A 123,233-nucleotide genomic window follows, 5' to 3' on the forward strand; every position below is an offset into this window, starting at 1 on the left:
TGAAAAGATGATGTAGAGGCTTTCGCTGGGGAACTCCTCCCGTTCGGATTTCACAGCAGTCACCAAGGCGTCTTCTTTGGCTTGAGTTCTGTCTTTGGTTTGTGATGTCTCAGGGTTCGTGCCGTTCCTCTGCTCTGTTTTTCCTTGGTTTGACGGGTCCTTCCTCTGTATTAGGGAGTTTTTTTATTTTTTTAAGACTCAGAATCTCTGAGACACCACTGCTTTGATTAGCTATTCAATATAGGTGGTTTCTTGTTCGATGGTCTGTTCCCGAGTTTGGCTCCATCATCTTTAAACGCAAAGTCTCTCTGTTATTGCTAACACACAAGCTGTTCTCAATAGTTTGGGTTTATTTTAGTCAATCATTATTTGCTCTAGTTTGTGTACGTCTCTGTTTCAATTGTCTATGTTTTTTCCTCTCGTTTTCCATTTGTGGGCATCTGTCTCTGGAGACTATTGTTTAGTCTGCCGGCTTTGTTTCCGGGATTCTTTTAATCGCCGGCATTGTAATATGTTGTCTATGTTAATATAAAAATCCTCTAGTGTTTCAATTGTCTATATCGCCTCAAACAAACCACCGATTTTAACTTTAAGTCAAACCACATCAGTTCCATAGTTCGGTCAATTTGTTTCATTCTACTCGGATTAGAAAGTCTTCGAATTTGCAGAAAAACTATATGATATATTCTTAAGATTAATGAATATCTTCCTATTAATTTATCTATATACAGTTAAAAACTCTATAAATTAATAATGTTAAGAATTTAATATTTTATTAAATTATAGAGTTAATAGTTTACAGAAATTTTCATATTTTTAGATTTATATCTTTTAAAATGGGTTTTATGTATACATATGAAGAATACCTAATTTACGTTATATGTATTGCTTTAGTTTTATTGATGCAAATTTTATATTGTTTTTATTTGGGGTATACAGTAAATACAAATGTATTTTAAGTATAAAATAACAAAATAAATATTAGTTTATTTAGAGAGATTAAGAAATAATAAATATAAAATTTACTATGAATGAAAAATAAGCTATGCAAGATATTTATTATATTTATATAAACATTATGAACACTACTTATTACTCCCACCATTTCATATTAAGCGTCGTTCTAGATTTTAAATTTTGTTTCAATAAAAGTATTGTTTTTTATTTCCAATGCAAATATTAGCTGAATTTTCCAAACTTTACCCTTATTTTTAAAGTCATTAATTAATAAAAATTAAAAAACATATATTGAATAGCGTAAAACTGAAAATTGTTAAATTTTCTTAATTCTTGTGCAAACATCTTAAACGATACTTATTCTGTAACAAATAGAGTAATTTATGTTTATATTGGGACCACATATTTACATAAAATTATATTAAAATATTATTTTTCTTTTTATCGAATTGTGTCAAATTTTACTTGCCCAAATCGGGCCATGTAAAATTTATTAATTATATTGTTTATTAATTTATAGAATATTAATTTATGTAGTTTCTACTGTATTAACTAACCAAATATAGTTTATCTAGAAAACTAATATGTATACTGACCAAATTCGCATATTACAATATATTCTCTTTAACAAACATGTAAATCAGGTTTAATATATTTTAGTTTAAATTTTCAGGAAAAAAACAATATATGGGGTTACACTAAATTCAATGGTAATTGTAAATTCTGATACAGCAAAAAAAATTTAAAATCATAACCAAATGGCCGAACTCAATAACATAAATTATTAGCTAACTAATTTTTTTAAAGCTATACTTATTTTTAAAGTTTTTGTCAAAACATGTATTTATTTAAAAAATCTAATATCAATTTTACAGTTTATATAAAAACTTTAAATTAACAAAAAATAACAATATATCTTTAATAAACCCCATAAGTATTCTTATTAATCTAATACTCCCTCCATTTTTCAATGTATGATGGTTTAGAGAGTTTTTGATATTTCAATATGTAAGATGTTTTCATTTTTATGTAGCTTTTGATTTTATTGAAAATTGTGTAGCCAATAGTATTTTGTTTTCTATTTCTAATTGCTTGGATAGTTTCAATTAATATTTTAATAATATTTATATGGTAAAAAGTAACTTTCTCAATACTTGTGCAAATGTCTAAAACATCATACATTAAGAAAGTATGTTATGTTATATTTACATTTATTGTGATGTCGATTATAGGAAGTCTTGTTCACCAAAATTTACTTGTACTTGGTCTCCAAGCTAAACTCTCTCATTGTATCACTATATAAGGAGTTCATTATTCATGGAATAAGACACACCAATTCCTCTATTCTCTTCTCTTTTATTCTTTACTCAAAACACGTTATCAGCACGAAGCTCTAGCAAGCCAATAGGTATAGATTTTTTTTTTCAGTTTTAGTTTATTTCTATTCTTTCTTTAAATCATGTTTATTATCAATGCATGGTTTGTAAGAATTGATTTATACACAATATGAGCTTAGGAGCTTTAGTCGACAATATTGATCTATCCTTATTTCAAAAAAAGAAAATCGTTTGATTTAAAAGAGATCTTGTCGATGTTTATAAGCTAATGCCCAGTATGTGTTTCTTAAATCATATGTGATGCTTATATATATATATATATATATATATATATATATATATATTTAATATCATCATGTTAGCATACACGTTTATAGTTTATTGCTTTCATTCGATTAAATCATATGTTAGCATACACGATTTAAATCATATGCAGAAGTTTGTTGCTTAATGATTAGCATGCAATTTTTAGGGCTTACTCATAGTTTAATAATTTACGGCTGCATCCCATACTTTTATTAATATTGTCTCTATGGCTGTATCACATAGATATGTAAGATACTTAATATTGTTTCGGTCTTTGACTTAGTTAAACTGCAATAACTTGACTTGTAAAATCATTAATGCATTAATCATAGATTATTGATATTACCTTTTTATTATTATTATTATTTTTCTTTTATTCTATTTTATTTTATTGTTTCAGTGAACTATATCAACGTTTACTAGTTTTAAATTTGAAGTTCTTGATATCACTGGAAACAATTACTTGGCTTGGGCTTTAGATGCCGAATTTCCTAAGTGCAAAGAGACTTGAAGTTATAATCCTAGAAGGAAATGAATCTGAAAGCCAAGATAAAGCAAAAACTATGATACTCCTTCGTCATCACCTCCATGTAGTCTCAAGAATGAGTACTTGACGGTGAAAGATCCGCAAATCCTTTGGAACAACTTAAAGGAAAGGTATGACCACCAGAAAACTGTGATTTTACCTAAAGCTCGGTATGAATGGACACATCTGAGATTACAAGACTAAGTCTGTAAGTGATTACAACTCAGCCTTGTTCAAAATTACCTCCAAGTTGGAGTTATGTGGAGAGAAAATCACGGAAGCTGATAAGTTAGAGAAGACATTCTCTACTTTTCATGAAAATAATGTTGTCCTGTAGACACAATACCGTGAAAAGGGATTCCAGAAGTATTCCCAACTTATATCTTGTCTCATTGTGGCTGAGCAAAACAATGAGCTTTTGATGAAAAATCAGGGATTACGTCCAACTGGTTCTACTCCATTCCCCGAAGCGAATGTGACTGAACAGAACAACACTGGCCGCAGAAATGGCTACACTCGTGGTCGCGATCGTGGTCGTGGACATGGTCGTGGAGATACACGTGGGCGTGGATATGGTCAGATTTGAGTCCGAGGAGTTTCTTTTAAGAACTCTAACTCTCACCAGAAGTGGGAAAACAAGGATGTCAACAAGGATGGTAACAAACAAGCAACTGAATGTTACCGATGTAGAAGTAAAGACCATTGGGCTCGTACGTGCCGTACACCAAAGCATCTTGTTGATCTGTATCAAAAATCAGTAAAACAAAAGGGAAAGAATGTGGAAACAAATATGGTGTACAAAGGTGGAGAGGGAGACTTTGATATGGTTGATGCCACTCACCTTGTCATTTCTGATTTTCTCAAGAAGATAAAAAGTGATTGAGCAATAAATATTAAAGAGATGCTTTGTTTTTATTTATTTATGAGCTTTTAATTATTTGGCTTTTGATTTTTATTTATTATGGTGTTGTTTCTTTTGCATTAATGAATTTAATCTATTTTATTATTTTATGAGATTATAATTTATTTTATTTATTTATTTGAATAGAAATGATGGTGGAGATTTATGCTTGGCAGACAGTGCAACTAGTCACACAATTCTGAAAAATAAGAAACATTTCTCTCATTTGATAAATAGAGAAGCAAGTGTGAGCACTATAACAGGAAGTGCAAAAATAATTGAAGGCTCTGGAAGAGCAAATATAATACTTCCTATGGGAGCACAACTTGAAATAGTTGATGCATTGTATTCCCCTAAGTCTCAAAGAAACTTATTGAGTTTCAAAAATATTCGCAGATGAATATCATATTGAGACAATGAATGAAGAAAATATTGAATTTCTTCATATTACAAGTATTATCCATGACTCTAAGAAAGTAGTAGAAAGACTACCAGCATTCTCCACTGGATTGTATTACACTAAGATTAGTACAATTGAGGCAAATGCCATTGTAAACCAGAAGTTTACTGAAAACATTACTGTTTGGCATGACCGGTTAGGCCATCCCGGTTCAACAATGATGCGGAAATAATCACAAATTCATATGGACATCCACTAAAGAACCAGAAGATTCTTTCCAATGATTTTTCATGTGCTGTTTGTTCTCAAGGAAAATTGATCATAAAGCCTTCACCAGCCAAGATATTTCATGAATCAATAAACTTTCTGGAACGTATTCAAGGAGACATTTGTGGGCCGATTCACCCACCATGTGGAACCTTCAGATATTTTATGGTTCTGATTGACGCATCAACAAGATGGTCACATGTTTCTTTGTTATCAACTCGCAACCTGGCGTTTGCGAGACTGCTTGTTCAGTTGATCAAATTACGAGCACACTTTCCAGATGTTCCCTTAAAAGCAATTCGCCTAGACAATGCTGGTGAATTCATGTCTCAGGCTTTTAATGATTATTGCATGTCTATTGGGATAAGTGTTGAACATCCTGTAGCACATGTTCACACACAAAATGGTTTAGCTGAATCGTAAATTAAACGTCTTCAGTTGATTGCTAGACCACCACTTATGAAATCAAAACTCACAGTCTCTGCATGGGGGCATGCTATACATGCAGCAGCATTGATTCGCATAAAGCCAACGAGTAATCATCAGTTTTCCCCATCACAATTGATTATGGGTCAAGAGCCAAATATTTCTCATCTTAAGATATTTGGATGTGCAGTATATGTTCCAATTGCTCCACCACAGCGAACTAAAATGGGACCTCAAAGGAGGTTAGGAATATATGTTGGATATGATTATGCATCAATCATTAAGTATTTAGAGCCATCCACATGGGATTTATTTAAGGTCCGATTCGCAGATTGTCATTTTAATGAGTCTGTTTTTCCAACATTAGGGGAAGAGAAAAAACAGTTGGGAAAAGATATTAACTGGAATGAATTATCATTATCTTATCTTGATCCTCGAACTAAAGAATGTGACTTAGAAGTCCAAAAGATAATTCATTTACAAAGCTTAGCGAACCAGTTGCCAGATGCATTTACTGACCCAAAGAAAGTGACCATGTCACATTTCCCAGCTATAGATGCTCCAGTTAGAATGAATGTCCAAGAAAGACAAAATCAACCTGCTAATGAGTCTAAGACACGCCTGAAGCGTGGTAGACCTGTCGGTTCTAAAGATAAAAATCCTCGAAAAAGAAAAGGAGCAGAAATTGGCAATAATGAAACCGAGGTAATAACTACGAATGAAAAATCTCCAGAAGAGAACATGACACCAAAGGAAATTCAGGTACCTGATAATGAAGAGATCTCAACCAACTTTTTCATGTCTGGAATAAAATGGAACAGAAATCAAATCGACGTCGATGATAATTTTGCATACAAAGTAGCAGTTGATCTTATGGACGAGGATCATGAACCAAAATCTATTGAAGAGTGTACACGAAGAAGTGATTGGCCAAAATGGAAAGAAGCAATAGATGCTGAATTAAAATCTTTTGCAAAGAGAACAGTGTTTGAACATGTAGTCCGTACACCTAAAGGTGTGAAACCAGTGGGTTATAAATGGGCTTTTGTACGAAAGAGAAATGAAAACGGTGAGATTGTGAGATACAAAGCACGTTTAGTTGCTCAAGGATTTTCACAAATACCCGGGAATTTATTATGAGGAAACATACTCTCCTGTGGTGGATGCTACTACATTCAGGTTCCTTATCAGTCTGGCGATAAAAGAAGGACTTGATTTACACTTAATGGATGTAATCACAGCTTACTTATATGGCCCACTGGATACTGATATTTACATGAAAGTCCGTGAAGGATTTAAACTGCCTGAAGCATAAAATTCTAATTCTCGAGAAAGTTATAGCATAAAGTTAAATCGATCTCTTTATGGACTGAAACAGTCAGGACGTATGTGGTATAATCGTCTAAGTGAGTACTTGTTGAAAGAAGGCTATAAAAACGATCCTATCAGTCCATGCATCTTTATAAAGAGATTTGAAAAAAGATATGTTATCATTGCAGTGTATGTTAATGATTTGAACATCATTGGAACTCCTGAAGAGATCTCACATACAATAGAATACTTGAAGAAAGAATTTGAGATGAAGGATCTAGGAAAAACAAGATTTTGTTTGTGACTACAAATTGAGCACCTCAAGAATGTAATCTTAGTGCATCAAGAAACTTACACAAAAAGGTGGCTAAACGATTTTCTATGGATCAAGCACATCCTTTGAGTAGTCCAATGGTTGTAAGATCACTCGATGTGAATAAATATCCCTTCCGCCCTAGAGAAAAGGATGAAGAGGTTCTTGGTCCTGAAGTACCATACTTAAGTGTAATAAGGGCATTAATGTATCTTGCCAGTCAAACAAGACCTGATATATCATTTGCAGTGAATCTATTGGCAATGTTTAGTTCATTCCCAACTCGTAGGCATTGGAATGGGATAAAACATATACTTCGTTGCCTCTAAGGTACGAAAGACATGGGTATATTCTTTCTAATCTATCAACAGAAGATTTGATTGGTTTTGCAGATGCTGGGTACATGTATGATCCCCACAATGCTAGATCACAAACAGGATATGTGTTTACTTGTGGTGGAACTGCTATCTCTTGGCGTTCGACGAAGCAAACCATTGCAGCTACTTCTTCCAACCACGCAGAGATTTTAGCCATTCATGAAGCTAGTCGCGAGTGTGTATGGTTAAGATCAGTCATTCCACATATACGAGAAAATTGTGGTCTATCTACGGGAAAAGGAGCCCCAACAGTCATGTATGAGGACAATGCTGCATGTATCGCTCAACTCAAAGATGGATACATCAAAGGAGACAGGACAAAGTACATTGTACCGAAATTCTTTTTCACTCATGATCTACAGAAAATGGCGATGTTCGTGTTGTTCAAGTTCGTTCAAGTGAAAATCTGGCTGACTTATTCACCAAGGCGCTACCCACTGCTACTTTCAAGAAGTTGGTTCATCTTATCGGATTACGTCGTCTCAAGGATCTTGACGTCTGTACATATGAGGGGAAGTAATTGCGCGCTGCACTCTTTTTCCCTTAACCTTGGTTTTTCCCATTGGATTTTCCTGGTGAGGTTTTTAATGAGCAGCATCTTACGCGCATAATAGACATCAAGGGAAAGTGTTATATTTACATTTATTGTGATGTCGATTATAGGAAGTCTTGCTCACCAAGATTTACTTGTACTTGGTCTCCAAGCTAAACTCTCTCATTGTATCACTATATAAGGAGTTCATTATTCATGGAATAAGACACACAAATTCCTCTTTTCTCTTCTATTTTATTCTTTACTCAAAACATGTTACATTTTAATATTTATTAAAACAAAATGAATAAAAACAGTAACCCACAAAAAGATAAACACAATCTGATCATTTATAAAGCTGAGAAGTATTGAACAAGGCAAAAAAATGCCAAAAATGAATAACGTATAAATCTATAACCGGTACTTAAACAATTACGTTGATTAGTACTAAAATAAAAACTAAAAATGTATTAAACACCCGCACGGATATGCGGGTCAAGCTCTACTATATAATAAAATTAGGGTCTCACAAGGATTGCCTTCGTAAATGTTTAAATTGATATTAGGTTAGCTTTAAGGGTTGGTTATATATTTTGTGTGAACCATTATTTTCCATGTGATTTTTGCTAATATAGGATTTTACTATAGTTATGATTTTTTAAATGAGACAATGTTTTATTTATATTTAGATGGTATAATTACTATTTTTGTTTGATTTATTTTAAGTCATTAATTAGCATATCTAATCTAATCTATTAATTTAGATTCTTATTTTTTTATCTATTATACAAAAGTCATATTGGACCATTTCATTAACAACATACCAAATTAAACTAAATAGGTGTATTGGATGAACCAACCTAATTAATTAACAATGTCTAATTTTTTTCTTTCAAAAATGACTACGAAGAAGAGATTTTATTTTAATCTACGAAGAAGAGATTTTATTTTAATCTCAGTTTTGAGACAATTGAAGGTGGTTTACAATTACACTTAATCCGGAAGAATCGGATCTTCCAAATGGGTTTTGGGTTTCTCTGACATGGGAGATCGTGAGACATTACTCTCGGGTGTATGAGGTGTTGAGACCATAAGTCCGGAAATAAATGTGTTGGACGTTGCTTTGTGGTTGCACAAGTCATGAGGTGTTATGACGTACCGTTATCTTATTGGTTGGAGATATTAATTATGATTTGGCAAGATATAATTATTGCAGCTTAGAGATAAGGTTGAATCATGAGATTTAAAGTTATCAAAATTAAAACGATGATTGGCTCGAGAGGTTAAAGGGGTCAAGCTTTGAGAGTTTGTCTCAGGGTTTTTGAGTGCAGAGAGAAAACAGTGTTGTGTCGAAGTTGAACAAGATTTTGGATGCTGAACAAGTCGGGAAACTTGGTTGTTAGTTTAAGGTTGGGTAGATTAGAAATTGATCAGTGTCGATTCACATGTTGTGAAGTCGAGTAAATCTGATTGAACAGAGTGTAACTTGTTTAAAAGATTTCTAATAAAAGACAACCGATATTTGTAGAATTTTGTTCATTAGTATTTTCTGTTTCTGTGTTCCTAGTTCTTACAATTGGTATCAGAGCAGGTCACCTACCTAGATCTAGATATCTATAACAGTTTGAGGTCCTGCAGCGAACATGGAAACAACAGAGTGTGTGGTGGCTCATAAATCACTCATGTTAGATGAAAACAACTTTGGGCACTGGAAGGTACGCATGAGACACCAACTCAAAGGGATTGAAGAAGATGTCTGGACAGCGGTTGAAATAGGATGGACAGATCCAACAGTCTTTACTGAAGAGGATGAGGAGATACCTTAACCTCAAAACAAGTGGACAAAGACAAAAAAGACTGCATCAAGACTCAATGCAAATGCGCTATCAGAGATCTTTAACGCCATTAGTTCCCATCAGTTTAAACTCGTGTAAGGATGTTGTTCAGCCAAGGATGCATGGGATATGCTGGTGGAATACTATGAGGGAACGTCTACTGTTAAAAGAGCAAGACTAGATTATTTGGCCTCCCAGTTCGAGATTTTGAGAATGGCGGAAGAAGAATCTATCACGAGCTTTAGCTCAAAGCTGAGTTCTATTGCAAATGAAGCAATTGTCCTTGGTAAGAACTTTAAGGATAAGAAACTGGTCAAAAGCTGATAAGATGTCTTCCAGAAAAATTTGCATCCTATAAGGCATTGTTCAAGGTTGGAAAAATACAGATGAGATGAAGTTTTCACAGTTGGTTGTGATTCTTAAAGCTGAAGATACGGAAATAACTACTTGTCCAACCAAGATAGGAAAAGAAACACTTTTTGCTGCTGAGAAGGAAATTGATAGATTTCGGTCACTTCATGAAAGTCTAAATCAAAAATTGGACGAGTGTGTTGGATTGCTGACACAAAATTTCAAGGAGGCTTTAAAGAAATTTGATAAAAAGCAGAGAAGGAACTCTAACTCACCTGAAGGTTGTGCTAGTAAAGGTTGTCAAACATGTGATTGTCACTGCCATGATGTGTGCAAGAGACAACCTGAGGTTGAACGTCCATATCATTAGAAGAGAAGTGATGAAAAGCTTAGTCTTGTAGCTCTTATTGGGAAAGAAAATGATGAAGAGCTTGAGCTGGATTCTGATTCAGATAGTGATTGAAAGATAGATGTGAAAGCTGAATATCGTAAGCTCTATGATAGTTGGGTTGAATTGAGCAACGAGAATCTGAACCTGCTGAAGAACAAGACGCTAATTAAAGCTCAGATTAATATAATAGAGATGGAAAAGCCTACAGCATTGAAGCTAGAGACGTCAACATGTTCAACGAAAGATAACGGGTTGCCCAAGCAGACATAAGCCGGACACGAAAATACATGTGTATTGGAATAAAAGATAAATAGGTTATCAGACCTTTTGTCAAAAGAAAAGGAGAAAAGCAGAAATCTTGAGCATAATTTGAATGGAAACAACAAGATCAGGATGTTAAGCAAAGGAACAAAGGATTTGGATACTCTTCTTGCCATGGGACAGTCTGCAAAACAGAATTGGGGTCTTGGATACATAGGCAATCGTGTGTCAAGCTCTAGCAGTGGAAAAATCAAGCATGTCTCGCCAATTTCGTTCGTGCTGAACCAATTTCTGATATAATACCAAAGGAGGTTGAATCGCATCAAACATGTTCAAGCCATAAAGTACTCGTTGAACAGAAAAATTAGAAGGTCAAACAAGGCTGCTACTTCTGTGGAAAACCTGGACACATACATAGATACTGTTATGCTTTGGAAAGCAAGATTAAGTCAAAGAAGGCTGGAGAACATAGACTCAACAATGAATGTTACTCTTGTGGAAAACTTGGACATACTCATCGATTCTGCTATGAGCTAATCAACAATATCAAGAAGGCTTAGAGTGAAAGCAAATTTTATGTTGAGCCAAAAAGCTATGGTAATGAATGGATTGCAAAATCAGATTTGTATTCCAAATGCAAGGAGGCTGTTCAAGAGCTTGTGTGCAAAGTAGCGCATGTTCAGAAAAATTGGGATGTTCAAATGTCAACCGAAGATGGGTTAATACTGAGGTAGTTCGAGGAATACTCAGGCATGTTAATGAAACCAATGCTTTATGCCAGGTATGAGCAGGATGGGGTTCCAAAAGGTGTGACAAAGACATTATTTATTATGAAGATTTTCAAAGAGTTTTGTCACTCAAGCACGGGAAGATTGAAGATTTTTTTCAGTTTGATGCTTAGCTGAGGGGGAGTTTCTTGCAATTGTTAACTAGTAAGCTTGAGTTGTAAAACTCAGTGAAAAGGGGAGAGATTGTTGAGACCATAAGTCTGCAAATAAATGTGTTGGAAGTTGCTTCGTATTTGCACAAGTCATAAGGTGTTATGACGTGGCATTATCTTATTGGTTGGAGATATTAATTATGATTTGGCAAGAGATAATGATTGCAGCTTAGAGATAAGATTGAATCATGAAATTTAAAGTTATCAAAATTAAAACGACGATTGGTTCGAGAGGTTAAAGGGATCAAACTTCGAGAGTTTATCTCAAGGTTTTTTAGTGCAGAGTGAAAACAGTTTTGTGTCGAAGTTTAACAAGATTTTGGATCCTGAACAAGTTGGGAAACTTGGCTGTTAGTTTAAAGTTGGGTAGATTAGAAATAGGTCAATGTCGATTCACATGTTGTGAAGTCGAGTAAATCTGATTGAATAAAGTATAACTTGTTTAAAAGATTTCTAATAAAAGGCAACCAATATTTGGAGAATTTTGTTCATTAGTATTTTCTGTTTATTTGTTTCTAGTTCTTACATGAGGTTTGATTTCAATGAAAATTGTATTTTAATAGGAGGTTACATCAGTAAGCTGTGAAATCTTTGATAGAGTGTCCTACCTAGATGCAATTAATGTAAGAAAATAAAATGCGAGCAAAATTCTCAGAGCTCCATAATCTGTCCTGCTTTTATCTACAACATAGACAAAAGATAACCAAATGCTAATTACAATGACATAATATATTACATATAATAATAATTTTGAACAAGACACATGGAGACAAATTCTATAGAGTTACATGATATATAATACTAAACATATTGTGGTTTCAGGTTTAGAAAAATTATGGATTTCGATCCGAAATTTCCTGAAATTAGAAAAAGCCAAACCACAACTAAGAAGATAATTGTTTACAAATCTACCACGAAAAGCTAATACAACATAAAAATAACTAGGATAAATTGATAGCAAATTCAACGCAAAGTTCGAATGCATCCAAAAAAATCTCATGACATCACAAAGCTTCAGAATTAGACCTTGGATCGTGATGTTGTATTCTAAAATACGATTTACTAGGATGAGATCCGCGCCCTGCGCGGGGTGAGATAAGCCTTTTTAGAAAAAAAATTAAAGTTTGAAGTTTTATTTTCAAACATTATATATTTTATAAATGTGATATTAAAATTTAATAAATGTGATATTAAAGTTTGAAATTGTATTTTCCAACATTATGTATTTAATAAATGTAGAAGTATTAAATTTTAATAAATGTAATATAATCGGCCAGCCCATAATTATACTTGTTCGGTCAATTATAAATGTCATTTATATATATAATTTCAAGTTTATTTGATTTAAGAAGTAATTATGGGAAAATATATTATAAATTAAAGTTTAAAATTAAAAGATAACAGAATAAAAAACACCAAAATAAGAAAGTGTGAACTCATAATAGGAAACAAAAAACAGATTTAAACCACAGAATAAAATCCACCTATTTAGAAGCAGTAAAATAATAAATTTATTAATACCAAATAAGTTCAGTACAATGCAAATCCTAATAAAGTTAATATTGGTCTTGCAACTATACAATTGAATATTTGATTTAAAAATTATTGTGTATTTTAACATTTTGTAGATATTTGGAATAAAATTAATAAATACCCATATTTTTAATATGTTGTGTAGTATGTAAACACATGTAAAAATAATAAATCAAAGTAATAAATCGTAGTTTCACAGATGTGTTAATCGTAATATGAATAATACAATGTGAAGATATAATTAAATCAAAAAGTATATACTAAATAGAATTGTAAAGGAATGCATCTAATTAGTTACGTCGTATCAAACATTTACAAACTACATTTTTTTGTTTATCGGTGGCTTTTTTGAAAACACATTTTAGTAACTTTATTTGTTGGACCTAGGGGTGTTTAATCCAGATTTCAGTTTTGTTTTTTCGGTTTTCCGGTATTTCGGTTAGTAAAACATAACTACCACTCTAAATCATATTTACTTAGGTTCAGTTTATATACTATCGGTTTTCGATTTATTCGGTTTTTTTACCAAAAACATAATTATTTAGTTTGATGTAATATTATATTAATTTTAGAGTCATGTTGTCAATACAGTCACTTATTAAAAAATATTATATGTTCGTATAAATGAAAAAAAAAGAATAATGATTCTACCATCAAATAAAATAATCAAATCTGAACTAAAATAAAGTTTGGAATTTTCAAAATAAAAATAATAAACAAAACATAAGCATGAAAGAAAGTTTTTTCACTCTTTCATATTTAGTGTTCATCAAAGTCATGATTCTTCGATTGAATACAAAACTCTGTTCGTTTATAGATAAGAAAAACAATTGTGAATAATTTCCACTAATTGTTGTCCATCAAATTTATAACATTCACTTCAATTTAGTCAAATGCTAAAATAAAGAAAACATATTTTTTAAAAGACTAAGAAGATATAAGAATCCTCGATTGCGATGTATTGTTATGTAATTATATAGTTGATGGGTTTTAGATATTAGGGCTTCTCTATTACTATAAAAATATGGTAATGGTTATTAACAAAAAAAATAACTTATATAAAAACATATTTTCATGTGTCATTATAAAATAGATACACATGTTTCTACTTTTGATCAGTTTTGTTTGGGTTATTCGGTTATAAATCAGACCATATCCAAATCCTACGGTTTTTATAAAATCATATCCATTCGGTTTATATAGTATATACTAAAAATAAACTAAATTATATATTCTGGTTCGGTCCAGAACCGTTCGGTTTTACCATATTAAACAGTCCTAGTTGGATCTCATTTTGGTGGACCGTACATGTTAAGAATAATTAAGATAAGTCAAACCAATAATTATTATATATATATATAGAGAGAGAGAGAGATAAAATTGAAAGTGTCACTTTCGAACTTTCTAACACTTTAAATCTTGAAGTTTTTTTGCTTTCATTTTAAATCTTCAAAGTGACATTTTTAGCATAATAAACTTCTAACGACGTTTTCCTATTCATATGTGACCGGTACTGTTCATTTTACAGGTAAAAAATTAATAAAAAGTAATAAAAACTCAGTAGATAGAATTCTCCAAAACCATCTCAACAATCTCTCCCACAGCACCAACACGAATTTTGCTTCCTGGAAAATTTATTTTTCACCTAAATTTTCAACATAGATCTAATCAGAAAAATAGCTATTGTAAACTAAGATTTTAATTGAAGAGATATGGTAGAGGTTCTGGCTAGACTAATGAATTAGCTCACTTATATAGTAAAAAAACGTGTATAAAAGTTAATGAGAAAAAATCAGAAACTGAATATGTATATGTTTGTATTAAATGTATAAAGATCTTAGGGAATATTTTCGGGCAATTATGGTGACTGTTTTCAAATAATTTCCTATAGTCATGCTTGCGAGAGTAATATTACATTTACTATCCGAATCAATTATTATTTATCTTCATATAAAGAATAAATTTCGGCTATTAGTCAAGATATTTAGTTATTTGGTGATAGTTTACATACGGTCACAGTATTTAAATGTCATGTATTATGGAAACTTTATATTGAGTTAACTAATAATCAGTCAAGTTACATAAAAGTAGGTTTCATATTTTTACAATTTTCCCAATAATAATTGAGTAATAACGTAATGTGTATAATTTGAGGAAATGTTAAAGCTCTTATGTCAAGTGACCACATTCTATGCATATGGTGAGGGAAGAATTATCTTATCAATGACAAATGAAAAAAATATCAAACAATTTATAGTACAATGTTTAAGAAAAAATTCAATATCGAAAAATATATGTGAGCATTGGTGAATGATTTCTGATTTTGTACAATGTTTAAGAACCATTTCAATGAGGTTGTGTGAGTGTTCATATATAATGCAAAAACATTTCCTAACAATAACTAATAATCTGTCAAGTTAATGTCCTAAGTTTAAGACACACCTATTTAGAAACGCCATATTTTATAATATAAAATATATTAATGTTGTTTATATGTCAAGGAAAACATTTCCATGAAAATGTTGGCAGGATAGAAGAGGCACCGACAAACTAATTAATCATTTTACTTTTATTTGGCAGGTTGCAGCAATTATAATATTAAATGGTGGAGGAGTCCAAACGACGTCACGAAAAACAATTTACAAATACGTTTAAAGACCCATAATTTTATTGAAACTTAGAATGCTTATTCAACGAAGCAGTAAACTTATTTATATAGTGAATAGAATATACATTAAGTAGTTAATGCGTATTATACGCCGTAATAGTAAGTAAATATTATATTTTGATAGGCAAAATCTGTCATATCGAAATTTGGACAAAATATACTCGTAATCCCTAATTTACTGATATTATAACAAAATATATAGAAAGTGAAAAGAATGCAACTAATTTCGTATGCAAATATATAAAAAATAAATCTAATTAGTTCCTAATTCACTCACTATTTAATATTTGTCAAAATTTGATTTATATATGCAAAACAAATTTGGAAAATCTTCGTAAAAATCATTTCAAAATATAGAAAGTGGAAAGGAAGAGAATAATCAAAATTCGATTTGGAAATAAAAAATCATAATTCACTCTCTATTTAATATGAGTCAAAATTTCATTTCCATATGCAAAACAAATTTACAAAATCTTCTTAAAGATTATTTCAAAATATAGAAAGTGATAATTAATGAAATAATCAAGTGGACCACACACTCGAATCCCGACATTGACTACTTTCCTTTTATACATATGCGGACATGAAACTATGTATAAGTAACATACGAATATGTAAGTCTGTCCAATGACAATAGCCGTAATATTCTAAGGTGAGTAAGCCTTTTTTCATAAAGCGTCTGAGAAGGAATTTCGTGCTACCACGTCGTCAAAATGACATAGTCATAATCTTCACGGCTTATGTAACTTGACTGATTATTAGTTACCCCAATATAAAGTTTCCATAATACATGACATTTAAATACTGTTTCCTATGTAAACTATCACCAATTAACTAAATATCTTGACTAATAGCCGAAATTTATTCTTTATATGAAGATATCAAATAATTGATTCGGATAGTAAATGTAATATTACTCTCGCAAGCATGACTATAGGAAATTATTTGAAAACAGTCACCATAATTGCCCGAAAATATTCCCTAAGATCTTTATACATTTAATACAAACATATACATATTCAGTTTCTGATTTTTTCTCATTAACTTTCCACTCTCTATTTAATAGGACTAATAATTGGGTTTCCATATACAAAAGAACAATATAAATCTCATTAAAAATCAGGACAAATATAGAAGGTGAGAATGAAGGCAAAAATCACGTAAACATAAATGGTAGAATCACGAAACTTAATTATTTCCTTATATACACATGCCGACATGAAACTATGAAAGATACTTATACGAATATGCATGTCTGTCCAATGGCATAAACCGTAATATCCTTAGATACTTAAGCCTTCTTTCAAAAAGAGGCTGAGAAGGAACCTCGTGCCGACACGTCGTCAATAATGGCAATTCCGAAAATATGTTACTCTTTGAAGGTTACTCTTATTTTTTGCTTCTCTTTTAATACTAAGGGGATTGGTTTAGAGATATTATCTTTTTATTAAAATAAAAAAATATAGAATATTTAAATATATATTATTACACATACATTTGATATGGTTATAAAAACATTATTTTCTCATAAATATTGACAATTATATAAGATATTTGTGTAAATAAATTTCGGATTTAAAATATACATATTTAAATTTTTTGCCATTAAGGATTCAGGAGGTTTGTGTCGAAAGTCTTTCCCTAACGACGATAAAAAAATTAGGTGGATATTTCTAATGGTGCTGCAAGGATTAGGTGGTGAATGTCTAATGATGCTTCAAGGGTTAGATGGATAAATCCTAATGGTGTAACATGGTTAGGTAAAGAGTCATGTTGGGGATTATGGCAGTACGAGATGTGTAGCAGGTTTCGCTGGATGTTGAAAACTGAGGATTTATGTGGTACTTGGTTTGAGAGGAGGTTTGTTTGAATGCAAACAAAGTCTCACCTTGGAAGTTTAGACAAATAATATCTAGTATATATATAGATGTCTAACTCTGATTAGAACGAGATATTTTGGGAAGGAACCCAAAATCAAATCCATGCAGGCTTTATTTACGGATCCAAAATGGACAATATCGTACCAATCGGACTAGGGAGAGTTGGCCATGGGCTTGAAAAACCGAACACTTTGGAATTGTGTTAAACTTTCGATCGAGCACACTTCAGTTTAGAAAACTAATATCCAAATCAATATACATTTTTTTAATTGTTCAATATATACAATTTTAGTTTTTTTTTTTATCAAATTTTTTTGATCAAATATACAATCTTAGTTTATAAACTTCATATTATTTTTTACATTGATGATTAATTAATAATTTCACAAAAACTATTTTTATACATTTTTAAAATGAATTAAATAGATCAAATCACGATGTAGACTACAGAATAAGTCTACATAGTAGACTGTGAGATCTACATATATGTAAACTTTTTTTGTTACAAGTAGATTTACGAAGGATAAAACTGTAAAATTGCAGTTTGTTTCTTTGTTTGATCATAAGGACTAAATCGTATTTTTAGCACTCTTTTAAGTTGGTTTTACATTTGATTGAATATAGATGATACTTTTAGGGTTACAATCAATATTTGGGTTGGTTTTAGAAAATCCTCCTTGAATCTTTGATTTTTTTTTGTAGATGTTGTAGGCATGCGTCTGTATATGACTGTATAATGTAATATAAGCTGCCGTTTCTTGTTTGAGAGCTTTGGAAAACTGAAGACTATGTATACTGGTGATTACAAATTCTCGGTCACTGCGGAATTTAGCTAGTCGCTCTTAGAAGTTGGGATATGTAGATACAAAAATTGAGTTGAAGAATGTGGTGGAAAAACTTAGCGATGTAGGTATAAATTGAACGTTTGTTTGTCAAAGAAAAAGAAAACCATTTTCCCCAAAATTTGGTGATCCAGATCCCAAATAATGAATATTAATACCCTCTCCTCACACCCAATATTTATCATCTTTCATAGTCATGTGTGATGAACACAGAACACACATATGTTTGCTACTTAGTTTTATTACCCACAAATGTCTTTTCTACAATTCTGAATATGAAACTATAAAATTTTAAATTCACAACTTCCAAGCTGATCTTGATTTTGGCAATGTCCAAACTTGCCGGACGATAATCTAGTATGGCCCTTTGGCCTAAAAAACAATTCTACGACAACCTGTATTAATCTTGATGACTCATAAGCCGTAAAATTTCAATATTAACCTTAATAAATAAATTAAAAATAATTAAAAATATTATCAAACTGGCCCCAGCTTTAGCTTCATCTTCTTCATCTTCGAAGTTACCTTCAGTGATGACATAGAGATACAACAGCATTACTTTCGGTGAAGACATAGACATGTCGAACATGGATCCACCAACAAGATGCAACGAGTTGAAAAGAAGAGTTTGGAGAAACTCAGCTGGTGGTGCATGCTGGTGACAGTAACAAAGGAGACGACTCAGCTGGTTCGTGTATGTCTTCTCTCCACGTCAAAACTTCTCGAATTCATTGTATATCACCAGCGGGAGCATCAATGATGGCTTCTGATAGCATGATTCCTCTTACGGTGATGTATGAAAACTCTAGTGTGATGGTATGGCTCTCCGGTGCTGAAGAACGGTGACCGTGGTGATGAGATACGGCAGCTCCCAGTCTCAGACTTGCCTCTTCTTCCATGCACTAACTTATTAAAAATCATATAAAGGAAAGAAAACAAGGAACAAAGAAGAGAGGGAGATGCAGCTAGGTGGTCTTTCAACTGCAGAGAAGAAGAAGAAGACAAACGATGAAGGTTATCGCTGCTTTTCTCCTCGCGAAACTCGGCGGAAACAAGAGCCCAAAGAAAGATGACCTGGAGAGCATCTTCGATTCCGTTTCTGCTGAACTTGACGAGGTGAAGACGGATCTGTTATTTTCTCTGGTGAAGGATCACGAAGTAACGGGATGATCGCTACTGGGAGGGAGAAGATGGGGGCTTTATCATCTGGTGGTGGAGCTGTTGCTTATTAGGGACAAATGTCCCACATCGGGTATTGGAAAGGATCCTTAGCAATATATAAGATAGATGAGTCAGTCCACTTATCACCAATTGGTTTTTAGTTGGAAGAACATCTAGCTTAACATAGTATCAGAGACCGATTCACGCAGTCCAACCCGATTCATTATCGATCCAGCCCAAAGTCGGCCCATCGATCCTTGCCCAAACATTCTGAGATTGACGCTGAAAGAGTCATCATCTCGAAGGGGCGCATTAGGGATAAATGTCCCATATAGGGTATTGGAAATGATCCTTAGCAATATATAAGATAGATGAGCCACTCCACTTATCATCAAGTGTTAAGTTGGAAGCACATCTAGCTGTGGCTGGAGCAGGAGGCGACGCTCCTTCCACGGCTGAGCCGGCGGCGAAATCGAAGAAGGTTGAGTTGAGGAAGAGAAAGAGGAGTCGGATGATGGTGAAGGCATAATGAGTCTCTTTGATTGATTCTGATCATATAAGATCTGAAAATTTTAGATTTTTATTTTGTTTTTAATGTGGGATTATATCGATGGATCGTTGTTGCTACCTTCGGAATGGTTCAATATTTTAAATCTATCTTGAACAGATCTGATGCTCGAATTATGACTCGTCTTTTATAATTACCAAGAGCTCTCAATCGAGTAATATAGACATGCAAACCATTGAGTTTTTAGGATGTTTTTCCGTTAAAAAAAAAAATAGATGCAGCTAGGTTAGCGTAGAGAGAGAGATGCATACATTATATATAAATCGGTTTGATCAAAAGAAAATAAAGGGTTTTTGTTAATTGTAACTAAACAAAATCAAACCGGTTTGGTTCAACAAAATTGAATAAAACCAACCACTATTAGAAAAGAAAAAGCTTGGTCACTACAATTTTGTTCTAATTTATTTAAGTTTTGTAATCTTTTAACAACTAATACACCATCCTAATAAATTTACATGATACATTATATTTTTATGTTTGTTTACTTGTTTAATCAAATTTCTATGCTTAAATAACTCATAGTTGTACCAGCATATAGTTCTACCAGTAAACCAGTTGTACCAGATTACACATAGTTGTATTTTTGGAGAAAAAATGAAAACATGAGTTGTACCAAACAAAAATTATGATTTTATCGGTTGTACAGTTGTACCACTTGTTTAGATTTACCTAGAGTAACCCAAATATTACGGATGTATAAATATTTTAAAATTACGTCCGATGTATGTTTTAGAAATAATGTGGCCTAACATGTAAACAAACTTTAAAAACTATAAGGTATATAAAGCAAAATATGTGATGGTGTAATAAATTTCCAATTTTTTTGTCAAAACTCTTTATAACAGAAGACAACCCATTCTAAACACCTATGAATTCGTTCATTTGAATTATTTTATGTACTAAATACCTTCTGGGATATTTCAAATTATGAAACTGAGGAGTTGTACTAGTTATACTACTATTTGTTTCATGGTATAAAGAACATGGTTGTTCCAGTTGTACCAGAATCACTTGGTACAGTTGTACCAGTTGTACTAATATCAAAACATGACTGATATGTTATATGAAGTTTTACCAGTTTTATCAATAGTACCTGACATGAACAACATATTACAATTTTTTTTCATAACAAAGTTTATAAACACATAACAAAAATTAAATATAATTTTATTTATAACTATTTCATTTGATATGAGTTAATATACTTAAAGGCTTTTGAAATGCTAAAATATATTCATTTAAAATGGCTATTAAATGATTTATTGCTGCCTATAAAATAGGAAAGTTTGCCAGTATTTCTGCCATAAATCTAGGACTGGGCGTTCGGGGTACCCATTCGAGTTTCGGTTCAGTCCATTCGGGTTTCGGGTTTTCGGGGTCAAAGATTTCAGCTCCATTCGGATATTTCTAAATTTTGGTTCGGGTTTGGTTCGGATCTTTGCGGGTTCGGTTCGGGTTCGGATAACCCCATTTAAAATGTTTTTAAGTTTTCAAAATTCATTATATACTTTAAATTTTCAAAATCTATAAAAAGATAATATATTACATATAAATATTTATAGCATATATGTCAAAATACTTTAATTTAACATATAAATTAGTTTTCTTTGAATATTTGGATAAAGAATCAATAAATATTTAACTATTTTGGTGTTTTCAGTATACTTTAGCTATTTTTAAACATTTACTTTTGACTATTTGCATATATTTTCCGAGTATTTTGGAAAACTTAAAGGTATGTTATATTTTTTAATATTTTAATATACATAATATATAAAAAATGTATATATTTAGTATATAAATTTATTTCGGATACATTCGGGTATCCAAAATATTTCGGTTGGATCGGGTTCGGTTTCGATTTTTTAAATACAAAATTTTGAACCCGTTCGATATATTTAATCAATTTCGGTTCGGGTTCGGTGTTACTTTTTTGGATCGGTTCGGTTCGATTTTCGGATTCGGATCTTTTGCCCAGCCCTACATAAATCTAAGTGCCTTGGAAACTGTTAACATTTGATGCGGCATAGGTTTATTTCGGAAACAATTACACTGAAAGCCAGTTTCATGTTTTTTTATAACACTATGAGACAGTTTTTGCTACTAGAGCAGTTTCTTTTAACTAATCTCACTTTCTATCTATTTTCAAACTAAATTAAGTTAACTAACTACAAAGTTGACCAACTAAAATTTTAAAGGCTTTTGTGTCCTAATGTCTTTCTCTCTCCCTCTTTGATTTTATCTAATATATTTATCTTCTTTTTTTCCAGATCTCATACAACATAACTTTTTTTCAGATTTTTATCCTAACGTCTTCTTTTTTTTTTCCCAGATCTCAAGCCCATGACCGCTCCATCTCGGATCGTGCTTTTTAAGATCAAATCCATGATTTAGGATTGAAAACTATCACATCTGGGTAAAAATACATCAAAAAAATAAGTTGAAAATATAAAGAATCGTGAAAATAACGAGATAGACGGAGATTAAGGTTTTTGGACGACAATAGCTAAGGAAAGAGATAAGGTCATTTCGAATTATGCAAATTAATAAAATCGTGTGTACATTACATTCAAATTGTACATGTGTACACTCTTCCACGTACACCCCGAACTGAAGTTAATGTACACATTTATATATATATAAATATTATATATATATATATATATTGTAATTAACTATATATAAAAATGTTGTACATTAACTTCAGTTCGGGGTATAAATAGAAGGGTGTACACATGTACAATTTGAATGTAATGTATATAAAATGTGTACATTAACTTCAGTTCGGGATGTACATGGAAAGGTGTACACATATACAATTTGAATGTAATGTATATATATATATCTAAACCTCATAATCCAGTGTCGTATTCTACTTGTACATTGCTTAAAAACTATATACATATACACATGTGAACATATATATACACATTCGTACAAGGTTAAGAAACCACACAAATCAAACAAAATTATATATTAATCTTATATTCTATTTGTATATCAGTTCAATAATATACATATGTGCACATGTACACAAGTAAACATATACACATACACACAAGTAAACATGTACATATATCGGCGTAAATGTGACACACAAGAAAAGAAACTCTATTAGCATAAACTACATTTTATTAGCTTTGAAATTTTGGAGGTAAAAATGAAAGCAATAAAAACAAGGATTATTGTGCAATTACGAAGAAGTACTGGAATGAGTAATCAAGAAGTTTGTTAGTTATTTTGTGTACACTTTGTGACATGTCCACGTGTACTTAGAAAATGAATTAGTATATGTGAAGAAGTTGTACACGAGTAGGTGAATTGACGTTTGCTTACTAAAAATCAAAATACATAATAAAATAGATCAAGTCAAACTGAATATGGTGTACATGAAAATAGGTGTACACCACAATTTTCATGTACACCTTGTAATTGATGTGCAATAAGCATGTTTCGAACATATCTGTACATTATAAATATATAATATTGTACATAACCACAGTTGTACACATGTATATAACCACGATTGTACACATGTGTACACGACCACGATTATACACATTTATACACACGTTGAAATAGATCACCAACCTTTAATGTACACATGTACATTAACGAATGTACACAACTTTACAACATGTTGGACATCTAATATATATTTCAGAACTATACCTTCACAGATCTCAAAAGATAGATTGAATAATAAAGATACTGATTATGAACATATTTTCTGGAAAAAATCTTTTGGAAAAACAATATTCACTTTACAAAAAGAAGAATAAAGAACTGAATAGAAAAAAATGAAGAAGAAGGTACATGGACCCACTTTATTTTATTTTATAGAAATATATGTGATTCATTGTCGCCGAAAAAACAGATGTTAAATTGGTTAATAAAGAATTAGTTGCAGACTAGTTTATTTAAGAAAAAGAGAAATAGTTAGAAAAAATACCTTAATAGCATAAACTACCTCGTTATGTAATTAAAAACTTAAAACTGCCCTATAATGAAAATAACTCTTTATTTCGCATAGGTTTAAGTGCCTTGGAAACTGTTAAACTATTAAATGACCTTTCTCTCCTTGATGCGCATAGGTTTATTTCGCATGTATCCAAATACTATTCTATTTTTTCTGTACATGTAGAATAGCTCGAAATATATAGAGAGAGAGAGGGAGGAGAAATGTCTCCTTGCCGTACCAGTGATGTCTCCGTTAAGTACCTGTCTCTGAAATGTTTCCGGTACCGGTACGGCACCTAAACATATTTCCCGTGCTTCATAGCTAATCCAAAGAGAAACTCTTACTATGCTATATGTACTTTTTAGATAGTATAGATTTTAAAATCGAGTTTATGGAATATTGTATAAAATCTATAAAAATATATGTTAGTTTTGAAATTTCAAAATCATGTTATTTGTAGAATAACATTCTAAAAATAAATTTGATGTACAATTCTTAGTAAATCGCTGCCAATCAAATATATTTTAAAATTCCATAAATAAATTTATGCATCTATTTGGTATAACTGAGTCAATATATTTGAATCTAAATATATTATCACCCACGATGATGAATTTTAGTACAAAATGAATAATACTGGAATATTTTGAACTAATTACTTTGAATTAGATATTTTTAATGAATAAAATGGATAGGTATAATGGAAGATAATGAAAGAGTATATGTGTTGAGAAATGTAATTATAAACTTTGGTTATATAATATAAATAATTAATAAAGAATATGTAGATTTTTTTTGAACTCACGGGCACAAAAGTCATTGCTACAATGTCAACATATTTTGAAAAGATTTTTTTTTAACGCGTTACACAATTAAATGTATATGAAACAGTAACAGTATTAGTACTATTCTACAGTTAGAAAAATTTAAGGTAAGACCAAAACAATATCAGTTAATAAAAGAGTATAACAATTTTGTTTAAGTAGATATTTACAGAATGTTTTCCTTTTAATAATATAGATGCAACCATTGAAACAAATTTTAAATTCTGCAAAAAAGAATTATATTATATTAGATTACATACCCGTCATCGGTCAATCGGTTAGCTTCATATTGTAGCGTTTTCTCTGCAGGGTTTATAAGATTTAAAAAATAGATATTTATTAAAATTCAAACGAGATTGCATATCAGATCACCGGACTTACTGCTTCTCCAAAGAATCTTGGTCGGTTTTAAAATGTTTATTCAAATAACAAAATGTTTTAAATAGACAAAATTCTTATAAATTAACAAAATATTTGTAAAATTGTTAATAAATTCTTTTTCATCATAAAATATCACGTGATTTCGAAGCGCATGTCAAAATTTAGTTGGACTATTATTATTATAGTTCAAACACCAAACCACCCCCCGCCCCAAAAAAAAATCATATTTATAAAAAAGGCATGAAAATCTCTAGAAAGAAACAAAAATATTTTATATCATATTTAAACGGTGGTTTTTTTGACAAATAATGTACATAGTTTACAAAGTGTAGATATTCTTCACCAACTGACACTTGTTAACACCAATAAATTAGTACATATCTTGTAGGATGAGTAAGCATTAGCTAACTATTATAATTAATAAAAAATCACTAATTAGACACATAGCATTTCTAGTAAAATTATTTGGAGTCTTTGACTACTATATAAAATGTATTTTACCTTAGCAAAACATAATACACAAACAATAATAAGAAAAAAAATCATACAATCGTTATGGGGAAGAAAAAGATGGACATAACTTATATTACTGATGGCACAGAGAGGGAAGCAACTTTCAACTTAAGGAAGAATGAATTGATGCAGAAACTCCATGAGCTCCATGTTCTTTGCGACGTTGATACGTGTGCATTCATCTACAATCAATCCAACCCAATTCCAGAGGTATGGCCATCACACTCAGAGGTGAAAAGCATATTAGAGAAGTTTGAAAAGTTTTCAGAGAAGAAGAAGACATGTAGATCGGTGAACCATGAAGAATTTCTCCATCAGATGACCGAAAAAGCCAGGACGAAAAGACAGAAACAGAATGCCCAAAACAAGGAGAAATACATGAGGGAACTCATGTTCGCTTTTCTCAGTGGGAACATGAAAGATTTGAGTTTAAAAAATGATGATCGTTCGGAGTTGTGTAGCTTCATTGATAAATATCTCAAGGAGCTTGTTCATCATAAGAACCAAACCTTAAACAATCCAAATTTTGAAATCGGCCAGTCTTCCTCAATGGCTCTGGACATGAACATAGCACAAACCTCTATTGCTGAAGCAGGTTCCTCTTCCTTTCTGGTCTCCAAAACACCTAGATCTTCTGAACTAACCAAAATGTTGCAATCCGTAATCTCTTCATACTATAGTGATGTACCGCATGAAAATTTGGTTACAAGTATTCCCTCAACAAGAAGCAACCAAGAAGTATATATACCGGTTATGTATCAGGTTAGAGATTATGATTACATCCATATATTTGTTTAAATCATAGCCAATATCAAAACAATATATTTTCGATTGTCTCAGGATGAATCTTACAGTCAAAATAAAAATCAAAATCTGGAACAAGGATTCGTTGAAGAAATGATGAAAATTGGTGAGCAAACAGGTTTTCCTTGGATGGAAGACAACCACCGGTTTTAAAGCATATCCATCAAGGCAGACACTAATGGCAGCCAGCTTATGTTTACTTTGTCTAAAAGGATTTCCAGTGAATTATTTTTTGATTTGACATCTCTTGTCTTCTTTTTGGTGTAAATTTCTGTTATTTTTATTGCATCAAGTTTGAGTCTTCAAACTAATGTATTATGATTTATTAGTTTCGATCCAGAATAAAAAATTCTTCTGGTGTTGTTGGTATTCCATATAGGATCTATTTTAATTTAACAAAAAAAACTATTTGAAAAAAATCTATTCAAAATTATATATTTTCTCCCCCATGCAAGCGGGATTAATACACTTTTTATTATTAGTAAATTATGTACGAATTATAAAGTATGTGTATAAAATATGAAATTATTAGGGTCTTATATAGATGATACCGGCGGTTCCTTTAATCTCAAAGGTTTCCAAGTTGATGTTTTTGAAATATTTATCCTATATTTTATTTGGTCGAAACAACTACAATTGGCATTTGTCTTAAAATCTCATACTCTATTTTAAATTTCTTAGTTTTATCAATTTTATATTAATTTAGAGTTTGACCTTCTAGTTGATTGGATTATTTTATTAGGAAGAAATAGTTTATGAAAGATGTGTTTAAAATTTAAACCCAGAAAATATGCTCAACAGTTTGCATATAATTTTCACGAACGAAAAGTTAAAGCATGCAAGTCCTCCAGTGATTAAATGATTGAAACCAATTGATTATCATTTTCTTTTCTAAGTATTTGACAGTTTGATAGACATAAATTGTTTTTGATTTATTAATCGTGTTATATTCATAAAATCTCAATACCAAAGGTTTGACGTCTTTGTTGCTTTTCTCATTTCTCACGACTTGTGAATTCTTGAACGAATCAACTCAAACTTCACATGGTACTCATCAATACCTTCAGTTTCTTTTAAATCCTTCAACTTTGCAATTGGATTGTCTAAGACCTCCTCAAAACATTCTTTGATAAGTATCTAATAGATCTGCCAATTCGTAACATATCTCTTCCTTCTTCTTCCTGCACTAATGCATGATGCCAAGTCAAAGCAAAACCATAGAAATGTATAGAATATATGCCTATTTTTGATTCCTCAGGAATGTTATCAATGTGAAATAACTGTTCAGCCTTACATACCATTCATTGACGTTCTCTCCATCAAATCTAGGGAAATCTATCTTCGATAACCTAATCATTCCATTCTCGTTGTTGTGTATACCTGTTAGACTAGTCTTATGGTGTTCCCTTTTAATACCTTGAGTGAACGAGTGAATTGGTGAAGTCGCCTCTCGATTCGGTTCACCACTTGTAGAAGTAACCATCAGAGCTTTCGTATTGGTAATTTTCTTCATAAGCGCAAAAAATATATGTGATGTTCTGATCAATTTTCGGTATCGACAGTTCCAGTGCCTGAGTCCTCTCCTTCATCAGATAAAAATGAGTACTCATTACCTCTTCCGTCTCGCGAGCTTCACCTTTTAATAATTCCTGAGAACTCGTTTCCGCCATTGATTCCGGTGAAACTCTCTGAGAATAGAATGTATCTGATACCATTGATAGCGACAATCTATCACTTTTAAACAAAAAATTCATTCAGGAAACAACAATCCACAATCCAAACGTAGAAGATCGTGAATAGAGAAACATCTTTAAACAAAATCCCTTAGTGTTGTTTGTCTTCTATATAAGATATTTTTAATTCAACAAAATTTCTATTTGAAATTACATATTTTATCCTCCATGCAAGCGGATCTTTAAACATTTTATTAGTAAATTCTGTAGAAATTAAAAGGCGTGTATAGAATATGAAAGTATTAGGGTTTTATAGAGATGATACAGACGATTGCCTTAATATCAAAGGTTGACAGGTTCATGTTTTAGAAATATTTATCTGGTATTTTATTTGGTCGAAACTACTACAGTTGGCATCTATTCTATTAATTCTTCGACATGACTAATTGATATAAGTTATGTCCATCTATTATTTTCCATTTCTCACTACATATAAAGCATTACATACTTTTCTAATATACTAGATTAATAATTGTTTCGAAATTTCCGTAACCACCACGTATGTTGTGGCCCCACAAACCTGTTAAATGTTTTTAAAACTTTGTACCACGTATATGTTTTTTCTGCTACACCTTTTTAATATACATATACATTTCTGTAACCATCACGTATATTTTTCTAATGTATTGAAAATTTTAGAAATTTATTTTAAAATAATTTCTTATATGTATGTGGTACAAATGTATAATTATACAATTTGAGATATTTAATATAGTAATCAAAAATTATATTAAACTAATATTAAATACAAATATGATTACAAAAATAATACAAATATAAAAATTAAATTTCTCAAAAAAGTAAAACAAAGAATATACCACACTTTCAAATTAAAACAAATATATTTCTTAAAAATATAAAACAAAAATATATCTATCCTTTTAAGAATGGATCATAAGTTTGGTCCAACTATTTGAAAAATCGATTTGCGGATATGGGTTATGAGTATTTTATGCGGGTGAATGTGGGTTGGTGGATTTTGGATCGTGGCTACCAGTCGACCCGCAAAGTATTTAAAAAATAAAAGTAAAAATTAGATATTTTACTAAAAAATATAGTAATTTAAAAATATTAATTTAAAATTTAAATCATGTATAAGTTTTTAATATAAATATATTTTATAATAATTAAATTAAATAATGATTTTAAAATATATATAACCCGCAAATAACCACAAAATTAAGCAGAGTAGGTGCGAGTACAAAATTATTTGTTTGCGGATTGTGCGGGTCATATTTTTTAACAAAACAAAATTGAAAACCCGCAGGTTGGCAGATCAGCGGGGTGAGTTCGACCTGCAACCCAGCCTTAATCGTGCGCATACCGTATCAATTTTTAAATTGTTATTATTTAATAAAATATGAATTTTGATAATAGATAAAAGGTTTATTATAAATATATTTTTATATATCTTTACAATTATTATATTAAAGAATTATTGTTTAAAAAAATACAACTCGCAGAAAACCGCAAAATTAAGCGGAGCGGGTACAAAATTATTTGTTTGCGGTTTATACGGGTCAGATTTTTTGATCAGAACAAAATTGAAACCTGCGAATTAGCGGGTCAGCGGGCCGGGTTCGATCCGCAACCCATCCTTAACCGAACGTATACCGGATCAATTTTTAAATTACCGTTATTTAATAATATATATTTTGATTTATACACAAATATGATTACAAAGAAACATACGAATATAATCACAAAAACACATATATAAAAACTAAATTTAAAACAAAAAATATACCCGCCCTTTTTAAGGGCGGGTCAGAATCTAGTTTGTCTTAAAACCTCATACTCGATTTTAAAATATTTGGTAATATCAATTTATATTCATTTAAAATTTAACCTTCTAGTTGATTGGATAATTTGATTATTTGATTAGGAAGAAACAAGTAAGAAAGGAGTGCTTAAAAATTGAACCCAGAAAATATACTCAGCAGTTCACATATAAATTCCAAGAACGAAAAATTAAAACATGCATGTCCTCCAGTGATTAAAACCAATTCATCATTGTCTTTTCTAAACATTTGACAGTTTGATAGACATAAATTTAATTTACTGAAAGTGTTCTACTCATACAGTCTATGTACCAAAGGTTTGTCATCCTTGTTACATTTCTCATTTCTCATGACATGTGAATTCTTGAGCCAATCAACTCAAACTTTGCATAGTACTCACCACTATCTTCATAGTTTATTTTAAATCCTTCAACTTTCAATTGGATTTTGTAAGACTTTCTCCAAACGTTCTTTGATAAGTATATAATAGTTCTGCCAGTTCGCAACATACCTCTTCCTTGTTCTTCGTGGACCAATGCATGATGCCAAGTTAGCGCTAAACCATCAAAATGTACAGAACGTATGCCTACTTTTGATTCCTCGGTACTGTTATCAATGTGAAAGACTCTTCAGCCTTACATAACCATTCTCGAACCTTCTCTCCTTCAAACCTAAGGAAATATATCTTCGAGTACCTAGTCATTCCAGTATCATTGTTGTGTATACCTGTTAGACAAGTCTGATGGTATTCCCGTATAATATCTGGAGTTAACGAGTGAATAGGTGAACTCGCCTCTCGATTCAGTTCACCACTCATAGAAGTATCCATCAGAGCTTTCAAGTTGGTCATTTTCTTCATAAACAAAGAAAATCTATGTGATGTTCTAATCAATTTTCGATACAGACACTTCCAGTGACTGAGACCTCTACATCATCTGATCAATCAAGTACTCATCACCTCTTCCGTCTCACGAGATGCACCTCTCAATAATGCCTGAGATCTTGTTTCGACCATTGATAGCAATTATCTATCACTATTAAATCGAATTTTCGTTCATGAGACAACAATCTGCAATCCAATCGTAGAAGATCGTGAATAGAGAAATATCTTCAAAAAAAATGAATCATGGGTCTACAGAACTGTGACAAGGTTTTAAAGATTCAACATAAACTTTTCTGAATGAATATGAAAAATCTATGCAAATTATGTTTATACTTGTTGTCTCTATTCTCTATCTTTCTTTCATAACGGTCTAAAAACTCATAATAATTTTGCCGATGATTGCCACCTGTCAACATCTTAATATTGTATCAGGTTTTGTCTCATGTCTCAATCTTAAGATGTCCGCGGATGTATTTTTCAAAAATATGTTATATTTGTTTTTATGTCACTATTATATATCATATATGTGTCGTTGTATAATTAATCGTATTTTATATATACCATCATATAATTAATCATATTATCAATAGTATTATGTACCATCATATAAATAATCACATAAATTATATTTTTTAAACTTAATGTGAAATATAAAAACCATAATTTAAGTTGGTGTTTGAAATTATGGTTTGTATTGTCTTTTTATTATATATATGAAAATATTTTTATAATGGTTAATGGAAAATATTTAGTAAAATCAAGTTTTGAGTATATGTATATTTTAAATCAATTTTTATATAATTAATTTTAAATTATTATTTTGATTTGAAATATGTATACATATTTTAAATTTTGTTTTATGATTGTTTTATACAAAAGATGTTTTTAGATAATTAGATTGGACCATTTTCATATATTTTAAAACTGATCCAGATAGATAGTTTCTCATAATATAATGGACTTCCAATTTTTTTAACAACTTAAGCTAGTTATTTGTTAGGTAATTAGATTGTGCTATTTTCGTATATTTTCAAGCTGGTTTAGTAGATAATTTCTCATTATTTGTTTTGGTTTTGTTCCATGTTATTTTGAAAGTTCAAGTATTTTATGCTTTTATAAGTACCATCATATAAGTAATCATACAATTAATAGTATTTATATTTACCGTCATATAAATAATTACATATAATATATTTTTAAAATTTAATGTGAAATATAAAAGAGAAAGTTGGATAAAAACACACTTTCAACTTGAGTTTGTCTGATTAGAACTTAATCACTAGATTTCGGGGAATTAGGATATAAAATAATGTTAATACCAAATTACCCCTATAAAATCGAATTATTGATTAAACTGAAAATTATATATCAATTTTTACATTTTTCGTCGACTAAAAAGGACGAAATACTTTTTTTTTTTTTTTTTTGTCAACTAAAAGGACGAAATACTAATTCCCCCGATTAACCCTAACCCCTCAATTCTTTTCTTCGTCGCGTAACTCATTCTCTCTTCTTCCATGGCTAAATTACTCTTCGATCTCTCCTAGTTTCTTCCTCGCTCTTCGTCAATGATCGTAATGTAACCTTCTCTACTTTTGATCGCCAAGCCACTCCGCTTCCATCTACCCTGGTGCCATCACCATCAATCTCGGATCTTCTGGTCTCATTGGTTAACAATTTTTTTTAATAAGCAATGTTCTTATTTGTCCTTCTAATCAAAATTTTATAGTTAATTTATTGGCTTTATGTGATAGATTGTTTTATGTGAATGATGATATGTCCTGCATCTTCCAAGGACATATAGAAAACATCCATTCCTTAAGCAACAAAATGAGCTAACAAGAACAGCAACCGAGGTCACAGTTGTGACCGAAGCCTAACCCTCATGGAAAACATTTTTTATAACGGTTAATGAAAAATATTTTTTAAAAAATAAAATTTTGAATATATGTATAATTTTGTTTTATGATTATTTTATACAAAAGATGTTTTTAAGTAATTAGATTGGACCATTTTCATATATTTTAAAACTGTTCCAAATATATATTTTCTTATAATATAATAGAATTCCAAATTTTCTTAATAACTTAAGCTCATTACTCTTTTTAATAATATACTGTTATCTATGTTTCCAAAAAAAATTATACTTTTTCTTATACTGATATCCATGTGAAATGTACTTCGGTTTTAATAATATATATGTGAAATGTAAAAACCATAATTTAAGTTGGTATTTGAAATTATAATTTATATTGTATTTTTTCTGATATAAATTGAAAACATTTAACGGTCATTGAAAATATTTTAGTAAAAATCAAATTTTGAATATATGTGTATTTTTGATATAAATCAATTTTAAATTATTTTTTTTATTTTAAATATGTATAGAAAGTTTAAATTTTGCTTTATGATTATTTTAGAAAAAGATGTTTTAGATAATAAGATTGGACAATTTTCATATATTTTAAAATTGATCCATATAGATAATCTCTTATAATATAATGAACTTCCAATTTTTCTTAATAACTTAAGTATAACTTAAGTACATTAATCTTTTTTTAATATACTGCTATCTATATTTCCAAACAAAATTATATTTTTATACTACTTATCATGTTTCCAAACATATATAAATGTATTTCAGTTTTAATAATATAGTTATGTTACCCATTGAATTTGAATAAGGATTTCCCCTGCTTTTGCATCCCTTCTTCATCGTTAGTTAAAGTTTTTAAAAAATGAGCACCTGAAGTTGATATGAATTTTATATATCCATTCAAAAAACTTAGAGTATCATCTTGATATATTTAGAGAGAGATAATGTAAGAACTTCACCTACATGATATCTTTCTATAGCCACATTCAAACTTCTCTTCGTTGGACCTAATTCTTTTTCTCAAACTAATTACTCAATAACTTCTTCATCTAATCAAAATCCCACATCAAAAATTTAGAGAAATAATGTCTAGTGTCTAAAAAGTTCTAACTTTTATTAGTATGAGGATTTTTGGAAAAAAATCCATGCAGTCTTTATCTCTTGGGTTCAAAGAAGAAAAAATCATACTAAAAGATAGATGTGGAGTTGAAAAGAAAAACCAACAATTGGTATCAAAGGTAGAATGACAAAAAAATTGAAAAGACCAAAATATCCTTCAAATTTCTATGAGCTCAAACATCGATGGAAAGAGTAAGGTACGTAGCAAAAACCAGTCAAAAATATCTTATTCTTTGTATAATTCCAGCTGAATTAATCGCGCCTATAATTTGGACTTATGGCCAGACTATTGATTAGAGGTGTAATTCTCCAATAGTCTAAGATCCCATTCTTTTGATTCTCTATAAATAGTCCCAAGAGCAGTAGCTTTGTTGTAGTTGTGATAATAGTCCACTCATATAATGGGTAAGTCATTGAACAAATTCGCAAAGGCGAATTCATACGATAATATTTTCCCCGCAGGATGCGAGGTACTAAAGAATCTGGGAATTGGACCGGTAGCCAAAGTTATTTTGCCACAAGTTGAACTCATGAATCACGAATTTTACCCTCCTCTCTCAGTAAACAAAGTTTCTTCTATTTTTCCCAGTAAATTCCTCTATTTGGCAGATTTGAGCTCCACCAAAATTGTGCAATAGCACTTTCATGATTTTTGCATGTCTCCAATGGAAGCTAAAAGCTAGACATGATATATGTCGGAAGAGTTAGCATAATAGATTTAGTTAGGACTTTCTTTCCCCCTAGACATTTCCATGTCTAACCATTCACTCTTTTCTGAAGTTTCTCCTAGAGAAAAACAAAGAGCTTCATTATATAAATTATATAATATTTTAAATGTGAAATATTAATCTTTTAAAAATCTTTAATATTTAATTGCAACTTTGTTTTTAATAATATAGATTTTTTATTATAAATATTATTTTATATTATAGAATAAAATAAATTAAATATATAATTATTTTTAAATTTTATATATTCTAAATGTAAATATTCTACCAAAAATTCAATATGAGAGCATTGAGTAAAGAGTATTTAGAAAACATTATCAAAACTGAATCATGCCAAATCTGATTATAAAACCTCCAGGTCCGTAGAACTCCTATCTTTGCTTTGTTCGTATGGGAATAGATGTCATGAAGTTTCGTCTATTGACTAAAACCCTAGGGTGGACAGAGTCGGTTTGAGCCTAAAAATGCATGAATGGATAGTCATGTTGGAACTGCTAATTTAAATTATAAATATATTTCATATATTTATATTTGTAAAATAACAGGTTATTCTCTGACTATACATGAAAACTAAATTAAATATTTTTTCCTCGAATGGCTATTCTATTACGAATTAAATATAATTAAAATTATTAATATTTATAATTTAATGAATTAAAAATTGAAATGAAAAAAAATTGTTCACTTATTGTAGATGAAATATATTAGTTCAACTCGAAACAGTACAGAACCACCACAAGAAAAGGAGCTGATATATTCGGAATATTCCAAAAAGTCATTTTCGTGCAATGACAAAAGATACCTATGGAAAATTAGGAAACGGTAGTTAATAAAGGAAATAAATCAGAAAAAGCTGGACACACGGACCCAAACACAAATTTCAGATAATATTATTAAACTTCACCAATGAACTCAGCTCTTTCATTTCCCCCCTTCATTTCCATTTCCTCAGTTTCTCCTCTTCCATCGCCTAGGACTCTCTCTCCTCGTTGTTGCAACTCTATTCCTTCTCAAGGTAACTCTCTCTTTCTGTTTCTCTTGTCGGAATCTGGAGTTTTGTCTGTAGATTTTGTCTTTAGAGATAACACGATTCAAGGGTTTTGCTTTCTTTTTAAAAACGCTTCATCGGTTATAGTATTTGAATGATCTTTTTGCTGGATGGATAATGAAAATTTAGATATGGAGGCAAAACCAAGTCAAGGCCTTTACCCACTTCATCGTTGCAAAACCATACATCTGGTTTGGTGCTTCTTCCAACGTATTGTATTTTTTATTTGGCTCTGTTTTCCTCAGATTCTGATTAGAGTTCTTCTGTGTGTGTTTAGGTAAGACATGCTCAAGGGGTTCATAACGTAGAAGGAGAGAAGAACCATGATGCTTACTTATCTGAGGATCTCTTTGACGCACATCTTACTCCTCTCGGATGGCAACAGGTATCATCATGTTTTTCGGGTTTTGTTACTTGGATTTTTCATAAAGTATGAATATATTAATGATCTGTTGCTGGTAATATTACACACAAAAGGGATGTAATATGATTTATGTTGTTGTAGGTTGATAACCTGCGCAAGCATGTTAAGGCAAGTGGGATCTCTAACAGGATTGAGTTGGTTATTGTGTCGCCTCTGCTCAGGTAATATACTCGATTTTGTCACGCCCAAAAACTCGTGGGATGTTAATGACATTTTTTCATGGTTGAATTCTTACTTTCAGAACATGCTTAGTGACTTATGTTATGTTGTTCATCCTTTACCTCAATACTTTTGTTTTGTTTTAGGACTTTGCAAACTGCGGTTGGAACTTTTGGAGGAGAGGGTTACATAGATGGCGTTGATGCACCTCCGCTTATGACGACTGGTGCAGGAAGCAGCGACCGTCCTGCTATATCAAGCTTAAATCGTCCACCGTTCATTGCAGTTGAATCTTGCCGAGAACATTTGGTATGTTTTTTACTTTTCACACACATATTGTGCAACGCTCGCAGTTGCTTGATAGAAAACCTTTTTGCCATGTTATTGGTTTGGTTTCAGGGTGTTCATCCTTGTGACAGAAGAAGCAGTATCACCAAGTACCGCGAGTTATTCCCTGCAGTTGATTTTTCATTGGCATGTCTCCTAACCATATTTGTCTTTAGAAACTATATTTTGTCTTCCTTTTACTTTATAGTGGCTTTTTTATTTTATTTTGTTTTCACATTTTCTCATATTCTTTCTGTTTACAGGTAGAAACTGACGAAGATGTCTTGTGGAAGCCTGAGATCAGAGAGGAGGACAAAGATCTCGCAGCCAGAGGCGTGAAATTCATGAACTGGTGAATATCTGCGACTCTTCTTTACATCTCTATTTACTTGATATGTTTTTTTTTCTCACTCAAGACTTGACATGATTTTTTTTGACTGATCTTCAGGTTGAGTACAAGGAAAGAAAAGGAAATTGCAGTTGTTACTCATAGTGGGTTCTTGTATCATACATTAAACTCATTTGGAAACGATTGTGTTCCAACCGTGAAAAGCGAGATATCTTCACAGTAAGCTTGCCGTTATTCTTTATCTCTTTTTGATCATTTGGCATTGTATTGTATTCTCGATATCCCAACTTCTTTCGATATTGCTGCAGTTTCGCTAACTGTGAGCTTCGTTCGGTAGTTCTTGTGGATAAATGGTAAGCTTGTTTGATCATAAAAGCGCTCACATATGATAACATTCACTGTTTAGTCTTATTTTGTTGTCTCTTCTGCCTGTTGAATTGCAGCATGAACGGTTCGGATCCTCCTGTGACTAACTATCCCGGAAAAATACCTTCCGGAGAAGATCTTCCGAGTGATCTTGCTGATGAGAAGTAGTTGGAGATACGAAAGTGATGAGAAATATGTTAAACCTTATTATAAATCTCGAGAGTTTTATTAATGCTTTTTTAAAAAATAAACTAACAAAGTTGATTCCTTGACATTGACACTGAGATGGCCTCTTTGTGATCATATTTTGGGATTCAAGAATTTGTTCTTCCTTGACGGATCTTTTAAGAGAATAGAATACTAGGATATTAACTCGCACTTTAAAAAAGCACGAAATTATTATTTATTGAAAAATATTATTAACATGCATGTTTGTTCATTAATATATTGGGGATGAACATTTAGTTTTCGTTTCGCTTTCAAATTGTCTGTTTTTTAGTTTTTGGACCGGAATCCCTTTTGGTTCCAAATTCAAGTCCAAAAAACCGAACATAATCTGATGAAAAATTTAGCTTCGAATCCGAACAAAAAAATGGTTAAATATCTAAATGGATTCAAAATTTTGGTATCTAAAAAAAACAGGATCGAATCTAATCTGAACTAAAATATTTTAGGTATCCAAATATACCTAACATATTTATATACTTGAATACTAGGTGTTTTCCTGCACCATGTGCAGTAAAAGAATTTTAAAATATTTTTAATAGATAAATATAAATTATATTTAATTTTTTATTAATATTATAAATTTTCTTTTTTCTTATCAATATTTAATATAAATTTGATTTAACTGAACATTAAAACTAAGATAAAAACAATTTTGTTTATTTTGAATTATATTTAAGAACGTGCATGTATATATTTAAAATTATAATTTTATGTAGATTTTTCTATATATTTATTTTAATTAAATATATTAAATAAATATGTGAAATTGCATAATTGACAAAAATTAAAATTAAACAATACTTATAAAATCTGTATATATATATATATAAGAAACTAATGATTTTACGATTTAATTTGATTTTATGATTTAATTTTTATAATTTTATAAAAATATGTATATATTTTTGAAATATTTTTAATTTAAATGATATTTCGAAATTTAAAATACCATAATTGAATATATTTATTTTAATGATGATTTATGAGTTATTACAATATTTTTAAAAAGTCCAAAATATAAATAATATATGAGTTATTACCATATTTTAAAAGTTTACCAAAATATAAATTAACATTAAATATAATTGTCTATGTCGTATTAATCTATAAGACATGTTAACAATTTTAGTAGTCATGTCACAATTATTAATCTAGGTGTTTTCCTACACCATATGTAGTGATGAATTTTTTAAAAGTTATATTTTATATTTTAAAATGTAATTTATTAATATTATATATTTTATTATTTTGGCCAATAATTAATATAAATATCACTAATTAAGCATAAAGTTAAAAGAAAATATTTTTTTTAAATTATATTAAGAATATATATGTATATATATAAAGTTAAAATCTTAGATAAAAATTTATTTATTTCTTTTTGTTAAATGTATTAAATCAACTTGTACAAAATTACTAAAAATCATATAAAATTGTATAGTTATCAAAATTAAAACTAAATAATATTTATATAATTTGTAGATATCTAAAAAAAACTAATGATATTACGATTTTTTTTTTTAATTCAGAAAATTTAGAAAATTCAGAAAATTTAGAAAATTTTAGGTGATAAAAATTTTATAATTATAGAAGTAAAATTATATAATATTTCGAAATTAAAATGTCAGATTTGAATATATTTATTTTAGTGATGATTTATGAGTTATTACCATATTCTACAAAGTTTACCAAAAATATAAATCAATATTAAATGTAATATATGAGTTATTGCCATATTTTAAAAAGATTTCCAAAAATATATATCATTATTAAATGTACTTGTCCATGTCATATTTAACCATATGACATGTCATCAATCTTAATAGCCACGTCACAATTTTTTTTGTGAAAACGATTGTAGAGAAGACACGTGGCAAAATCACTTCTCAAATATAGTCTAGGGATGTTAACTGCTTTTAGACTTAATATCCAAAAAATATCAAAAATGTATAACACATTTTGAACTGTCTAAAATAATTGAAAATATATATTAATAGTCAAAAGTAAATATCAAAAACAACAAAACAATATTCAAAACACCAAAATACTTAAAATATATATTGATTCTCCATCCAAATATTCAAGTCAAATCGAAATTTATGGTAAGTTTACGTATTTTGGCATATATTATTAAAATTGATATGTTATATATTATTTTATTTTATTTTTAGAATTTGGCATATATTATTAAAATTGATATGTTATATATTATTTTATATTATTTTAAAATTATATATGAATTCTAAAATTTTAAGACTATTTAAATGAGTTATCCAAACCCGAACCGAATCCGCAAAGATCCAAATCAAATCCGAACCAAACCCGAACCAAAATTTCTAAATATCCAAATAGAGCTAAAAAATTTTAACTCCGAAAACCTAAAACCAGAATATACACGAGCTAAACCTAAATAAGTACCCAAACGTTTTCTCCTATTCTTGGTTTATAAAATGTAATATTGCATATAATCTAACTATGCTATAGAAAATAAATTATGAAAGTAATCAATATAACATATTCTCATTTTAAATTAACTTTTTTTTTGTTTGCGTACGTTTTTATAAATAAATGTGTCAAATAGTAAACCACAAATATAATAAAAAATTTAAACGGTTAATGGTGATTATTTTTGTATAGTCCGACGACTTACAGATAATCGGTTAATATAATTCAGTTAGTGTATTAGGTAAGAATATGCTTATACTTAAAATAGGCATCTTGTGTAACTGAATTATATGGATATTATATTCATTCCTAATGAGCTGTGAATAGGTCCAAAATTAAATGACAACATTTATAAGTAGATAAAAACTAGATTTTATTTTAATAGAGTAGACTAGATACTGACCCGCCCTTTGTAAGGGCGAGTATATTCTCAATTTTTTTTACTATGTTACTCTTTTGTATATTTTCCAATATATTTAGAAATGTGTGATTGTTTAGGGATGATTTGATATTTCTTTGAGATATATATATACTGTGTAGTGTTAAATACACAATCCGGTTTCATTTATTTATTTTTAAGTTTCTGTTTTGTTTGGATCCCAATGTTAATAATGTGATTATTATAAAAAAATTATATTCAATATATCGTAATTTTAAAACAAATGTCTTAAAAAGAAATGTTTTAGCTACGCAAAAATAACTTTAATGCATTGTCATGATAAAGTTAATCAAAACAAACGTAATATCTTTTTTAATTAATATATTTATTTTAATCCAAACCATGAATTGGCTAATGATTGATTACACAATTAATTTAAAACAAAGCTAAACCAAACAAAACCGAAACAAAAGAAAAACCCTAGTTAACCGGATTCGTTGGTCACCTCTAACCACCTGCGCCACAATTTTCCAGCCACCTCTGTCCAACAATGTCGACATCCATCTTGAACTCTCCCGTTTCAACCATCTCAGACCTACCTCAACACCACAGGAAGGGAGAGCCAACATCCTCATCCAAATGACAACCAGAAACACCACATGATGCTTGATCTATTAGTCTGGGAAAAAATATCTGGCTGTGATTGGAGTAAAACAACAGAAAAAAAAATTTCAGAGAAAAGAAAGAGAGGAGAGAGATAAAATAACGTGATAATTGATTGTTAATAGCTTAACTGTTTAGATTATTAGAAATAAAAATGGTAGATAATATGTATTCTTATTAGTCGATGAAGTTAATATGTTGGTAACTTTTTCATTACCTAAATTACCCTTAATGAAATCTGGTTTTAAGGAAAATTTGATGGCACAAAAAGTAATATACCATGGAAAAGTAGGGGTAATTTCATAAAAGGGATCCTGATTTAATTATATTGATTATTTTAAATATAATCTTTTATATATTACAATATACTAGTTGTAGCTTGTTCTGACCGGTCCCTATAGATTCAGGCTTTTCTTTTGTGTTAGCCATGATTTTGTTTGTGTTTTTTTTTGTTGAAACGATGTAAATTTGTTGGGGAAAAGGAAGATAATCTTTTTTGGTAGGATGGCAGAAGTGCTCTCATCAACCGATATATGTGACCTCGTCGAATCTCAACTTGAGTTCTCTCATCAACTGATATATGTGACCTCGTGGAATTACAACTTGAGAACAAGTTGCCCAAAGCAATTGAACAAGCTGTAGAAAAATACTAGAACACATTATCATTGTCTTTTTCTTGTTTTTATTGATTTAAATAGAAGAAAAACACGAACAAAAGTGGAGGATGGATCCTTTAAACAAAGAAACAACTAAACCGTGAGTAGATGATTATGTTTAAGAGCATCTCCATCTTCAAGCTAAAATGAAATTTAGAATAAAAAATATTTCAACTATATTCTATTTTTTATTTTATAATAGAGTAAAAATGAATTTACTCAAGAATAATATTTTTTTTTGTTTCATTCTATTTTTGCTCCAAATTGGAGTAGTGTTGAAACAAAACTTATTTCATTTTAGAAAAAAAATAAAGTTTTTACACCAGAGATATGTTCTAACACAAACTTTCTTATATAACAATCTCAGTGTATTTTAGCTAAACCCAAATCCAACGCACAGGTGCTTCGAGATCCTAGTCCTTGGTTCATAACATCAAATGACACTGGAGTTGGCTATTTATACTTCATAGCCTTCCACTCGTATACAACAACAGATTTTCTTGTTCAGTTCAACATCCTTGTTCAGAATTGTTTTTGTCTTCTCGTTGGTTTATTAGTAGAACATTATGTCCTACTTTCGAGGAGACAAAGTAGTCTCAATTATTTGTGTTTGTTAAACACATGTCGACTGTAGGCTATCCAATAACTCGTGCTGAAACAAAGAAACGAGTTGGAAATACAGCTGAACCTATGAATAATTTATTTATGATCACCAAAACGGTATATGCACAAAACAAACAAATAACTTTTAGAAGTTTACTGGAATGACTCATATTAGTTGTGTAATTACTAGAATAACTCTTATTTTTTGAAAATTATTAAAATGTTTTTCTGGTCAAAATTGCCCTTGAACATAGTTATAACAAAAAAATAGATATTACTAAAATATCCTTATTATTTTTCGACGGCAGATTTGTTTTGAAAAAATAAATCTGTCTGAATAATAAGTCTATTTATAAAATCTGTGTAGAAAAATAAATCTATCATTAAAATGGTGTCAGATTTTTTTAAAAATGTCAGATTTATTTACACGGCAGAGTTAATTGTCTGATTTGATTAAAAAACAGATTTTTTAAAATATGTCTGTCATATGAGGTAGCAGATTAATTATTAATGGTAGATTTATGTGGTCAACTTATTTTCTTATGGACCGATTTATTTTTTGTATTAAGACTTATTTTTTACGGCAGATTTTTATATCCGATTTAAAATTGTTTGCAGATTTTTTGCTTATGTGGTGATAGACTTTTTAATTTATGTTGTGGCAGATTTATTGACGAAAATCTGGGTTTATGTAAACCAAACTTAATTTAATACTTAATTTTAACCCGGTTTACATTAATTTCGAATCTGATTTATTTTTAGGTTAACTAAAATCAGAATTACGCAAAACATTTGGTAACTGTCATCATTTCTTTCATCCATCTTTTCTTGAACGTTTGTTCATTGTTGGTGGAGCTAAACATCTGTTCCCACATTTAGAGTTTCTTGAACAATCTGTTGTCATCAAAAAGAAAAGAGAACAATCTGTTGTCAAAGCCACAAATAAATACACTGAGCTTGTATCAGATACTGCTTTATATGTAAGAATAGGTTCCTGCATTTGACATGTTCTTGAGTCTGTATCAGATACTGCTCTCTTTCAATTCACATTACATATATATAAAGTTCAGAAGTACTACTAGTTATCACTATCATGAACTGACTCACAATATCATGATCAAGGAGCAACTACTAGTATTATTTCACTGCTGACAAGGAATGTGGACAGCAACCAGCTTACTACTTTTTATTTAATATCATTCTGAGAAAAAAAAACATAACAGTGGAGGTGTTACAAGCAAGAAACTGAACTATCCATGAAAAATCTTTATAACCTATAAAATTTTGTCTGAAATCACAAATCATAGCTTTTTCAGAAGTAAAATGTTCAGTCAATGGCCAAATCTTCAAGCCTGCATGTTCCTCTTCTTGAGATGAGACTTGGCGACTCTAAGGCCTTTGCTGATCACGCTGCACCTAGCAAGTGCTGTCTTCTTTAAATCAGGTTTGTAGTAGTTGTCCACTGCCTAAATAGATAAGACAACAAATTGATTAATACTGAGAGACAAAGAGAAAAGAAAAAGGAGATGTGAAAGAATATATCTCAGAGCCAAGCATAACAAATATATTCATATAAGAGATACTCCACAAAGGAGTCCTCTTCTTACGTGTTAGCTTTCTCATCACAGCTCCTAAAACCAAAACTACAATCAAAAAGTATCAATTCACTGCAACATTAGACAAGACTAACCAATCTAGAGAATAACCTATAGGCTATAGGCAACCAAACATAACAACGCACAACAATCAATGATTGAAAGAAAAGAATTATACCTGGTTGGCAACAGCTTTGGCCATCCTGGGGGCCTCCTTATTGAGGACAGACTTGTTAACATAGAGTTTGTTTTGGTGGTTCCAAGTACCACACTAGTTCATAGACCTTTAAATAAAACAGAGAGTAAATGTTAATTATCAAATACGATTGAATTTAACAGATCTGAAAGTCAAAGTTTAGATGACACTGGGAATTAGGGTTCCAAAATTTCAACATGCAATCAATTAATCTATGATAACAACAACTAAAATAGCATAGATTAAAGACTCACAGATTAGAGTAGATTGTAGTTGAAGCCTGTGACTGAGGTGAAATCGATTTCGGGTTTGTCCAATAGGAAAGAGACGAAGGTGAGTTATCGTGGAGGATGGCGGAGACAAAGTCTGAGTCACGGTAGAGGTGACGGAGACGAAGCCGGTGAGGGAAAAGGGAGCGTCAAAGATGGAGATGACGAGACGACGAGAAGAGCGTTTCGTCGACATCGGTGGAGAAATGCTAAAGACGTAAAGTATTTGTTTTTTTTCTTATAATATTAAATATATACTTTTTAATTATGGTTTAATGGTTGATCAAAAAAAAATCATGGTTTAATTATTAGTGATGGCAAAATCGTAAAGTTGCATGCCTCAAGAGTTAATCTAGTAATTTCAAAATTATATGAGTTAGTCTAATCATTTTATGATTAATTAGAGTCATTCTAAGTAATTTCTCTAACTTTTAAGTACCTGTGACTGTGATCACCAAAATACAATATGGAAAAACCAAGATCAAAGTTGTTTCAAGAAGGAGAAACAAAGATGTTCCAAATAGAACAGAAAAGCAAAAGACAATGACCTATATAATCTACCGCTCTATACAATATTTAATTAGGAATAATCGTATTAAGATTAATATCTTCTTCACTCAATCCAGTAATGATAGTGAGACAAACCACAGTCTGATTAATTGCAGCAAAATACAAGACTGGAAAGAGTTTATTATTCGGTTCATTCGCCTCAAAGCCGATTCGTGTCTACACGACTGACGAACCAAAAAAGCAAATCATTTTAAGCAGATTTTAACTACTCTTTTAGAACAATAACACAAAGAGATGGGAAATGTTGAGAATTCCTCTAACCAATTAACCGGTTTATCTCACTTGACTAATTAACCTTAACACACTTTTTGCTGTTGTTTGAATTTGTTAAAGATACAAAATTTGGTTACCTAGTTCCCTTGCGGTATATCTGGAGAGAGAACGATACTCTCAACGATTCACTAGTATCAAGTGTATACAAACGTATCCACGGAATTGCATCCACGGAGTGGTATCCATCAAGACACATCCATTCAGACCAAATGCACATAACCAACAAATCTCCACCTTGAGCGTTTGGTCACTTGTGCTTGCAAAATCCGTAAAAGAAATACCATCTCTATGTCGATTGACTCAACGTAAGATGAACCTGGGACTTCCGTCATAGTCTCAACTAGTGAATCATTCTTGCAATCCTTCCAACTTTACCACCAGAAATGAACAAACCTGTCACCTTTACCGGTGACCCTCAGCTCTAAATCCGAACTGCCTTAGACTTCCTTTTTAGACTTGACCATCTGAACCCTTTGTCGATTTCTAAGACTTGACCATCTGAACTTCTTTCTCCTGCGAGGTGATAAACCGACAAACCATCTCGCGCTTCCGCTGTCTCAACTTAGTCAGTAACATTAAATGTCACCAGACACCTCTCAAAATTGTTTCCTGATAAACTATTTGTCAACATATCCGCAGGATTTATGGAAGTATGAATTTTCTGCACCTTACGATACATCAAGATTTTCCAGGTGTCTCAGTCCACCTATCGATGCAGATAGAGTTTCTAAGTTGTTTTCACTTGTTAAAGCGATTACAAGAGTCTTCAATCTTGCCATACCACGAAGATCTTCTAAATTTCCACACTCTGTTGAGAAATTCTCCAACGTCTCCAGCTTTACTAGATGACTTAATTTCAACTTTGTCTTCTTATCCAAACTACTTGGATACCTCAATTCTTTCATCCCCATCAATAAATTATGGAGTACAAAAGCCCCAACTACATTTAAGTTTAGATAGATCAAAAACTTTAGATTTCCTAGAGAAGATGGTAGTTGGGATACCTTAGCATCATCTAAGTCCATATATCTTAAGTGGATGAGTTTTCCAATGCCTATAAGGTAGCTTCCTTCCTTTAAAAATGGCAGGGATATGTAATACTCTCAGCTGCAGTAACCTTTTACAGCTTAAACTTGAGGGCTTCCGAGGTTTTTCCCCCAAAAAACCCCTCATGGAAAACCATTAGAGATCGTACCTTTGAATTATTTATCTCTCTCTCAAAGTCTAATGTATCTTGATTATGTGAGACAAATCTCTGAGATAAACTAAGAGACTGAGGGTGTGTGTCCGAAGATACAATTTGTACGAAGTTCTCTTCTTCGGATTTAGACAAACAAAGTTCTCTCATCATGTCATGTAAACAACAACTTTTAAATATCGAAGTGGCATTGTCTCTTTCAGAAATAACCATGTTTCTCCTAACCAAATCTTCTATGTAGATTTCTAATCTTGAATAGTCTTTTGTTGTGGTCACGAAATCCATGGTTCGACCAGAGTCTCACCAAACCTTCCAAACCAGCCATCTAGAAGGTACCATCGACCGAGGTTCAGTCCAAGGCGAATATCTAAACCACCAGAAGGAATTTCAACATGAAACCAATTTTCATGGATTCTACACTCAATACGGAGTCCATACCAGTTGGAATCATATCAAAATATATCCGTACCAGAAAGTTATGTATTTTACAAACTGGAGGTTCTCCAGCCCATCCAGTTGCGAGTATCAGCCTTTTGAAGTGGATTTTAATCCAACCATGAAGCGGCCTCCTCCAGAATCAATCATGGGCTTAAAGAAGAGTCTCGTATCTTTCCAGGAAGCCCAAAATCAAGAGATTTGGTTCAGTGAATACCAAGATACAATCAATTTCCCAAAACCGGTCAAACCGACATTAATTTGGGAAAGTTGCCAACCAATTTTATTTGGTCCGACCAAAACCTATTTGTGGAAACCAGGAGATACTCTAAGCCAACCAGAAGACATCCAAGACTCTATACCATGCACCAGCAGCCAGAGGATCAGGCGGATTCTCATGCAATCACTCTTACCATATTTGGAGCAAACCGACATTAATGTCCAACAGCTCTTTTCTGCTCAAACCAGGAACGTGATCAGCTCCCATCCAGCCATAAAGAAGATTTCCAGGATGCTTTCTTATCCTCTCAAACCATCCAGATTCAAGAACAAGAAAGATCTCCATTTATGGCCAAGCAAATCACCTCCAACAGCCATATACCCTCTTAGATCAGCTCCTTTGAAGACCAAACTTTATTTTCAAGTTATTAGCTTTCCTTTTATTGTTTATGACCGTTTGGTCTTTTCCAGAGTCCTCTTAGTCGAGCCTATAAAGCTCAAAGTCGTTTGTCCATTTTAAGGCACCCTTGAATTTTATGAATGAATATGCAGTTTTTCTAGTTTTTTTCAAAACTATTATCTAAGCCTTTTGAGTGTTGTGAGAAGCAGCTCTTGAGCAACCTGACTTATCAAAGCCTCATTTCACAGAGCTTTGTGGCGTCCTCAATCCTCCCCATCATTTTCATCAACTGATTTGCCTTGAAAGAGACTTAAGTCCAGCAAGCAAATCCCATATCTATCTATCTTCCATCCATTGATCTTGTTGAGAGAGACTTCAGTCGAGCAACAAAGATCCCATCTCCATCAATCTATCCTTTTTCTATATGTTTTTATTCATATTATCATTCTGATTCATATTCATATTTGCTTCTGTTTGCATCATAAAACTTATAAAAACTCATAAAAAGGTTTACTCTTGTTTCAGGTACCAATCCGAACTATTGGACTAAACTTCAGTTCCATATTTCCGGACTGCCGGACTCTTGCCCACAACATCTTTCCATCGCTATACCTGATAATTCCTTGCGCAACCCATAAATAGGACAGATTTCAGAAATCTATTTCATAATCTTCAGGAAAATGGGCCAAGTAGAGGAAGCAACACTTCAAATAAGCCGGCAACTCTTCAAAGCTCAGAGACAATATACGGTTTAATGAATTGTTTTCACGTAGATGAGGTCCAATATTCTCAGATACTCATTTCCAATAGTGCACTGTGTATTTTTAAGTCAACAGACCTCCTAACACTCTGATAGCCAAAGGCAATCCCCGACAATGTTTGATCATTTGCTTACCCGTCTCCTCCATATCCTTCGTGAGTTTTGTACATCATCCATAAAGAAATATATAATACATCAATTATACCATGAAACATACATACAGTTCAGTATAATGGCAGACCTCCGAGTCTAGGTAGACGGGAGCACATAATTTTATTTCTATCATATTTAAAAAAGAGACGGGCACGTGACACATCTACATCCGCTACTGATTCAGTATGATGTAATAACCACCCATTTAAGGCTAAGAAGATTGTTTTGCGATCATCCCAAAGTAATTAAATGCTTACCGAATGTATTTTTTCTGGGCATCACTATTCGTTGGAAAAGTGTCCAACTGTCTTGATCAGATAGGTATTTTGGTTTAAAGTTAACTAGATTTTGACCTGCACGCCTGTGCGGGTATATATTTTAAAAATATATTGCTATTTATTTTTCATGTTAATATCAAAGTTGGATAAAAAATTCAAATTTGAAGAACCGAACAGATCACGATCCGAAAGAGTAATACCAATCCAAACCAAAATTGATTAAATATTTTCAAGTATTCAAAATTTTGATATTTAGACAACCAAAACCATAACCAATTCGAACCGAAGTATTTTGGATACCAAGGTGTATCTGAAAAAGATTTATATACTTATATATATATATTAATTATTTTTAGTTTTAGTGTATATAAAAACATCCAGAATATATATGATACTTTTAAGTTGGTTTAAATACTTGAAAATATATAAAATAGTCAAATATAAATATCTAACATAGTGGAGAAAAAGGATTAATGAAAAAAAAGGTAATATTCAATCTGTTAGATGGAAATATGGAATAAGATACTTGGGGAATTAGATTTTTAATTAGCTTAGCTATATACCCTTATGATTTTTTTTGGTCAAGCTTAGCTATATATGATAAGAATGAGAAATTTACGGTTAAAAACTCAAAATTTGAAATCGATGGGCTTCAGAAAAAATGGGTTGACAAACTCATCTATACTATTAAAACAGAAGGCCCTTTTTTGAAGTGCCCTTCTGTTTTCAATATATTTACAAATCCTTGCCACTGAAATATTTTAATACTATGCTTTTATTTACATAGTCTTTTAATTCAACAGGAAATCTTTTTAATATCTTTTTCCTTTTATTTTACTTAACATATCTATTTATTTACACCAAAACTATACGACATTAACAAATTGACAGCTATAGAATACATATCAAAGTTCTTCCTTCGATCTTAACCATAAAAAAAGAAGATAAAATACACTTTTTCGTTAACAGTGTATGTTAAAAAATTGTATATTGAATTTAGATCATCATGTTCCAATGTTCCATTAGCACTGGCACTTGAACATTTAAATTCATGTGTTGTCTCCTCACGAAATTTGGATTCTGCAGGCTTGACATTACAACTATACATCATTCAATACCAATGTTTTATCTATTAATATGTAAATCAAACTTTTAATTACGATCATTAATATACTTCAACCAAACATTTGTATTGCAATCAATGATAAACTTCAAGTATATAACATTCGTGTTCATAGATTTGGAAGCTACAAACGAACCCCTAAACCTCAATAATTTTTACAAAATGTCGGTCATATGTAGAGATAACTATTGGGTTTAAACGCTGGTATATTAAAAAAATGAATATAATAAATCCCCAAATTTTGAGAATTAAACGGGATTAACAACTTTGAAATATGTTTAAAAATATATTGTAATTGCAAATCTTTTTTTCAGATCAATAACCAAAAAAAGCGCAACATTTAAAACCAAAACTATACTGAAAATACTAAATTTTAGATACTCAACCAATCGTTATAGTTCCATATCTTAAACATATCAATATTGTACAACTAAAATATAATTTCAAATCTTTTTCAAATCTTTAAATTTTCCAACTAAAATATAATTTCCTATATTTTCTAACTAAATTGAATAAGAATATCCTAAACCTCAGCCTCTATGTTTCCTATATATTGGCCATATAGCCTCAAAGCAAACACGATGTTTTCTATTCTTTCTCATATAATGTCTTTCAAGCAAAAATAAAAAACTGTTTACCTTGATAAGATTTAACCATGGAAAACAACGTGGGTTATTCAAGCCAAAGTGGTGCATACCTGGAAACCATCCAATCCCGAGTTTGCTGAAACTTTAGAAACAATATTTGCAGACAAAAATGTAAATACTTAGACATCCTAACATGTTTTCTTTTTGATTTTTTTCGTGAGATCATGAACTAACATTCTGTGTTAAAAATATATATGTTTTTCTAGGGGATAAAAATTAAAGCTACGTGAAGAACTATTTGAAGTCTGGTGATGAATGCAATGTTGATGAATGGATGACTGTATTTATTTTATAACATATATTAATTTATTTTATTAATATATAAATATCATTTTATTTATATCAGCTATTTAAATAATATACAAAGTAACTGTTAAATAATAAAATTTTGGGATAATAGGTTTCTCTAATAATTGATGAAAAAAAAATTACTGTAAATTAAAATGAAGATACAAAATATTTTTTATCGAGAAAATAAGAATACTTTTTAACTAGAAAGTTCTTATATTTTGCAAATTTATAGTAATTATATATTGTATAAGTTTCTACAATTTTAACAAACATATTAATAGTATTGATTGTATATACCTTCTGAGTATTGGTGACCATATTAGTTTGTACGGCTTAAACTTTGATGAACATATTTATGAATAAGTCATTGCAATACGTTTTCATCTCATCGGAATAACCAAGAAAGTCACCGGATCCAACATGCAAAACAGATTATCTGTTCTTCAATAAAACACTTTCAAATAGAACAAGATATGAGGATTTACCATTAAAGATCAGATGAAGTCCTTCTGTTAAAAATCACCATATTCTTCTCTTTAGGAAAGAGGAACCAACAGGTGAGCGATAAATTATTTTGCTTTCTTTTGTATATCCAGAATGGAGAAATTCTTGGGTTCACTTTAGGGATGAACTTTTAGGTTCACCCAACCAATAGAATTTCGTTATTTCATATTCGGTATCTTTTAAAAAAGGAAACAAAATATTGTCAAATTTTATTATGTTTTTAAAATAAAAAATAAATAGAAAATAATAGTAGTCGCAAAAAAAAAATTATATTTAAAATACCGTGACCAAAACAATAAACCCTAAACTCTAAATCATAAACCCTAAATCAATGATAAACCCTTGGATAAATCCTAAATTTTTTATTTTTAAAAAATATATTTTTAATACGGTCAGCAAAACACTAAACCCTAAACTCTAAATACTAAACCCTAAACCCTTGGGTAAACCCTAAACCCTTCGATAAATCTTAAACTCTAGGATTTAGAATTTATCCAAGTGTTTTGGATTTACCAAGGGTTTAAGGTTTACCCAATGGTTTAGGGTTTATCCAAGGGTTTAGGGTTTAGTGTTTAGTTGACGGTATTAAAAATATATATTTTTAAAACAGGTTTTTGTTTACAATTAATATTATTTTTTATTTTAATTTAAAATATAATATAACTTGACAATATTTTATTTCCTTTTTCTTAAAGATATCGAATATGAAATAACGAAATACTATTGGTTGGGTGAACCTAAAGGTTCACTTTAGGGGTGAACCCAAGAATTTCTCGAATGAAAAAGCACAAATATATTTATGTCGGTTAATTTAACTGGCTTGAACCCATATGTTTTAATTAAAAATTAAAGAGGCCCAAATGACAAAAAAAGATGCTCAAAACAAATGAAATATGGCCGTAACATATATTCTGTTAAATTAAGAACATGATCTATTGATATATATTTAGTCTAACTATATAATAGAATAGCTTAAAATCTCTTATTAATTATTTAAGAAAAATATTTTATAAAGAAAAACACAAATACAAAATTAAATTTCTAAAAAATATATAAAACCAAATATATCCGCTTTTTAAGGGCGGATCATTCTATTAAAGTATCAGTATGTGCTATTAATATATGTTTGTATCCACCTTTTAAATTTTATAACTGCTCTTTAGTCAATTCTATTAATACACATTAGATTAATTTAGATAATTGCCAAACTGCCAAATTTTAGGTCCTTTAATACACGTTGGATTAATTTTTGGCTGGGCCAATAAGAGAGAGACGTTTGTTGACAAGAAGATAATATAGTCATTTTAGTTAACAAATCAATCCTAGCATAGCATCCTCCTATTGTGAACATTGCGTTACTTGGAGTTGGAATTTTAAACCGCAAATATATGTATTTGTTTCTGCTTCTAATTTTTATTTCTATGGTGGAAAACATAATGAGTATTTTACTCGGGATGAATGCGGTTGGTAGATTTTGGATTGATGGTACCCGCCGACCCGAAAAGTATTTGAAAAATAAAAATAAAAGAAAAGTAAACAATTTTTAAAAATATGATAATTTTAAAAAACAATTTTAAAGTTAAAAATATATAACTTTTATTATAAATATATTTTTATTTTTTATAATAATTAAATTAAATAATTATTTTAAAAAATTTATAACCCGCGGATAACCGCAAAATTAAATAAGGCGGGTTCCGGTATAAATTATTTGTTTGCGGGTTGTGTAGGTCATAGTTTGACCAAAACAAAATTGAAACCCGCGGGTTTGGCGGTTTCGACCGGAAACCTAGCCCTAACCAAGCATACATGATTAATTTTTAAGTTGATATTATTTAGTAAAATACATTTTGATTAAGATTTATACACAAAGAGAACATAAATATTAAAATTAAACTAAAACAAAAAAATATACCCGCCCTCTCTAAAGGGCGGGTCAGAATCTAGTTTATTTTTATAACTACAATCTAAGTATCCAAACACACCTATTTATTAAAATGCTATCCATGTTACCAATCAATCTCAATTTGTACTTGAGTTTTATTAATATAGATTAGGCGTGCGGGTATATATTTTAAAAATATATTGCTATTTATTTTTCATGTTAATATCAAAGCTGGATAAAAAATTCAAATTTGAAGAACCGAACCGATCACGATCCGAAAGAGTAATACCAATCCAAACCAAAATTGATTAAATATTTTCAAATATTCAAATTTTTGATATTTTACACAACCGAAACCATAACCAATTCGAACCGAAGTATTTTGGATACCAAATGTATCTGAAAAAGATTTATATACTTATATATATATATATATATATATATATATATATATATATATAATTATTTTTTAGTTTTAGTGTATATAAAAACATCCAGAATATATATGATACTTTTAGTTGGTTTAAATACTTGAAAATATATAAAATAGTCAAATATAAATATCTAACATAGTGGAAGTACACTCAAACACCAAAAATATTTAAAATAATATTATTGATTTTTGATCAAAAATTTAAAACAAACCAATTTATATGTTAAGTTTAGGTATTCTGACATGTGTTATTCAGATTTATATACAATATATTATTTTATTTATAGATTTTAAGAAATTCAAAATTATACTAGAATTTAAGAAAAAAAAGGGTTATCCGAACCCGAACTGAACCCGCAAAGATCCGATATAATTCGAACCGAAATTTAGAAATATTTGAATGGGGCTGAAATCTTTAACCCTAGAACCCAAAACTCAAACAGATCCAAAACGAATCCGAATGGATACCTGAACGCCAACCCTAGTCATAATCCGAAACTGAAATTTATAAATATTATAAATGAGGCTGAAATCTTTGACTCCGAAAACCGGAAACCCAAACAAATCCGAAACGAACCGGAATGGATACCTGAACGCCCAGCCCTATTCACTATTATGTATCATATATATATCATCATATAATTAATAATCATATAATTAATAGTATTTTATATGTACAATCTTATAAATTATCACATATATTATATTACTAAAGTTTAATTTGAAATACAAAAACCATAATTTAAGTTGGTATTAAATTAATCTTTTTGTATTTTTCTTATATACATTGAAAACATTTTTTAATAATGGTTATTGAAATATTTTAGTAAAAATAAAATTTTAAATATATGCATATTTTAAATCAATTTTTGATATAAATATACTTTAAATTATTATTTTGATTTGAAATATGTATATAAAATTTAAATTTTATTTTTATGATTATTAGACAAAACAATGTTTTAGGTAATTAGATTAGTCCATTTTGTATATTTTAAAACTGATATACTTTTATCCATGTTTCAAAATTTTAATGTTTTGCATTAGTTTTCTATAAATTATTATTAATTTTATGATTGTTTTTTTTTTGAAAATTGAACTCTTGAAATTTTTATATTTTACTAAACTATATAAGATAATAATATTGTTTTTAAAAATTGTTTTATATAATATACTATTTGTGTTTCAGTTTGTGTTTTTATTTTCACCATAAAGAATTGTAAATAAAAAAAACTGTAAATAGTGATAGAATTGTAAACAAAAGAAATATAGAAAGAATGTTGTTTAATTACAATGGCTAAATGTTTTAAACAAAAGAAGTATTGAATATGTTATTGATGTTTCTAAACAATTTTTATTTGTTATTAATTTATTGAAAATACAATGGCTAAATATGTAAATAAAAAAGTACACATCTCTACTATCCATGTTTCCAAATATATCTCATTTATTTAATATCCATGTTTCCAAACATATCTCACTTATCATACTATCTTTGTTTCCAAACAATCTAATTGTGTACTTCAACTTTAATAATATAGATACTTATTCCGTTTCATAAAGTTACATATTCTAGAAAAATTGTTTCAAAAAGATCTATTTTTTATGTTTTCAATGTATTTTCTATTCACTAATTGCAAATTTCAAAAGAATTAGTTTCACTTATTGAATTTTTATTGGTTTAAAATTATGGGAAAAAGATAATTACAAAAAAATTATGCATATATAAATGAGATTTAATATATTTTATTAATATGTGTAAAAAGTCTAGAATATATAACATTTTGAAATAGAAGGAATATACGTTTTTCAATGTCCTGCGATTCTTTCATTTCGAGAAGTAAGTACATAGTACCTTGGAACTTGTAAACATTTATTCCGTCAGCCATTAAACATAAAGGCATGATAAGTTTCATCTCTATTTTAAGGGGGGTTATTGGGAGATAAATTTGCATAGAGTTTGTGAAATTTAAGAACTGATAGATTTTAAAAATTATGTGGATTGTAAAATTGTATATATATTGTTATAAAATTTGATCATAACTTCCTTAGATTGATATAGATTTTCATCAATTTGGCTTACCAAAAGAGTTTTCATTAAAGAGATGTACTTGGCTTATATATATATATATATATTATATATATATATATACAAAGAGTAATAAAGAAATAATAAAATTAATAATTTTAAAAATTTGAATTATATGTTTTAAATTCGAAATTATTATAAAAGTTAGATTTTTTTTTCATTTAAAAAATATTTTTGCAATTTGAAACTAATTTTCAAACTATTTTCAAATTTTTTATTTTCAGATTTTTAATATTTATAGATTTAATTATATATTCAAAAATGATAAAACAACATAATAATTATTATATGTTGAAACTGTAAAGGTATAGTTTCGAAATATATGTTTTTAAATTTGAACTTTTTATATAATTTTTTTTTCATTTTTCAATTTCTTTATTTTTTTGAAATTCGAAAAATATTTTAAAAAGTTTTTAACTTTTATTACATTTTTATAATATATATATATATATATTAAGTTGTGATTTGTATTATGTTAAAATTGCTTTGTATTATTTCATTATTCTATTTTGTGTGTTTTTTGTATGTGAGTGTATTTTATTGCATAGATTTCAAATCTTATGGGTATAGTTGATATTCTCAAAGTTGAGTCTTATGAGTAAAAACAAAGAAAATTTACATCCCAATAACAATAGATTTCAATAGAATGTTAAAATCAATAAAAACTAAACTTTTCCAATAACCAAGATTTTGAGTGGAATTTAAAAATCATCACCCCAATAATAATGGATTCTATTCAGATTTAAAAATTCATAAACCAATAACAATAGAATCTCAAATTTAATAACTCTTCTTAAATTCTTCTACCAATAACCCTTAATCTTTCCTTTTATTTAGTACCATAAGAGCATCTCCAACAAGCCCCTTCATTTTCTGTAGGGTCCACCTTCAAAATAAAGGGTTGAAGGGGTGATTCTCCAATGGTGACCTTCAAATTTTTTTTTCTTGAAAATTTATATTTTACACTTTAGTCCTTAATTTCAGAAATAGTTCATTATATTCATTAAAATTTTATAAATTAACAGTAAATACATATTAATATTTATTATTGACATAATTAGTAAAAATATTTAATTATAACATCAAATTACTTATAATAAAGATAAAAAACATAAAAACATAAAATTACATATAATAATAAACATAAACAATTCAAATTACAATATATATATATATATTAAAAATACAAAACTAATCAATACGATTATTTCCGTAATGCTTCCAAATATACTCAATCAAAGTATTTTTAAGTGCTAAATGAGCATCCTTATTTTTTTATTCGAAGATTACGTGTTAAAAATTGTTGAAAATACATATCTTCGTTTATGGCACAAGCATAAGCTTAATATTCAGCTAGAAATTGTTGAAAACGCATAAGCTTAATATTACGTGCTAGAAATTGTTGAAAACGCATAAGTTTAATATTCAGCTTATGGATTTATCTGAATATTAGTATTGTAAGATATATTTTAATGTGTAATATTTCAGTTTATGTAACTTTTATTTGATGTAAAATATTATGATTGTAATATAATTTTGTATTTGTGTAAAATTTTCTAAAATATAATGTGTGAAATAATATGTTTATATTTTGTTTTTATTGAATATTAGTATATATTGGTATATAATATAAATTAATATATTATTATTATTATTTTAAAATAATTTTATAAGACCAAAATCATAATATTTAAGTGTCAATATAATTATAATAGTAGAATACCAAATAAGAAACAATAAGTACACAATCATTAAACATATATAATAGAAGGACTAAAGTGAAAAGTAAACAGTGTTTTTAAAGGTCTGTACAGTGCCCCTTCATATTTGGAGGTGTACTGTTCACCCTTTAAAATTTGAAGGGATAAAGGGCTGTTAGAGTGCAAAAGCCTTTAAAAATGAATGGATGAAAGGCTCTTGGAGATGTTCTAAGGAGGTCAATTGACTTTTTTTTTTTTGTGGAAAAATTGGCTTGATTAGGTCCCAAATCATCTTTTTCCATATATCATCAAAAACAATTAATGATTTAAATGTTTCCAACAACTGAAAGAGTTTATCCTGGAGTGTAGCTTTCGTCATCTCGGAGATTTTCTTTTTTTTCTTCATTGGATCTGAGAGTCCGCAAGATTTATTACCAGACATTCATCGTATTACAAACTTGTAAAACACACACCCATACAAGTCTATCAAACTTGCTTTTACCTTGTCGTGATTAAAAGCTTGTCTAGTAAGAGTTGTTTTCCCAAGACCACCCATCCCAGTCATGGAAACCACTTGAACGTCATCATTTATCTCATAATCTTCTGGGAAATGGGCAAAGTAAAGGAAGGAATACTTCAAATAACTAGGCAACTCTTCAAAGCTCAAAGACAATACACAACTAAATGAATTGTTGTTGTTGTCATTGGTTCCTCCAATACGGCTTGAAGTGGATATACGTTTCTCCCCGTCCTGCGACTCTCTCATTTGAGAAGTGAGTGGCACCTTCGAACCTGTAAAAATATTGACTCATCTGTTAGTAATGTAACACAGAGCATAATGAGTTTGATCTGTAATTTTATCATTCTTTTATCACCTGTTTTGTGTGGAAATATTTGCTTGATAAGCCAATCTTCTTCTTTCCATTTGTTATCAAAGATAACTACTGACTTAAATGTTTTCAACAATTGATAAATTTCATCTTGGAGTATAGGTTTGTCATCTCCTTGGTTCGTATATTGATAGTAATAACAGTGTTGTAAATACAAGAAGAAAATGAAGATGATAAAGTAAAATAATCATGGTTGGAAGAAAAGGAATAATGATATTTTTTGTGAATAACTTGAACTTATCTAATGAATTAACAAATAAGAATTTCAAGTTTTATAGTGTGGCTGTTTGAAATGCAGTGGTCGCTGTGGTTACGGGAGTTCACAGATGTGAGTGGTTGCGGTTTCTAGCATTATTAAGCGATTTCTACGACTGGTGCACAATTAGAAAATAGTACATTCGGGATATTTGTGATTGGTTGATTATGAGATAATGTTGTGGTTTAATAATAAATTACCAATATTAACATATGATAACATTATAAAATTATTGAAAACATACTATTGTGATAAAAATATATTAATGTTTAAAAATTATAATGAATATTCTTGTTTAAAGTTTTTATAAAATAAAGTATGATACTGTTTGTGAATTTAAATTAAAATATTTTTGTTTTTCTTTTCAAAAAATTTCAGAAGTTTTTTTATATTTATTTATCCATTTACAATCGTCCATCACCACCACAAAAGCTCACACAAATCCACTTTTGATTTTAAGAAATTCATAGCAATTTAAAGCAATTTATAATATTTTTGGTGATTGTTGTAAAATGCCTAACAATCACTATCAATACAAAGTTGAGTTTGTGGTGGGGATAGCTAGAAAACAGTGATACTTTTAGTAAGTATTCGTAAAATTCCAAAACTAAAAACCAAAAAACTAATCGAGTAAAAAGAGTCGTTATGGTTGACGTCGCTGACTCCAAAGTAGTTAATCCCAACCCCAAGAGACACAATCGAAACCACGGACCTTACGGTACACCTTTCCGCAGTGGATCCAAACTACCGTCTCTCAACCCGTCACCAGTAGTCCACACATGGTCCATTCATCAGACCAGCAAAAACAGTCTCTCTCCAGCGATCACACTTGACAACTTCGCTGGATCTGATCTTCCGCCTACTGAAGCAGCAGCTCACACTCTCCCACAATTCTGATCGATTTTCAACTCTTAGGGTTTTCCATTTCCTTAAAAATGGTGTTTTGCTTGGAAACCGTTTGGTTCAGTGCCGCGGGCGGGTGAAAAAAAGTGAGATCTCTCTCTCTCTCTCTCTCTGAGATGGCGGCTTCACCTGCTAAGTTCTTCTTCGGGTTCCTGATTCTTTCCATCGTCTTATGGATGATCTTCGTGTGAGTCACTCTCTCAGTTTCTTGAATTGCTCGAGTTCTAGTTCGAGAGATATGCACATTCCCTAATTATTATTGTTTGACTCTCCAGACTTTGTTCAAGATTCTCTGCGTGGATTCTTAGCCGAGTGCTGGGAGCATCTGTTGTGTTCCGTGTTGGCGGTTGGAAATGCCTCAGGGATGTCACGGTCAAGTTCAATAAGGCGAGTCTTGTTGAAATTTCTCTAAACCCTTTAATCAAAGCACTCTTGTCAGATCAATGTAGCTAAGAAAGATTGCTTCTGTAGAAGATCAATGTATCAGTTCTTATTTTTTTTGCTTTATACTTGGACTGTTTCTGTAGAAGACCACTGTAGTTTTATTTCTTCTTTGAATTTTACATTATGTAGCAGTATTGTTAGTGATGTACTAGTATCAATCTTTTTTTCTTTTTTGGATGATTGATTGCGTTTCTTCTACTTGAATAGTATTTCTTTGCTTTTTTTTTTGATGATTTGCTTCTGGTTTGACTGTTTTTTTCAGGGTGCTATCGAGTCCGTGTCTGCTGGTGAAATTAAAGTAAGCTTACGACAGTCCTTGGTCAAACTCGGCGTTGGTTTTCTTTCTAGAGATCCTAAACTGCAAGTCTTGATATGTGATCTTGAAGTTGTAATGAGGTCATCCACTTCAACAAATAATGTACCCAAACCCAAACGTCAGAAACCTCGTAATTCAGGCTGGGGAAAGTGGATGGTGGTGGCTAATATTGCGAGGTTTCTTTCAGTTTCCGTCGCGGATATGGTTGTCAAGGTAATTGGTTTGAGTTTGCCATCTTTCTTCATCTACAAGACGGAGATTTGATTGCTTTTAGTTGATGTCTATGGAAATAATTTTCTAACGATCTAGGTGAAATGCAGACCCGAAAGGCAATAATGGAAGTCAAGGAACTGAAGTTGGATATATCGAAAGATGGTGGGACAAAGCCAAATCTATATGTAGAGCTGCATGTATTACCGATTCTGGTTCACTTATGTGAGTCACGCATGATGTCTGATCAGTCGTCTAGCTCAAGCTTTGAAAGGTCTACTGCTTCCCAAACGACCTCTGCCACATCAGACAGATCCTCTCCTGCTTTGTTTTGTGATGAGCTCTCTCTTTCTACTGAGTTTGGACATGACAGGTACCTCCTTAACTGGATTACATCTGTAAGCTCTTTTGGGAAACTCTCCTCTAGATTGCTCTCTGACCTTTTAAGATGCATTTGTCAGAAGATAAATCTTTACTCAATAAGTGGTTTGCTCAGTTTTGTTGTTTTGTTTTTTTAACGTAGGGCTGTAGGTATCTTTTTACGAAATGTGGAAGTTATATCTGGAGATGTAACTCTGACTTTTGATGAGGATTCATTTCCAAAGAGCAAACAGTCATCATCTACTCTTCATTCAGATGAAGTTGTAACGTCAACTACTGCTGATTCATCTGCCAAGAAATCTCCTAAAGAGCATCAACTGGTGGTAGCTCTCGCAAAATATTCGTCGTCTTTTCCTGAAATGGTAAGTTGGCATATGAAAATTGTCTTGGCCAATGATTTTACGTGTCTTCAGTGAGTCTGCGTTATGTAGATTAATCTGATATAGAAAGTAAAGTCATTGTTTTCATCTAAGCTCTACTGATGCTTTGGTCTTGCTGACCAGATTTCGTTCAAACTACCCAAACTGGATGTGAGATGTGTCAATCGAGAACATGATCTGGTTGCTGAGAATAACATCACAGGAATTCAACTAAGGAGTGTTAAATCAAAATATTTTGAAGACACAGGAGAGAGTACACGTCTCGATGTTCAGATGGAACTCAGTGAGATTCATGTATGATTGTGTAAGCTCCTTCAGATATATGATTTCCAAATCTCTTATTTACTAATTCTCTGCACTTGTGTTTCCTTGCAGCTTTTTAGAGAAGCTGAGTTCTCTGTTTTGGAGATTATGAAAGTTGATGTGGTCTCGTTTATCTACATCCCAATTCAGGTTCGAAATCTCATGACATTATACATTTTTCACTTTCTATTTCTCGAAGCTCTTTGCATTTGACTCAATAATCTGACTTGGGAAAGCTATGCCTATTTTTTTTTGTTTCCTTACAACTGACAGGTCTCTGTTTGATGTTTTACCCCTCAGTTTTCCCATTAGATCATGAGCTCTTTTAGTTGATCTAATTAATGGACTATCTATTTCATATCACCATAAAGGAAATGCACTTTATTTTTGTATCACATGAATTTATGCAGAACGAACAGTATCTTATGTTGGTATGCATCAGTTTGAGTTATACTTTTTAAATCATGAAATGTTTATGTTCCTTGTTATTTTTTTTTTCAGCCGGTTCTGCCTATTAGAGCTGAAGTTGATATAAAGCTGGGAGGTACAAGATGCAACCTATTCATTTCTAGGCTACAGCCCTGGTTGCGTCTTCATTTCTTGAAAAAGAAAAAACTGGTGCTGCAAGGTCCCACTCACACACTCGGGAAATCAAAAGCTTCTGATACGAATGCCATTATGTGGACAGGCACAGTTTCAGCCCCTGAGATGACTGTTATGCTATATGGTATTGATGGTTTGCCTATGTCTCATGTAAGTAACTGAAGTGTATCTCTCTGACCCAGTTTTGATTAATTTTAGACTGTAGTCGTGAGATAGGGCCATATAAGACTTTTCACGTAATTGATTGTTTTGTTCTTTATTTGTTGCGCACATATGGATTTGCTTTACTATATGCTAAACAGTATAATGTTCTTGGTTTTTTATATGCAGTTTTGTTCGCAGTCGTCGCATGTGTTTGCTAATAACGTTTCGAATACGGGAACAGCAGTTCATGTTGAACTTGGTGAATTGAATCTGCATCTGGCAGATGAGTACCAGGAATGCTTTAAAGAAAACCTTTTCGGAATAGAGCCGAACTCTGGTTCGTTAATGCATATAGCAAAGCTTAGCTTGGATTGGGGAAGAAGTGACAGAACATCATCTGACGAAGTTGGTTGCAGAAGTAAATTGATACTCTCAGTAGACGTGACTGGAATGTGTATTTACTTTTCTTTCAAGCGTGTTGAATCCCTCATAATTAGTGCTATGTCCTTCAAAGCTCTCTTCAAGACATTATCTGTTTCCGGCAAAAAGATGAATCAATCTGGAGGAGTGCAACCATCCAAAGGATCTGGGAAAGGAACTAGGCTTGTGAACCTAAATCTTGAACGTTGCTGTGTGAATTTCTGTGACGAGACAGGATTGGATAACACAGTTATTGACGATCCTAAAACAGTCAACTATGGATCACAAGGTGGCCGAGTTAAGTTTAGCTCATTGGCTGATGGCAGACTACGCACAGCGAACATTCAGTCTACTGCTTCTGAAGAGTGTAAAAGACTGAAGTACTCGGTCTCTCTGGAAATATCACATTTTAAATTTTGTCTCAACAAGGATAAACACTCAACGCAGATGGAGCTTGGAAGAGCAATGTCTATCTACCAGGAATATTTGGAGGAGCATAAACCTTGTTCAAAGGTCAAGTTGTTTGATATGCACAACGCGAAGCTTGTACGTCGATCTGGTGGTCTCAATGAAATAGGCGTTTGTTCTCTCTTCAGTGCTACTGATATTTCACTGGGTTGGGAACCTGACGTCCATTTGTCTTTCTATGAACTGTTTTTGCGGTTGAAATCCCTGGTTTATGCACAAAGGCTTAAAGAACATGAAAGGGAAGGCATCTCTAGTGTGAAAGATGGTGGCTGGGGTGAAGAAATAAATTTGTCCAACTCTGTTGACAAGCAGAAGAAAAAAGAATCTATGTTTGCTATTGATGTGGAAAGGTTGACAATATCAGCTGAGGTAGGAGATGGGGTAGAGGTTAAATTGGAGGCACAATCAATATTTTCTGAGAATGCCTGTATAGGAGTGCTTCTTGAGGGGCTTATGCTTGCTTTTAATGAATCTCGAGTGTTTAAAACTACAAGAATGCAAATATCAAGAGTTCCTTCTGCCTCATCGAGTTTATCTGATGGAGTCCCTGTAATGACAGGTGGTCCTTGGGACTGGGTAGTACAAGGGCTTGATGTGCATATTTGCATGCCACACAAGCTGCAGTTGCGTGCCATAGATGATTCGATTGAAGACATGTTGCGAGCCTTGAGACTTATAACTGTAGCGAAAGGTAAAAACAGTTTTCCAGGAAAGCAAGAAAGCTCGAAGCCTAAGAGTAAGAAATCTAGTCCAAAATTTGGCCGCGTAAGATTTTGCATACGCAGGCTTACCGCAGATATTGAGGAAGAACCAATTCAGGGTTGGCTTGATGAACACTATCATCTGGTTAAGAAGGAAGCTTGCGAGTTGGCTGTAAGATTGAAATTTCTTGAAGATTTTATTCACAAAACTACTCAGTCTTCTAAAGGTGCTGAAACAAGTGATCCTTCAGATGAAAGGAAGATGCTTTTTGATGGGGTTGAAATTGATGTCAAGGATCCTTTAGCTATTAACAAAGTCAAGGATGAGATTCATAAACGGTCTTTTCAATCCTATTATCAGGCATGTCAGGGTTTAACTCCCTCAGAGGGTTCAGGTGCCTGTACGGAAGGATTTCAGGCAGGTTTTAAGCCAAGTTCTGCTAGAATTTATCTTCTCTCTGTTTGTGCCACAGATTTTGATTTAAGCTTGACGGCAGTTCATGGTGGTGATGCTGGTTTGATGGAAGTCTTGAAGAAGCTTGATCCTATTTGTCAAAAAAATGACATACCCTTTTCTCGGTTATATGGAAGCAATGTTGATTTGAAAACTGGAAGCTTGGTAGTTCAGCTAAGAAATTACACACTCCCTCTTCTCTCTGGCACTTCTGGCAAATGTGAAGGTCGTATTGTGCTTGCTCAGCAGGTATGATTATTTCTTGCTATATTTATGATTAATTTTTGTTCTGTGACTCACCGTTTTCTGGTAATGGCCTTAACTGACTAATTATTTGACTGCTTGTGATTGTTCTTTTAAATTAGGCAACGTGTTTTCAACCACAAATTTCCCAAGACGTATTTGTAGGCAGATGGAGAAAAGTGCGAATGTTCCGGTCAGCAACTGGCACAACTCCGCCGATGAAGACCTACTCAGATTTGCGTATACATTTTCAACAAGGACAAGTTTCCTTTGGAGTTGGCTACGAACCGGCGTTTGCAGACGTTAGCTATGCTTTCACTGTGGCTCTTCGTAGAGCTAATCTGAGTCATAGGAGTCCAGGTGTTCAACCTGTCATTAAAAAAGAACGAAGCTTACCTTGGTGGGATGATATGAGAAACTATGTTCATGGCAATATCACTTTATCTTTTTCTGAATCAAAGTGGGATATTCTTGCTACAACAAATCCGTATGAGTGTCTTGATAAACTTCAAATAGTGACTGCTCCTATTGAACTTCGCCAGTCAGATGGTCGTGTGTTTGTCAATGCTAAAGATTTCAAGATAAAACTGAGCAGTCTGGAGAGTTTGATTAGCCGACACTCTTTAAAAGTTCCAGTCGGCACCTCTAGAGCTGCATTTATTGAAGCCCCTGTGTTTAATCTCGAAGTTACAATGGACTGGGAATGCGAGTCTGGGAATTCTTTGAATCATTACCTATATGCATTTCCAACTGAAGGAAAGCCTCGTGAAAAGGTCTTTGATCCGTTCAGATCAACATTACTCTCGCTTCGGTGGAATTTCTCCCTAAGATCGGAGAAACTTCACCAGTCTTCCTCAGGTACAGAGCAGTCAACAGACAGTGGAACTGTCTACAGCTCGCAAGACAAGCCTGAGACACCGACAATGAATCTTGGAGCTCATGATTTGGCATGGATACTAAAGTTCTGGGGTTTGATGTACTATCCTCCTCACAAGTTGCGTTCTTTCTCCAGATGGCCTAGGTTTGGTGTCGCTAGAGTTGCAAGATCAGGAAACTTATCTCTAGATAAGGTGATGACGGAATTTATGCTCCGTGTAGATGCCACTCCTTCCCTGATCAATTACATGCCTTGGGACTCTGATGACCCTGCCAGAGGATTGACTTTTAACATGGCAAAGCTAAAATACGAATTATGCTATAGTCGTGGGAAGCAGAAGTATACATTTGAGTGCAAGCGAGATGTGCTTGACCTTGTATATCAAGGTCTTGATCTTCACGTGCCTAAGGCTTTTATTAATAAAGATGTGCATCCTTGCATTCCAGCAACCGTTCAGGATTTGAGGAAAAACACTCAGAGTGCTTTCATAGACAGAGTACCCTGTGGAAAGGATCGCAAGAGGGATGAGAAGCATCGCGATGAAGGTTTTCTATTGTCGTCTGATTATTTTACAATCAGAAGGCAGGCCCCAAAAGCTGATCCGGAAAGGCTATTAGCTTGGCAAGAGGCTGGAAGAAGAAATCTTGAGATGACATATGTGCGGTCTGAATTTGAGAACGGAAGCGAGAGTGATGAGCACATACGATCAGACCCTAGTGATGATGATGGATACAATGTTGTCATTGCTGACAATTGTCAAAGGATCTTTGTATATGGCCTCAAACTCCTGTGGACCATTGCGAACAGAGATGCTGTTTGGTCTTTTGTTGGTGGAATATCAAAAGCATTTGAGCCTGCCAAACCTTCTCCTTCGCGTCAGTATACACAGAGGAAGATTATTGAAGAAAGCCAAAAAGAATCTTGTCAAGAAACGCATCAAGGGGTAACGATGAAGTCTTCTGCAAGCCCTGGAAGAAATATTCCTTCTCAGCCTATAGAGATGGCAGAACCTCTTTCATCACCGCCACACTCAGTGAAAATTGAGAAATCATATGACAGAGGTGGTATGTCTTGATCTTATGATCAACGTCAGTTTTGTTTTTTTTTTCTTTTACTCAAACTTTCTTTAAGCACTCGAATTTCTAAAGAACTTGCTGCATTATTTGCGATGGATCATTAACTTATGTATCTTTGACCTAGATCTAGGTAAAGTTGAGAACAGCGAATCAGAGGAAGAAGGCACTCGTCACTTCATGGTGAATGTCATTGAGCCACAGTTTAATCTTCACTCTGAAGAAGCTAATGTAAGTAATTTTGCCTTAGAAGAGAATGCACATTCGACACCATTACCTATCTATTTTGGGGTCTTGACTGTTTAATTCTACTTAGTTGGCCTTCAAACCTCTGGACGCATATGTTAGAGTCTCGTGTTGGCAAATATATACTATTTAGACAAGCTGCATGATGAATGTAGTACCCACCAAAAGTGTTAGTTCTTTTGTTCATTAAAAACCGAATTTTCTTACTGGTTGATTAATGTCACTTTGATGGCAGGGACGCTTTCTGCTTGCTGCTGTTAGTGGCCGTGTTCTAGCACGATCGTTTAGTTCCATCATGCGTGTTGGTGTGGAAGTGATTGAACAGGCTCTAGGCACTGAAAGTGTCCAGATTCCAGAATGTAGTCCTGAAATGACATGGACACGGACGGAAATTACTGTAATGTTAGAGCATGTACAGGCTCATGTTGCTCCGACTGATGTTGACCCGGGAGCTGGATTGCAGTGGCTCCCAAAAATTCGTAAAAACTCGCCAAAGGTGAAACGTACTGGGGCTTTACTTGAAAGAGTCTTCATGCCTTGTGACATGTACTTTAGGTATACAAGACACAAAGGTAGAAATCCTGATTTAAAGGTAACGCCATTTCCATTAGTTAAAATTTATTTATATTGTTTGAACTTCCGTTTCAGAATCTTTTCAGAACCTAGTTCTTGTGCCCTTGCAGGTGAAACCACTAAAAGAACTCACTTTCAATTCACACAATATAACCGCTACAATGACTTCTCGGCAATTCCAGGTTATGCTGGATGTTCTGACTAATCTTCTCTTTGCAAGGCTTCCAAAGTGAGTATTGAAACCTGAATAGAATTTAAAGGGTAGATTTGTCGTCCATTTTCTCTTGCTTACTGCAGTAACTAGCTTGAAATAAAACATAAGTGTTTTTCAAGATCCATACAACTTCAATTCACCGATGACTAGAGCTACTTAAATACTTAAAATATCTGTTTAATTTTTGAAATTTTCTAGCATTAAGAAGGGTATCTTTTACTGATTCAGGCCTCGGAAAAGTAGTCTCCAATGTCCCACTGAAGATGAAGACGTTGAAGAGGAGACTGATGAGGTAGTTCCCTATGGAGTTGAAGAAGTAGAGCTTGCAAAAATCAACCTCGAAGAGAAAGAGCGAGCACGGAAGTTGCTTCTTGATGATATTAGAAAATTGTCTCATTGTTCCGACAGTATGGATGACACACATATGGAAAAGGAAGGTGAATTATGGATGATTAGTTCCAGAAAATCCACACTGGTAAGACTTCACTGAAGGAAGTATGTTTAGATGCTATATTATGATGATAGTGTGAGGTAACCACCGTTTTAGAGATTAATCTTTCACATAGCCGTTAAACTCTGTTTTTTATTACGTTATGCAACTATCAGCTAAGAACTTTATGTTTTTCCCAAGTGTCATCCTTTTGTTTGTCTCCTGTTAATATCCTTCTGTGAAATTAGATTGTTGTGACAATATAAAGTTGATGTTGCATTTGGTTTGTTTAGGTGCAAGGATTAGAGAAAGAGCTCTTATATGCACAGAAGTCTAGAAAGGTGGCTTCTGCATCTCTAAGAATGGCGCTGCAGAAGGCTGCACAGCTGCGACTGATGGAAAAAGAAAAGAACAAAAGTCCATCATATGCTATGTGCATTTCCTTGCAATTCAATAAGGTTGTTTGGAGCATGATTGTAGACGGTAAACCCTTTGCTGAAGCAGAGATAAATGACATGGTAAGTTTATGCCTATTATGTTTTGTTATTCACCATGACAGAATGTGAAATGATGAGGTTACTTGGTAAGCAGCTTGTTTAGAATCTTTCTCCAATCAGACTTGACAGAGTCTATTGCAGTATACGTAGTCTGTTGCAATTAATTAAGAATCTGTTCATATTAACTGGAATTTACATGCAGATTTATGACTTTTATCGAGATTACAAAGACATTGGTGTTGCTCGATTCACAACCAAGTCCTTTGTTTTGAGGAACTGTCTTCCTCATGCAAAGTCGGATATGCTTTTATCAGCGTGGAATCCTCCAATCGACTGGGGAAAGTACGTTATCATATGACATGCTTTGCAAGGCTTTTTAATTCTGAATGATGGTTTCTTAGTTGACTGATGGAGGTTTTGATGGCTTGATAAATTAATGGAACAATAGGTATATAGAACTTAGCACCGTAAACTCAAACTTCAATAATTACTAATTTGACGCTGGTTCTGACTTTGAAAGTTTACTTCCTCTCTCTCTCTCACCACATATGTTCGAAGAGACTAAAAGCATTCGAACTTTGTATCAGTTCTGATAAGTGAAATTCATTAGAAGTTGACCTTTAGTTTTGTTTGCAGGAATTTCATGCTACATGTAGATGCAAAGCAAGGAGCGCCAAAAGATGGACACTATCCTCTTGAGCTTTTCCATGTATGTATCTTTTTCTCTTTCGTTTCTTAGTGGATTTAAAATAGTCACCCAACGTAACCACTCTAGTTAGCACTCTACACCATATAATTGAACTATATGTTTTCTTACCCTGTGAGTTTTAAAATACCTGAAAATCTTGTAGGTGGCGATTTACCCCCTGAGGATTCATTTGACAGAAACAATGTACAGAATGATGTGGGAGTATTTCTTCCCAGAGGAAGAGCAGGATTCCCAAAGACGACAGGTCACAAATGCATCACAATTAAACTTTTTTTATTATACAAATCTGATCATTGTTAAAAAAATTTGTATTGAACGTTTTTGGATTACTTTCTCTCCTGCAGGAAGTTTGGAAAATTTCGACAACGGCTGGCTCGAAACGTGTAAAGAAAGGGTTAGCAGGTCATGAGTCTTCTACAACTAGTCACTCCAATGTTGAAGCATCTCGCGGGAGTTCTGCAGCGTTCTCTGCTTCTGCCACAGCGCTGTCACAAAGCAATGCTGACTCTGTTCAAGTAAGCTTTCACCTTAGTCTGCATTTGAAAATTTTCCTCGAACTTTAACTATTCTTTTTCTTATTTAACTCTTCTGCTGGCAGAAATCAAATACGCTAAGCCTCAGGTCTAGCACTGATGGTTTTGGTCAGGAGTTGAGAAGGACATCTTCTTTTGATAGGACTTGGGAAGAAAATGTGGCACAATCCGTGGCTAATGAACTCGTTCGAGAAGCTAATGAACAACTGGAGGATTCCTCTAAACAGAAGCCCAAAGAAACAAAAGCTGTCAAGCCTGGCCGCTCTTCTCATGAAGAAAAGAAAGCTGGAAAGTCTAGGCCTAGAAAGATGATGGAGTTTCACAACATCAAAATAGGCCAGGTAACTTGTCAAATATCTACCACTTAGGTCGGAAAATTGATTTGGTTTAATCGGTTTACATCAATGTCATCATCAGGTGGAGCTTCAAGTGACCTACGAGGGCTCAAGATTTGTTGTAAATGACCTCAAGTTGTTGATGGATACATTTGACCGTATTGAGTTCACTGGGACTTGGAGAAGACTGTTTTCTCGTGTTAAGAAACACATCATTTGGGGAGTACTGAAGTCTGTTACAGGAATGCAGGTCAGATATATATACAATCATTAGATAGGTTGTGAGGTTAAAAGATAAGTAAAGCTAATAATAACAATCAAACAAAATTTCAGGGGAAGAAATTCAAAGACAAATCACAGATAAACCGTGGGACTGCTGAAAATGACCTTAATCTAAGTGACAATGATCAAACGGGGAAACCAGTCACCTTGTTTAAGCGTCAAAGTGATGGAGCAGGGGAGGGATTTGTTACTTCTGTTAAAGGACTATTCAACACGCAAAGGCGCAAGGCCAAAGCATTTGTGTTGAGAACTATGAGAGGTGAAGCAGAGAACGATTTCCATGCGGAGTGGAGTGATAGTGATGTAGAATTCTCTCCTTTTGCTCGGCAATTAACTATAACGAAAACTAAGAAGCTCATCAGACGTCACACTAAGAAACTACGTCCAAGATCTCAAAGAGGTAGTTAGCACATTCTGACATTCACTATGTAACACTTTTTTAGAATTGACATGTCACTAGAACTTGTTCTTTATCTGTTGGACTAAGCATTCTAGCTTGTTTATCTTCTCCTTAGGTTCAACTTCTCAGCAAAGAGAATCACTTCCATCATCATCAAGAGAGGTCACTGTATTTGAAAGTGATTGTTCAAGTGGATCTTCACCGTACGAAGATTTTCCAGATTAAGATGATTCTTCTTGGCTGAGGTAGGAAGGGAAGGATATACTTCTCAGCTTTGGAGGAGACGTCCTTGTAAATTTTGTTTTTCCCCGGGTGTAATAGGAGAATGAACAATATTGAGAGAGAAATATTGTACAGACGTTGGTATATTGGAAAAGAAATTAAAAAACCACAGGTCACTTCATCAATTTTTTCCGTTGAGGCTCTTCAACGTTTACAAAACAGCAAGTGTTGCTTTTCAGCTAAATTGCATATCAGGCTTCATGCAATACAATTATACAAATGGCTTATAGTTTCGTTTGATGTTTGTCTGCGAACTAAACTGTCAAAATTTAAGGAATACTAGGACTTGATTGGTGCAAAAGCACAAGTGTTTTGTCTTAGTAGAATAAACATATAAAATTCTTTACAGCACACGAATGTAATGTTGCACAAACATCAGCCTTAAGGATGTTTGCTCGTTTTTTAATTAACTATAATTTGTTGGCTTCTCATATTATCGTTGGATATTAAACCAATCAAAATGAAATGTTATATAACATATTCGTCAATTAATAATTTTTAATTACATAGACCATTTTTATATATTTATTTATATATTTAAACACCAATTAGTATGTTTGAGTATATTAACAACTCTATATTTCCAATGTTATTTCAAATAAGATGTATTTCTATTTAAATAAGATAGATAAATATATCTCCAATTTTTTATATACCAAATAAATTCCAATTCTATGTTGATATTTAAGGGAGATATTAAATAAAAATTTATTTGTTGTATTCTTATAGTTCAACTATATTTGTGTGAATTATATTAATCATCAAATTATTTAACTTATATTTGAAAATAACTTTATATGTTTAATAAAACATTTATAGTTTATATTTTTATATGAAATGAAATGATAATATGCATAAATATGTAACATTTAAAATTTGTATGTCACATTTCAAATAAACCAGTTTAATTTTTAATTTTATCTAAATTTACATCAATAATTTTTTTTATAATTACAGTATTTCAATTTTTTCCATCAGATATTTTCTATAAATTTTATAAATTATTTTAAAATTATATTCATGAGAATACTTATATAGAAATCATCTCATAAAAAACTTCATTAACCTCTAAAGACTTCGCAGGGTATATAATTGTAAAAGTGATTATATATTTTTATTTATTTTCATATGGAGAAGGTTTTGCATTTGCATTTGACTGAATTTATGGTATACTATTATTTAAAAGTAAGTTTTAGGTCATTTTTTGGAAAATCACTCTGTTTTTCAAAGGTATATATACTATTATTTGAAAAGTGAATTTGCTCACTTGTTATGCTTTCCATGACATTATGTTTAGTCATATTTTATATTCAATTATTAATCTTAATAAATAATTTTAATAATTTAATTGATAATTTATCATTATCTTGAAAAAATTAAAAATTATAACGGTAGCATACTTAAACTTATATTATATTTACTTTAGTAATATTAAATATTATATATATATATATATAATAAATCAACTATTTTTAAGATAAATTTCTTCTAACAATTGAAATCACGCATTGTGATAATTTCTGAAAAATTAAGCAAAGAATTCAAAAATATTTTTATAATATTATTTGCGCAGTGAATTTTTAACTCTCACATTAAAAATTAGAGAATTTAAAGTCTTTATTACGCATAGTAAATAATTAGAATATATTTTTATATATACTTACCAATAAATTTAAAACAAATTTCAATAGTTTCATAATCATCAATATCCAAAAATATTCTATATTATGTTATCCAAAACTATTTTACATCATGATATATTCTTAAAATAATTATATAACCATTATATTGTTTTACGTGTATATGAATGTTTTAAATTTATTTTACATAATAAAACATATTTTATTAAAATAAAATATATATTTAATTAGTTACTAAATATTTCAAAAGTTTGAAAATAATTTATTTCTAATGGTTTTAAATTAATAATGTATATATATACAAATTTTAGTACAATTATTAAGTCCGCAAGTGCGAGTAAAACACCTAGTTTAAATTTTATAGAATAATTTATTTCTAATGATTATTCATTATGTGCATGGAAGCCTTAACAGCAAATATTAAGAAGGCAGAAAATGATAAAAGGTTAACAGGAATAAAGGTGGCAAGGGCATGCCCGTCAATATCTCATATGTTGTTTGCGGATGATAGTCTTTTCTTTTGTAGAGCGCAGAAGGAAGAGTGCCAGGCAATTTTGGTAATTCTTAAAGAATATGAAAAGGTTTCGGGTCAACAGATTAATTTCGAGAAATCGTCAATCCAGTTTAGTCATAAGATCGATGAGGATACCCGTCAGGAGCTTAGGGATATCTTGGGAATTCAAAACCGAGGAGGCATGGGAACTTACTTAGGAATCCCAGAGAGTTTAGGCGGGTCTAAGGTTCATGTTTTTGGTTTTGTACAGGAACGTTTGAACAACAGAGTAAACGGATGGACTTTTAAATTTTTTACGAAAGGGGGAAAAGAGGTAATTATAAAATCGGTGATAACGGTTCTTCCTAATCATATTATGTCATGTTATCGTATCCCGAAAACGGTGATGAAAAAACTAACGAGTGCGGTATCCCAATTCTGGTAGAGTCCCAGTGGAAACACAAAGGGTTTACATTGGAAATCCTGGGACAAGGTTTGTCTACATAAGGATGATGGAGGGCTGGGGTTTAGAGATCTTACGGATGTCAACACAGCCATGCTTGCAAAACAATTATGGAGATTCATAGAGAAACCAAATTCTCTATTTTCTCGAGTCTTCAAAGGTCGGTATTTCAGGAACACTTCACCCCTGGAACCGGCCAGATCGTATTCGTCCTCCTATGGATGGCGTAGTATAATCTCTGCTAGATCTCTGGTTAGCAAAGGACTAATCAAAAGGGTGGGATCAGGATCTTCTATCTCAGTATGGAATGATCCATGGCTCCCAACCAACCGCCCGAGACTAGCAAATAAAAAACAACACGTTCTCTTACCGGATCTTACGGTTGATGCTCTTATTCATAGTGCGTCGCGAACTTGGAATTCATTGGCTTTACAGGAAATAATGGAACCTGCAGATGTCAAAATTGTTGAAAGCATTCCCTTGAGTAGGGTACAAACACTGGACCGAGAAGGTTGGCATTTTACAAAGAATGGCAAATATACGGTTAAATCAGGATATCAGCTAGAAAGGGCATATCCAGATAGAGGGAATGGGATAATAGAGTTTGGTCCTACAGTCACGGATCTCAAAGCACATTGCTGGAAAGTGCGTTGTCCACCAAAGATGAAACACTTTCTATGGCAGTTGTTGTCAGGATGTATAGCTGTCAGGAAGAATCTAAAAGCCCGGGGTCTGAAAGGAGATACTGGCTGTGATCGATGTGGAGCAGACAAGGAATCTATAAACCATGTATTTTTTGAATGCCCACCAGCAGTCCAGGTCTGGGCTTTATCGAAGATCCCTACAAATCCGGATTACTTCCCAGGACAATCCTTGTTTACGAATATGGATCATTTATTCTGGAGAATCAAACCCGCATTGGACGATGATTATTTTGTATGGATACTTTGGTACATTTGGAAAGGAAGAAATAATAAAGTTTTCAGCAATTTGGACATAGATCCACAGGATACTCTTAAACTGGCTATGACTGAATCTTTACTCTGGTCGGAAGCCCAACGAGCTTTAATACAGACAAATCAGGTTCCAGCGAGATCCGAGCCTGATTTACCGATTCGATCAGGACGATGGTGTTTTACGGATGGATCTTGGAAATCCGGAGATCCTTTCTCTGGGCATGGCTGGTATAGTACATTACCAGGCTTCGAAGGATTACTGGGTGCAAGAAATACGAGAGCAAGTCAATCACCTTTACATACGGAAGTGGAAGCTCTTATTTGGGCAATGGAATGTATGAGGAATTTAAGGCAGTATAATGTTACTTTTGCAACGGATTGTTCTCAATTGGTGAAGATGGTTTCGGAACCAGAAGAATGGCCGGCTTTTGCAAGCTACTTAGAGGACATCAGAAGTCTCAAGAGGAGTTTTCACAGCTCGGAGATTATCCATATATCAAGGACAAAAAACAAGAAGGCGGATGGCTTAGCACGTGGTGTGAGGCAACAGATGTCGTTTACTGTCCATATGGATACAGAGCGCCCAAATTGGTTTACAGAGTCTATATGAGTCTGTAATCTTGTCGAAAAAAAAAAAAAAAAAGAGATGATGCTCCCTCTGGATTTGAATTCAGTCTTTTGTTTTCGTATTTAATTGATTGATGTTATAGAGTTTAATTAATGATGTTACACTATAATGTTAAAATATAACCCAAAATATAAAAATATATTGAATTTATTTTTTAAAAAAACTCTTAAATTAATAAAAAACTTAATTAAAAATAATAGATAAAAGAATCTATTTAATTTTTATTGATATGTGAAAATTAGGGATGTTAATGCGGGTAAAATAACCCAGCTTAGCCCAACCCACAAATAACCCAACCCAATTTATACCCAACTCTTGAAAACCCAGAAACATCAAGGTTAAAATTTAGCCCATAAAAATAACCCAAATGTGTATAGGTTTACCCATGGGTACCCAAATTACTACTTTATTTGTTTTAAAAATATCATGTAAAATATTAATATCATTAATGTGAAATATTTTTCCGATTTTGGCGGGAAAACTCGGTTTTCCAGTTTTGTGTGGAAAACTCGGTTTTCCAGTTTTGATGGGAAAACTCGGTTTTCCGGTTTTGGCGGAAAACTCGGTTTTCTGGTTTTGACGGGAAAATTTGGTTTTTGGTAGGGGTGGGCACTTCGGTTATTTTATCGGTTCGGTTCGGGTTTGGTTCGGTTTGGTTAATTCGGTTCAATGATTTATCCAACCAAAGTAAACCATAGTTAGTTCGGTTTGGATCGGTTTCGGTTCTGTTTGAACTCAGTTCGGTTTGAATTCGGTTCGGTTTTAAAACACAAACGCATGGTCATAAAATCATCATGTTGACGATTATAAAAAACTAAACTATGTTAACTAAATTCAATATAAAACCGAAAAAACTTTTAGAAACACAAAACATTTATAAGAGCACAATCAAATCAAAGTTAACTATAATAAATAGAAAATTAAAAAAACATCGTTAATAATACCTCTACAAAATAAACTATGTAAACTAAATATAATGTAAAACTGAAACAAAAACTTTAACAAATTATAAACATGAAACAAAAATTAACTAAAGTAAATAGAAAACTAAAAAAAATCCTTAATAAAATTAACAATAAATTTAGTCTTAGCATTTTAGTATATTGTATATTACTAATATGCACATTGGTTATGGGTTCGGTTTAGTTTGGTTCGGTTCAACGTGGTTCGGTTCGGATCGGGTTCGGTTCGGTTGGTTCGGGTTGGGAAAATCTTAAACCTAACTGTTTGATAATAGACTTTGGTTCGGTTCGAATCGATTTCGGTTCGGTTGGTTCGGTTCGATCGGTTCGGTTTGGTTTTTTTGCCCACCCCTAGTTTTTGGGTTTTGGCGGGAAAAATCGGTTTTCGGGTTTTGGCGAAAAAACTTGGTTTTCCGATTTTGGCGAGAAAACTTGGTTCTCCGGTTTTGGTCAGAAAAAGTTTTGGCCGGAAAAACGAGTTTTGGCGGAAAAACCCGGATTTCTGATTTTGGCGGGAAACCCCGGATTTCTGGTTTTGGCGGGAACTCGTTTTTTCGGTTTTGGCTGGAAAACCCGGATTTCCGGTTTTAGCGGGAAACCCTGGTTTTCCGATTTTGGCGGGAAACCCTGGTTTTCGGATTTGGCGGAAAACTCTGTTTTCTGGTTTTGGCGGGAAAATCCGGTTTCCGGTTTTGGCGGAAAAACTTGGTTTTCGGGTTTCGGCGAAAAAATCTGGGTTTTCGATTTTGACGGAAAAATTTGATTTTTTTAGTTTTGGCGGAAAAACTTGGTTTTTCGTTTTTGGCGGGAAAACTCGGTTTTCGAGTTTTGGCGAAAAAACTCGATTTTCCGATTTTGGTTGAAAAACATGTGTTTTAATCTGTCGGAAACTTTTTTTTGTTTTTGACAGAAATTTTTTTTTGTAAATTTTCTTATTTAATTAAAATAGTGGAAAATATAATCCTTTTTGTTTTATATATATATATGAAAACCCATGGGTACTCATTACCCTTTTGTTTTACCCACTATGAATATGGGTTTTAAAATTTATACCCATGATTGACCCAATTAATTTTGGATGGGTAAAAACCCAACCTAATATTAGTGGATTTGGGTAAACCCATGGGCAATCACCCATATTAACATCCCTAGTGAAAATATACAAAAAAACAAATCTTTAAATACGGGAGAGGTAGTTTTTAGAATTGTTTTTTTTTTTTTTCACACTGAAGGATTTCATTGAACAGGAAGGAGTAATACACAGAGAAGAACAGAGCTAGCGAGTTACATGTAACCCCTAGAGACTAAAGCCAACCGGAAACAAAGCCTTCCGTTGGAAACTTAAGCCGACATAATTGAACAAATTCTCCGGAAACTAAGACAAACCATTATGAACAAGGATCAAAGCATAAACTGATAGATTAGTCTAGATCGAATCTGAAAACACACATTCAAACAAGAGATAATAGCAAGGCAGAAGGAAGACATAAGCACACACCCAAAGACAAACTTTATTCAAGGAGAGTCCGCATCTCAGTATATTGCTCCGACGACGAACATCTGACGAGCCACGAAAACTTGCAAAGACATAACCCAAGAGGAAGAAGACCAGATTTTACCATTCAACCTCCACGTCAAGGTGCAGAATGAGCCGAAGCCCTAAATCCTTGAAGACGAGCCGGAAATTCTAACCATCGCCAGAATCCAAGAACAAGGATAAGCACATCCTTCAATACCATGCTAAAATCACTAGAAGAAGTGACCATAAACACACATGCAGACCAAGAACAGAGAATCCTTAGATCAAGATCCCAAAGTTCATCCGCGAGAAACAAAGAGACAGAGCATAAATCGGGAAAAGAAGGCTGAATCAGAACTGAAGAATCAGAACCAAAGAAACCCACACCGACAAGACTCTAATCCTTTCAACAAAATTTTGGATCTAAATCTAGAAAAAACCAACAGAATAGCTTTGATCAAAGATAAAAGGACATGCAAAGAATAAACCCGACCAACGGTGGCTGAAAAAGCCAAAATCGTTGGCCGGAAACACGATTCAGAATGATAGGGTTGTAGAAAGAAGGCGGAGAAGTTTTTGCTACAGTTTTATGTTTAAACATTTTTTTAGAATTGTTTAGAACTATCAATTTTTGGTTAAGAATCATGGGTTTGATTTGACTTTATCTTAAATGTCTATTTAACAAGAATGCCTCACGGGTTGGTCAACCACAGATAGTAATGCATGTTAACAGTGATATAGCACTGATAAAAGAGAATGGATTGTAATGGTATTTGATAATTTCTGTATAATTCAGGCATCCAAATTGAAGGGTATCAGTTGCCACAACTAAAAGAAGTTCTTCAAAGTTCGAAGACGATAAAGAATTACTTACAATTCACCATGTCACAAAAAAGGTTAAATAGGTTGACTATATTATCAGTAGAAATGATTATGGTTGAATGACTCACTTAACTAATGAGTTTAATAGATGATTTGGAGGAAAAATGCAAGAAGAACTATATTTCAATAATAAGTTCCATATAGATTGAATTTGATTTTTATGATCTATTTTTCTGTTATTTATGATTTTAATAAAACAGATATAAGGACGTATTTTAAAATTTTGGACAGTGTATAACACAATAGAGTGGCACTGGTTGGGATTGACATGGTAAACCGGTTATCCTTTTGGTTTAGTTCTTTAATAATTGATGTAGTTTTATGGTTTAGTCTTTTGGTTTAGTAATTACTATACGTAATCTCTTTCTCATGTTTGGGAGAATCAATCAAACACAAATATTATCTTCCAAACCCTTATTCTCTGTTCATCATGTTTATCATTATCCACCATCGAATCTCTGTTCTTCGGGTTGATCCTTCTTTCTTCGTGGTCATTCTCTAGATTTTGATTTACCAGTTCTCGAGCTCGCAGTGAGCTTTTGTATCGGATTTATCTATTATTACTGGGTTTACTATAACACTGGTATCAGAGCCTTCAAGCTTCGGACCAAAGAAAAAATCTATGACGAATCTGTCTCCTGAAACTCTTTGTGAGATGCTCAGCATAATTCGTGTAGCAAGAAACGATCTGAAGAAATTGCGTGTTTCAGCCTCCTTGATCTTTCCTGCACGATCAAAACCAGAAAACTGAATCTGAAGAAAAAGGCTGAAACCCCTCTCAGTTAAAATGGTGACAAAATCATCAGATGCTAGCAAGGAACGCTTCCCGTGGTTGTGAAATATCAAGAAACTTCGAAAACCCTCTGGGCAAAAAACACATGAAGTTTTGTTGGTTGAAAATCCCAAAATAGAGTAGTACCATTACGGATCTAGGTTACTTTACAGTTTAACTGTCTTAAGATAAAGTAAAACCACACTTCAATATAAGATAGAATCACTCCGATCCAATGTTGAATAACAAAGATCGATCTTATTAAGCCAAAAGTTTACTTGTGAAGAAACAATTCAAAAGCTATAACAAAAGAATTACACACACGCAGAAAGTATCAAGAAAACGAAGAACACACTATATTTTTCTGATTAATCTTCAAAAGTTTTCCTTCTCCTCTTTTATACTATGTTTCGTCGTAACAAACTCTCAACTGCATCTCAACAACTCCGGTAATTGATAGAAACGTGTCATTTATGATCTTCTATTCCTTTGCCACGTGTCATCATCGCTTTCCTATAGAAAATCTTTCTTGTTGGGAGAACCTTGACCACAAGGTTCGAAGCTGGGAACTGAAGTTGCAGATCATATAAGAACTCCCAAGTAGCTTCCTCCTCTCTTTGATTCATCCATTTCACCAAGCCTTCGTAGCTGCTCTGCCTTGCCGCTTCACCATCTTCCTCTCCAGTATCTTCTCAGGTTGTTTGATTAACACATCACTCAACACTGTTGGTAACTCAGTAGTGGTATGAACATTACCCACCAACACCTTCAGCTGTGAAACATGGAACACCGGATGGATCAGAGAAGTTGGTGGTAACTCCAGCCTTATAAGCCAAAGCACCACAACGATCAATGATCTTAACGGGACCAAAGAACTTCGGATCCAATTTGTTGTTAGAGCGAACGACTGCAGACTATTTTCTATAGGGTTGAAGCTTCATAATCACCAAGCATTTGTTGACCACCTTAGTTTGGCCATGACATTGAGGATGAAAAGCCGTAGAGTAGTTCAACGAAACACCATGTAAAGTGAACAATTCCCTCCAGAACTCGCTTACGAAAACAGTATCTTTGTCGCTTACAATAAATTGAGGGGAATCCACGTAATCTGTAGACAGTGTACAAGAAAGCCTGAGCAACCGTTGCCAGCTGTATACGGGTGAGTTAGAGCCATAAAGTGAGATGCTTTGCTCAATCTATCAACCACCACAAATCCATTGAAATATCATACCAAATAGTTGTAGGAATCCATTGAAAATCCTTCTCATAACTTTCTTGGATCATCTTCTACTCTAGACAAGGCGTCAGCTGCTAAGTTTTCCTCGCCCTATATGTAACAAATCTCATTATAGGAGTTTGGGTAACCATTGCTGCTGAATAAGGGTATTGAGACGTTGCTTCAACAAGTATTTTAAGATGCATTGATCTTTTCTGATAATGAAGTGATCATGAAGCAAGTAATGGCGCCACTTTTGGACAGCAAAGACCATTGCCAGTAGCTCCTTTTCGTATATAGACAGATGTGTGTTGCTTCCCTTTAAGATGCCTGCTAATGTATGCAAGCGGGTGACATTTCTGCGGTAACACGGCTCCAGTGCCTCTTCAATACGCATCTATCTCTACTACAAACTGCTTATTGAAATCAGGTAGTGACAACACAGGTGCTGTACACAAAGCAGACTTCAATTCTTCAAAGGCTAATTGTGCTTCCTCTGTCCAAGAAAATAAATCCTTCTTCGTTAACACTGTCAGAGGATGAGCAATACCACCAATCCTTTAACAAATCTTATGTAATAGCCTGCCAAACCCAAAAACCCTCTCAGATGCTTCAAATTTTCAGGTTAAGGCCAGTCATGAACAACTTTTATTTTATCAGGATCAGTGGAAATGCCTCTAGCTTCAATATAATGCCCCAAATACTCCACTCTTTTTAGCAAACTCGCATTTGCTCCTCTTTGCATACAGTTTATTTCTTCTCATAACCTCAGATACTCTCCTCAAGTGATGGATATGCAGCATATGCTCATGTACAGAGTTATTGTAAACGAGTATATCATCAAAGAAGATGAGAACGAATTGAGAAATGGTTTAAAAACCAAGTTCATCAGATGTTGGAAGGTTGCAGGAGCGTTTGTCAGGCCAAATGGCATTATAAGATACTCATAGTGTCAATTATGAGTCTTAAAAAGATGTCTTCTGAATGTCATTTACATCCATTCTGACCTGATAAAAACCATCTATGAGATCAATCTTTAAGTAAACCGATGATCCACCTAGTTCATCCATAAGATCTTCAATTAAAGGGATGGAAAAACGGTCCTTCATTGTTAAGCTGCTAAGATTCTCGTAGTCAACACACAAACTCCAAGAATTATCTTTTTTCTTCACTAAGACCACCAGAGACGCGTAGGGGCTGGAACTCGCGGGAAGCTTCTGCATGGGATCTATCTATCGTTACTGGGTTTACCGTAACAATATCAAAATTTATTTACAAGTTTATATGAGTGATAGTGGTTTGGATGATTCATTATGTTATCGAAAAGATTCAAAGGGTTTCTGTAGTTTGAGATGGTAGATTTTTAAATGTTGAAAAGGATTGAAGGATGTATGAAAGATGAGAGAGAGAGACTGCATACAAATCTAGGGTAATTACTATTAGCTCTAACTGTAAAAGGGCAGTTTTCAACGAAATGCTATGGGAAAGATGTATAGATTTTACTTTAATCCCCGAGCAATGCATACAAATCGTATTACCTCTTTAAACGCACCAAAGGCGTATATATCTATATGGTACTGTCACATCAATCAACACCTCTCTATTGTCTATGCATCTTAAATCTATTAAGATGAGATATACGGCACATTTACAAGGCAGTGAAGAGTTTGTAAAGTCCCCTCTGCGGTCTACAAGATAAGCCACAAATCGAGAACCAATGGAATCGTGGGACACAGATTTACATACAGAACATATCAAAATCTGCTTCAGGATTTTATGCTCCAGATTGGGCTTGGTTTCCGATGTTGAGCATTCTCGATCGAATAAACAAGAAGGGCTCCATCTTTGGTCCCTGCTAAGAAACACTCTTCTTGAGTTACAGTCAAAGAGGTGATTATTTTCCCAGCTCCGTTATACCGTCTTACTACTTCAAGGGAGTTCATAGACCGAACAACTATTTGTCCTTGGTCTCCGGCACTAACCAAAAACTCTCCACACTTACTTAGTTCAAGACAATTGATGCGTCCATTTGACTCGGAGCTAGCGAGATGTTTTCCGTTAATGGAATAGAGGTGCAGACTGAGATCATCATCACCGTACAGAACAATCCGTCCGTGGTGCGATGCAGCAAGCTTCGAAACTGCGCTGCCTGAGGGATGTTTTAAGGATCTTATGTATCTTCCTTCTCGCAATGTGTGGAAAACACAGGTTCCATCTTTTGACCCACTGATGACTATGTCAAGATCAGTGCTGACATATAAGCATGTTATTATATCGTCATGACCACAAAGAATATGAGAAGGAGCATCCGCGAGGACGATATCTTTCCGCAGTGCTTCTGCGTGCATATTTTTAACCCTCTTTTCAGGTGTTTTCATGCGAAGAATGTCCCACACCATCACAGTCGTATCATAGCTACCAGTTGCAAGAATGCTTGAATCAGCAGTCACTGCAGCATCAATGATATAATCAGTAAGGCCTGACTAGCTCTAACCATGAAATGTTTTGACGCGGGTTAACGAAAACTCTAATTGAATGAAAGAGTTTAACCACCTAGCTTGATACTCTAGTTGAACGAGCGTGTGGAACTGAGTGGTTTTCGAGTCAAGTCAAATTAATGTCATTTTTTATCATAATGTTGGCTAATTTCTTTCCAAGCACCATACAGTTAAAGCTTGTCTACATTATCATCTCAGCCTCTAAGTAAGCAAACTTCAAACAGGCAAAGGAAGCAGAGGACAAAGAGCATACCTGCAACACAGCTTACGACGTCTTTATGATGTCGGATGCTCTGGACTACCCGTCCATCAGTCAAGGATATGACATGAAAACTGTTCTCCCAGTTCCCGCATGAAACCAGAAAGTTTTCCAGTGGGGTTTGCATTGTTGCAAAGCATTGTGATCCAAGTTCAACATTGTCTGCAAGAGGGCTTCCAATGTTACGGGGAGAGAGAACATCTGAACCAACTCCGAAGTATGGATCCTGCAGTGACAGAGGCCTGAGCTAATGTCGTACAATGTGGTATTGAATTAACGGAATCCGAAAAGATAATGCAGAACATACCTGAGAGCTAGAGAAAGTAAAATTTCCGCCAGAATGTAGTTGAGTTGTCAACCAAATCTTGACTGACAAAATGAGACCCTGGTTAACAAGAACCATATTTGAATCTACTACACCGACATATAGAACTGATGATGGGGGGTTAGTTGTAGCTGGAAGAATGGAAGTCAAATTGATGGAAGCAGGCGCAAAGTACAACGGATGTGCAATTGGAATAGGGGGCCCTCTTCGCGGATGTTTCTTCCGGAAGATCTGGATTGGAGTTTGACCAAAATTAGCAATCTGATCTTCAATTGCTGATATTTGCAGTTCGTCTTCCATGTTTTCTACGTCAACAGCACCTTCGTATGTAAGGTAATAAAAGATATTTGCTGCCTGCAGTTAAAGGAGTAATTTAATTTTTAACAAGAACCGAATTAAGAGGTTCAACAAAAAGAAAAAAGAGGCGAGCTTATGACATATGAAGTACCACCAGTAGCGGTCAATAGATAAAGCGAGTCTGAGAAAATTAATAAGGGTACCTCCACAGCTGGTTTGCCACGCTGTTTATGTCCAAATATCAAATCAATCCATTCATGGAGATGTGAGCTAACATACTCGCTCTCTAAGGCTTCTCTATTACGAGCAATAAACATCTCTGGAGAACCCTACATATATAATTGGCAATAAAGTTCTCAAGGAGATTAAACAACGGTACATTCAGGATATCTAGAAAACAAATATAAACAAACTGTCACTACAATTCCTTCGCCCACACACTACCAAAAGGAAGTTTCAACTTTAGTTTGTTAGTACTCCTCGCTAATCTCTACATAATCATAGTTTTATAGGTGGTCTTCTTCAATAAGGACCAAAGTCACCTCATGAACATGTTTTCCATCACAAGAGTACTCTAAAGAATCATATATATAGCAACATTGTCCCACCAAACTCCAGAAACTAATTCAGCGCTCCTCTAGATTACTCTGCAAATCATGGGTGTGAGAAGCATACCTTAGCCCATGGAGGTAGACAAATATCTCCGAGAGGTTCACCGTCTTGTTTCACTCCAAGGTGGTAAGAGTTGGAATTCACCAGAAATTCAGGCATGTAGAAGAACTCAGGGATCAATTCTTTTACATCGCTTGTATTTGACAGGCAATTTCGATATGTCCCCTCAATACTTTGAAAAAGACGATCTGCGTGATCAAATTTACCACCCTGGCCACAAACAGAACTGTTAGATAATATGTCGTCCGTATACACCATTTTTCATTATAAACTCAAGAAATCTGCTAATTTTTAAAGTTGGACGCAAGTACCTGTAGACTACGATGAAGAGATGTAAATGGCTCTAATCTCAACAGGTAATACAACACACTTCCCATACTTGAATAATGGGACCCGTAATAGAAACTGCATTAAGTTCATTAACAGAAATTACTAAGGTGCAAGAGAAAAAGTATCTCTTTAGTAGAGAAAACATTCTTCAGTGCATACCTAGGTATATCAGGATCAGAGAAGCTGTGGTATCTGTCCTCAAAAACCTGACACAGCAATAAATCATTTTGCATTATTACATTCATGCCATTAACATAAGTAACTAAATACATGTCAGTGCTTTATACTAACCTCAAACCTTCTTGAATCTAAAGCTCCAACCGGTTTAGAAAGATCACGAAAGGTAGATGCTTTACTAAAATCAAGAGTCTCAGATGAGTAGTCAGCTACCACCCAAGGGAAAACAGGATACTGAGTCAAATCATTATAGGATCTGCCTGCAAGGGTGTTGAGAATCATCAAGTATTCAAAGTTTGTAATCTCTCTTCTTCTCCATCTGTCTCTCGCTGTTTCTGCCATCTCCATAGCTACACGTCTGTCAACAAAGGAAATCACAGCTGTCCTGTCCCTAGCAACACTCTTCGGAAACAGAAATTCATTCCTGGTAGAAACTATTAACATTCCGACCTCCTTTGCATTCTTTGGCGATGCAAAATTTAGAAAAACTGGGGGCACAGATTCCTGGAAGAAAATTTCCACAGCTGTGTATTGAAGCAAATATCTCGTCCAATGAACACTTTTCACCTGTCAACAGCACATCCATGAAAACACTATCAAATACGCTGGCACTGATGCACGAAATACCAAATTAGTTTGATGTTTTTTACCTTCCCTATTTTCCATCTTCTGTGACGCTTAAACTTTTTTAGTGGTCTCTGATTATTCTTTTCTGATTCTAAATCTAAGGTTGTCTCCCTCTCATAAGGTGAAGACCATTTAACAAGGTTCTGTTTACTGTCAGGTTTTGTTACATCACCACCCTTTGAAGTGCTAAAGTTCTTGAAGACAGATGATCCACCAGTTCCTTCCACCAAAAACTCCCCAGAAAAATGCAAAACATTTTTCATAACTGCCAAACAACCAGCCAGTTTCCTCTTGGGAGTTATAAGAACACAAGGAACTGATGTCAAAACCTGAGAAAAATACAAAACCAAAAGCATGTTATATATAGACACCGTATTGTTTACTCCTTCAAAATCTGCGAAATATGCACCTCGCTGGTTTCAACTTCTAAAGAAGAGGCATCTACTTTATCTTGTACAACATCCTTGAGATCACTACTGCTTCTCACAAGCTCAGAGAACTGGATTTCTGCAGACGTATCCAGTAAATTTTGCTCACTTTGACTATCGTCGTTCTCACAAGATTCTGAGCCACCGTCATCGGTTATCCTGCGAATGCCTTTCAGTAAAAATCTCTTCATCTGTTCGGGTAAATGTATCACACCAGACTTGCTTTCATTGATAACTTTTGTGGTCTCATTTTCAGTGGCAATGGAAGTAGACGGTGGATGGCACAGCCTTTCATCAAATTGATAATTCCTTCTCAACTTTGGTCTACGCCTCCATGAATCTTCTGTCCTGTCGAGTTTCCAGTGATTTACTATGTTATTAGGAAAAGGAGTTGCAGACCAAGGACCTCTTTCATCCATCAAAGATCGCAGCATGTGAATCCATTTCTCAGTAACGTTTTGCTGTTGCTCTTCCTGGCTTAATTGCACTGCAAGTCGTCTATTTTCATCCCATGTAAGAACAGTTTTTAAACCGCTTTGCAGCTCATCATCAAAAAAATTCTTGCTGTTGGATTCCAAAGATGATGCTTCATTATTCCTTTCACCAAGGGCTTGCACTTGACGAATACGGTCAGATAGTAATGTTTTCATGTATGTCGTTTCTTCAGTGACTGCAGCAAGTACACGGTCTTTGTGGATAAGATTCTGGATAGAACCCACTTCTTTGAAGATTCCACCAGATTCAGAACCGTCATCCTTACTCATACCACTGGTGGCCAGGATGGACTTTCCGCAACTTACAGTTTCACGTATCAGGTGCGATATTACATGAAAACGAGCACCATCATCTAACTTCCCATATTGGGATCTTACATAGAGCAAACAGCCAATAAAGAGATGCAGTCTACTCTTGCTTTGTTCATCATCAGCAGATAAAAAGGAAGGCAAGAGTGACGTCACCTGCTGTACACATCTAGTGGCTTTTTCCAGCGACGACATGCACAGATAAAGGGTGACAAGCCTAAAAACGATTCGTGGGCACTTCTCACTTCTTAGGAGCATAGCTTTATCAACGTTTTTGTTAATCTTTCCACTTAATGCATTGCCTATTCCTCCTGAAACAACAACTGCGGCCATTTCAGCAGCTGGAACATTTAATGACTCTACTAATCCTCTCGCTCTTTGACCAATAGAGGGACCAGTAGCTAAAGATTTGGGAGACATCTTCATCGGACCCCTTCCATTAATATCACATATTATTCTCCACAAATTGTCATACAGATTCCACCATCTTTCATTGGTCATTAGTTCAGTTATTGTGGTACAAGAGTGCTGACTTTCTGTGTTTCTGGAAAATGAACGAAGAAAACAACAAGATCACCAAAGGTAAGTAAGAGAGTAAATATTGGGAATCAGTCACTGAAAAGCTTTTTCTTTACACAATATACTAGAATGTTGTACCATCTGTTAAAACAGCTTCACATATGATAAAAAAAAAATTAAAAATGAAGAAAAAACTACTAAGATCAGTGAAGAGTGAATTCAAGTAATAGGCTTTCTTTAAAATAGTGAATCACAATCCTGATTCACCCAAACTCACATGCTAATATGTTATTTTTTTGATCGGAAGGCAGTTATGTTTCTCTACAACAAAATCATGGGCTAAAAGTTAGGCTAGCACTACATGTATCCTAAAAATCGTATCAGTGGGTGTAAAGTTAGCCACATAGGAATTGATTGCATATCTTGTCCCAAATTATACACTTGAAATCCAGAGAAAACATACCTAGAGGTTTCTTCCGTCAACAATCGTTGGAAACACTCATCTAAACCCAAACTGTGGTCCTCACGGTTTTCAAGTTGTAATAAATCCTCTGAAAAATCAGTACTATTTGCCGGAAACTGCAAGGAATACATTTGACATTAAAGTTCCTACAGATAAAGGAAATAACAGATACGGTTTTAACAGGAACAAGAAACTGGATTAAACCATTTGTTAATTTAATTTTGACCTTAAATAATGAAGTTATTTGAGTTCAAAGAGATTCAAGTGAGCTTCATTTAATCCAAGATGTTTCACTGAATAATTAACCAAATACCTTCACTACCCTGGATTATTATTCATGGCGAGTACAGCTAATGATTGAATGGAAGGAGAGTTACTCTAGATAATCTAATATTCATCAAAAGATCTTAGCACAACCTGGTCTAACAATCCCGGAGAACGTGGAAAATTCCAACCAAAACATGATTTAAAACTTAGTTCAACAATCAACTGCATAATAAAAATGAAAAAAACAAAAGTAGGTTGGTCATACCAGGAGCCTACTGCCAAATTCACGAACAAGCATCTCGTCAATGAGCCGCAAGAGGTACAGCACATTGTCACGGCATGGGTGCGAAAGGAAAATATTATCTTCAGATGAGAGTTCCACCAACCGCTGAATCAAGTCCTCGTAGAGATCACGGAGAAAAGATCGGTATGGTGCATCATTCTGTGACGAAATAGAATAAGCAAAGACCAACATCCTTTTCTAAGGTATAAGAAAGCAAATAAATTCTGATTAACCTACATGTTCACAATGCAAGAGTATGAAATTCACAGTTTCCTCCAACTGCTGCCAGCCTCCCTTCACAGATAAGATATAGTGGCAGAGAACAACACAAAAGAGGCCCCTGACAAAGTGTTGCTCATTTAATGCCAAGTCATCATGATTAAGCAACTCAGATCTGTAGTCCTTTATCACATCAAGTTTCACTGACGCTGATAGCCATGCACTCCATCCAAATTCCTACACGTGCCGTTTTGTATTTTTAATTAGCGTTTTACCACTTGCATATCTGAAATTTTCAGTCATTGGTGTATATACATACCATCAAAGCTTCGACATTCATAGGATTTGAATCAAGAAGATCCAGAATGTCACTGATTATTTTCATTCGTGCTGATCCATCCTTGCAGCCTGACAGGAATTTGAAAATAAAAACAAAAATTTGTGGAAGAAGGAAGTGAGAGTTGCTTGACTTGCTTCTCTGCTTATCAGCTTGGTTGAATTTCTGCAGAACCTACAAGGAAAAAAATCTCCAATGATTTCCAACAAAATATTTAAGGAAGTTTGTAAAAAAAAAATTGAGTAGGAAAACCGATTAAAATCAGCACTCTTGAATTGATACCTGTTTGGGGCTGGCACCACCAAGAAGAACATCGAACAAGGTTGCACGCAAGTTATCTGTCTGAGGATATTGGAACAGTCTATCAGACATGGCAACAAAAACTGGTTGCGTTCTACCACCAATTTTCTTATTCCCTTGTGAAAGAAATTTAGTTCTTCCAACGGGAAGAGTGAAAAATCTAGGTCCTTTTTTCTCTGAAGGTACATCATAAAGAAGCCTTCCAAGGAACTGCAAGCTCAGTAACCTTATCGGCTCGTAATCCCTGCCAAACCCACAATGTGTAGATAGCTGAGCAACATTCTTTATGCCTCATAAAATAGAGGAAAATGTTCTCCCTGATCTAGTCTAATGCCAAACTATTAGTTATGTTCAACACAAACCATGGACAAAACATTGCAAGAGAGACGCAGATGCCAACAGAAAAAACTTATCTTTATCCAGGACTATAGCAGGAACAAATCACCTCAATAAATTTACCGAACGAGAAAACGCAAGGAGGATCTTTTGTTATGAAAGGGTATTAGGGCTTACAGTAGTCTACACTTTAATTCACCAGCCCCCATTATTTTCAACAATACTTTGACGCTTAGCAAGTACATAACTTGTTTCAAAACAAAACAGAAACATGAACAGATGATGTTTGAGCCTTTGCTCTATCAAATGATTGAAGTTCCTGTCAGTTTTACAATCTGTTAACATGCATAAGAGAGGAGAATCTATTGCTGCAAATGAACTATATGTTTCAACTGAATCAATACATTGATGTACAACAAAGCCCCTTGTTCGGTAGGATGAAAACAACGACGGCTATGCAGAAAACAGTAGACCCACCCATATTTGCAAGATTCATGTATATTTGAGAAATTGAAATCACATGTCCTAATCAACCACGACAAATATAAAAACTGGTAGGATAACAAAAACTTACCTCTGAAGAAGATTGACGAAAATGTGGCATCCACCAATAAGATTGACTTGTTCAAGAAAAGAAGCAAGGACAGATGTTTGAGAAATTGCACGAATAACCATATGCAGAACATCTTCGATGCATGCTACATCCTGGCATGTCTCGAAAAATGCTATCAAAGCTTTTACGTCCCCTGATGTGATATTCTGCCTGAAATACGTGCGGATGAAAAGTTGGAATAAAACTGAGAGTAACGACTTGAGTATAACAAAAGTTTATCATATCATGTATTTTACGCTACAGAAAAGGTGTATAAAATATAGATGACTGAAAAGGTGAATTTTATAGTGGATGACATGCCTCAGGCTCATTTCACCTAGGCTCAGTAAAAGGAGACGAATTTTATGAATTTCGTCTCTACTTGGTCTTTCTGCAATAGTTCTTGCTGGTTGCATAAGAGGCTTGCTTCCTTTAGCAGAACGGTATCTCTCCGATTCCCAGTAGAAGTTCCATACTATGTCAATAACTCTTGGGAGTCGACAAAGGCTTCCCAGAAGTCGCGGATCATTATCCAGCTGTTGAATGAGAAACATGTAAAGTTCACGCTGCACATTATAGGTTGCACGGATCCAAATGTGAGGATTAAGGAAAATGCTTGATATAGCATCCTCCACAAGCTGCTCAGCAAACCCTGGATAGAGATAGAAAAATATAACAAGAAGTTTAAAATTTATCAGCTCCTGATTTATAAACTAATACTGAATTAGCGAAGAAAAGGAAAGAATCTGACTAAATGTGCAAGATTCAGAGAACAGTGTATGAAGAATACCCATTGGAACGTTAAAAGAGTCGAAACATAATTAGAAAAATGTTTCCACTTCATGCAAAAACAACTGCGATCTATAGTACGAGAATTGATGCAATAAAGCTGCAGAATATCAAAATGATGCACTCACAACACGTACCAGATCCTGAAATAACATTGAATAGGTGTTTCAAGGATGAAAGTGTTTCTAGATTGAGTTGCTTCGGTTGAATAGACTGTAACAAAAATCCTAGTATGGGGAATCCAGAGAGAAGATGCATCTGTTGCTGATTTCCTGGATTTTCATCCAAGACAGAAGCAATAAGTTCAATAACTTCTGCTGTCATACGCTCTTCTGGAGCAGGTGTTGATGAAGTTTCCTCTTGAAGTGCTTCACTTTCACATCTATCAGTTTGTGTAATCAAAGGGAAAAAAACAGATATCCCTCCGACACAGTAAATTATCTGCTGGAGCAAGCGCCGCGAACATAGCTGAGTGCCAACCATAATATCAGCCTCAAATACGAGCCTATCTTGTAAATGATCTGACACCCGAGAAACATTAAACAATCTCCTACCATCACTCGCCTAGAAGTAGAGAAGGAAAGTTTTTTTAAATTACATTGGAAACAGAAAGTTCTTATTAAAATTGGCATAAATGGATAGAATAGAAGTACTTTAAGAGGTGTATGACCTGTGCATTGAGTCCAAAGGAAACCTTAGATGCAAGCCCATCTTTTCCATCAAGGATACCACTAGGAAATGGACTATCAGAAAAGGGACCAGTCATCTCATTCTCTAAGAATGCATACATATAGCATGGTCCTAGCGAATAGATGGCCTGAACTTGATCCGAAGACAAGGCATCATTAAACAAGTAAATTGGACCGATCTGGCCAAAAAATGGGAACACGTCTCGGATGGATTCCAGGCCTTCGTTATCTTGGATATGTGGCAACGTGATACTTGTACCAATGAAGCAACTGGTAAGTACATCAGTAACTTTTGGATAACTGAAACAAAAATGACGAAATCAAGAACTGGCCAGATAAAATAGAGCACCCAAATATACTCAATGTGACTAGTCAATATTTCTAACGATGTTAAACCGAGCCTTTAATCAAATTGGTACAAAAATATATATCTGGAATCACCTGCATCTTTCAGATGATACGAGCTCCCCATCAACATAACACCTCAGGAGGCTACCACCCCAGAAAGCTCTTCCAATACTGTGGGAAACACAAATAAAATGCCACTTCTTACTGACCAAGTTGGTGTGCACATTTACACATTGCCGTTTCAGATTCAGTGACTGAAAAAGAAAAAGAAAAACTTGCATTAAGGCGGGCGCGTCATAAGAAATTATAAATAATGAAAAAGAAACAGAGAAGTCATGTCGTTTGTCTTACAACATAAGACAATCCATCGTTCCCAACAGCGGCAAAGCAGCCCTTCCCATTTTTTGACATAAAACTGAAGATACCCATTTTTCCATCTCCACGAAAGCTTTCTACCCTAAGCCAACAGCAGAAGGAAAACCCCTTATTCATAGGCCACTGAACAGGTGTTCTGATCACAATGCCCTGCAGACGAAAATAATTTACAAAAAAGGTAAGACGTAAGAGTAAGAAATAGCCAGAGTTTGTCTACTCACCAATAAAATTGCAATACTTTAAAATGAATATCTCCGACAGATTACCACCATTTCTTGGTATCAAAATTCAAAAGATTTCAACCTCACATAGCCCCCACGATGCCTAAACTTTAACCAATTAAATTTGTCTTGGTTTCAAAAATTCAAAAGCTTTCCACCTCACATAGCCTCCACGATGTCTAAACTCTAACCAATTAAACTTGCGGCATGTTCAAAATACAGTTACAGCACCGTTCATTGAACACTGGAAACTGATTTCACCGAGAAAAGCTAAAATAAATTGTAGCAGTACGATAACACGCATATTTTATGCATATAAACTTCCACAGAGGGAAAAGCACTTACAGAATCAACCCCGTTCATGTCAAAAAAGCCTGTTGGTCCTTTCTCATTCAGCATTGACAACAAACAAGCCAATAACAGTGAGCGGTATTTCTGTTGGTTACCCACTCTTTCACTCCGGAGAAGAGCGAAGATCTTACGAATATCCTTCCCAGAAATACTGTGGCCACCAATTGTCCGAGTTAGCTGTGTTATTTTCAAGATAACACTCTCAGCATCTTCCAGAGAAAACCAATGGAGAAGAAGGTTGAGCATTCCTGCCCGAACACATGAAGCACGATTTGATATGGAATCCCTAAGGAGTTGCTGAAACAAATTTAGCCCATAACACTGCAAAGACTCGCTGCTCTGCCAAATCATAAACATCCAGAGTAAAGATATATCCCAAACCCAGAATTTAGTAAAAGAATAATCCAAATAACATGAATAGCACCAACCTTCTGAAGTACATTTAAGTAAAGTATGATAACATCTTCATTCTGAATAGGGAAAAAAATTGGAAACATGGCAGTAAGAATTAGCCGCCATTACTAGGAATAAATAAAAAAAGAGACTATGTAACTGGCAAAGTAACAACAAAACGGCATCATCACCTTTATAAGAGCACTGCCTTTATCATCAAATCTGCCATCAACAAGCATGTCAAGTAGAGCATCTAGGAGTCTTTGGGTAGGTTGCCATTGGAAGAAATCCAGCAATAAGCTTTGCAGTGTCTGATAGCCCTTACCAGCAAGGGCTTTGAAAGCAAACTGCAGGCAACAACAGGAAGCAGTGCCAAAAACAAATTATACTAGTGCAAGTAATCTTTAGGTCCAACTTAACTCGGAAAGATTTCCTAAACGATAGAATAAACATCTGTCTTTTGTTCTACTATATGACTAATTTAGATCCAAGTTTTTCATGGATTTCTTTCACCACTGCTAGAGTCCCAAATCAAGTTAAATAAAAATCACCAGAGAAAAGCCTTATCTACAAAGAGGTCCGATGATGAAACTGAGGAATTCTTACAAAATAAACATGTCGCTAAATATGCTAGAAAAATCAAATACATCCACCAAACCCATGTTATTTTACGAATCCTAAGGTGATAACTGAACAAGCGTTTTTTAAATGACCCTTATTGCAGTGAAAAGCAAAAGAACAGAAGAGTCACCTTTGAGGCGTCGTTATTTGCAAGCAGAGAAGTTAGCGTTTGGAGGACATTTAACACCAACTTCTCTCCATTTGCTTCATCGAGATTACCATTTAACAGGGACACGATGTGTAAGAAACACTCCCCATCACGAAACAGGGCTTGGTAATACTGAAGGGAAGAAACAATAGAAGACAAAAATTAGAAAAAATAAAGATGATGTCCAACTAAAGTTACAAGCACTAAGTAACAAAGTTAGGTTCATACCCTCGAGTCAGTTTTGATCAAGTCCCTCATACCGACCAATAGATCAACAGATAAGTCAACAAAATCATTTTCTCTTTCCTTCACTTGAGTGAATGTTTCTAGATATTTGGAACACACTTGTAATTTTGCTGTTTTGTCTTCCTCACACAGAGGCTTGATCTGAAAATTTGGATAAAAAAAATCTTTTTCATGCTCCTTAACAGGCTAAAAGATCAATAGAAGTATAGTAAAGACTTACAACTACTAGTTTGAAAAGAAAATACCTTCATGAGATCAATAATGTGTTTCATCACATTGTTCCTAACGGCCTTCTCCCAAAACAGCTCAAAAAGGCAATCAACACAAACAGAGCTCCGCAAAACATATGCTTTTGCATCATCCGTTGACGAGAAAAACTCTGAGAAAATCCCAATGCATGTTTCCACGCATTCAAACCAGCAATCCTCTGTATGAGACTTCTTATGAAGTGAATCATCAACTAGTACTCCACTGTCACTACTTTCTAGTAAAGGGTCAACAACACACGCAGACTTCCTACTTTCCCTGGCTTGAGTGCAAGCCAATCTGAGCACACGACAAGGTCCGTTCAATGCCTTGAAAGAAACTTTATTTTCATTCGAAAGCTGCAACGAGCGGAACAGTCGCTGTGAAAGACCGTTTGCGATACTGGGCGTAGATACAGACTGCTCAAGAGCATCTAAAAGAACAGATACACTCGGCTGCAATCACAAACAACAAAGAGAACAATCATATCGTATACACTAGCAACAATGAACAATGCTCCAGCGTTCTTATCAATTTTCAAGCAATCAACAAGAGGAAAAGCTGTGGAGAATTGAAACGCGTACCGAATGAGACGCAGTTGCATCAGAACTTGCAGGCGATTCCATTAGGGCTCAACACGCGAAATCGATTTCGTGTCAATGATCTGATTTGAGATCTATAAGCCGACGACGGTTCGATCCAACGAGAAATTATCGAAGCTTTCACATAACCGTTCTTCTTGGATCAGATCAGTGCGAAGGAGGAGAAGAATAAACCCTTCCTCAAGTCTCTCTCTGCTAATGAAAAGCATTTACCCCCAAATTCTGGAATCTGCAGAAAGAAAAAGAGTTTATAGAATTTACAAAAGCAGGTCCTTATTTTTCGTTACTTTTTATGCAATTGCCTCCCTATATTATATTTACGTCAGTTTAACCCGTTTTCTCCATAAAACTCTTTACGGGTGAGCCATTTGGGAGCATTTTTCACAATTTCTCCAGATCACTTATGCTGGTTCGTTAAATGATGTTCTTCGATAAAATGCTTTTTCCAAATGGATGAAATTCAACAATGTTGTCTATGATTCCGAACAGGCGGCCTGAAACATTTTATTAAAGATTTTAACAAAAAACAAATTTCATAAATTTAGAAGCTTTTTTAATATAAATTTTTCAAAAAAAATTAAAAGCCCTATTCCAATGTTTCATTTGGTTATCTTCAGGACCACTCTTGATTCTGAAGAAAGAAACGAATAAGAGAAGAAATATCATTGTCTTTACTTATGTGCAATGTCTTATATTTATGTACAAATTCATCTCCAAAATCTTTGGAATTTTCCAAATTTCCTCGAGATGTTGTTGCCAAGGTTCATTTGGCAAATTATAGATAAGGAGCTTGCTAAAGATTGCCACAAAGAAATGTTTTTCACAGTGTGTCATGAAGATCGATATATCTAAAGCATTTGACAGTCCGATAAATTTTCATGTTAATTAAACGCATTATCAACTCCGAATTTTAGGTTGAGTTTATATATTGGATCGATCTTTTCATATGATCATTTCAGTGACTTCATCTCGAGTACTAGTAAAGGTTAAATTAACTTCGTAGTGAGAGGGATGTTTGCTTTCACCATATTAATTTTCTTTCATGCAGATTCTCTTGAAAATGAGACTAGGTACCAAGGCGTTTCTCCCATGTATGGTAGGAGTAGGATAAAGATGATTCTTCGAACAACTTTTCTATCGGCTAAACTTAATCTCACTGTATGGGTTATTGGCAAAAATAAAATAAAATACTTAATAAATATATTGAACTTCTTTTGCAATTGGTTGACAAAATATTATTTTATCAACCATGCATGTAGGTCTTCTCTGTTTTATATATCCAAATATCACTTACATGTTTGCGTACATAAAAACACACACACCTAACACCTTATGTGAAGATTAAAAAAAAAATCAAAAAGCTGTGTCGTTGGTCATTGACGAGACTGATCGTGTTAATGAAACCCAGAAAATAATTCGAGAAGTCCAAGAGTGATAGACTGGAGTTACAAGGGATATTGAATATCTATATTGCATAAGCTTTGAGATGAAAAAATGCATTGATTTGATGCTCAAAGTGATGAAACCATCTCTAGACCTGTTTCTTATCGTTTGCCACACTTGAACTGCATTCCAATGTAAGATCTGAGTTAGAATAATTAAGAGGATGATGCAAAAATAAGAAAATTAATTTCTTGATGTAAAAAAGTTTTTTGATGAATACAAATTTAATATTCATTTAAAAATGATGCAAATATTATTAGAAAGATATTTCAGTATAAGTATTTAGAAGAATTCGGAAGGATTTGATTTTTAATAATTAGATTAGATTAAAAGGAAATTGCTACGATTTTAGCTAATTAAAAATACTCTAAAATTATGTAATTTAGATAACTTATAATTTAATTAAAAACTCCATCAAAAAATCTTAACGGCACAATAAACTTCTCCAAATGCATTATTTAAATATTTTCAATAACATTGAATTTTAAAATATAGTATAGATGTACAAATTCAAAAACAAATACTTTTTCCTTAAATGTTATGCTTGAGTGGCAAATAATTTGTCATTTTAGTACAAAATACTCAAAAGCCCAGGTTAGATATCATTCATCTATTGTAGTTCTTTCTATTAGTTATATATGTGATTACTAGAAAAATAAAACATTTGAAATATGAGTAGCGGTTGAAGATCTATATAACAAACACACTATTCTTTTTTTTGGTGCAAAAACAAAGGTATTATTCTTTTTTTTTTGGTGCAAAAACAAGCGTACTATTCATTGGTAGAAAGAACAAGTCAGAAATACTTTAAAGAATAAAAACCTGTCGCTAGATTGAGTCTTCTGTGGTACTCAGTATAAGATGGCAACGATTTCAGCATCTCGTATTTGATGTGGAGAGCAAAGAACCTTCCCGAAATATAACTTGTAACTGGTTCATAAGGTGAAACCGCGATCGAGATCCCGACTGATACATAACGATGAATTATAATTAAAATAGGTAGAATATATCTAACAATAAGTTTTTTCAAACAAAAACGATGAGTATTTTTTTGGTAAAAGTCAAAACGATGAATATAATATATTTTTGGTAAAAGATGAATATAATAATATAATTCGGAGACAACTCTTATTTCGTATGAGGCCGTTTGATCTAGAAAATATTTCGTTATGTGCAGAGTATATAACATTAGATATATGTCATATCTAAATATTTCGTTATAATTCGGAGACAGCCCTATAATAAGTGATATCACCTTAGCAATTAAAATAACAGATGTGATCATTAAATTGTAAATAGTATTTTCTAATTCTATAGATTTATGAATTTTTCAGATGTAGTACAACTTTTAAAATACAAGATAAATTTAATTAAACATAATTATATTTATATCTTGAAGGAGAGGAAACTTTAGGCTTACCCATATTCTCGAAGAAGCAACAAAAGACTAGAACCAATATCGCAATCAAACCTCCTTTTCTTGATCTCTCTTTCATTTTTAAGCCCATTTCTTCGGTTTTAGGTGTTACTTTAATAATTTTGTGATGTTTTGAAGTGGAAGGAAGTGTGATACATTTTAAGCTCTTCACATGAGTTATTTATATAAGATGCAGATGGATCCAATGGTTCCAAAGTTTCTTCATGTCAAGAAGATTAATAGTTGACCGTTGCTATCATCAAAACAGATGATTAACCGTGCTCAAGACGCTTGACTTGGATTAACTTATATTGTTGTCAAATATAACTTGCAATATGGGTTATGTTGACTTGGTGTACATTGAAGAAGAATCCATGTATATTTATAGTGAAATGACTCAACCTCTTAATTAGTTTAATTAAAAAGTATGTATTTTTGGTTTTATATGTTATATTTCTTTCTCTTAAACTAGTTACTAGGATAGTACCCGAAATTATTTTTTATTAATAAATTTATTAAAATATATGTTAGTTTACTAATATATTTAGACAAAATAGAGTTTCCGGTTTATTTTTAACTTTTTTTTTGTTTCAGTTTGGTTGCAGTTGATTATAATTTTCAATTCTAAAAATATCGGAACCGGTTGGTTATTTATGAATTTTGTTCTGATTCGGTTCAAATAAAAATGTTAATAACCTGATATTTTTTTTATCTTAACTCTGATTTAAGTATCTATATTTCAATTACAATTTCTGGTTTTTATTTTATGGGTCATGTTTTATTCTAATACTGTTATTAAATTTATTTATATAACATTTTATATTGTAGTTTACTGTTTTCATTCCTTCAAATTTTATGTTTTCTATTATGTTGTTATGTAATGGATTTTATTTACATATACACTGTATTTTGTCACTGGAATTTATGATGTAGAAATATATTTTTGCTTTTATCATCTAATTTATTATACTAAAGAGTTTTATCTTTTGTGGGTTATATTATGTGCTATATATTATTTGGATAAACTATTTATTTTATAATAGATTTTGTTTAGTTTATCATCTCTATTGTACATGGTGTTATTTTCATTTCTCAAAATTATTTGTTTTTGTCTTAATTACTTATAATTTCTTTTTGCTGGTTACCACTGGTAATCTGAAAATTTTAAAACTAAAAATAAGTTTGCTGGTCACCATTGGAAATCTGCAAATTTTAAAACTAACATAGTTGCAACCTACAACCAATTGTTTAATGGTATTCAAGAGCACGAGCTCTTCTTAACCCAACATATGCATTTTAATGAAAAGGTCACAACATAATACATAAAAGTAGCGTGTATGTATATCTAAGTGATAACATTTTCATTAAGTCCAAAACAAAATATCCCACAAAAAAATGCTTTTAAGAAATGACTGGTTCGAAGGTACAACTTGTCAATTGTGGCTTGGTATGAAAATTGGTTTAAAAGATATCTAACCGGAATTAATAATGTGTATTTATATGTTGGTTTAAATTAAGTAGTTAGTCATGTCCATATATTTAAGGAACCAAACAGATTTAAAGATCCAAACATCCACTATTCTAGAATAGGTCTAAATTTAAATGACAACTTTTAAATAATAGATAAATTTTAAGACCCTAAATTAATAGAATAGATACTATTCAACCGTTTTATTTGCTTGTTAAAATGGTTACAGTTTAATTCGTTTATCACCAATTATATATTGATAATAACGCTTCTTTCTTACCTCTATTCTACTATCTCTAACAGCTAAAAGCTCTGGTTTTCTTGTTAACTAGCTACATTACTAGAGAAATCTTGTTCTTAAATTTTGTTTAGAACATAAACGCATTTTAGGAGGTGTTAGACCATCTGCAACGCAGCATCTTAGCCAATTTTTAGCGCTAATACTTATGCAATTAGATTAAAATAATATTAAAAAGTGACATTACTCTGAGATAAAATCCTTAATTAAAGATTTTCCACGGTTGATCCTTAGTGAGCTGGCGTCCTCTTTTCTCCCCTCTCTTCTTCCATCGCCTTCCAATCCTCTCCAATGTTAATTAGGTTTCCACTTGAGTTTCTGAAAATCTTTGTCGGATCCTTTAATTAAACATCTCTCCTTCTTCTCCTCATGATTCTCTGATTCTCAATCCTCTTTTTTCTCTACCTCCTCTGTTTTTTTTCTTTCATCAATGGAGTCGTCACTGTTATTAACGAGATCATCTTCTTCCTCCCCTGCAGTTGGGTTCCTCAACCATCGTCACGTGCTATCAACTCCCATACCAACACCTTCCTTCTCCCTCCTCTGTTCTCTTCCTCCCTCGAACCCGCCACGGTACCACCTCCGTTCAAGCCGTCACAACATTCAACGGGTAATGATTCAACAACAAAGCTCTTGAAGGAGGAGGAGGGTGGTGATAAGGTCGTGTTCGAAACCAGCGGAGAGATGCCCGTTAGCTTTGATAATAGCTTGGTGAACGAAGAAGAGGAGCCTGCCAAGAAGGAAGTGTTTGAAAAAGAAGAGAAAGAGCTCATTGAGGTCATCAAAGGTCCAAAGTCCTCAACTTTATTAGCTGCTACTTAGAAAAGTTTCTAGATTTTGATTTGATGATTATTCGAGAATGTGTTAGGCATGGTTGTTGTATTGACGATATACTTAGCTCGGATGTTTAAGAGTGAGAGGATTTCGTTAGAAAGAGTGGTCTTTTAGTGAATGGCGTGGTGCTTAATGCTTAACAATGCTCAGTTCGTATTAGCGTTTGACCAAAAGAATGATATGAGGAATTGGACTCCATTGATTGGTTCGCTTCTTGCATTTGGCATGGCTCAGTTGTTAGTGAAGATGATCGAGACTGTGTTTTGTGGGGAGCAAGAACTGTGTTTTGTGTGTTATACTGAAGAAAGAATAATTAAGAGATTTTAAGGAGAACACCATTGGACATAGAATTTAGACTAGAATCCTTAATTATTCAAATTAGAAAAAGAAATAATTTAATAATAGTAAGGACTCCAATGGTGATAATACCATTGGAGTTGCTCTTAGTGGGAGTTAGATTTATAGAGAATTTGTTGATTTCAAAAGTATAGAAATTTGTTGTATTTGGAAAGAGTTGGAGAAAATTTTGCATATTGTGGAAATCCATAAAAATAAATAGCTATAATGAATTTTAAGAATCCAAAGAATATATTTAGTATATCAAAATCTTAATACACTACAAAAAAAAGTGTGTATTGTATCACTTAAATTGTATCATAAAAATAAATGATACTATTTTAAATTACTTATTTGTAAATGATACAAATTTATATAGTTTTACATCAGTTCTAGTAATTGATATTATTATTAACTAATTTGACATCACTTCAGTAAAGTGATATAATTTTTATTAATTTGAATCACTTAAAACAAAACTGATATAATTACGTATGTTTGTATCAATTAAATAAATGGTACAATTATTATTTTGGCTAACATCACTTATCAATATGATACAAAATTTATATCAATTAAAAAATGATGGTAACAAAAGTTATATAACTGTATTTATCTTTAACATCAGTTTAACTAAAATGATGTTCTTTTATTTAAGTTTGTATCGGTTAATACATTTAATCTGATATAGAATTTACCTCCGATAAGAACCATTAATAAGCTAATAAAACAATTTACTTGAACGGTTACAAAAATATCTTAAACTTCAGAAAAACAAAGATTACAGAAGTGGTTACTATTTTCATGGCTTTAATTTAACTGAAGCTTTCATTTTTTTAAATAACTGTTTCACTATAACAAGGAAGCATCTTCTTCTTTTTTGTCGTGATTGTTCATTCATGGTTCTTCTTCCTCTTTTAAGTTCTCAACTTTCTTTTGTCTTATATGAGTCATAATGATGGGTGTTGTTCTTATGCAGGGTTTGCTAGTTAGATTCGATGGAAATTTTCTGAAAAGTATTGATCTCTTTTTTTCCTATCTCTTCTTCCTTTATTGAAAATTTACAAATTATAGAAGTTCTTATTAATGGTAAAGCTTTCTTTGTTAGGAAAAGGAGCATCTCAAGACATAAGAGAAGATGCGACTCAAAACTTAAAAAGGAGAAGAGGTCTCAAGAAATACAGTTGATGAAGATTTTTTTCTGATGAATCTCCTTTACTTCACTACTAAATCGACTCAGTTTCACACCATCAACAAAGAGTGTAGATGAAAACAGGATACAAAGAAGAAGAAGAAGAATTTGGATTTATGTTGTTCTTATCATAAATTCTACTTAAGTGTCTTATAATCATTTTCTATGTAGCTTTGAATTCCGCTTCCTTCATCTTGTTTTTAAGTTTCTCTATATTTTTCTTTTAGTTTTTCTTTTGTTCTTCGTCAGATTTTTTATATTTCACTAAAAATTTAATTAAAGAATTTATTCATTGATATTATCCACCGTCAATTATGTACAAATAATAACATATTTAAATTAATAATTATAAATAATAAAACTATTAAAATAATTTTAAAATTTTGATATTAATTTAATTGTGGTTATTAATAAATAACTAAAATCAATTATTTTAGTTGATGTCAATACTTATATCATTTTACAAAAACTGATGTAATGTTAGTATCATTTTGTAATTGATACATTTTTGTATCACTTTCAATCATTGATGCAAATATTAAATATTTTACATCAATTATTTTATAGAATGATGCTAATTATTTGCATCACCACTTTCAGAATCATTTATTTAAACGATGTAAAAGTCTTTTACATCATTTAAAACTAATGCAAATATTTAAAATAAGTGATGTTAAATGATCATTTTTTGTAGTGATATATGAGTTAAATGATTAAGAATAAAACTTAAATAACACTAACTTTAATAGATTTATAGATTATTAAAATCCAAACTGAAAGGTATTAATAGAGTAAAATTTTACTCTAGATCAATATTTACTTTAGGTTGAGTTAAAAAATTGCCAATCAAGTGAAATGTAAATTTATAATCTCCCTGTTTCAAACTAATTCATATTTTGAGTTTTTCACATGTATTAATAAAACTGATTAAATCTTAGTATTAAATGTATAGTTTTGTGATTAATTTTTCTCATAAATTTCAACCAATCAAAATTTAGTAAATACAACTAATTTTCTTGAAATTTGCAATTCTTTATTAAAAATTGCATTAAAAAAAATAAAAAAAAACATTTTTGAAACAATTTTCTTTCTAAATGTGGGTTAATTTGAAATGGGGGAAATATTATTTACTCTATGTACTGTGTAGAAAGAGGAAAGACAGACTAAATGTTACTCTAACTTTTATTAGTGATATACATGATTTTACTCTAGATATATTTTTCTTTCTTTTTCACTTTTTTTTTATTTTCCTCTCATTTCCACCTTTCATTTTTTTCTTTCATTTCCACTTTTTACCAATCATATTTTAAATTTGGTTAAGAATGTGAAAATCTATAAATCAATAACACTTGATTTTTAATTTTAACAATCATTATAAATGTCATTTCCATTGACTCGAAGACCATGTCTTTGTTTTCTTCCATTTAATGGCCAAAGTGTCCAAGACTATTCTTTATTTTCTTCCACAGGAACAATTATTTGGCCCGGCTCATGTATTTTCCCAAGACAGGGTCTTTGTTTTCTTCCACCGGAACATGATTTTCTCTTACATTTAATTAACACTAGATTTTGATTCGCATACAGTAAAACCTCTATAAATTAATAATATTAGGACTCCACCAAAACTATAATTTTTTATTAATTTATAGAGATTATTAATTTATCGAGATATTCATTGAACCAAAAATTTAATTTGGGACTATGAAATTATATTAATTTATAGAGATATTAATTTATAAATTATTAATTTAAAGAGGTTATACTGTATTTTTTTATAAAATATATTACTATTTATTTTTATATTAATATTAGAGCTTGGCAAAAAAATCTGAATTTAAAAAATAGAACCGATCCTGATCCAAAAAAGTAGTATCAAACCCGAACATAAATTGATTAAATATCCAAATTATTCAAAATTTTGGTATTTAGAGAACTGAAATCAAATCCGAATCGAACAAAAGTATTTTGAATACCTGAATGTATCTGGAATAGACTTATACACTTATATATAATCAGTTTTGTTGAAGATAAAAATATGTTTAAAATGACATGTATATTTAGCCGATTGTGTATAAATACGTAATTATTTACATTATTTACAGATGTTATTTCTAATTCTGAAAGTTAAATTTCATATAACTAACATGTAATCATCATGTAATATATTAAGTCGTGTACTTAATTTTATATTGATATGCAACTTTCATATTTCATAGAGTTAATCAAACAATATTAAAAGGCAAATACGAGCAAAGGAGAGAGTGTCCACGTCCTCAAAACAAATCAACCAATCAGAGTATTCTCTTTTGGCCACGTCAGATAGCTTCTCCGTTTGGGCTTGATTCCAAATCTATCTATTTATTTTCAGTATGAGCTTTTATGTTTGGGCTTCAATTCATTAGGTATCTGTCTAATAAAAAAATAAACCGACCACGGAGTAGACGATGTTTTATCCTCTAACAGTTCGTCTTCTCCGATTGAAAACCATCGAAACTGAGTTTTGATAGAGCCACTTCACCATCTGAAACAATCCGAGTAATGGCGTCGTGTTTACTCCATTGATTCACTCCCCCTCGATGTCTTCTTCAATGATTTTTTCGATCTACAAGGCGGTGTTTATCTGTATAAATATATGTGAGTATTTCTCTTCTTGGACTCCGTATTTGAGCTTGCTTGATTGATCATGATAAACTATTGTTTCGTTGATTTGTTTTTACTTTGTATCTGAGGGGCAGAGAGTATGTGAGAGTCATTGCTAAGCCTGGTACTTCCCCCTGTAAATGACTTCTCTCTTCATTTTTTTTTTTACTTTTGATTTGTGTTACTAATTTGTTACGGTGCTGTAGGTTACATGTGCTCCTGAACAAGAAGTTGGAGTCTTGCAGTGGATTTTGGGCAAGAGTGTAAGCAGCGTAGTTCTTATTTGGAATACTGGGCAAAACGATAGGTTTGTGGGTATTGCTGCACCTTATTTGGCTAGGATCCTCCCGGTAAGTGAATTTTAAGCTCTCTATGTTGCTATAATCCTCCTCTTTATCACCCTTATTGTACCGTCTGGTATAAGTTTCTCATTGTATTTTTGATCTTTGGTTATTTTGTTTCCCTGTAGATGTTTGGAGGAGAGATCTTGTGCCAGGTAGAGTCTCTGTTCCTAGACTCTCAGCATCTTCCTCATTCAAATCAAGGTTCTTTAGAGTTTGCGTAAGTTTAAGGCTTTTCTCCTTTTTTGTTGTGTAGCCAGATGCATTCCTTTGTTCCGTAAATGATGTAAAGGTTGTCAACTCCGTTGATCAGAGGGCAAGAAACATCGTTGTTGCTGGTTCAGAGGTAAGAAAGAACAACTAACTGGGCTGACCTTTACTGATACGTTTCTTTACAGAACAAAGAAAGACTCGCCTATGAATGTGATACAGTATCTTCATTAGTATTATTACCAGTCCCACAAATCCTTGTCTGGCTTCTACTCACATTAGAGTTGTTGTTGTAGGGATTTCTGAGACAGCGCTTATCTCGACAAGGTCTTGCTTTTATCCTGGCAGGTGGCTCAGGTTAGGTTTTATCTCAACCAAAATGCTGTTTGGCGTATAGAACAAGTTGTAGATGAGGAGAGAATGAATGGTGGTGATGAGATCAGAGCTTCGTGGTTTTAGATCGGAGATTCTCTCAGGTTTGAAGGCAGTTCAGGCGAAGAAGTTCAAGAAGGTATCTTCTCATCGATTCACTTTCCCGTATTTTATTCTGCATCTCTGTTTGCTTCCTTTTCAATTTTTTTATTTTATTTTATGTTAGTGGTTTCTTTTTGCAAATCTATGCTCTGTGATTACAAATAAAAAAAATTGCTTTTAAAAGCCAATGATGTACGTGGAAGCAATAGGTTTGCTTCATACCTTTCTGCTTTGCCATGTCATAAATGTTTATATCTTTTGGGGCTGTGGTGCTCTTCAACGTGTCTGAGAGGCATGGTAGTCGTGGTGTCTTAGTGTTTGTAACTCTGTAAGTTGTAAAGGCACCAACTTAATCAAACTTATGATCAACGCTTAGGTTTCGTTTAGGAAACGGTCTCGGAATTTCATACCAGCCACTACGTAAATAACGTATTCATAATACTTCTTTGACCTGCATTTTGACGATATATTTTAGTATTTATAGATAATCGGTGCTATGGTGAGCTGAATGTATTGGCAGTGAAACATCTGCAAGTTTTATCCTCTCCTGGAAATCTTAACCAGTTTGTCTTTTAGCAGCTCCAGAAGAAGCACAAATATGATGATGTGAAACCGAAGAGCCCATAAAAAGAAATGATGAGGAAGATAGAAAGAAGACATGGAGAAATCAAAGAAATAACTTTTTATAAAAGGTAAAAACGCTTCTTTTGTTTGTTTCACAACCTAAAGGGTCAGACTGTTGCAGCATTGACCATTAAATATTCACTACATACACATTTTATGCAGTCTATAGTGCATGGAGTTATGTCAGATGATGTTGCTCGGTTATTGAATCGGAGTCACCACTACTCAGTTGTGGGCTTACATGGCTTATCTCAGCCGAGAATATAGGAAAGGTAATGTGTTATTATTTCATTGAAGTGAATGTCTCTCAACCTTATTAGTTGCTGGATACTCATAAGCTAGAAAAACTTATATTGAGTTCGTAAGCTTTTTTAGACAATGCTGGTCCATCCAGAAAAGTATGGAGAGTGAGATAGTAGTTGAAGCTTTTAAGAACTGCATAACACATATGATGTAGTGATTATGGTTCATCATTTGTATTGGTGTATCAAGTACCTCCATCTCTGATCTCCCTAGCTGTTTTACATTGGGTAAGTCTTGCTATATGTTTGGTCTTTTTCGTTGACAGGAGAATAGTTGAGTTTGAGAGTTTATTCTTTTGACAATTGCACTTAAAAATATTTAAAGCCATTGATTGTGGTTCATCATTTGTATTGGTGTATCAAGGAATTTGAGCTGGGGGAGGAATACTAACAATGATGCAACTCCTTATGTGAGACGCCTACCAATGTAAGTGTTATTGACTAAGATTGCTTCCGTATCAACATAGTGGCGTTTTTATCATCTAATTATATCATACTTATTGGCAGCCAAAACCAACATGGAGATTTTGTGAGAGGTGGTTAAAGCAGAGGCGAAGCTGGTGGTAGCAAAGGGAAATGAAGGTGGTCCAACAATTGTGCCTAAAAGTGGGATTGAAAAATGGAAAAAAATTCATGATAGGTGAAGGCTATTTTATTATGCGAGGAAGATGGGAATAATTTAATCTCCATCAGTAGCTTAACTCGCTTCACATTCAAGATTGTGGTTAGAGTTGTTTATCATAAAAAAAACCAAGTAAAAACATGTTCCACAAGTGATTTACAAAATGTTCTTTCTGTTAGTTACTAATACATGAATATGTTTTTAATTGATAAAAGATGGTTATCATTATGTTTGTGATAAATATGTCTTTATGAGGTCAATGCTAAAAATTATTTTCTAAAACTTAATCAGTATTATTTTAGAAAATTAATCACTGTCATATATAATTTACAAAAACAATAACAAAATAAATAGTGAAAGCCGTTATAAAATATTTAAAATTATTGTTACATATGATTAAGAATAAATTAAGCATTTTAAAAAATTATATCAAAATTATTTTTAATGGTAGAATAAATATATTCTGTAAGTATTGTGAACAAAATAAGGTTATACTATTTTATTTGAACCATAATTTTGATGCTGATATGAAAATTAAAATTATATACTTCATAGTTCAACAAAAAATATAAAACAAATATATACTTCATAGTCCATGAAGATTATTGCTCAATTATATATTAGTAGTTGTTTATGTATTGTTTATTTGCACAAATCTTTACGATTATATCTTTTTTTAAAAGACACAGTTCATAAAGTCTTTTAAATAGAATTTCACCAAATAACATGAAATGGAGAGTTTTTTTTGGGCTTTCTGCTTCTGAAAATTTGTAGTAGAAATATGATGAAGTGAGTGATAAAGAAAGAGCTTTAAGTTAAATATATGGAGGGAACAAAGCCAATGAATAAAAAGGACGGGGTCATTGGCTTTGGTATGATAAATGAAGGTTGTGTTTACCATTGTTGAGAAAATAAAACCATAGTTTTCGTAGTATATATGCGTCGTGTTTGTATTAATATTTACAAGGAAAATATACAATATAATTTATTAACTAAAATATGTATTGTTTGCATTTGTATGTTGTTCTAATTAAAAAAATGTGTATCTATATTTATGTGTGTATTTTACCCAACTAATTTTGGTTGTGTATTTTGCCAGAATGTTATTAAACATAATAATTTGTTAAGTATTCTAATAACATAAAATATATTGTTCAAAAATCAAAGAAAAGCTTTAAATAGAATTTTAATAGTATATAATTAGTTATGGATACAAAAAAAGAATTCCATGTAAAATTAGTTTTCTTTTTTATTTATCCATGAAAAATTAGTTAAACTGACCAAAATATTATATTTTCACAACTTTTTTATTATAAATCATTAAACATCAAACATTTTCCGCGCGTAGCGCGGACAGCGCATCTAGTTAGAATAACAAGTAAATATGGGGTAGCAATGTAAACATGAAATTATTTACGTGCACGACCAGATTGCCAAAACTATTGCCCAGCTAATATATATTGTAACTGGTTTAACAAAATTATTGTCCAACTAATATTATATTTACACATCTATTATTTCTTTTTAATATCTAACATTACTTTTAGCTGATTTCTGAATTTTTTAACCGGATAATAATATTTTAAAGATGTATATTTCAGTTTTGTTGAAGATAAAAATATGTTTAAAATGACATGTATATTTGGCCAATTGTGTAAATACGTAATTATTTACATTATTTACAGATGTTATTTCTAATTCTGAAGGTTAAATTTCATATAACTAACATGTAATCATCATGTAATATATTAAGTCGTGTACTTAATTTTATATTGATATGCAACTTTCATATTTCATAGAGTTAATTAGAATAACAAGTAAATATGAGGTAGCAATGTAAACATGAAATTAACCGTCTATTTTTATAATAAGTAAAAAATGTGTTAGCAATTATAAAGTTAGCAGTCCACTTATTGGTATTAGCCACTGTTTTCGCACACATGCTCTTCATCCACCCATTGATGATATGTGGTTGGTCACTTTGAACCACCGTCCATTTTTGTTACCACCTATAGCTACACTATAAATAAGGTCGTATCAACTAAATCCTATAAAAATCTGGCACTAATAATCATCAAGTACAAGTTTTTAATTACCCCAAGCTGTGTGTGTTATCGATACAAATATTTTAGCTGGATTCTCTTCTTTTTCTCCTTGACACCAAATGTGTCAGATTGTAAATGGAAAAAGTTACACTTGAGCACAGTTCATTCTCTCTAAACGAGGTAAATTCAGAAATCTAATCCAATATATTTTCTTAATCTTTTTGTACGTAACTTAGATATCAGAATATAGATATCAAAAGATTCTAATTGTCCTTGCCTACACTCTATATTACATAAAGATAGCTATATGGGAAGGGCAATATCGACAATCTCTTCTAACCACGTCAACAAACCAACTGCATGTTTCACTATTTTTGGCACTTAATTAATTTCAATGTTTTCCTTTGTTTTTCTGCAAATTATCCCTTTATTTTAAAAGGTGTATTTCTTTTGGACTTATTTTATTAAATGTGTTCGAATTTATTCGGTTTTAAATAATTCGGTTTAATTTAGTATTTTTTTGGTAAGTACCACGCCAATCTCGATAGAGGAGGGGACGGGTGTTACAGTAGTAGTACTCACTACTTACTCCAAAGGGATTTTTACGACAGTAAAGCAAAAATCTAGAAAACAAGGAACTGAAAGAAAAATAACAGACAAATGATTCGATTAATTAATTATTCAGGGAGCTTTCCAGGTTTAACGTAACTAGACTGTTGTTGCAGAGCTGGAAATGGACTGACACAAGAGAAGAGAGATGCTGAAGCTTGCTTCTGTTTTGTCTGCTTCTTTAACTTGACACCGAACAAGAATGACCGTAATGGGATTCTCGCTTTTCCACTCGAAGAGCTCTTGCTCGGAGTTGTTCTTGCTTCTGCTGCACTTGAGATCCCAATATCCTCTTCCAGTTTACTCAGAATCCTCTCTACGTCTGTCTTCAACACTCTTACACGATCAACACCCGATTGAAGTTCGCTTGAAACCCTTTTGTTCTCTTGTTTCATGTTAACAATCTCTCCATGGAACTTTGCAGCTTGGTAACCGCTAATCTCTGAATCACTTACTTTACTACCACCCGAGTGAGCTGTGACTCTTGCGATTTCTTCTTGGATATTAGCTAGTGATCCAAACCTTCCCTGCAGTTCGTCTTTAAGAACGGCACTGTTTTCTAGCCACAACTGCAGCTCTGTACGAATCTCTCTTAGATGTCTATAGATAGGTTTTGCATCTGATGCAGCTGCGTGCTTACTACTACTACTTCTTGAAGATTCTTGCTGTTGTCTGCTTTCGATTCTCAGCTTCGTTAACTCTGACTTCAAATCCTGAACTGTTGTCTGGTATTTTTGTATCTGATGCACCGATGAGCTAAATCTTAACCAGAACTCGAGATTCTCTTCCAAAACAGCGTCGATATCTGCACGCACTTTGTCTTCCACAGCTGGAATATTTGTTCTCGGGCTATCATCATCATCCTCTGCAAACTTCACCCTTACCTCATTTGACTCTGTTCTCTTCACCTCTCCTACCTGATGATGCGGTGTAGTGGAAACCGAAAAGTTGGAAGTTGGTGAAACGTTCATACTTTCACGCTGTCCTTGATCGTGTTCCAGCTGGTTATTTCCTTCCCCTTGATGCGGAGAGTCTTTCTCTAGCGTTCCTAGTTTTTGGCGTAAAGACTGAATCTCTACGTCTTTGTAAGCAACAGCATTCTTGAGCTCTCTTAACTGTAATGCCAGCTCGAAGAACCCTTCTCTATTCTTCTTCTCAACTTCACTTAACTTTCTCTTTACTCCTCTGTAGTCCCTTAGCACTGATGTGTAATCATCTAACAGAACCTTCTCTCTGTCCTCCATGCCATCTGGTAACAACTGTCTCCAGTTTGGTGTCTCTTCATCTTCGTCTTCTGTTCCAAAACCAGTGCTTGCGGTTTCTGACAAAGCAAACGAATCTTTGGTCTCAGGTCTCTCTTCTTGAGCTCCTTCACTCTCTTTTACTACAATGGCATGTGTCTTCCTGTCTTCCACATTACTTTCCCTTTCCATCTCCTTTGAGATTGACTTTAGACAATCTTCTGATCCTGAAACAAGTGGCATTTCATGGAATATACCGGATCCTTCGACATCTTCATCCATCTTCACATCTTGTAACTTGCCAGATAAATCATCAGCAGTCCAATTGGCTTCCTTGAACTGTTTTTGTAGACTCTTGTTCTGATCTTCCACCTTTTGGTATAGTTTTCTAACTTCTCTCAGCTCGTTTTCAAGACTAGTCATCCTCTGTTTCATATCCGTGGAATCCGAAATAAGAGACGCCTTGTCCTCCTCTAGACCACGGATATGTTCGTGTAAACCATCCGTCTCTGATCTTAGTGTCTTCACTAATGCATTGTGAGACGAAGCATTGCTCTCCAATGAAACAATCTTCTGCACAAGATCATCAATCTTCTCTGCAAGCTTCACAACAGTTAGATTCTCATTTGAATCTTCTCTCTCAGATTCATAGCTAGATTCCTGAGCCACATCCTCTTCTGCTTCTGTCTTAATGAACTCATCATGATCATCATCACTTTTCGGTTTCTCAAACTTGTTCCTCAAGGCATTAAACCTCTCTTTAGCAGTAGTGATTCTTTCCTTCTCAATCTCTGCTTCTTCAACAGATTGCTTCCGTTTCTCTTCAAGCTTAGCTAGTGTGTCCTTACAGGAGCTCAAGGCGGTGGTCGCCATCAATGTCCTAGCTTCACTATCATCAATCCCAGCACCGAGACCAAACTCATCTTGCAAGCTACAAACTCTCTTCTGCATCTCAGTCACTTCATTATCAAGATCCCAATACCTCTCATAAGACTGCTCATATGAGCTCCTCACAAACTCTTTCTCCGTCTGCAACGCCAAGATCCCCTTCTGAAGGCTATCAATCTCCTCCAAGCCTTCTTCTTTGCTCAATCCAGAACTCACAACCGCCGCTTCCCGCTTTGCTAAAGCAGAAGACACTGTCCTTTTCAGACTATCTGGTCCTTTTCTTGACAACATCATCGACTGACTCCTGAATTCTTTTATTGGAAACTCCGGGACTTGAGGGATGTTGTTTCCTCCCTTGGGAACAAGATGAAGATGCGGTTGTTTCCGTGGATTCCCTTCATCAACATCAACATCAACATCAACATCATCATCCTCCAGAGGAAACTGAACATGTTCAGGAAAAGCAGTGGCGATTGTGCGGTTAGCGCTTTGAAGCTCTCTAGACAAATGATCATAGCGTTCAGCTAATGCACGGTATGATCGAAAAGCCTCCTCCACGAAACTAACAATCTCTGGTCGTTTACGGTAATACATGTCAGCTCTTTTGGCGAAAGTGTCTCCATCTTCATCTATGATCTTAAGAGTATACTCCACTTTCTCTTCCATATCTAAATCACAAGAGATATTATTCGCTTAATTAATCATCTTTGTTGGATTCAAAAAAAAACAAAAGGACAAATAGAACGTACCTTGAAGATTGTGTTCGAGCCATTTGGATTGCTTTGTACGGATGTGGCTGGCCCACCACCATGAATACGCATTGCTCGCTGCTCTCTGCAACATCCTTTTTGTCTCGAGGAAGAAGGCTCAAACATGGCCGTATCACATCAATGTGTAAAAATTAGAACTTTGAGACACTCAGGATCAGACAAAGAAAGAAGAGAGAAGTAGTCTTTGTCCGAATATTTTGGTGGATCCTTTGATCAAACCTCATTTTTAGGATGTTTCCTTTGACAAATTAAAAAAAAAAGGATAAGACCAAATAATTAAATAAAGAAAATTTTCACATTCCTTGTTTGTTACAAAACAATCCAAAAGTAGTACACTACACTGAAGTTAATTCTCTCTATTGATCTCTCTTCTTCTTGGACGATCTGTGGAGTCTTTCCCCAATGGAAGCTTCACCCTCTTCTCTCCTTCTAAGCATCCCTCTAGTCTCCACTCCCTTAACACTCACAACCAAACTCTCCCCATCTCCAACGTCCATTCTTGGTGTCCGACATTCCTTTTTCTCAGTACTAGAACGAAGTAAATCTCTTAAACTATCAACAGAATCATCCAAGATCTTAGCTTGAAAGCAAGAAGAAGCCGTGAACAGAACATCCTGCAACCTATTCACAGGAATATCATCAAATGAAACGACGCCGTAATCATTCTTATCCTCCTCAACGAACCCTTCTTCAGTGTAATCTTTCCAGTGATAAGGAAACCCTAGGAGAAAACGGTTGCAAAGCTGAGGTGAAAACCCGTTTTGTAAAGAACGAGATCGGTTGATGAAGCCACTGATGGAGACGGTGAGGCCATCAGATGTTTCGAGAGTGGTGCTGTCGTGTCTCGTTGAGATGGTTGCTGATGAAAAGAGTCTGACTTTAGACCCGCCTTTTGATTCGAATCCTGAAACGCCCAGACCCTTGTTGTTGTTTGCCTTCTTTGTTAGCCACCAGTCGGACAAAGAGACGGGCTTTAGTAGGGCTCCGCCGCCGCTGATGGGTGTGATGGACTTGGAGGAGAAGGGCGTCGTGCGGGGAATTGAGTCGGAATTGGGTTTTGGCACAGATCTGGAGCGAGTGGCTGGTGTTGAAATAGGTTCTGACACTGCTCCCGAGCGAGTACGCGGCGAGGAGCGGTGTGCTGAGACTGACTTGAGTTTTGACTTCGTTGCCATCACAACTTCCGGAGAAAATCCCTAGAAATGATAAAAGAAATGGGAGCAAATATTTTTTTTTTATATGACGGGAAAAAATGTCATTTAACTTTCAAAATTGAAATCAAACATAACTTTTCATTTTTCATAAACAAAAAAAAAACACAATCCTTTTTAATCAAAAAAATTTTATTGACCATATCATTTTAGTTATATAGTTAATCAATACAATTAAAACAGCCACATTTTTCAGACATCCCCTTAATTTTTCAAACTATTTACAAGAATGTCACTGAAATATATTAATTTAAATTATCTAAAATATTTTGAGGAAATCTTTAGAAAATCTGAACAAACAATATTCAGCCTAATATAGTTTCACACAGAATTTGAATTAAATAGTCATATTTTTATTTGTATATGTGATAGGACATAGACGTTTTTTTCTTACGTAAACTTACATTTTTGTTTTCTTTGTTTCAATATATATTATCATCATAACTAACATAGATAGATGGTGTTTAATATGATTATAACATAACTTAGTGATTGACAGTTTACTGCATATACCCAATTAGTTAAATTCAAACAAAAGAACAATACATATACATTTTTATCATATGAAAATAACTTTGAAATTATATTTGATACTATATATTATACTATTATATTTATTTTTACAAATTCCAAAATAAGTGTTCCATTTCTATTTTTAAAATCAAAATTGAAAACAATATTTTATAATTATAATAAGACAGAAAATAACATTTCTAATAAATGATTACTCATCCAATTTTAAGCTGGAAAAAATGAATATATCGCATATTCAAATTTTATTAAAGATACAAAGTTTGAACTCAGTGAAAAATAATTAAAATATAATATCTATGTGAATTTTAACATAAATTGTATATGATAAAATATAAAAATGTAAATTTACTATAATTTCAAACCATAAGTTACTTAAGCAACAGATCAAAATATTTAAATTTTCAAATTAAAATTTACAAATAAAATAACCTCGCTGTTAAAGTACGGATCATCGGTTACCACGATAAGATATTTCAAGAAATACTCGGTTTAGATATATTAGGGGTGGGCAAAAAATTCAAACTGAACCGAGTCAAACGGAACTAACCAAACCAATACCGATTCAAACCAAACCGAAATCCTTTTCAAATAATTCGATTGAAGATTTTTCCAACCTGAATGGTTCGGTTTGAAACCGAGCCGAACCGAAAAACTGAACCAAACTAACTATGATTTACTTCAGTTGGAAATTACTAGAACCGAACTAAACAAACCAACCCGACCCTAAACCGAACCGAGAAGATAACCGAAGTACCCACCCCTAAGATATATGGTAGAAAAAACTCATTTTGATTTTGATATCAACAATCCATATCAGAGTTTCAATATAGGAATAAAAATGTTTTTATAAAAATCATCTTTGAATTTTTTTGTACTAAATTATAACAAAAAGGTCCCGCACTTTTAAAATACGGGTTAAAACCTAGTAAACTATTAAAGTTAACTAACATACCTAAAATAGTTTTTAAAATTGATGAATTTTTGGCACAAATATAAATTAACAATTTTTAAAAAATAAAATTTATAAATATAAATATTGAATAAATTATATATTTTTCTTTATTTTCTTCAAAATAAAATTTACACAATTTTAAATAATTATAAAATTAGTAGTATGTAAATTCTTCATAATTCTATAGCTACATTTTGGATAAACTTTTTTCATTAAAATGCAGAAAGAACGGTGTAATTCTTTTATAGAAATTTTGTTTTGAAGTTACTAATAATAAACATAAAGAATAAGGAAGAAGTCATCAATCGATAACTCTTTTCATTTGAGAATAAAAAGTTGAATTAACATTTTACTAACAATTTCTTGACAGTAAAATTATAAAACATAATCCAAACAAGATTGTATAGTTACAAAAATTGATTGTAAGTAATTATAAAAATTTATCATAATTATTTTATAATTAAATACTCAACTAATGATACGTTAACTAATTATTTTAGAATATAAATATAAATAATAGAAATTTTACTTTTAGAAAATGAAAAATTTATATATTTTGGTTTGAGTTATCTCTTATCTAAAGTTTTATTATTAGTGTTATAGTTATTAAAAAAAAGATGGGGCAAGTGGTATTGAAAAATGTAATGAAGATCTTAAAGATATTCTTACATATGAACTTGTTTTGAGAGAGTGTTTGTCTGAAGGTAGTAAGTGCATCTATGCTATAATGTCATAATCTAGCTTTTCTACAGGGAAGTCTTGCAGCCATTTACGAGATTGGCGTGAGTTCAACCTCTGCCTTCATCATGTCTTGACTTTCCCCACCTCAAGGGTGTTTGCTATCATTTAATCTTCTCTGAAAGATAAGAGTACTGCAATGAGGAATTTGGATTCCAAGCATGGATCAAGGTTTCTTCGATATTGGACTCACATAATTTGAAGACTTCTCTGTCGTATTTCTTCTCTATGTGGCTCAGCTCTTAGAAAGAAAATGTTCTTCTCTTTTGTCATTATTCAACAGTTTCTTATCTGTCTGAATCTCTCTCTCCCCCTTTGTCAGTAAAGCTTAGCTTCCCTGAATGTTTGAACTTATTCTGGAAGGTTAAATGCAGACTTATACACAAAGTCATGCGGACGAACTATGTAAATATGCTATTATGTGATCTTGTAACTGATAACAGCTGAAGATTCAGTGATATGGTGTTGTTCATTTGGGTATAGCTGGAAAAAATCAAGAAGATAGCTGAGATCAAGCAACAAAATTTGGCTAAAGAAAACATATACATTATCTATGAGCTTTTAAACTTTTTGAACTGAGTTTTTATTCTTTTGAAATTACATAATTTTCCATTAAAATCCATCTTATCTTCTTCGGAATTCAGTCACATCCACTAAAGTGTTAATATGAGAAACCAATGTCCATTCAACTTATGCAACGGAAGTACCTTAATCTATACTTATGCTTATGATTGAATAGGTTTGCCCCTTGAGAATTGATGCATGTGTGTGTGCATTGTTTGAATCAGGTACTTGGAGCTCATAATGGAGAGTCTGGTCGTGGATCAAACCCTTTGATGATGGCAGGAGGTCAGAAGAAAGGGGGAGACAAAGAACCAGCAACATGGAGAGGTCCAAGCAGTTTTGAGTGTGAAGCAAGGAAGGCATTGGTGCCAGCTTGCCATTGAAGTAAGGCCATGATCCAGGGTTTATGAGTCCCTAAAGTTGATCATAAGACTCATAAACCCACTGGCCAATCCCTAGGCTGAGGGTAGTTGCACTCTTTTTCCCTAAGTGATGGTTTTATCCCATGAGGTTTTCCACACTTAGGTTTTTAATGAGGCAAGTGCTCTCAGTTCCAAGCTTGCCCAAGGATCTCCTATGGTCAAGCTTGAGGGGGAGTGTTGAAATAAATAAAGGAATGACCAGAAGAAGAAGCTGGTTGATGATCAAAGGAGAATTCAAGAAGAAAAGCCAATTTGATTCTGTTTTGTGCAGTCTTGCTCCACAAGCTATCTTCTTGACCTAACTTAACTTGCAAGGCAAGAAAGGAGTTGTGGAGGCTAATATGGACGTGGGGAAACACTTAGAAGTCAAGGAAACCCATTTGAATTTAAATCAGAGAGGCTGGTTTGAATTTGAAAAGAAGAAGTCACATGGATTGCTTTGGAGAAGCAGCTGGCCTGTCACTTTCACTCAAGCAGGCTGTGACAACCTCTCTCCTGTCCCTTTCTACTCTTCCTGCACATCCAGAACTTGGCTGTATCTCCTTTGGCATGTTCTCATTTCCTACAAAATTATTTGTTTATGTTTCCCTTATTTAATCTTTGTTTATTGTAAGTGATTGCCTATTTAAAGGCCTCACCACTCTTGTAACAAATTATTCAGTATCAATACAAGTTTCTATGTCTAAATTTCGTGGCTCTCTCTCTCTATCTTGTGTCTAAACAATATTCACAATGTAAGGAGTTTAGAGTAATGGTTTAGAGGCTGCCTTAACTCTCTTTCTCTTAAGGCAGCCTAATACATGTAAAATTCACTCTAAACTCTTCTTCATCTTCTCTTAAGCTCTAGATTACTGATTCTAAATCCTCTTCATATTAAGTACACAAACTCAAAGTGTTGTGTTACTGCAGAAGAATAGATTCAAACTAGAGATTGATTGCCACACATAACCAGTTTACTATCTAGGATCTTGGTTATAGTGTAGGCTGCTTTCATGTAACCAGTGTTCTCTTTATGACATTTGGTTGTGTGTTAAGCTATTTAAGAGGATTCAACCACCAGTTGGTTGTCTCTTCATTTGAATGGTGAGTTCCTGTTGTATGGTTGAAGGGGATTCAGTTACAAGTTAACTGAATACTCTCTTGACATGAGACAAACACTCATGAATTCCAACATGGTATCAGAGCCTAGTTGCTCTCTTGGGATGAACTCACTCTGTTCTACTTTGATCTGAAGCTCTCTCTCTCACTTTGAAATCGTTTTGATGAGCTGTGTGGCTAGGATTCAAAACATGAGCAGTAGAGAGTTTAGACAAAGTATGTTTTTCAAAATTCAGGATGCAATCTTTAAATGTTTTTTTTTTTAAATCAATGACTCTCCCCTTGATCTCCTCATTGTTTAAGGTTTGGATGAAAGACTGAAATATGTTCTTACCAGCCTGAGGGAGGGAGAAAAGATTATTCTTGCATCTTGAAATCACTTAAAAAAAAAATTTCTGAAAAATGTTTTTGAACAGATTTTTGAGTAATCTGATTCTGAAAAATGTTTTAAAAATACTTAACCAGTGGACAAACTGTTTTGATCCATTGGTGTCTTTGTTGTGTGAGCCATAGAAAACACTTGTGTATGTGTTATTCTGATGGTTCTCTTGTTGCAAGCCCTGGAAAACATCAGTTCATGAGTTATTCCAGTGGCACTTGTCTAAGATCAGTGAGCAAATTAATTGTTCAATGGTCCACTGTGTTTCAGCTACTAAAGCACCAAACTCTTGATGAGTATTGGATGCTCCTGGCTGTTTATGCTTCCGCAAAACTCAAGAAAACAGAGCAAAACTCTGTCCATTAGAACTCTTGAGCAAATTCTCTATTCTCTATTCTCTCATTCTCTGATTCTCAGGTTACTTATTCTCCATCATTCTCCCATTCTCTAGCTACTAATACTCTGGTTACATCATTCTCTACTCTCTACTTTTCTCTGGTTACTTTTACTCTGGTTACTTAATTCTCTTTTCTCACAATCTTGTTTAGAATTTGCCTAAGGTTGTTAAATTGTTAAAGTTAAGATGCCTTAAAAGAATTATCTTGCTTCTGCCCTTAGGAAAATAAATTCTATTGTTGCCTGAATGCTTAGTCTTGATGATTAGGATTCAGAGAGTTTTGCTAGGATGGAATCATGAAGATTTCTGTCCTGTGCTTATTTAAATTGTGTTTTAAAGATCAGACTTGGTGAAAACCAATGTTCTGGTCTCTTGTTGTCTACTGATGCTTGTCTTAGTGTTGGTTTGACAGATTGCCCATGTTAATCAGAGCCTGCACAAGATGCATATTCCTGACCATGGAGAAATAATTTGTGAGTAGACCAGGAGGCTTAAAAGCTCATATCAAGCTTGTCTCCTCCCCTATACTCGGATTCAAGCTTGAGGGGGGCTGTAAATGAGCTTACATGGCCTGTCTAGAAGCCACTGCAAGAAGAATTCAACAAGGACAGCAACAACTTGGAGTTAGAACAGTTACCTTCAGTGGGGAAGCTATGGATCAGCCCAAGGCATGGAGTTAGAACAGTTACCTTCTGGTTGGGAAGCTATGGATCAGCTTCTACATGAAGTTAGAACAGTTACCTTCAGTTGGGAAGCTATGAATCAGCCCATAGCATGTGTGCTTGTACCTGGTTGATGAAGCTTGTGGTCTCAAGGGTTTGGTGATCATCATTGGCTCTCATCTTCCAAGCTTGACCACATACTCTTATTCTTAGGTCAAGCTTGAGGAGGGGTGTTAATATGAGAAACCAATGTCCATTCAACTTATGCAACGGAAGTACCTTAATCTATACTTATGCTTATGATTGAATAGGTTTGCCCCTTGAGAATTGATGCATGTGTGTGTGCATTGTTTGAATCAGGTACTTGGAGCTCATAATGGAGAGTCTGGTCGTGGATCAAACCCTTTGATGATGGCAGGAGGTCAGAAGAAAGGGGGAGACAAAGAACCAGCAACATGGAGAGTTCCAAGCAGTTTTGAGTGTGAAGCAAGGAAGGCATTGGTGCCAGCTTGCCATTGAAGTAAGGCCATGATCCAGGGTTTATGAGTCCCTAAAGTTGATCATAAGACTCATAAACCCACTGGCCAATCCCTAGGCTGAGGGTAGTTGCACTCTTTTTCCCTAAGTGATGGTTTTATCCCATGAGGTTTTCCACACTTAGGTTTTTAATGAGGCAAGTGCTCTCAGTTCCAAGCTTGCCCAAGGATCTCCTATGGTCAAGCTTGAGGGGGAGTGTTGAAATAAATAAAGGAATGACCAGAAGAAGAAGCTGGTTGATGATCAAAGGAGAATTCAAGAAGAAAAGCCAATTTGATTCTGTTTTGTGCAGTCTTGCTCCACAAGCTATCTTCTTGACCTAACTTAACTTGCAAGGCAAGAAAGGAGTTGTGGAGGCTAATATGGACGTGGGGAAACACTTAGAAGTCAAGGAAACCCATTTGAATTTAAATCAGAGAGGCTGGTTTGAATTTGAAAAGAAGAAGTCACATGGATTGCTTTGGAGAAGCAGCTGGCCTGTCACTTTCACTCAAGCAGGCTGTGACAACCTCTCTCCTGTCCCTTTCTACTCTTCCTGCACATCCAGAACTTGGCTGTATCTCCTTTGGCATGTTCTCATTTCCTACAAAATTATTTGTTTATGTTTCCCTTATTTAATCTTTGTTTATTGTAAGTGATTGCCTATTTAAAGGCCTCACCACTCTTGTAACAAATTATTCAGTATCAATACAAGTTTCTATGTCTAAATTTCGTGGCTCTCTCTCTCTATCTTGTGTCTAAACAATATTCACAATGTAAGGAGTTTAGAGTAATGGTTTAGAGGCTGCCTTAACTCTCTTTCTCTTAAGGCAGCCTAATACATGTAAAATTCACTCTAAACTCTTCTTCATCTTCTCTTAAGCTCTAGATTACTGATTCTAAATCCTCTTCATATTAAGTACACAAACTCAAAGTGTTGTGTTACTGCAGAAGAATAGATTCAAACTAGAGATTGATTGCCACACATAACCAGTTTACTATCTAGGATCTTGGTTATAGTGTAGGCTGCTTTCATGTAACCAGTGTTCTCTTTATGACATTTGGTTGTGTGTTAAGCTATTTAAGAGGATTCAACCACCAGTTGGTTGTCTCTTCATTTGAATGGTGAGTTCCTGTTGTATGGTTGAAGGGGATTCAGTTACAAGTTAACTGAATACTCTCTTGACATGAGACAAACACTCATGAATTCCAACATAAAGTACTCATAATTATAATTACATTCAATTCCATTGAATTCATTAATTCAATAACACCCCTCAAAGGAACTTGCTGTAAATAGCTACATTTTACAACATATTTAGGTAAGTGGAAGGGACACTTTAAAATCATTGTTTCAATTTCGTAAATCCAACAATGTCCCTATACATAGCCCTGCACTCATAGATCAGCAATCTGACACAACTTTAGCCATCTCTCTCTTCCTATAACTAGATCTAAGCCTATACCTCTCTCTATTTCTCTTGTCCTTTCTCTTTCTCTTTTCTTCCTGTTCTAGTTGATGAAACTCCAACTTTTTCTCTGAATCAAAAACTGTTTTTTATTGGAAAAAATATCTCACTCAATCTTGTAAAACCTTGGCACTGAATTTTTTTCTAACTCTCTACAGTTAGAAACTTTAGATTTTATTCACGACATGCTTTTTTATATGGCTTGCACTCTATTACTCGTCGAATGTCGCAAAAGCAATTCAATATCTTGTTCGACTCTTTGAAAATATAATACCAGTAATTTTTGGGTACATATGGGATTTGGGTCGGGTTCGGGTTTAGGTTCAGGTATTTATGATCTAAAAAGAACACGAAATACCTAAATCTCTTCAAATTTAGTCCAAATCTGTTATATATATCAAAAAATTTACAAAATAATTTAAAAGAAACCATCAATAAATAAAATAAAATATTTTTAAACTTTAAATTTTACATTGACAACTTTATTTTACTTGAAAATTTTTACTAAAATAATAACAAAACTTGTTAACAAAAATATATTTCAACTAAATCACAAAATAAAATATAGAAAATTAAACACAAAATCATAGTTTTGGATATTCATGTTTTTAATTCGGGTATGAATCGATTCTCCTTGGATCGGGTCTATTTGAGTTGGTTCTTTTTGGGTACATGTCTATTCACTTAGGCCTATTTCTGTTCCAGTTTTTTCCTAAAAAAAATTGGATCCAATAGGTATTTGTAAAATTTTGATTCTGTTTAGCTTTAGATATTTTTGGATCTTTCCAGTTTGAATTTTAAGGTTCGAATAAAATATTTATTGCCCAGGCCGATCTATAATACATGAAGCCGTAGTTGTGTCTGGATCCAAAACTGGCCGAGTCATATGGATTGGTCGGCGAAGTGATAAATATACTCAGCAGTCCAAAGGACGCTTATTCACTGTTTTGAAACCCGATCCGGATCCGTGGTTAAAACGATAAACCCGGTAATCCAATTAAATCTGTTTTGGATTTTGTGAAAAACTAACGTTTAAAAACCCAATAAAACTAGCTGAAAATGTTAAAAACCCTGAACTCGATTACCGATTGAATCAGTGGTTGAATTACTAGATAACTTTTAATTGTTTTTTTAAAAAATCTGTTTTGTATTGTAAATTTCTAGTTAAAAAGTTAGATTTTTCAGTTTTGTTGTAGTTTGCTCCGCTGACCTCTACCGACGCTTTATCTCTTTCTTTTTTGATTATTTTGTTCTTTTCATACATCTTGTTTACTATGTTTTACATACATGTTAATAGTTTAATTTAGTTTTATTATTCACATTAGAC

At 33.0% G+C, this 123,233-nt stretch overlaps 9 protein-coding genes, 3 long non-coding RNA genes, 1 other non-coding gene and 2 pseudogenes across 24 annotated transcripts; 8 read left to right on the forward strand and 7 right to left on the reverse strand.

The window, feature by feature from the left end:
- The first annotated feature begins 19,362 nt into the window (after positions 1-19,362).
- LOC108836706 (60S acidic ribosomal protein P2-3-like) lies at positions 19,363-20,061 on the forward strand (annotated as a pseudogene).
- A 5,689-nt stretch (positions 20,062-25,750) lies between these two features.
- LOC108809969 (agamous-like MADS-box protein AGL80) lies at positions 25,751-26,908 on the forward strand. Its single transcript, XM_018582100.2, has 2 exons — positions 25,751-26,524; positions 26,603-26,908. The coding sequence occupies exons 1-2, from the start codon at positions 25,805-25,807 to the stop codon at positions 26,717-26,719; spliced, it is 837 nt and encodes a 278-aa protein (XP_018437602.2). The 5' UTR covers positions 25,751-25,804; the 3' UTR covers positions 26,720-26,908.
- Positions 26,909-35,541: 8,633 nt separating this feature from the next.
- LOC108811188 (phosphoglycerate mutase-like protein 2) lies at positions 35,542-37,690 on the forward strand. The gene is made up of 10 exons (XM_056989754.1): positions 35,542-35,701; positions 35,864-35,925; positions 36,012-36,119; positions 36,240-36,319; positions 36,464-36,626; positions 36,717-36,795; positions 36,912-36,996; positions 37,093-37,212; positions 37,302-37,346; positions 37,437-37,690. Coding segments are annotated over exons 1-7 (603 nt in total). The 5' UTR covers positions 35,542-35,592; the 3' UTR covers positions 36,914-36,996; positions 37,093-37,212; positions 37,302-37,346; positions 37,437-37,690.
- Positions 37,691-43,444: 5,754 nt separating this feature from the next.
- LOC130496833 (uncharacterized) lies at positions 43,445-44,592 on the reverse strand. Its single transcript, XR_008935970.1, has 3 exons — positions 44,379-44,592; positions 44,107-44,212; positions 43,445-43,799 (listed from the first exon to the last, which is right to left on the reverse strand). It is a non-coding gene; the product is annotated as an uncharacterized LOC130496833 (long non-coding RNA).
- Positions 43,872-43,965, reverse strand: LOC130497262 (small nucleolar RNA R24). Its single transcript, XR_008936267.1, has one exon. It is a non-coding gene; the product is annotated as a small nucleolar RNA R24 (small nucleolar RNA).
- A 1,312-nt stretch (positions 44,593-45,904) lies between the features above and the next one.
- LOC108835832 (probable disease resistance protein RXW24L) lies at positions 45,905-50,404 on the reverse strand (annotated as a pseudogene).
- Positions 50,405-59,187: 8,783 nt separating this feature from the next.
- LOC108811839 (protein SABRE) lies at positions 59,188-71,043 on the forward strand. 6 transcript variants are annotated; one of them, XM_056989382.1, is made up of 23 exons: positions 59,197-59,587; positions 59,676-59,787; positions 60,107-60,373; positions 60,481-60,743; positions 60,894-61,113; positions 61,255-61,425; positions 61,507-61,584; positions 61,936-62,187; positions 62,368-64,473; positions 64,590-66,408; positions 66,545-66,648; positions 66,899-67,255; positions 67,419-67,465; positions 67,679-67,925; positions 68,174-68,398; positions 68,580-68,719; positions 69,014-69,086; positions 69,229-69,330; positions 69,431-69,601; positions 69,685-69,960; positions 70,037-70,204; positions 70,288-70,636; positions 70,752-71,043. In XM_056989382.1, the coding sequence occupies exons 1-23, from the start codon at positions 59,517-59,519 to the stop codon at positions 70,859-70,861; spliced, it is 7,728 nt and encodes a 2,575-aa protein (XP_056845362.1). In that variant the 5' UTR covers positions 59,197-59,516; the 3' UTR covers positions 70,862-71,043. The 6 variants fall into 6 exon arrangements, 5 of the variants coding, with proteins under 5 accessions (XP_056845362.1, XP_018439446.2, XP_018439447.2 ...); XM_018583944.2 differs by having other exon boundaries at positions 64,590-66,405; positions 67,347-67,465; XM_018583945.2 differs by having other exon boundaries at positions 64,590-66,405; positions 66,551-66,648; positions 67,347-67,465.
- A 1,913-nt stretch (positions 71,044-72,956) lies between these two features.
- Positions 72,957-75,080, forward strand: LOC130495523 (uncharacterized). Its single transcript, XM_056986927.1, has 4 exons — positions 72,957-73,385; positions 73,497-73,766; positions 73,950-74,733; positions 74,884-75,080. The coding sequence occupies exons 1-4, from the start codon at positions 72,957-72,959 to the stop codon at positions 75,078-75,080; spliced, it is 1,680 nt and encodes a 559-aa protein (XP_056842907.1).
- Positions 75,081-81,974: 6,894 nt separating this feature from the next.
- On the reverse strand, positions 81,975-95,418 carry LOC108811845 (BEACH domain-containing protein B). Of its 2 annotated transcripts, XM_056987390.1 has the most exons (28): positions 95,193-95,418; positions 94,608-95,063; positions 94,345-94,503; positions 94,099-94,248; positions 93,539-93,694; positions 93,383-93,424; positions 92,949-93,293; positions 92,359-92,532; positions 92,101-92,261; positions 91,641-91,959; positions 91,108-91,534; positions 90,499-90,833; positions 90,164-90,348; positions 89,236-89,497; positions 88,936-89,127; positions 88,635-88,853; positions 88,380-88,556; positions 87,848-87,963; positions 86,044-87,409; positions 85,658-85,963; positions 85,122-85,574; positions 84,990-85,036; positions 84,812-84,905; positions 84,504-84,710; positions 84,032-84,157; positions 83,514-83,885; positions 83,201-83,432; positions 81,975-82,898 (listed from the first exon to the last, which is right to left on the reverse strand). In XM_056987390.1, exons 1-28 carry the CDS (start codon positions 95,232-95,234, stop codon positions 82,216-82,218), a joined length of 7,803 nt encoding a protein of 2,600 aa, XP_056843370.1. In that variant the 5' UTR covers positions 95,235-95,418; the 3' UTR covers positions 81,975-82,215. The 2 variants fall into 2 exon arrangements, with proteins under 2 accessions (XP_056843370.1, XP_056843371.1); XM_056987391.1 differs by lacking the exons at positions 94,099-94,248; positions 94,345-94,503; positions 94,608-95,063; positions 95,193-95,418 and having other exon boundaries at positions 92,949-93,288; positions 93,539-93,679.
- Positions 95,419-96,444: 1,026 nt separating this feature from the next.
- LOC108809942 (uncharacterized) lies at positions 96,445-98,234 on the reverse strand. The gene is made up of 3 exons (XM_018582074.2): positions 98,074-98,234; positions 97,476-97,619; positions 96,445-96,775 (listed from the first exon to the last, which is right to left on the reverse strand). Exons 1-3 carry the CDS (start codon positions 98,159-98,161, stop codon positions 96,564-96,566), a joined length of 444 nt encoding a protein of 147 aa, XP_018437576.2. The 5' UTR covers positions 98,162-98,234; the 3' UTR covers positions 96,445-96,563.
- A 1,797-nt stretch (positions 98,235-100,031) lies between these two features.
- Positions 100,032-101,203, forward strand: LOC108810546 (uncharacterized). The gene is made up of 2 exons (XM_018582652.2): positions 100,032-100,138; positions 100,316-101,203. The coding sequence occupies exons 1-2, from the start codon at positions 100,128-100,130 to the stop codon at positions 100,656-100,658; spliced, it is 354 nt and encodes a 117-aa protein (XP_018438154.2). The 5' UTR covers positions 100,032-100,127; the 3' UTR covers positions 100,659-101,203.
- A 605-nt stretch (positions 101,204-101,808) lies between these two features.
- On the forward strand, positions 101,809-102,496 carry LOC130496310 (uncharacterized). Its single transcript, XR_008935421.1, has 2 exons — positions 101,809-102,022; positions 102,115-102,496. It is a non-coding gene; the product is annotated as an uncharacterized LOC130496310 (long non-coding RNA).
- Positions 102,497-104,591: 2,095 nt separating this feature from the next.
- On the forward strand, positions 104,592-107,652 carry LOC108810446 (uncharacterized). Of its 6 annotated transcripts, none has more exons than XR_008936112.1 (11): positions 104,592-104,832; positions 104,934-104,974; positions 105,045-105,188; positions 105,308-105,334; positions 105,436-105,525; positions 105,686-105,900; positions 106,443-106,555; positions 106,650-106,759; positions 106,863-107,017; positions 107,154-107,216; positions 107,297-107,652. It is a non-coding gene; the product is annotated as an uncharacterized LOC108810446 (long non-coding RNA). The 6 variants fall into 6 exon arrangements; XR_008936114.1 differs by having other exon boundaries at positions 104,934-104,962; positions 106,440-106,555; XR_008936113.1 differs by having other exon boundaries at positions 104,934-104,962; positions 105,738-105,900.
- A 2,389-nt stretch (positions 107,653-110,041) lies between these two features.
- Positions 110,042-113,191, reverse strand: LOC130495446 (protein NETWORKED 2A-like). The gene is made up of 2 exons (XM_056986824.1): positions 112,944-113,191; positions 110,042-112,862 (listed from the first exon to the last, which is right to left on the reverse strand). Exons 1-2 carry the CDS (start codon positions 113,035-113,037, stop codon positions 110,134-110,136), a joined length of 2,823 nt encoding a protein of 940 aa, XP_056842804.1. The 5' UTR covers positions 113,038-113,191; the 3' UTR covers positions 110,042-110,133.
- A 49-nt stretch (positions 113,192-113,240) lies between these two features.
- Positions 113,241-114,194, reverse strand: LOC108809673 (protein EMBRYO DEFECTIVE 1674). Its single transcript, XM_018581831.2, has one exon. The coding sequence runs from the start codon at positions 114,137-114,139 to the stop codon at positions 113,321-113,323; it is 819 nt and encodes a 272-aa protein (XP_018437333.1). The 5' UTR covers positions 114,140-114,194; the 3' UTR covers positions 113,241-113,320.
- Between the last annotated feature and the right edge of the window lie 9,039 nt (positions 114,195-123,233).

Source organism: Raphanus sativus, chromosome 6 (genome assembly GCF_000801105.2).
Source record: "Raphanus sativus cultivar WK10039 chromosome 6, ASM80110v3, whole genome shotgun sequence".
Lineage (NCBI taxonomy): Eukaryota > Viridiplantae > Streptophyta > Magnoliopsida > Brassicales > Brassicaceae > Raphanus > Raphanus sativus.

Bases quoted from the DNA above. Each gene is read 5' to 3' on its own strand.
- LOC108809942 (XM_018582074.2), bottom strand. From the start codon at position 98,161: ATGGGCTTAAAAATGAAAGAGAGATCAAGAAAAGGAGGTTTGATTGCG. The intron at 97,620-98,073 runs GTAAGCCTAAAG...GTTATGTATCAG, and splicing joins TTGCTTCTTCGAGAATATGG to TCGGGATCTCGATCGCGGTT. The intron at 96,776-97,475 runs GTTTTTATTCTT...ATTGGAATGCAG, and splicing joins AAGACTCAATCTAGCGACAG to TTCAAGTGTGGCAAACGATA.
- LOC130495446 (XM_056986824.1), bottom strand. From the start codon at position 113,037: ATGTTGCAGAGAGCAGCGAGCAATGCGTATTCATGGTGGTGGGCCAGC. The intron at 112,863-112,943 runs GTACGTTCTATT...CTTGTGATTTAG, and splicing joins GCTCGAACACAATCTTCAAG to ATATGGAAGAGAAAGTGGAG.
- LOC108809673 (XM_018581831.2), bottom strand. From the start codon at position 114,139: ATGGCAACGAAGTCAAAACTCAAGTCAGTCTCAGCACACCGCTCCTCG.
- LOC108811845 (XM_056987390.1), bottom strand. From the start codon at position 95,234: ATGGAATCGCCTGCAAGTTCTGATGCAACTGCGTCTCATTCG. The intron at 92,262-92,358 runs GTAAGACAAACG...TTTCTTTTTCAG, and splicing joins ACGATGGATTGTCTTATGTT to TCACTGAATCTGAAACGGCA. The intron at 83,433-83,513 runs GTATGTTCTGCA...CTGTCACTGCAG, and splicing joins TTACTTTCTCTAGCTCTCAG to GATCCATACTTCGGAGTTGG.
- LOC108811839 (XM_018583943.2), top strand. From the start codon at position 59,517: ATGGCGGCTTCACCTGCTAAGTTCTTCTTCGGGTTCCTGATTCTTTCC. The intron at 61,114-61,254 runs GTAAGTTGGCAT...CTTGCTGACCAG, and splicing joins CGTCGTCTTTTCCTGAAATG to ATTTCGTTCAAACTACCCAA. The intron at 66,409-66,544 runs GTATGTCTTGAT...TCTTTGACCTAG, and splicing joins GAAATCATATGACAGAGGTG to ATCTAGGTAAAGTTGAGAAC.
- LOC108811188 (XM_056989754.1), top strand. From the start codon at position 35,593: ATGAACTCAGCTCTTTCATTTCCCCCCTTCATTTCCATTTCCTCAGTT. The intron at 35,702-35,863 runs GTAACTCTCTCT...ATGAAAATTTAG, and splicing joins CAACTCTATTCCTTCTCAAG to ATATGGAGGCAAAACCAAGT. The intron at 36,320-36,463 runs GTAATATACTCG...GTTTTGTTTTAG, and splicing joins ATTGTGTCGCCTCTGCTCAG to GACTTTGCAAACTGCGGTTG.
- LOC130495523 (XM_056986927.1), top strand. From the start codon at position 72,957: ATGGAAGCCTTAACAGCAAATATTAAGAAGGCAGAAAATGATAAAAGG. The intron at 73,767-73,949 runs GTTAGCAAAGGA...TTGGCTTTACAG, and splicing joins TAATCTCTGCTAGATCTCTG to GAAATAATGGAACCTGCAGA. The intron at 74,734-74,883 runs GTGCAAGAAATA...TTTCGGAACCAG, and splicing joins AGGCTTCGAAGGATTACTGG to AAGAATGGCCGGCTTTTGCA.
- LOC108809969 (XM_018582100.2), top strand. From the start codon at position 25,805: ATGGGGAAGAAAAAGATGGACATAACTTATATTACTGATGGCACAGAG. The intron at 26,525-26,602 runs GTTAGAGATTAT...CGATTGTCTCAG, and splicing joins ATATACCGGTTATGTATCAG to GATGAATCTTACAGTCAAAA.